This window comes from Anser anser (assembly GCF_964211835.1).
Source record: "Anser anser genome assembly, chromosome: 2".
Taxonomy (NCBI): domain Eukaryota; kingdom Metazoa; phylum Chordata; class Aves; order Anseriformes; family Anatidae; genus Anser; species Anser anser.
In genome coordinates this window covers 61,493,401-61,636,223 of record NC_139721.1, presented here as the reverse complement: position 1 = coordinate 61,636,223, position 142,823 = coordinate 61,493,401, and the positions used below count along the sequence as shown (strand labels likewise).

The window sequence follows — 142,823 nt, the reverse complement described above, 5'->3', positions numbered from 1 at the left end:
GAGGCAAATTTCACTGGCATGGCAATGAAAACTGCCACTGTGATGTACTTAAAGATGGAGTAGACATCTCATGAAAAGTACATATAGCAGTTTGTGCTACATTTGGAATTCTGCTTTCTGCATGGCAACACAACAGGTTTGCTGGAGACAGTAGTTTGGGACTGTCCACTGGAGAACAAAGGTTCCCATCCATCAGTGGTTATGTGTGAGTACCAGAAGACTTCAGTTCTCCACCCTTCCCTTATAGCACAAATGAATGAGTAAAAGAAACCTGCTTATTTTCTCATTTTGGGAGTGCTCCCCAGCATCGGCCGCTCCAATCGGAAACATTATCACCCTTTTCTGCGTTATGGTCTGAAACAGTCTGGCAATAGGAATTGTTGAACCATCCCGAATAAAATCTGGATCTTCTCCAAAAACTGAAATACATGCAAAGAATTAATTAATTCATAAGTGAAACAAAAGATGCTTTCTTCTGTTACCAAATATCTGCAATCTGCTCAATCATGAAGAGCTTCTGAGTAGAAATTGTAGCTAAATGATGTCACGGATCAGTTGCACTCTACAAACCTCTGGCTTTGTAACTGTACATGAAAGAACTAAACAAGTTGGTTTTTTTTTTTTTTTTTTTTTTGGCTACTCCTATTAAATACACCCCAGCTCAGCAAGATTGGAGGCTGAGTTGTTCTGTCAAAATCAATGACATACATAAGGGTACATGACCATAACACTGAATTGGGAAATCCCTTTTTTCTTAATGGATGAGCACAGTTTCCCTGCAGACTTGCAGACACATCAAAACTAAAAATGAAGAAACATACCTGTTTTTATTGCCCTTCTTGCTGCTTTATATAGTGGATCATTAACGTCAGCAACCCAGGGTTTCGCACCCAGTGGCATAGACACTTTGAGTTTGTTTGGACTGTTCCTCTTGGAAAACACATTCTTCAAGTGCTCCTCCACCTACAAGGCAAACACCTTTCAGTTAGATGCTTTCATCTTCTTGAAATTGCTCTTACGAACATCTAAATGCTAGAAACACTCAGTTTACTACTGGGGTTGTAAAGTTGTGAGGTGCTAAAGGGGGACTTTAGTTCACACAGTAGAAAGAACCTGGCTTTGGCTTCTTACCTGTTGTTTCACAACTGAAAGGTCCATGTAGGGGACTTGGCGAATTGAAAATTTCCCTATGACTTTTGCTGGAATGACTGTTTTAATTCCCGGTTCATGAAAAGCTCCTTCAATCCCATGAATAGAGAGTGAAGGATAACGCCACAGGTGCAGAAGTATCTCTTCCTTCAAAAAAAAAAAAAAAAAAAGACAAAAAATAGAAGAGGGGAAGAAGGTGACACTGGAACCATTCACAACTGATAGAGTCAAAGTGAACACACAAGCGTTTTCCATCCATGTTGTACTTGGAGACCTCTGTATTTTAAAGATATTTGATTTGTAATTCAAACTAATCCTGTCTTTTCATTTAAAAAAATACTATTCCTTTCAGTCAACATTAGCTTCTCTGTAGAAACGTTTAGATTGAGAACAGCTTTTCATGCACAACAAGAAATGTGAAGCACTATTAAAAATATCGTAGCAGTGATTTTTTTAGTGCCAAGTAAGATCAGAGCAACTGATTGACCATCTATGGATCTCAGGGTTTCTACAAGGAGAAGCCTGTGACCAGTTTAGGCAGACCCCATTCAGTTGATACAAGGTGAGAAATCCTTCTAATGAGCAGTTAAAGAGTAGGAGAAGTAAGAGGATAATATTCAAGCTGATGCTTTTTTTATGTTTCTGGAGAAGGTAAGAAGGAAAAAAAATGAAAATGAAAATTCTTATTCTAAAGAAGGAGAGACAGTAAGAGGACACTTTTTTTTTTTTTTAAAGTAGCTTTGTAAGCTGGTCTGTGCGCAGAACCCCAGAGCGCTACTCCTTTCTTTGTACTCCATTTTTATGGCATTGGAGCATTATGTACACATAAAATTTGCACCACTTCACCCAAATATAGGTAAAGCATCAAAACTCATTTACTGTTGCATTATACTTGCACATTACAGATTATTACAATCTAGCTTAGGCCAATTCAGAAGCTTCTTCATGGAAATAAAAGCATTCACATTAGAACTAATACCAGTATAATTATGTTAGTAATAAAAAATGAATCACTCCTCCCTTTCTCCAAGCTGCGAGCCTTTTGCAAAGAGATTTTTCTAAGCCAGCCCTCACCTGCTGATTTTTATTTAGGAAATAATTTTTAAATTCTGGCAAAGAAAAGCTTATAGCTTTGGGTGTTTTTTTGGCATGCTCAACAGACACCAAGATCAATAAACAAAAATTAACGAATGAAAACCACCCAAAACACACCAGCCTAAAGCTGCCTCCCATTTTTCAGAGCTGAATATAGTTTCTTTCCTACTCTGTAACCTGTATGCAGGGTTTTAAATGCTTACTTTCTTTGGTTGGTTAGTTGGGGTACGGAGGGAGAGGGTCTGCATTACGAGAGACGGGGGAGACAAATGCTTTGATTTGCTCATTTATTATTCATATCTTGGATAAACTTGCCCAGATGTTGTAGCTTACATTTTCAGCAGATTAATTTAATTTACCTTTTAATGCTCTATGCTCCTTTATTTTGCCATTGACTGAAATTATTTCAGTTTGGCTTTGCCCATAGATGCTATGAATGGGTGATTTAAATTTTTTCTGCTGTCCTTTTATACAGATCTTATTTTACCTTGGTACTGTAGAGGAATTTTTTCACTCCACTATTATTTTTATGTTCCTCTAGATCATATTCAATGGATTCATACAATTTCCTCTCCTCCTCTGTCAGGGCAGCGACACTGTCGTAGATTCCAGGGATCTGAATATGACCTGTGGGATCCACAAGGCTGTCTATGAAAGAAGACAAAGATATCATTAAAAGTAGGACCTATTTGTTCTGCTTGGCAATCACACCTTTTCCCTTCTACCTAACTCTTTTGAGTTAACCAAATGAGTAACCCTAACAACTAACTCCTAACAACTCTAGGCAGCCATCAGGTTGCCACACGGAATTGATTGCCACATTGAATTGATGTATTTTCATGTTTAGTACGAAAAGCAGTGAGCTACTGTTTGCCGTGTGTCAGCCCAGCTGCCGGGATACAAATCTGCATTAAAAAGTTAGGTTTTACTACCTGTGTATGTAAAGTAATCCTTAAACATCCTTGATGAGCATCTGAGTATTAGACTGAAAACAGCTCAACAAGCACATCTGGTCTTACCAGGGACATTCCCTTCCTCAGCTGCTGTCACCATAGCTGTGCTGAGGTTTGGAAACCTGGGAATCACGCTTCAGTTAGACTTGACTTACTCGGGTCAATTAAGTATGGCACTGATCTTCATTAGGTTGATTGCTAGTCATTCCCCAGCTACTCCTGAGCAATGATGCACGTTATTACCCAGCAGAGCTACCAGGTCCGTCAGCGGCTCGTGAATGATGCCTCCAAAAGTTCCAGAGTGAAGGTCCTTGTCACCACCCTCAACCTGTGCCAAAAACATGGCTTAGATGTAAATAGTCCCTACCTCATTCTTCCGCAGGTATTTGTTTTCCACAGGGACTGGTAGCTTTGCTTTTTTAAACGAGGCCACAAATAAATGGAAAGCTATTATGAGTTTCTATTCATGAAATAGGAAACATCATGTCAGGAACAATCTGCTCCTGGTAAAGAGAAGATAGGACTTTGTTTTAACCACTGGAGAGAGAAATTCAGCTATCTATACTATTTACTGGCATTTGAAAGCAAGGATCCCTCTCCATTTCCTCTTTTGCTTCAGTAAGATTAAATACATCATAAGTGAAACACTTGCATATTACTGTTTCTAACATTGCAGAATAAATGCAAAAATCTTCCTAACAAAGGCAAGAAAGAACCTTACTTGTTTTACATTAAGAAAATATATGTCCAACCTTAATTCCAGATTGCAACAAATAAGAATTTAGAAGCATCTCAAATCACACAGCTTTAGAACAGAGAAAGGCATTTGCTTTATTAAATGGGTTGTTTTTCCAGACACATTTGCATACTCAGGTTTATCTTAAACTATATTTGTGCAACAAACTTGTTTATTCTTCTCTAAACCTCATTAAAGGCAACTGTCTGGTAGTGGGCAGAGATCATTTCTGATGTTTTAATATCATAATTTGTCTTAATCTAGACTTAGATAAATAGAATCGAGGCTGCTGAGGTTGCTTTGGTTAAAAGCAAATTTCGTTCATTTTCAGACATAAAGGTTAATGTAGATTTTTCCTTTAGGTCCCTAGTTCTTTAATCTTCTCTCTGAATTTCTTTTATGCTTTAAGTTTCCAGATGACAAATTTCTCTTCATTTCGCAATAGCTCACATTGGCTGCTAAATATACTGCAGTGCACTGTTACTTGCTTCTGCCAATGGCTGGGAAAATTTTGCACAGCTTTTAAACACAGGGATCCAACTAAATTGAGTGCCTCTAGGCAGAGATGTTGCACTAAGCAGTATCTGCTGCAGAAGGGCAAGAACAGCAGAAGAAATAGTGTTGGAGTGGGGTGGGGAGAGGTGCAGGAGGATGGAGTTGATGTGAGGAAGGGGTGGTGAGGGAGAGGGACAGGAGAGTAATCGGGTAGGAAAGAGAGCAAGAGGAGAGAGTGGAGATTTCTCCTGAGTGGAGAAATGATGATTGAAGAGAAATTAATGAAAGCAAATTAAGGCTAACGACTGAAATGAGGAGGGAAATCTGCACAATCAAGGAAGAGTACGAAAGACCTGCATTTGTAAATATTCAGCTTCCTCTCAGCCTTTCTCTGCGTGTAGAGACAGATGTGATCACAGGAGCATCACTGCTCACTGGTCAGAGGCCTTGCCAGCTGACGTGAACCTGTGTCTCTTACCTCCACAAAGAAGCAGGCGTTGCCCCGTGTCCCATATGTGAGGGCAGGCTTCTTCTTGCTGAGCCAGAGGTTGTCCGAAATCACAATGTAATCAACATTTGAGAAAAAGCACTGTTTCTCTTCTTCGAGTAGCTTCTCTAGCCCCAAAGACCCTGCTTCTTCCATACCTTCAATAATAAACTTGAAGTTTACTGGTATAGCCTGAATGAACAGCAGAGAAGTCTGGGTAAGGAACAAGCACTTTCAAAATTAAAAAGGAATATTTAAAAAAAAAAAACAGACTGACTTGCAGTATGCAATATATTAGGAAAAGAGAGACATAGGATATACATCTTGTTTCAATAGAAGGGGTATTGATAGATACACACATACAGTTTCCCATCAAAGTTCGTTTTTCTCTACTTTTTTTTTTTTTTAAAGGAGAATGTAAAAGCAAACACCTTTTAACTTCTGTTTCCAGAAAACTTGCTAGTCTGTCATGGGATTTCTCTTTGGTACTATTAAATACTTTAATTGCTTTGGAAAATCTGTGTAAAGGCAATGGCATTTTCACAGAATATTCCCAGCCTCTTGGATTCCCGCTACTAGTGCCCATGTGGGAAGCACTGGCAAAGGTCCACTGCTGTTGTTTGTTGTAGGTAACACGTTACCTATCGCCAAGGGTAGTCACCTGCTGGTAAAAATGCTGCTGGTGATTCCCTGATAGTTGTCTTTCTGGCACTCATGAATCTGTAGGCCTGCTAGCTCATAAGGATGCATTTCCAAGAGTAACAAAGAGAACTTTTATTGTGGAATAGTGAGAGTTGGAAATGCTGACATGTCCCATAGGAGAAATAAATTTGAACTTAGCTTCCCATTCCAATTCATTTTCTCATTGCAGGCTTTAGAAAGCTTTCTGTTTTAATTCAATTCTCAGATTAAACCCAGGAACAAACGTTTAGAGTTAAATGAACTTGTGCTATGGATGGGTTCACTGATGGTTCTTCAAATGGCCCCAGAAAATTTAGAAAAACAGTTTGTGTGTATTGCCTGATGGCCCGTGCTGTTTTCTAAGGGAAGATCCCCAAATGACAAATATTTATTTTTGTTTACTTGTTAAAAATGACAAAATAGCTATTAGTGATTTGAAAAAATGGAAAGCTGCAGAAAGACAGACATCTGTCTGTGTTTGTATATTAGGGGCACCAAGGTAAATTCAGTACTACTGATGCAAGAAGACCATTAGTTTTCCAGAGGCTGCACAAAGTCTTTAAAAGCCAAAACTTGCAACTCAAACTGTGCCATGTCATAGCAGAGGCAGAAAACTGTTCTTCATCAGTCTAACAAAATGTACTGTGTAAAATCACCCTAAAGGGTGTTCGCTGACCGAGTAACAAACTTAGAGTATATGTTGGTTTAATTTTGCACTGGGGATAAAACTACCACAAAAGTATTAACCATTCAGATTTAATGATAACTACGTTGGCCATCGTAGGGTTTAGGCAAGAGTTTGATTCTTAGACCTATGGCAGTCTCTAAGCAAATATATTTGTACTTGGTTAACGCACCCACTCAAAGCATTTTCATTGATAGGTCTATTGTTGAAAGAACATCCCGTTAGGAATAAGCATTTTAGGTGCTTTCTTCATGCATACACAAACTGAAGGTAACTTACAGGTAGCCAAGGCCAAAGATCAAAAGAATTAAACAGTGCAGATGAGATTTCATCACCATTCCCTGATATATGTTATTTTACCATTTTAAAAACTACCAAGAAAATAGGGTATCAAAGCTGTATAACGTATGTAATATAAATTAAATGCTTCCCCTAGTTTGTTTTCCTTTGCAGGGCAATGACAGCAAAACCATTTCTACATTGCATAAAGGCTACTCAATATAAAAATACTTGACTATATATTTGTACTGGAGTGGAACCAGTGCCCTGGATATAGCATTAGAAATAAGCTGATATTTCAAAATACACATAGTCTGTTGGGGCAGAGAGGTATTATCTATGTCAAAAGAAAGTAAATGCATTCCTCCAGAGAGGTACTATAATAATAACTAAATAATTCCTCACTGATACCTACTAATTTCAAGGCTCTAAATGTTTCCACTGCGTTTATCCAAGCTAAGACCGGTCCTTTATTATCTGTTGCTCCACGGCCATAGAGATTTCCTTATTAAAAAAAAACAAAAAAAGATGAAAGATTTCAAGCAGTCTTTGAAACTCCTCTAGTCACTTCAAAGCACTCAGAAAATTCCTGTTGCCACAGAAGCTGTAAAAGAGGTGTGTCAAGAGAGGTGTCAACAGAATCAGAATTTCATTGACTTGTTACAATGAAGGCGGTGGTGGTTTCCCAGTGGACTATACTTTTTTGTTTTTTTATATACATCATACAGTGGTTTCTGCTACTTGCCAATTTCTGGGTTCCACTTTTGTTCTTAAGAGCTGTTTCATAGAATCATTAAGGTTGGAAGAGACCTTCAAGACCATCTGGTCCAACCATCAGCCTACTACCAATGTCACCCACTAAAACATGTCCCTGAGCGCCAGGTCCTACAGGTATAGGTACAGAACATTTTTTTTTTAGCACTCAACCATACAGCTATATACAGGAACAGACTGGTTTCATGTACAGCAATATATACCTATGGCAATTCCCACTGGAGACAGAAGAGTTACCCCAATAAAGGTGTTTGGAACCAGACCCAGCAGATGGGAAAGGGTGACTTAATGGTTATAGTGTGGGGAACCAGGATCTCTGGGCTCTTGGCCTTACTCATCCTTTAACCTGCCATCCAGCATTTGTCTTCAGTGAAAGGAGCTTTCCGTGCTCTGCTGATTGCACGGGAAAGATTGCTACATGAAGAAGGGCCTGACCTTCTTCCACCCAAATGCTCCTAAGCTCCAGTGTGGTGGGTGGAGGTGCTAAAGGATTATGAAGTAAGAACAAAAAGGGTGAGGAAGGACAATGGTTGATCCAACAACAACCTTAAAGCAGAAATGGACTCTCTAATGAACACTCTGTAAAGTGACATTAACCTCACATGGCTTATCCACACCAAATATTAAGCAGTCTCACCAGTCACAGCATGACATCAAGATGTAAAGCTGCAGGATTTAGCCCACAGATTTCCATGGGAGAAGTGCTCATGCTGTAGTTAAGTGTACAAGGAAATTCCTCCTACTGGAGATCCCCGAGTCACATATCCAAATAATGACACAAAAACTATGACCAGGTACACACCATCAATTTCAGTCAATGTGTAAGGGTCAGTTTTCCATCCATCTTCCTTTCTGGCAGGCTGCACGTCCACATGGCCGTAGAAACAGACAGTGGGGTTTTGTGGATCCTTGCCAAGCTCCCCGAGAATAACAGGCGGCAGTGGGAGGTGCTGGCCATCAGGAAGCTATAAAGTAATATTAAAAAAGCAACAAAGGAAAAAACCAAACCTTTGAAAACTTGCAAATGTTGTAAGAAGAACTGGAATTCTCAATTTTGAAAATGTTTCTGCCTACTCAGTTGGCTCTAATTTGATCAGGTCCTTAAATCTGATTTTGAATCCAAATCTAACCTACCCAGAGGAATTAAGATTTTCTCCACAAATGCTTAGGTTGTGCCAGGGCTTTATGGAGTTCTTCTAATGTTGCGCTGTCATAAATGCACTCTTTAATAAACTTTTACTTCCCAGCAGTAGAGAAGGCAATGTCAACTGTGTGCTATAGTGACAAAAGCATATGCTGTGGCATTAAAATAGTCAAAAGCCACACAGAAACTCATGCGGGGTTGATTTTGCAACAGACAGATGGCAGGAGGCCTGCAACTTCAAATAACAAAACAAAATAAAGTTTTCCTGGCAGGATGCAGGAACAGCCATTAAGGAATGTTTTTTAGGTTGAGGTTCCAAACTAATCCTATAATTTGTAGGTATGCAGAACAGATCTCCACGTTGGCCGAAAGAGGCTGGGTGTCTCACAGGAGCAAGAAATAGGAAGTAAATAATGTGTACACTCCCTTGTATTCACAATAATATCGGTCTGTATCGGTCTGTTGCAATACCAAAGTATAGCAGCTTCTTGCCCAGCAATCAAAGGAAAAAGTCCGTTTTGTGAAACAACATTTTGGCCCTAGACAGAGATGTATCTCTGGTGTCTGCTCCAACAGCAGGTCATCCATTCCTTGCTGTTAGAGACACAGGCTGTTGCTATATAACTTGTCAACCATAATTGCACTTGTGGTCTCCTAAGTCTGCTGGTAATCAGTGTGAGGAGGGGCTGAATTCAGCAGGTATCATGTGGCTGTGGGACTATTGATAAATTGTCATCTAGCTACCAAAAATACCAGTAAGTCATAAGAGATATATGCATATACATAGCATTGACGGTGGTAGGCAGAACATGATATATGTGCAGGTATGACATTTTAAATACAAGAAAAGGCACCTGATGTGATCCCAGGTTTACTGAATTGACAGTGGCTCCCAAAGCTGCAAGTTTGCCTGCTGCCAACGCCATCATTCGTATGACTTCTTTCCTCAGGGCTGGTTGCACGGAATCGCTTTCCACAGCCACCCATTCCTTGAGATCCTGTGCAGGAGAACAAGTACAGCTAAGTAAGACAATTGGTCTAAAACCCAGGAATCTGTGGTTGGCCTGTGGATATGTAAAGCTTCTTAGTGGAAGACAGTTTCCCTTCCATCCTGTCACAGCAACATCATGGAAGCTGTATTTTTCCACCTGATAAAGGTTTGCCAAGAGCCAGGATCCCCTTTCTTGTGCCTACAGCGTACACATAAGCTCATCAGAGCCCCCAGCACATCATCAGAGCCCAATGCTGTCACTTCTCTGCAGAGCTCCCTTGCAGACAGAAGCAGGAGCTGCAAGATCTGGCTTGCTTCTCCCATTCGGGTGCATTTTGGCTCGGTGGAGCCTTTCTGTGCCCACACCTGGAGGGTCCCCACAGCCAACTGGTCTATGGAAGTCCATGCAAATCCCACTTCCAACTAAAGTATCCCCAGTACTGACTGTCCCCTTGCAACCTTGCTTAGTGGCACACCTGATGCCAGATCCCAAACCCTGCTGTTACCTTAGTGGCAAATACTCATCTGGCATGGGGAGCACAGGCCTCCGGGACATTACAGCTGCCCTCCAGACATTTCCCTGCAATAAAGTTCTTACCTTAATGAAATGACTTTGATGCAGATCAATATACTGGAAGATCTCAGTCTCCAATGCTGAGGAGGATGGGGAGGACATTCCTGCCTTAAAGAGCAGCTCGAGGGTGAGGTGGACAGTACCTGAAAGTTAAAGATAAAATTCAACATTAGAGACATCCTGCAATTTGCACTTCTGTTCATTGCTGAAAACCATAGACAACTGCAAAACACTGAGCCTTATTTAAATCTCATTTAATTCCTTCAGGCCATGAGAAAGGATGCCTGAGACATTTTACCACATAAAGTCTGGAATCAATTCATAACTAATTTTCTGAAAGAAAAAAAAAAAAGTGGGGAAAAATGACCTAAGAGTAAATAGCTTTACAATTTCTGCTTTATAAGGAAATAAAGGGAAGTATTTTCTAAAGAAATTTTTGCTGCATCATTTCTCAATGCACAAACCTCACACTGCGCATTCTGCAAAGGCAGCTGCAGGGGAAGACTTGCAAACACCAACACGCACCATCTGCCCAGGGGACTCATCTTTCTTCCTCTTCATTTCCAGAAAGAGAGAGAAAAATGGATTCACTGACACACGTTGTGTGTTTCACATGAATAAGGGATAGCAATCCCAGTGCAGGAGAGTAGCTCCAGCAAATAGCTTCTGCAGTTGAATAAGAACAGCAGCAATACCGAAACACTTGATAAGTGCAGAAGTCATTTAGTGCTTACAAACCTCTCTGTGCCTTGTTTTTCACAAGATGAGTGAAGATTTAAAAGCCATAGTATTTTGGTGCTTTTCTTCCTTTCTGCAGTTTTCCTTTCTTGTTTCCCTGAAGTGCCTGCTGTAGTTCCTGAATCAGTGTTAGCCAAGTAATACGTAGAGGGTGGGGCTAAGTTCAGAATAGCTGCTGTATAGGGCTGTGCAATGGGATGGATCCCAGGGTCAAGACCCAACACGCTGACTTTAAAAATATTCTGTGCTGGGGATGAAACGTGCAGTTGCAGGTCCATACCTAACTCCTTAATTCTGATGCATCGTTAAGATGATAGTCTATAGCAATAATAATATTTTCAATTATGTTTCTCTGACAGAGAAGGAAGATGGAAAACCCGTGTTATGAACAAGAGGAGGGAGAGGAAGTAAGAAGAGTAGGGGAGTGGAAAGAAGAACTGGGTTTATTCCACCTGGGAAGCAAGCACTCCAGCTTGGTAAGGCACTCCAGCACCCAGTGACATGGTGTGCTTCCAGCAATGGACACGGACACTTTTATTGCAATGGTACTTGAAATGTGCAAGGATTAAAAAAAATTAAAAAAATAAAAAATCTAGGGTATGCAGGCTCTTTTAACCCAGTCAGGTAGTTCATCTCCTATACTCAGTTACTCCAAAGGGTCTGGAGGTTTGATCTTTAAAATCAAACTAGAGCCAGCAAATCTCTAAGCAAAAAACCACTTCTGTGGTTCTACTGTTGACCTAAAAGCCTGCAAGACCTGTTTTTAAACAGTAAGGTGTTTGTCCTCTTGTCAAAGCACATTTACCTGTAAAAACTGCAGATCAGTTTTGCTATAGAGACAAACGAGACAAAACAGCTTTGTGAACACTCTCTGAAACACTGCCTCCATCATAAACTCTGGGAACTTGGTGAAGGACAGGTCTAGAAGTTGAAGAGCGATTATGGAGATCCTGGCTGCATGAAGTTTAGGCTGCATTTTCCTACTTTTCCTTGCAAGCAAGGTTACATCTACCCTGCCTGTGACACAGCTCGCTCTGTGAAGTAAAGCTCTGAGAAGCCCCAGTGCACTGGATCTAATCACCAGAGTCCAGTTCCTGACGCCTGCTGACACTGGAAGGACTGGTGTTGCAAGAGACCAAAAGCCAGTTTCACAGTAGAGCAAAGCTGCAAAGCACAGATACGGAGATGATTTTTTTGATTGAGACAAGACAAATCCAAACCTAGGGGATTTTAAGGGTGGAGATATTAAGCACTGAAACATTACATGACACCAAGCTGAGTGGTGCAGTTGATACAACAGAAGGAAGGGATGCCATCCAGAGGGACCTGGACAAGCTGAGAAGTGGGCCCATGTGAACCTCATGAGGTTCAACAAGTCCAAGAGCAAGGTGTTGCACCTGGGCCGGGGCAGTCCCGGACATGAGCGCAGACTGGGAGAAGAACTCACTGAGAGCAGCCCTGCAGAGAAGGACTTGGGGGTTCTGGTGGATGAAAGGCTCGACGTGAGCCAGCAGTGCGTGCTTACAGCCCAGGAGGCCAACTGTGTCCTGGGCTGCATCAACAGAGGAGTGGCCAGCAGGGCGAGGGAGGGGATTGTCCCCCTCTGCTCTGCCCTTGTGAGGCCCCACTTGGGACTGCTGCGTCCAGGTCTGGGGCCCCCAGTACAAGAATGGTTTTAAACTAAAAGAGGAGAGATTTAGATTGGAGGTTAGGAAGAAGTTCTTCACTGTGATGGTGGTGAGGCACTGGCACAGGCTGCCCAGAGAAGCTGTGGGTGCCCCATCCCTGGAGGTGCTCAAGGCCAGGCTGGACGAGGCCCTGGGCAACCTGGTCTGGTGGGAGGTGTCCCTGCCCATGGCAGGGGGTTGGAACTGGGTGGGCTTTAAGGTCCCTTCCAACCCAAACCATTCTGTGATTCTGTGATTATTTAAGTGTTAAGATGTTTGGGGGGGGAGAGTGATAATCAAAGTACCACCTTGTTTTAACCAGAAGCAGGTCTGAGGAGAGCAAAGGTTGTCTTTATGCTGATCTTTATTGCAGACATCATAGCTTCCCCCTCAGAGCTCCTTAGGGAGCTGGTCCCCACATGGGGAGAAGAGGATGGGTCACAGCCTGTCTTCACAGCAGAGGTGCTCCAGCCCTCTGATCATCTTTGTGGCCCTCCTCTGGACTCACTCCAACAAGTCCATGTCCTCCTTATATTGGGGGCCCCAGAGCTGAACACGTTAATGGTTGTTAAAGTATCCAAGTTCATATAATGAGTAAGTTTTGGTTTCTCCATCATACGTGATTTTCCCTCTCTCTTCAAATATTCAATTTTTCTGAATTCCATGCATTTTCTTTCTAAAAATAATGAGTACATAGTTTGCAGCTTAGAGTGACTTGATGAAATGCAGTTCTTTTAATATTACATGAAGGTCAGAATCACAAAAAGTTGCTTTTACGTGGGGACAAGTGCTATGGTGATGGTATCCTCCTCTGCTTATGTTACATGCAAATGACCTGGAAAGATGCAGACAAGAGACATATGTCTTCAAGTCATGTTTCATTAGCTTTTAAGCGCTTAAGAAAAAGAAAGAAGGAAAATTAAACACTGTGTGAGGGAAAAAAAAAAAAAGAAAAAAAAGAAAACATTCAAGCAAGCAAAACATCCTAGGAATAAATGAAATAATTATTTGAGATTTTCCAGAGACGGACTTCAATAAAAGTTTATAGAACATCACAAAAAATGTTGCTTTCATAACAGAGACAAGCATGAACAGTGGCAAAGTTCAGAAAATGATTGCAAGGAGATACTTACACAGTCCTCTGAAGTAGCAGGGCACACCAAACGCTAAGAAGTCAAACAAGAAATCAGGTAACAGCTATGTTGTGCTGCAGTTCATGGAGGAAGGGGAGCAGCACGTCAATGCATTGCTCATGCACAAACAACGCTGATGGAAAGCATTTGGACAGTATAGGGAAAAGTTTGTGTAAGAAAGGGAGTCTGATAAAGGAGTAGAAAGATTTCAGGCAAGGCTAAAATAGCTCAGAGTTGCAAGGAGGGGAAAAACAATGTGAAAGGGTGATAAAGCCTGCAAAAGAAAAAACATCAAACAAAGACTTCAGTGTTCAATTTTGAGTGTATTTGATTTGTTCTCATTCTAAATTGCAGTTGCTGCCTTATGGAAAAAAAGTAATATGACTATTTTTAGAAATAATGTCTGACAGTCACACAGTTTCTCTTCCTTCATTCCTTTGCAATAAGAACATTTTGTGTCTCACTTCCTTCCATCTCACTAAGTACTGTTAAAAGAAAACTTAGTGTCCTTAGGGGATGATTTAATAAGAAATTTAGGTTGATTTTTTTAACCATGATGAATCTGTGATATATCAGCTAAGCTTACAAAGATTCAAGAAGCAGCTCCTGAATGTGTTTTACTGCCCTCCTCCCCCTTCCTGGCACGTATATGTCTCAGGTTGCAGTCCTCCCTGAGATGCTGAGATACAGCATTTGACTGGGGCGTGGGGAGGGATTGCCAATGAAAGCTGAACATTTTGCAACCAACTCATGGGAAAATAAAGTCAGAAATCACCTAGTTTGCCAAAAATATAAAGAACAATTGACATGAAAAGAAATAAAAATACGTATGGTGGTAGGAGCTAACTGATTGAACCGGTGGTAGTGGGTTCCCTCAGAAGAAACCTTCCCTCTACGGAAATGGCATTGGGGAAGACAACTGAGATACCCGGGTTTTTATTTAACTTCCTTTAACAACACTCACCGATAAGTGGCCTACCTTTGTCAGAATCAGGCAATCAAGGCTCCGTTTCCTCTCCAGCTAAGGGGGTGAGGCCCTGAGAGGTGGCAAATTGAGGCGGCAGCTCTCGAGCCAAGCCCTGACCACGAGCAGTCGCTGGAGCTGTAACGACCAGAGGAGCTGCACGGGTCCGGACACAAGCACAAAGCCTGACCACAGTTGGAGGTGGTTACAGAACCAGCATCATGCCCAGCAAGCTGTGTGACAGCAAGGACTGGGTTTGGTGGAGAGCGCAGGTAAAACCTGGCACTGCTGGCAGATGAGGGTGCAAGCCCCAGCAGCCAGCTCTGGAGGAGCGTTGCAATAGGAGCTGCCTCCAGGGCGTTTCAGAGAATGGCAATGACAGACACCGCATTCCTTGACCAAGTTGACCCCTCAGAGAGAAAAACAAGACCACAGCGCTGCTTTGCTGTATTGTGGATGATATTAAAGAAGAAAATCCTCACCTCTTTGTGCCCTTGTTTTGCAGCTGCTGCTATGGCTGGTGATGAGACTCTGAGCTGGAAAGGTCTCCTCTGCCACCTGCAGAACAGGGATATTTTATCTCCGTTCGCCGATGTGTTCTGCAGTTCTGAAGGGCTACTTTTGAGTTAAAGATTAACTCTTGGCTTAGACGCTTAAATCTGCTTCTCTATCATATAATAATCCAAGCAGGATATCCAAATCACTACCACACCAACTCAGCAGAACTTTTCCCATTCCCTTTCCTCTTCCTTTCCTCTCTGGCCATTCTCTGGAAGTGCCAGATCCTAGCAGTAACCTCAGCATCAGAAAACACTCAGGCGATGCTGATAAGTATTGCTGCTTTACAGAGGTGTTTTAGAGGAGATGGATTTTGTTTGTTGCTTTTATTTGGAAAATGGAAAGGAAAAGTGTAGATTTCTCTAAAGGGGAAAAGTTTCTCCCAGGCAGCAATATTTCACTCTTTGCCCACTGAAGAGAAATAACTCACTGTTTTTCTAATAAATTTTTCTGAGCTTGTCTGCTCATTGGTCTGCAGTCAGATAAACACTGGTTTAAGAAGATCCTTGCTCTTTTCACAGAAAAAAGGTTCATAGGAAAGAATAACAGGAGGTACAGATGAGTGCTGAACTACACATGCTAGCATGTAAGCTGAGCTACTAGTCTGGTTCTTAACGCCCCTAAAATACAGCAAGTACCAAAAGGAAAACCACAATACACATAAAGAATATTTACTATATTCTGACTTGCTGGGTGTTGTACCTACTTAGATGGGGATATTTTCATCTTTTCGATGCCATATCTTCCATACAAGAGGGCCTCTGAACTTATAGCAAATTTCTCGTTTTAGGTGCTGTCCTTATGCTTCTTCATCCATTTTGGAAGTGCTGCTGTCCCCATGGTCAGATTCAGTACTAACATTTTGTATTAACAACCATCAATCTTGCAAGCAAGGTCCTATCCCAGAGCATTACAAAGACCTTTTCATTTAAGTATTTTTTCATTTGTTTAAGTATATAAAGCTCATTTGCAAATGAATTCCAAAGTTGGGGGGAAATTAAATGTTTATTTGCATTTAAAATATTTCTATTTTTACATAAATCCTGCCTTCCTTTACTTTACAACTGTTTCTCACTGGAGTTACTCCTGACTTACAATACTAGGTGTAAGATTACAAATAGGTCAACTAAATTTGTAGTCATTTAACTGCCTATTTATCACTTCATACTACTGAAAAACAATATGATTGCTGGGAGGAAGAGTGATTATTACTTTGTAACTTATTATTTCTTTGCTAATTGCTCCTTATTTTATACCTTATAACTCAGAACAAGGTTTAGAGTCCACAGTGTAAGAGAGTTATTGTTTGATGGTCGTTATCCCATTTATGGAGTATCATAAACATTGACAACATCGTTGAGAAGCCTTTCTACATACGGGCGGTTTTATCTCCTTCATAAAAACACTGTGATGGTAGCTTATTAACTGCAAGAAAGGCTAACCTATGAGGACAGGTAAAGAACTCTACTCGAATAGTTTGACTAAATGTTGACACAGATACCTTCTCCTTGGAATACAGTAAGTGTTTAAGCAGGAAGAAATTAGTTACAGGAAATTAAGAGAAGAACTAAAACAGCAGGATAAAGAAAAGGAGCCCTGATGTTTTTGTTTCTCTTGCCCTTTGAAAAGGTAAGCTATGCAGGGCAGAGATGGTCTCCTGCTTTGAGTTTCTCTTACTACATTAGGACAGCAGCCTCACTCGTTAACCAAGTGTTGATGCAAATAAGAGTAACTTCATTTCAGTGGCTCTTCAGCAAAACTAGTGTGCCTTAATTGTTACCTTAATTAAAAGTATCTTAACTAATAACAGTAGTAAGTTTGAGCGAGCAAATACATACGAAATATGCTGTGGGGAGGAATACTTCATTGGCAGAGAAATTATATGATGGTTTTCAGCACTACCTGTCACTCTCTAAGCAATTACCTCTAGCTCCAGCCGGCTATTTTTCATTTCTTGAAGGTGTATTTCAGGAGAAGTGGGAAGATATTGTAATGTCATAATCAGTGGTACCTGGTTATTATTGCAGCCTACTGTCATTTCTCAATATACCGCCTCCATAAAACTGAAATTATCCTTGTCTCCTAGTAGTGTAAATGTGGAACGGAGAGGCCCCTCCACACAACTCCCCAAAATATCTCTCCCTTTCTAGGATTTCTGTGTCTGCTCCCTGTGTAGCAGCAGCAAGCCCTTCCACCTCCTCACTCCTACCCACTTCATGCTGCAGCTTGAGGAGAATTTCCCAGCCATCATCTTTGGAGATGATCCTGACCGATGCCAAAATCTGAGACCACAATTTAAGCAGTGCTTCCCACTGCAAAAAGCTGTCAGACAGGAGAATGGGATTGCACTGGTAGGGAGGTGAAGAATCCTGAGACACTGAATAAACAGTTGTTACCGGAGCATCGATAATCCCACCTGGGTATGGCTCTGGAAGGAGGTTAATTTAGGAAAAACCTTCATACCCAGGCAGCAGGTCACATAGCACTTCGTGAAGGTTACAGACTGTACTCCGTGTGAAGCAACGGTGCTTAGCACCTTCCAGGAACAGGGCCACCAAGGTTCAGGACACTCTGAAACACCATGTTCTCACCACACAGCAGCCAGTTCAGCAAGCACTTTGTACACAGATTTCTGAGTATGCGGAGTTTAAATGACAGCCTGGGGAAGAACAAAAAAGTCCCTGGTCAAGCATCTTTTCCACTTCAGTGCATTGAATGCCGGGATAGGAGACTCTATTTTTTCCAAGAGCAAAACTGTAAATTTCTTTAACAGTTATGCAAAAGTATTTTCAGATATTAATCACACTGAAGTGATGGCAAGAGGTTATTCCAGTCTTGATATCCTTCAGACAGCTTTGCTAAGCCAAACCACAGCAGCATTCCCCTGAGGGTGATTAACGCCCTCCATGCAGGTGAGGCTCTTGCCCAGTAGATAACTCAGTCACATACCCAGACAGGAGCTATGCAGTGGCTAGAGTCAGAGGCTGGCTTTACGAGTTTGTGGCATTAGTCTGATGCTAACCATGCAGAACGTGTGTTTAGGCAGCTCTTCGCACCGCCATCTTCCAGAAAGAAACTGTCTGTGGGGCCCGGGAGTCAGCAGAGGCAGGAGACGAGTAGCTGAGGTGGTGGTGTGCACCGTGCCCCTCTTCCCCCATGCCTTCAAGGCTGGAGTGCTGAGGCATTAACCCGCCGTGGCACTTTGCTAATGTCCGTGTCCTGGCTGGGTGTCCCAGAAGCAGCAGCCTTTGAAGAAAGCCTGTGAGTGTTTTTCCATTGCAGCCATCCCATCTTTGAAGGCAACTTGTGAGAGTGCCAAAGCAAGCAGAGAGATTCTTTTGTTAACAAATAAGATTCACTCTAAAATAGCTTAAAAATACAAGAACTGTTCATACGCGTATGAATGTACACATGTATATGCATATGTGCATGCAAACACAGCTTGCATCTCATGGCAGCAGATGTTACTGTTGGAAGGTCTGTGTGGCTGTAACCTCCCTGAGGAGAAGCATGAGATATTTCACAGCACCTCTCTTCTATCAAAGTGCCCCTGTTTATATTAAGGGTAAAATAAACGCTGCTAGAGCCCAGAGCAGACGTGCACGTTAAGTTGAGCCTCTGCACCAGTGATGTGTTATGCAAATCACGCCATCGACGGCCCATTTTTGTGAAAGATGTGATATCATCTCAACAAAAGCAAAGAGACAGATAATTACAAGACTGGTGCCTTTGGTTAGAAAACTAATTCATATCTAGACACCTTATTAAATGCCTGCACGTAGGCTCTGAGCCTTCTAACAAGTGAAGTGGATCCATGACAAGCGGATTAGGATCTTTGGATGAGGTGCTATAATCTTAATTACAACTTCTGTGGAAAATGGGCCCCTACTTGTTCCACTAGGATTTATAGTCTGGACTTAAAATATTTTCCCCACAGATAAGTATTTTTTGCTCTGTTACAGTCTCTCCAAGCTGAGGAGAGGCTTCTTATATGTTCAAATAGCCTTCCAATAAAAGTGCAGCATGTGCCTTGACATGGCTTTGCATTTTATGCACTAGAGGAATCTGAACATTTAGAGGTGATGGTTTCATAGCTCTTAGCTTCCAAGTGAATCACAGTTCTGAAAATCAGTTTTGGATATAAACCATTAATCCAGCCATTAATCCTGCACTCCGAGTGCCTAAGTCCTTATATAAGTTTTGGAATTTTGGTTGAAATGATTTAAATAATTCATGAATATGCATAAAGTTTGTATCCATTCACTGCACTTCAGAGGGAAGGAAATCACATGTTGGTTACACATTGCCTGAATGACAAGACTCTTGCAGTTAAGATGAGTAACACAACCCTGGCTTTGGTTTTCATCTTTCTGAAGAGGGTTTTCTGCTCAGGGCCCCGAATACAAGGTTATAGTTACCTACCTTTGAGAGAAGGTGCTGGCCTGCAGGTGGTCTCTTTCTGCCATGCTGAGCTGAATTTGAGGCATCAGACAGCCCTCAGCTCGCTCCCTTAGCTTGCAGAGCTGCCTGACTGCTTGGATCCCCACCTGGCGCATCCCCCCCTGCTGCAGGGCTCCAGCCTCTCCTGCAAGGCTCTCACCCAACTGATCAGCATCCAGGCCCCTTCTGGGCTCCAGCCCTTCCTGCCACCGCCATCAGCAGCTTGCTCTGAAATCTAAAATTTGGGGAACAGAAAGCAGTCATGTGGCCAAGCACAAGGATGTGCGAGAGACAGAAGGACAAATACTGAAACATCAAAGGAAAAAAGGAAAACTTTTCTGCCACAGAGACGATGCTATGCAGCCAAAAGGGCCAAACATATCCTGGGCTGCTGCTAGCTGGTCAAGGGAAGGGATTGGCCTGCTCTGTTCTGGTGCAGCCTCACCTTGAACACTGCACACATTTTCTGGCACTACAGTATAAAAAGGACATAAATCTATTATAGAGCATCCAAAGGAGGGCTATGAAGATGGTGAAGAGTCTAGAGGGCGAGACTTATGAGTGGCTGAGGTGCCTTGGTTTGTTCGGCCCAGAGCAGAGCAGGCTGAGGGGAGGCCTCATGGCGGCCTGCAGCTCCCTGACGAGGGGAGCGGAGGGGCAGGCGCTGAGCTCTGCTCTCTGGGGACAGCGACAGGACCCGAGGGAACGGCATGGGGCTGGGACAGGGGAGGGTCAGGCTGCGCATTATGCCTTTATCAGAACAAAACCTAACATTGTGGTTAGCAGTTTTTTGTAGGTCAAAATCCTGGATTCCAGAATAGCACAAAAACTTATTCCTCTTGTGCTCTTAACTTTTCCATGGCACCTCCCCCCTTTCATGCTATAGAGGTTAGGATTGCTTTTTTTTTTTTTTCCCTTCATGTTGATAGCTATTGGAAACTGGCTAGGCAAGTAGATTTCTGCAACATAACCTACCTGAGAAGCACAAACAAATTTTACATGTAATTTAGGGCAGGTAAATAGGGACTGAAGATAATGGCATGATGAGATGCACCCAGATTTCCCAGCACATTTAGAGAAGCCCAGATATATTTATAATGCCAGCCTTTAATCTCCCCATTGGCAAACAAGTCAGCTTTCATTTATCTGATCATTCACTGTTGGGGCAAAGGAAAACTGACTATTAAAAGTATTGTCAGAGGCAGAACAGGTCTCCATTGCCAAAGCAGTAATTACGTGAAGAACTCATCTGTAGGAATCTGTCACTGGAACATGATGGACATAAGAAGATGAAGTCCAAACTGCCCGTTTTGTATCTTATGTGGGTGATTTCAGCCGAACACAGAGGTGCCACGGCTATCTAAGGTATTTCAACAGTGTGCAGCATTCCCCACCACATGTAAACACACCTGTTATCTATCTAAACTTGCTCCTCCTTAACTAGGAAGAGAGAATATACTCTGTGGAGATATTAAAAAGATAACTCATTTAGCTGAGGCTTTATGGGGATTCTGCAAGAGAGAAGCAAGTTTTTTCTCATAAATAGTCAAATTTCAAAGAGCCACATCTATAGCAAAATAAATAAATTAATAAATGTGTCAGCCTGAAGTAGCGCGGCTGATTCCTTTTGAATTATCTCAGCATGGTGTCATTTTATCCGGAGATTTCATTCATCGCTGTGACTGGTAATTGGGCCCTAAACTGGATAACAGATTTAGTGGGATCAAGCTCTCAAATTCAGAGCACCATGAAAACTCAGTTTTTCATCTTTAAACTGAAAGACAAATGGATGTTATCCAGGTGACACATGCCACTTTAAATGCTGAAGTAAGGAGTTTACAGGATAGGGTTTTTTGGCATTTGGTGCATTTCTTGTTAATATTAAGATACAAGTCACTCCTTGGCCTTGCCAATCTTGAAACTCTGAATATTGATGAGTCTGAAAAATGAGTGACAAAGCCAGAAAATTTATGCATCATTTGCCAATATCTGTTTTACCTGAAGTAACCAATTCTCCCTATTTATAGACTACAAGAGGCTTTTGGCTTTTTTTTTTTTTTTTTTTTTTTTTTTTTTTTACCATTTAGCTATGTTTGCTAGTTTTGATTGGCAGAATAACGTAGAAGGTTTAAAGGACTCAGGATGACATGCAAATTATATCAATACAGATAAAAGCATATTTGGAACAGATTAGTTACTATCCCTACTTTTTTCATTATATTCTTATCCAAAGTGTGTGAAATTAAGATTTACTGTCTCACTCTGTTACAAAGCAAGAGAGTTTCCAAACAATTATATTACAGGTTGAAATCCCTGTGCTCTGTACTTTTGATTTAGATCCAAAAGTAAAGTAGGCTCTCAGATTCATAGAACACTCTCATCTTATCACTCCAAACTCTTACATTCAGTAATTGCAAAAGACTAATACAGTGTGCCAGAGTGTTAATTATTTTTAATGAAAGCAGAGTGCTTTTGAATTTAGATGATTAGAAACAGGTACATACATCTAAGTGTATGAACAGATTACTAGGTACCTCTGTATATATTAGCCTCACTTCTGTGAGGATGTCTGTGAATTTAAGTGAATGAAAAGACTGCCCCATTGGAGACTATGTGCTATTGAAAAAAGTAAGTTAGTATTCCAGATTCCTTGGTTTTAATTTTAGTGTTAAGTCTCATTATTTTCAGAACCTTTCCTCTACATCCTTAAAGAGTTGTGACCCATCAGTGGCAGAGATTGAGTCATTAAAACTTTCTTCCACATAAATCAAATTACAGGAAAGAGATAGCGGAGTATTTATTACTGAAGCTCTCTCAGCTTCCTCTAATGAGGTCAGAGAAGCTGAGCAAGTTTTACATTTGGAGCAGATAATGCTAATCATCTGTTACTGAGCACTGCTTCAAGGTGACTGCTGTGTCCCACTAAATCTGTCATATTTGCTCATAGATAGTTGTGGAACTACAACGCATTAAAAAAGTGAAATGTATCAGCTTAAATATTAATATTTTAGGTTGATGACTCAATTACTTGTCATATCATATAGGAACACTTCCACAAAGTGAGCAATGTAATACAGGATATTTTTCTATTAATTTAGAACTCAGTACATCCCCAGTGCTCCCTTTTCCATGGAAAAAAATAAACTCAGATGTGTTTGCTGATTTTTTGTGTATTTCTATTTTAAATCAATGCATGAATTTTCAGTTAAAAACATTTGATTTTCCCTGTTTCTCAAATCCCTCCTCAAAAATCCCTTTAACTTTAAAAAAATAAGGACTTCTGAGTGGATTTTTTAAGGGTAATTAAACTATCATCTATAGGTATCAGACAACTCCACATAAAGCTTCCAAATATTACATGCAGCTCTACAAACCTAAAGTTCATAAACAGACAAATTCCATTAAACACCATTTCCACATCAGTGCAAAGGAATGTCAGCAAACTAAAGCCCAGAGGCTAACAAGTTCTGGCTGCCCTTACTTCAGGGACACATTTATACATTTACTTATACGTTTCATACGAAGCCTTTGACTATATTTCTGACACCCACTCCCTACCTCTTTCTCTTTCCAGTCTGTTCACATTCAAGTCCTCATTATTGACATCTCGAGATTGAAATTGTTGTGGGACTATTGATCATTGGTAACCAACATGTGCCTGAGCTTCTGAGGCAGATAGCTTTCCACCTTCTTGATATATACTTTTGAATCCAGTCAAAATTAAGACTGCCTTAAAACAACCATGAGCACCACTGTGCCTCGTTGCACAAAAGTTTAGGATATGGTTGACAATGCATAACAGGACATTTCTGAAAAACAAAGACTCAAAGCTGTGTAGAAATGAATGTGTTTAAGGTGGTCTTTTTTTTTTTTTTTTTTTAAAAAGTAACTCTACTGTCACTTAATTAATCCTTAGCATGAAATTTAATTCCCTTATATACTTTAGCAGCTATCTTGAAATTCAGGAATTAGCTACAATTTTGCATATATGAAGACTTCAGATTTGCTAATTGCTTTTACTTACTGTCCAAGAGAACAATAAAAACAGTTCTCCGAAGACTCACCTTTATATCAAGACATTTAGCTTGTTTATTTATGTAGACATTAACAGTGGTCTTCAAAGGATCCTTCCTTAAATGCTACTCGTATGCATTGCCCACGAACCCAAACTTTACTATGGCTAGTCCTTCTGTACAGACAACTTGATTATGATTGACCGCTGTGGGGCACATGTATTCAAAAAGCTAACACAGAAGAGGTGGCTCTACACAAAGACTTTCTTAAGTATCTTCCTGAAAACTGAACATATTTCAGTCTCAAATAGTATTTGGGCACTTTGTGCTGCGGGTCAGCTTTGTTGCTACAGATTATAGCTATACACTTAAAGTTATCGTGGTGGAATTCGCTTCTATTTTTTGTGGAGACCTCTGAGGATGCAACAGGTCTCATGATTCACAGGAATTGCTAAGAAATGATGATAAAAGAAGCTGTTCAACTGAATTTGTTACCTCATTTTTCAGACTAAAAGGCAGAAACATAAGAGGTCCACGGCCTGTCTTCATGATTGAGAAGAACATAAGCCTGCCCAGACAGAACGAGGACACTGCATACAAACATGCCAGCATTAGCCGGCCCGTTTTGTTGGCATGCATTTTAAGCAGTCCTCAAGAAATCTCAGAATCTCTAAGGATATGCAAAATTAATAGAAAGATGAATATTTAAAAACACTAGAAAAACATGCCTTAGCATTCAGGGTTTGTCATAACCTAACGTCATGATCTGGAATGGTATAATCAAGCTAGCAGGGGATAGAATCAAAATTATCCGCTAATAAGCTTTTCTGTGCAGACTAAGCGGATTCTCAGAAGAGTGATTTAAATCCTCTGCATAACTTTATTAATTATGAGGAAGATGATTTATTCAGATTGACTCCTCGTAATGTAAAAGCATATTTAACACATTTAACACATGAATCTATTTTAACGAAATGAGTTCAGATGACAAAAAGTTGTTTTTAAGCTAATACTTTGACAGAATGAAGAAACTCAGATTCTTTATCTAGATCACCTGTTATCTCCACTTCACATTGCTTCAAGATCAAGACCACAAACATGATGTTTTTGAATATAGTCCATCATGTAACCTTATGGAAAAAAGTTTTAATTTAGTTTCCACATCAAAATTCACTGTGCTAAACCAAAGGCGGCACCTTGTGATTGATAAGCCTAAAATGGATTGCCACACAGTTGATAATCAGAACTGCATTTTTATTATGCAGTATGCTTCCCAGTACAGCAAAAAAAAATAAAGAAAATTGACTTTTTAAAAGACATTTGGACTTATTCATTTAGTGATAGTTTGTAATAGCTCTGCCTACTTTGGGTACGTACTCTCTATCAAGATGCACTGTCATGGACTTTGCTAAAACACAAAACCTAGTGAGTAGTGAAATACTTGCCAGAAGTCTGCACTTCCTATTTTTGCAGTAATTTCACCATGTGGACAGGTGACTGTAAAATGCATATTGTAGATCTCCTTCTATTCTTGGTGTATTCTTGGTGTAAGAGAAATGAAAGTACACACCAACTTGACTTGAGAATAGCAGCATGCCCCTGACCATGAGATTTCCTGATTTCTAATCAGAAAATCAGGCTGTTATCGAACATTAGGAAACAGGGCAGAAGAATGCACCTAGCTCTTCCAAGCCTATAGATATTCTCTTTGTTGTCAGCCACCTGTCTATGAAGTCACCCTTCCCTTCTGCAAGTAATCCTATCAGGTCCCCAGAACTGATTTTCAGGTAACTGTTTCTGCTGACTTAAGTGGGGAAAAAAGTAGCTAAATGATGATATACAAACCTTCCCGCTACCTTTATTAAAACTCCAGTTTTTGAGTAAAGCAGTGTTAGGCAATTCCATCAAGTTTGTCTGGAAGGAAAATCTGGAAGGAAAACTGAACGAGAGAAGATTACATTGGGGGAGGAGATGAGGCAATGAGGAGAAAGTACAAAGGTGATCCAAGAACTTCCACGTTAGTATTTGAAGGAGTTTAGCATGGTTTGGCTAAACAGAAAAGCTCACCAATTTAAGACCATGTGGCGTCACCATGACCTCATTGCATTTGGGTCAACAGGCAATAAGCTGAGCTCCTGCCTTATTGAACCGTAACAGCCAAGTAGTAGATGAGTAAAACCAGGGTGTAAAAACACATTGAAACAAGAGTAAGCAGTAAGCTAAGCAGGCACACATTAGTACCCCTTATTGGCCCAACCAACTTTCAGACACAGATTAGAGAAGTGCATAACCCCATTCATTTTGATAGTTTTGCTTGTGTTTTCTTGTAACTAGAAAGCTAGCACATTTCTTCTCTGCTCAGAAAAATTGGAGACTGTAGCTGCTCACCTTTGTAAAGTTGTTTCAGGCATAACTCTGCCCCAAACTATAGTGAGTAGAGGTAATGAGCATGAGGAAGGAACTGCAAAACCAACAAGGATGTTTTCCAGTACTTACCACATGAGATATTTAGCACAGCGAAAATACACAGCAGCTACTTCGGCTAACCAACATCTGCAGTCTTACTCTGCTCCTGGTGCTACCTCTCCCTAACCAGAAACTGGTTTGGCAGTCAAGCCACTTCCCTTGGGAGACTTTTAATGAAAATATATTAAGGGACATTTATACAAGCGTTCGTGTTAAATGTTAACTGGAGCTGATCAACCTTTCAGTACACAGGTAAAAAACAAAGGTGTAAAGTTCTGCGTAGAAAATACCAAGCAGTCATACACCCAGCAGATGGTGCTACAATGTTGTGTTTCACTGATGCTTTTTTTTCCCCCATGTTTAACCGTTTCACATTTTATGTAGTGTCAAACTTCTGTCTTCTGTGAATGCTGCTATTGAAACAACTTGGGCTACTGAGAACATAAGCAAACCCTTTGTGCAGTGCACAAGCATGCAAAGATGTAGCAAACCACGTTTCTGCAACAGAGTTTCCCATAAGTCTTCAAGGAGCTAGTTTTGAAGCAGGTGAAGCAGGCAGACAGCAGAAGCAAGCAGGTGCCGCCTGTCCTTTTTGCCCGCACTGTCCATTCAAGCCACATACAACTACTTCTGGGGTCTCTTTAGGCTGTGACAAGAGACAGCAAGCTTTACTGTTGAAATAACACAGATTCCCAATTTTAATATTATACATCTAAGCAAAAGTGAAGTCCCTGTAGTCTCATGAAGGACGCAACACTTTAGCAACTTACTCAACTGCTTAAATAGGCCCCTTCATTTTGCTCAGACCAAATCATTTTAATCTTTTTTCGCAGGAGTCTGACACTCCCCACATGATGAAATATTTCTGCTGCCTATCCAACAGGATCAGCTTCCAAGCCTCTTCCACAAACCCCTTAAGTTACTTTGCTCTGTTTTGGACATTCTTCACAACTCTGCCATACTGTGATTATTCAAGAAGTGTTGGATATGGTGCAGTATCTTCAGTGCAGAACTTGAAGAAATTAACTGGTTCTCAGAACTACAGCTACAAGTGACATTAAAACTACAAGCATGCTTGCTTTCTGAGCATAGTTCATGACATTAACAACTTTGCCCAAATAAGCTTCTCTACACATTGAGAAACTAATAGCTCAGCCCATGAGGTAAATTTTTTGATGCTTTTCAAATTCACAAGAAGATAAGCAATATGAACTCATCAGTTGCCATGCAATTATCTTCTCAGGTAAGTTACCCCCCTTTAAAGTATGAATTGTCAATTCAGTAACTGAGAAAGCTGCATTAAACATAGACTGTTTGGACTGGTTATCCCATGTAACATCTTGGTCTCCACATACAGGTGACCTTTGAACATGTAAGCATGCCAGCCTCATGCACAAGCTGCAGGTTATACCAGGCTCGTTCCACCATCACTGGCAGGTGAGAACCTAGCAGCCCACTACCCAGTGTTTCCAGAGATGCTTGGTGCTTGTAAGTACTGACATGGCCCTGTGACATGGGTCTCAGCCTGTACCCCAGCTGCAAGTGCAAAATTTAATGATACTAGGTCTCAGGCCATCAACTTCTATAAAAAACATAAGCAAGCAAGACAAGTTTTACAGTGAGAACTGAAGCCTCCTTCCTGCCCCAATAGCCGTCCACAATTAAGACTCCAGATTGAGCAACAATAAAAGCCAGACAGACAGGACATTCCTGCCCTCCGTCCCCTAGGGAGGAAGCAGCAGATGCTGCTGTTTAGCAGTACACAGGACTGCACAACTGCACCATGCTCTTAAGCAGTTCCCAGAGCAAAGCATCATCACTTAAAATAGCTGCCTAGCTTAGCCTGCTACCACTGGTCAGGCAGTTGAACAAGTGAGCCTAATCCAGTTCAGACCAGCACATGTAACAGTTGGTTTTGACATAACACCAGAAGTCTTGGAGATGAGTGTTTCCCATAGACACCCTGAAGCTGAATATCAGTCAGTAGTTGCAGTGAGTGATGCTCCTCTCTCCAATTCTGCCTACAAATCCCACCCACTCCCTTTCACTATCACTTGTTTTAGTGTAATGTCCTGGCTTACAGAGCCCAAACTGAACACTTTGAGCTTTTCTCTCAGTTGAGCAGGATTCTGCGACATCAGCTTCAAGTCGGCAAGCTGTTACAGAAGCAAGGCCTAAAAGTACTTCGGAATAAAAACTTTGTTTCCCAGGAAGTTTGTGTAGCCATGTTGTCCATCTACTTCTACAGAGATAGAAGAGCTCCTCCCAAGTTGCTTGAAATTGTTTACTTTTCTTCCCAAGTCATTACTTAAACCTTAGAAACAAAGAGCCAATTGCTAGAGCATGATTTATTGTCCTTTTTAGGGAGTACAAAGGCAGCTTTACAAAAAACAGCCAGTAGTCATTACCCCAGTGAATTTTGTTATAACCTAATTCACTGTAAATCAAAACCTGCAGGCAGGTATAAACTGTAAGAGCCAAACCGCTCTCCCAAATCACTCAGAAGCCTCACTAGAGCTTGAACACATTCCAGTACAGCCCCATAATCTATCACTTTGACTATTTCCAGGACCCATCCTGGAATAAGAACCTTACACTTTACTGACAGTTGTGCAATTGATGTGGCTGCTTAAGCAGCTGAGAGCAAACAGTTCCTCCTGCTTTTACAGGAAAAGTAGATGAGTACAGCAAACCACGACTTTGAAGTGATATAGAGGGGACTAAGATGCAGTTCAGGACTACTGGCCGGACCAAGAGTAGTCTGTGTCATTTGAAGCATTTAAAGGATTATTTTTGGTATACAATGTTCTTTGTTTCTCAAGTGGAACCACATGCTTCCCTCTTCCCCAAAGCACTGGAGTGTTGGTAGATTGGTAGAGAAGGGAAGCCGTAAGAATTGACAGTTGATGCTGTTTCCTAAGAAAATTCAGGCTTCTGATTCACAAACCAGAAGGCATCCAGCTTAGTCCTTCAGCTGGGAAACTTCATAGAGGTACGCACCAAGCATCTTCACCCCCTGGATGTAGTTGTACCTGCAGGGAAGATCACTTCCATTAGCATGTCTTAGCCTGCGCTGTTTCACCAGTAGCTGTTCACTTTGCAGTATCTGTCCTATGCAGCCAACAGATGCTACAGGAACCACTGCTGCAGGACAGAAATGCCACCCTTGGGGAAGGGGAAAGTAGTCCAGCTTTGACAGCAAAGTACAAAAGCATTCTAGTTTCAAATGTGCGTAATCAGAAGTGGTAATAAGGTCAAGATTCAGCTACAGACCAGTTACCACAACCACCCACTCAGTCATCCTCTGATGAGGAGTTGCACTTTGCCTTCCAGAGACTCAAAGAGCCCAATCCTCCTTGGTCTTCTCCAAAATACTTGAAGACCCACAGTACAACTCAGTGTTGCAGAGATAAATGTTCTTACCTATTTAGCTTCTCATTTTGAGAGTGTGCACCATCATCTGCAGCTCCAACAGGAAGCAGCATGACATTCTTGCCTGTTGCTTCTTGAAAAGTAAGGGTGACAGGAATGCTTCCTCCCTCCCTTGTCAGGTCTGGATCGACTCCAAAAACTAAAACAAGGGAGATACTCCAGTCAGTTTGGGGTTGCATTTGTTTTTCCAACAAATTCTTAGTGCTGCTTAAGCAATCAGGTACCAAACATTTCTGTATGGTGCTGGCCAAACAAACAGCTCTTATTTAGCCATACAAAGATCACACAATCGTGGAATTTTACCCCCAAAATTGTGTTGGAGTATTAGTGGGGTTTAGTTCAAGCAGTTAACACTACCTGAAAGGCATTTGTACTCCAACAGAAGTTAGATTTGCTCTAGTTCACCTATTATAACTGATTAAGAAAGACACTAGAACGCCTAAGCTTTGAGGACTTTGGCTAAACAAATGGTCTCGACTGCTGACAATGTCATCCTTACACAAAAGCAACACTATACCAAAAGGCTTGTTTCAGTATAGTAGGAATGAGCTTGAGAGTAACTTCCCTTCTATCCTGCACCTCAGAACTGAGTTTAAGCACTGCAACTGAAATGCTTAGTTACTTAGTGAGCCAAATCTACTACCTATGTGCAGACAACCATAAATGTTCTGCAAACATGACTTCTGCAGTATTCCTCGAGGCACTGGAACAAGAGCTCTTTATTCTCCCCAATACCAAGCGGAAAACCCACTGACCTGTCTTCATGGCCCTCCTACCAGCCATGTAGTGTGGATGGTCGAAGTCAGACACCCAGGGTTTCCCACCATGGCCTAAGTACACTTTGAATTTGTTGGGGCTCTGCAGCTCTGCAAACTTTTTGTTCAGGTAGTCTTCAACCTATAGGAAAAATTGAGAAGTCTTACTGTTATTCACATGAGCACCGGTGAAGACAGTGTATTAAAGGCATATTAGGAACTTGCAGGTCACTACTGCTGTACAGCAATAGCTTTTCTATAGCTATTTCATATTATTATTATGTAGCTCTGTGGTCAGAACCTCCCTTTAGGCAAGTAATAGCATTACTGTAAAACAGTCAGCCATTATGTCGAACTCTTACACTTTTGAATATGCTCTGGTGGCAATGCAAGTGCCCTGCAGTTAAATCAGCTTTCATTCCTGAGCTGTCTTCAAGTTAGGTGAGAGAAACTGGACATCAAGGCCACTATTTCAACTCCCTCAAATATCTGAGCTCAGGTGCAGAACATGGAAGACTGTAGCAAAGCAAACAGAACTGCTTCAGAAACCAGAAAACTTCTCCCAGACACACAGAAAGGAAGTCTAGAGACTGTTGCTTTGAGACCAAAGCATCTCAACATACATGCTTTGTGACTTCTTCAGGAGTCATGTTTGGCACAAGCCTGATTGAGAACTTGCCAATCACTTTCCTAGGAATCACAGTCTTTGCTCCAGAGGCTGAGAAGGCTCCTTCAATTCCATGGAGAGACAAGGAAGGGTATCTCCACCTGTGCATAAGGATATCTCTCTGCAGAAGAGAAGACAAAGATGCAAGGTTACATCAGATTTGACAGAGCTCCCCCAAAGTAAATTCCTTCAATCTATTAAAGACTTGCAAGTGGTAGTTCTTTCTCACACGGTCAAATGCACCTCAATCATGATCACTCAGTTAAACAGCCATTACTCCTGTTAAGGATGCATTTTGATGCAACAGCTGGCTTCAGCACCTTAAGAGATTTTTCAGTAGCCCTAGTTCGGCTTTCTCCCACTTCTATGGAACTTACAGGATAATCAGTCTGCTTCCAACAAGGACAGGAATACCATTTTAAGATGCTCAAGAACTACAGGATGCACACTAGAAGCTCTGGTCCGCACTGCCTCAGGTCAGGCAGGTACCTTCAACAGTCACATGCTGACAGATTACAATTTTTTTTTTTTTTAAGTCTCTCCATTGCAGACTGAGGCACAGTGGGCTCCTTTCAGCTATTCATATTATCATCTGCACTAAACTGACAGAACTCTGGGTTCATTGACATAAGTACTACTGCCTACCATCACTAGGCCCTTTCAGATACACATTTCCTCCTTGCTGCCTTGGACACAGTTGTGTTGAATTCACACTGCCAGTGTACTGGACATTTGTGCCCTCTACAGACAGCTACAGTATCTCAAAACTGAACTGCACTGCAAAGATTAGGGATACTTACAAAGTGTGGGCTTTAGCATTAAGTTTTTGTTCCAGGTACAACCTGCTTCTAATCTCCTTTCAAGCTGAACCATCACTGTCCAAAGTGTTCAAGCACATTGCTTCTCACCTGGAGATTACAGCCTTCTTGTATCTCCCCCTTAGCCCCAAGTCATCTATTGCATGCATATAGCTTAAAACTCTGTAAACCAACCCAGGATTTCAGTCTAGCTAAAACTGAACAGCTTTAGTGCAGTATCTTAAGTGACAAGCATCTTACCAGCTCCTCCTTACAAGTTATATTTCATCCATTACTTTATAGGACAAGGCTAAACAAGGAAGCCTCTGCGCTCTCAGTTGATGTAAACCTGAGCATGCAGAGACAAGACTAAGGATATAAAACTGTTACTTAGGGCTGCTTGAGTCGAGCCTGAAGTCCTCTCCTGACAGTACTGTGACAGAAGACAGACCTGCACATGTAAACTTGTCCTTTACAACACTTTTAGCGTTTTATGATAGATGCATTTACATCTGTGGCTTATCTCTGTAAACTTAGTGTGCAATACTTACACCTTTAGACTCAATGCAGTTAAAAGCATTTATTTGTACAACTCACAGGATGACAATTCGAGAAGTACAGACAAGCATTTAGCAAACTTGAGCCTGGACAAAGATTTGGGCAGCTACCTAGTTCATGCCTACAAGACAGTCTTTGCTTGCCAGGTCTAGGAAGATGCTCTGCACATCAACCTTAAGTTCACAGCCACCCTGTTTTCTCACCTTATGAGAAGTCCTATCTACAAACAACTAGATTTCTGATAACCCACTGCACTTCCCACATAGATGCAGGAAGTCAGATGGTTTGTGTACATGCGGTATCTGACCTCTGGAAAAGTTTCTCCTGTGTTAGCTGTTCTTATCAAGTCTTAAGAGAACAACACTAGATAAGGGAAGTTCTGCATAGATTTGAAGTGTTCCTTATGCACAGCACGGAGCAACTAAGGAGCAGCTTTAAAGCTGCCTCAACTGCTTGCCTAAAATACAGGATAACCCACACAAAGTTTCCAAGCATACAACACTTTGCAGAGGAACTGCAAGTATAAAGTATGCAGTCAGCTGTGCAGTATGAGAAGTTACCTTCAAGACAATCTCATGATTTTAAAGACATCACATGAATTCTCTGCCTACCAAATTACTTGGTAACTACACAAGAGGCTTGCTTGTCTTCTACCAACCCAGATGTCTGAACAGACACAGATAACCAGAGCAGATAGGAATACAGAATACCTTTGTATCATGCAGTAGTTTTGTTGCTCCTACATCTTTTGCATATTCTTTCAGGTCAAAATCAATCTTCTCATATAATGCCAGCTCCTCATCAGTAACAGATGCCACTGCTTCATTAATGCCTGGGATGAGGATTTTTCCTTTCTTGTCTATAAGAGAACCTGTAAAAAAAAAGCACTTAGGATCAGCATTCAACCAGAAAAGATGTCATTACAGGGAGCACTTTCTATGGGTGGTAGGAGTCAGTTTTCTGAAAATCTACAGACTACAGGCCTCCACCTCCCAGAGCCTGTTCCTCTAAGCATGGAAGGCACTCATGGAGTTTGCAGCTATCCAGAAATCTGCACTTCCTTGCACCTGGATTCTACTGCTACATGTTTAGCTGGTTGTTTGAAGGCAGGATTGCCCAAGGAGTTCAATATGGCATCTGTAGAAGAGTTTGCAGGAGAGATGATTTAATTAACATTCAAGTTTCCAACAAGATTTTAGGAGAAGCTAGGTAGGATCTTCCTCATATTTCTCTATTTAAGGGATCTGCCTGTTTTAGGAATACCTGGCAAACGGCTTCACAGGTTATGGCTTTGCTGGTGTACAGAGTCCTTAGGAACTCCTCATTGCTAACTCAAGATTTAATGGGCCTTACTCCCACTTCAGATGCATTCAGTGAAACCTGCTTTCTTACCCATTAGAGCAATGAGATCTGTCATGGCCTCATGTACTGAACCACCATAAACTCCAGAGTGAAGGTCCTTGTCACTGCATTCAACCTGGTTAGAAATGAAATTCAGGTGAATCTTACCATGGAGACACTAACAATTGCACAGAAGAGATCTCTATCTCATTTTTTTGCTGCATTTTAGGATGCATCTATTTTTGAATCCAGATCACTCAGTTGTATGTTAAAGCGTGTGCTTTTTATCGCTCTGAAGTGCAAGCCCTTGGTATACTGACTGTTCCAACCCTGGAGACTTGTGGTGACTTTCTTCACTCACGGAAATATCTGGATCAAGATATCCATGCAATGAGATAATCACCCAGTGAAGCTGCTGGATAGCTGAAAGATCTCCCTTCTACCCAACTATCATACAGGATAGTAAAAGGAAGATATTTAGATAATTACAGTAGAACCTGTTCTACTCAGTCAATTCTACCTTTTCTGAAGAAAAGCTGTTGGCTTGGATAACCCGGAGCTACCACTCATCTTCTCTAATAGAAAACTCAGCTCAGTAATACTGTTTTGGCAGTGTATTCCAGAACTTACCTCTATGAAGTAGTAGCAGATACCCCTCAAGCCATAGGTGATACAAGGCTTTTTCTTGCCTAGCCAGTAGTTGTCAGAAATGCAAACGTAATCAACATCTTTGAAGAAAGTGTCTCGCTGAGCAAAAATCAATTCATCAAGGCCTTCTGATCCCGATTCCTCCATACCCTCTAGGCAGAACTTAACATTTACTGGAAAATCCTTCGAAAATGAAAAAACACAGATTAAATATGTGAAAACATCTGATTCCTTCAGTCATCAGTAATTCTGATCTGTGATGTACAGAGCAGAACAGAGGACAATGGTAACTCAGTTCTGTGATGGTGGAATCTGGTAATTATATACAAAGTAAGTTTAAGTGCAGACTGTGCTTAAATTAAGGACGCTTATGCCACTCTTTATTTGATGGTATTCAAGCTCTTCAAGAGTTTTAAACAAGCTCTAGAACAACTGGTTCCCAATCCTCTTAACTGGGGAAAGCCTTCAGAGATCAGTTGCCAAAGGTAAGTCACAAGGCTAGAAAATCTAATATTAACCACAGGAACTGCATGCCACAGTAAGCATCAGAGCTACCTCGTCTGACCAGTCTGCCATATTCTATGCCTATGCAACACTTGAGAATTGCTAGTTCTTTACCCAAGAGCAACTGGTCTTACAAGATGCTCAGGATATCTGCTTTATTTCTGATTGCACTTTTTCTTTAACAGAAACAAAGATCCCAGGTTAGCGTTACGAAGTTAAAAGCTCTCCTCAGAATTCAGTGGCAGTGAGACGTTAAGCTCTGCTGAAGGCCAAGCTAGTTATGTATGACAACCTCACATGAAAGAGCACCTTTGATTATTACTCCTGCTCCATATGTATTTTCCTTCCTACATATTTCATTAAAGCAAAAACATTTTAAGTGCAAGCCAAGCATCCACAAGACCAGCTTTCCAGAAAGACAACTCAATCCTACCGGGAAGTCAGGGAATTTACATGACTGTTGCATCATTCCTCCAGTCAGCTGAATAAGCAGCCTTGCCTCAAGGCTTTGTGGCTCGGATAACATTTATTGCTAGACTCAGCTGTATGTAAAAAAGCAGAATATATATTGGGCACATACCTGGTTCGTTTGTTGATAAGCCTCCAAGGCATTCAGCCAGGCAAGCACTGGACCTTTGTCATCTGTTGATCCTCTTCCATACAGCTTCCCTGCAGAAACCAGAGATGAATTAACCAGTAAGGAGAAAAAATAAGATGAATTTTGTCATTTCTCACTTGCAGAAGAAATCATCCTTTCACATACATTTTTTAGCCCTGCTTATACTAACTTTCACATCAGATTCTTCTGAAGTAGCAGTTTCCCTTCCCATTTTACACACCGGTGCAGTGGGATAGGTACAGGACTGCAGCAGTTCTCCCACAAAGCTACCCATCTCTTCCCTGAGCAGCCCTCTGCATAGAACAAAGGCCTAGAAGAGATGCAACTGCCTCGGGCTAAGTTATTCCCATACCCTTTACAATAATTAAATTTTCTACAAACACTTTAGTAAGGGTATAGAAACAAGACACCTCTTTTTAAGAAGTCTATTCCATATTGCTTCAATTCAGTAATTCTTTATTTTGAGAATAAGGCTTTAGAAGCTAGTGACTAATCACTTCTCTGGCACCCAGGAAGGACTTCAGCCAAAGACAAGTTTTGCAGGCTGTGGGGAAGTCCCAGGAAATATAGCACACAGGATCACAGCGAAGGCAGATATTGTTGCAATAATTCATTAGAACTGTGACTATGAGCCCGATGTGGGAGATGTAACCGCAGTGCCAGAGCAGGCCATGGAGCCTGCAGGGTAAGCGGCAATTGGCAGATCCACCTCCTGCACTGCCAGGCTGCACGGAGATAAGCCACAGCCTGAGGCAAGTCTGGCTCGTGCTATCAGAGGAGATAATCTGACTTAGTGACTTGGACTCTGCTACCCATGACCAAGTGCCCTGCTAGAAACACTGGTTACCACAGATGCCTCTTCTTGGCAATGATTAACGCTTACACAACCAGAGTGGTTAATGTCCCTCTATTTGTATGACCTTTGGCTTTCAACACTGAACAAATGAAACAAAGAAGGGGCTGTTGGTAGCACCAGATTTAAACCAGCTTTTAAGAAGAAGTTTTAGTCTGCTCTCGGCTACATGCTATTTCAACAGGAGCTACTGCTTGATTTCTTCATCCCCACTACAGGAGACAAACACTCCTCCAGGCACTAGCTGTGACTTCTGCATACTCCTTGTAGCACAGTACACAAGCACAAGGCAACCCATGGAGGCTGCTGTACTGCTCCTGCCTCCAGACATAAGGAAGCAGCATTGAGCTCCTGACCCCTGTAGTGGTACAAAATCCCAGCCTGACATGACCTCACAGGCTGCAAGTTCTGAAATGTACAAAAACCCAGCTCTAGGCGGCTTTCTGGCAACATGGAGGTCAGTAAGATTTGTTGTAGCTACAAGAGAGCATGCAAGCACCACCTAGAATGTCAGGAAAAAAACACAAGCCCTAAGAGCAGCTGAGATTTTACATCTCTATTGTTTACCGTTTTCTACTGCATCTTTCCTCACTGATATTAAATAAATGTTAATTTCTGATCTTATTCTCCTCTGACATTTCTATCCAGGGTATGACTTCAGAACAGTTAAACACTACACATGTTTAAGAAGTGCTCAATTTCAGAGAAGTCCACAGCTCTCACCATCTCTTTCTACCAGTGTGAAGGGCTCACTATCCCAGCCATCCTCTAGTGCCGCCGGCTGAACGTCCAGGTGGCCGTAAACACACACGGTCTTCTTGTGTGGATCTGAGCCAAGCGTTCCCAGAACAATTGGAGGCAGAGGGATCTCCGATCCATCAGGCAGCTAGAAGTAGAAGGCAGGTGTTTTTAAACACAAACGTGGAATGTCAGTGGCACATTTTTATCAAATGGATACTTGAATGTTATGTCTATAAGCTCATAACCTCTGCAGACAGATAAACAAAACCAAGCTACTTAAACTGACTGCCAGAAGCAGGATGTGCCAGTGAAGGTGTTACAGAACCACGTCAGAAAAGTTTCTTGACCATTCCCCTAACAGTTAGGGTTTCCAAGCCTCTCAGCACTTCTTTTAACCACTCCTACACCAGATTTTAGCAGAGCAAGCTGTCTGCATGCCAAACTGCCGTATCTAACACTTACCTAAGCATAAGTGCTGAAATGCTTTTAATAGTGCATTCTGCACTGCTTTTCACTGCACTTTCATCCTGTCTACATTACAACCTCAAAGACTTCCTGACAGTGGTATCACCGAGGACAACAAGTGCCTAAACTCAAAGTCTGTGTAACAGCTGTATTTCTCTGCCTACTGTTAAGCAACTGGCAGGGTAGCGCTGATGAACTTCGTTCAAAAGTTCAAAAGCTGAATTTAGCTTAGTTCTTTGGAGTACCCCATAAGCAATTATCCCCTGATAGTCTCAGTCAGCACATATTCCATTTTGGTGAACGCATGCCTAGACATTGTTCAGCAGATTAAAATCAGAATCAGCTTTGACTTCTGGGCTCCAAGTTCAGATTTTTATCAGCGGGTTACATGATCTTTGGCCAGCTGCAGTTTTAAGTCATTAAAGCAATATTGCCAGAATTTACAGTTACAATAATCAGTACTCAGTACAAACTGCTGCACAGCAGTAAACCACGCTGGATCAGGCAAGTCAGCCAGTTGCTTTACCTTGCTCTTCACTGATATGGCAGCAACAGTTCTTTCCCAGCAGAAAGTTACACTGATGACAGGAACAAGATTGACTCAGTGAACTGAAACACCCGTGACAGGATTTTAGGCTGTGGTTAATAGAGCTAGAATTGTCCTACAGATTCTCAAGAGCCTTCTCCTCTCAAGAGGGGGCATGAAATGAACCGCTGTCCTGCTAGAAAGAAGTGTATTCCAGTTGCCAAATGCAAGAACTGCTCAGAGGATCCTGACATACTTAGATTTCCCCCAGCAATCATTAGCACCAATTACAATAACCATCTTCTAAAGCTTGCAAATGTTCCCTATGTCTTTTGAATATTACTGACCAAATGCTAGCCTAACAGCTTTGGTGTGGGTCTTATTCTGTGAAATATAGTGACCGGGCACTTCAGAGGAGAGCCCAGGAGAGCGGATGGTTTCTTCGGATGAAGCTCTCGCTCAATCACATTTCTCAGGTGAAGAGAAGCAATCTAGACAGCCAAAAATAAGGAAGGGATTCACGTATGAAGTATCCATCTCTACCTGGTAAGGGAGGAGTGCTATCTTTTGCTAAATGTAATAGCCTTCTGAAAGAGCTGCCTAGAAGTCTTTTAGACCCAAAACTTCTGTCAGCATCTTCACAGCCGATGGGCCTAGGGGCCAACACCAGCCTGGTGTTAAGAATGTCTAACATTTCTTTGCAGGTGCTCTGTTTCTGCTCAGTCAGAAAGGTATTAAATGCATTTAACATGTAATACAACACAATGATGTAATTGATGTGGATCCCAAAACTTTTACTAGTAACAGCAAAGGTCTTAAAAGGAGGCTCAGACTGGGTGGCAGGAAAGACTATCCCACACCAAGAGGCTACTGCCTTTCTAGGCCACTACTCACAGGACCCTTGGGTGGTGATCCCGACCAGAATATCATCATACCTCTAGGAATTAGTGACCCACACAAGAATTAGCCTGAGTACACCCAAGCTTGTGCTGTGATATGCAGCTTGGCCTTCAGGCCTGCATCATGCTATGCACATCCCTTGGCTGCGGGATAAATTTAGCCAGCTGATTGTAGCTCACAAGGCAGTTCCTATTTGGCACTGGCAATTACACCACCTGCATGTCCTTGTCTTTATCTAGAAACATAGCAAGAAGTTCTTATGTGAACATCCCTTTTGTTTGCCACTGAAATCAATGAACAGAGTTGTTTTCTTTTTAAACTATTATAGAATGTTCAAAACAAACCAAATGGGGCAACATTTCCATGGAGAGAATCTGCACAGCTAAATGGATGCCTGTTAGATGCTGCATGGTTTGGGTTCCCAACATCTGAAGGGACATACAATACCATCCTCTTTCTCTCTTTCAGCTCTAAAATAATATTTTAAATAATCTTTTACAGAGTCTGAGTGCCTTTGCTTCTGGGATCATAAGAAACGAGCACACCTCCTGGTGCAAACCTACCTTGTCTTCTGAACAGACTTTCTGCTAAGCTGCCGTGGGGATGCTCACATACCTTTTGTTTGCCAATATCCATAAGTTGGGTTGTGCCTCCCAGTCGCTCAATATCCTTTGCAGCAACCTCCATCATGCGTTTGATTTCACCCCTCTTCTCTGGCCATGCTGACACACTCTGGATTGCCACCCACTCCGCCAGCCGCTGTGGAAAGATGGAGAAGGTACAGGTTTTACTACACATCATTTATGGCACAGGATGCACTATAAACACCAAAATTCAACTAAAATTTTAGTGAAACAAACTTGAGGCAAACCAGCTCTGTCCTCTCCTCAGAGGAGTACCCTAACACTCAAATGCTCTCTCAAGTCTCCCTTTCCTACAGTTGCCCTCCTGCCCCACCAGTGTAGTGCAGTCTGCAGATACAGAAGGTAGACTTAAGAGTATGGCAGCATATTTTGGTTCTCTAGTTGCAGCTCTTTAAGCATCCCAAACCAGCTAATGTCCACCAGGCTTCTCAGGCCTCCTTAGCTCTTTCCCATGTGACATCAGTGAGAGGAGAGGAATTGCCTGGCAGTTGAACACTTGGCATATTTCTTGTCTGGTAGGTGATAGTGCTGTACAGCTGATTCCTTCACAGGTTTGGGTGAAGGGAATTACAAACAAGGTACAATTAAACCATAGGTTAAATGCCAAAGTGTAGAAGTTAACCGTCCCTTCTGTCCCTCAACATGAACAGTTTAATTTGAGAGAACTTTATTCCAGCCTTCTTTATATTTCCTCTCCCTTCTCAAAAGGGAAGGGATCTAGCCTGGCATTCAGGAGCTATTGGTGTCAGAAGTTTCCTACCTCAAAGTCACTTACTGATTGCACTGTACATTAATAGAGCATTTCCTGTTAAATCTACTGTGGAGATGGAAGTCTTTGAACAGAACTAAACCTTAAACAGTTTTCTGTCTTGACCCAAACCAGCCATACCCTTTGTCTGATCCCCCTCCCCGCTGCTACTTTACTTTATTATAAATATTACACAGGTGTAACTCAACAAGCTTGAAGCTGATCACCTGTCAAGTTTTAATATCCCACGACTGTCTGTATCACAGGACAACACTGAAAGAAAGCTTACCTTAACATAGAGGTCTTGGTGATCATCAATGTATTTGAAGAGGGTGTCGAGAGCCGACATCTTCTAAGCAGAATGCTGTTGCTGCAAATTCTGCGACAGAAAAATAATTTAGCCTTCAGAAGTTTAAGAAGCAGTCAGCGATGACTTCAGAAGACTTTCACCTTTTAACTGCTAACACCACACACCAAGCCATGTGAATATAAAGCTTGAGGCCACTCCCTCCTTGGAAATCTGAGTGAAGTGACCAAAAAGCAAATCCAGCCCCAACAGCACTGCTTCTGCCCCTCCCCAAGCTAACTCTGGAAGTGCAACTGAGCAAGCTGGTCTGTAGAGATATTTCATGACTTCACTGCAGTAGCACAGGCAAAGTGTTACTCAACTGGAACACTCTGAAGTTGCATGTTATGGTATGAGTTGAACTAGTGGTGTGCCATAGCTTGAATAGTAGCAGCTAGGTCCAAGTACAACATTTTTATTTGACCTCCTGTGCAGAGCACTAGAAGCAGGCGGTTTATGAACTGTTCTACTCACCCTTGAAGTCCTAAGCTGCCACTCAGCCTTCCCAGGGAGGTCAGGGTGAAGCCACGGGAACAGAAACCACCCCCAGCAAGCTACCAGCAAGTGGTCAGTGCCTAGCTCAGCACTACCACTTCCTTGTTCTGTTTTTTAAGTTTCTGCTGAAGTTCACGTGAGAAAATCTAAGACTTATTCTATCTTCCTTACCAGTCCAAAAGGTTTGGTGCTGCAAGAGACATACTGTCCACTGAACCAACAAAGCCAACAAGCTTAAGCTTAGTTCTCAAGTTAGAACTAAAGCTACAGCACCTCCTCCAAGTCAGGAAAAAATGAGTTTTACAAGCAAACCCCTGAACAAGTGTGCTCAGCAGCACCAGCTGCTGCAGGTCAGGAGTTTGTTCAGTCAGCTTACTGCCACAGCCTTTAAGCCTTTCCACTTCCACACAGAAGTCACAAGGCAAGTATTTCACTGTTTGTTTTAGGATTTCTGGAACAGCTGACTACTCATACATGGCTGAAATGAATACTACCAGGTTGTCCCACACAGCATACTACAATGTAAGCACATTCTACTGTCCCAAATCTGTGAGACTTATAGAATACATTTGCTGTCAAACAGGACTGTATTTACACAGATCAGTGATGTCCTTTTACTCACTGGAGATAGCTTCTGTTTTGCCTTGCCATATGCAATTCACAGCATAAACACTGAGTTTCAGGCACCAATTAAACTCAAATCTCTTCATGGAACACTAAACTGAGAAAAACTAAACTACTGGATCACTCAATCAGTCTCTAATAGCCATGAATGGGTTCAGGCCTAAGAAAAACTGTGCCTTTAACAGGATTATATAGGCACTACCAGGTTAAAGTGACACTTCTGAAGCCCAGTCTCCCTAAAGAAGCCATCATCCTCATGTACAGCTGAAGCTCAGGCAAGATTCAGAGAAAGCAGCACACAGGCACCATCGCTGTACCCGACCCTCTAACTCTGCTGACCAGTTTCTATAGCAGCATCAGGACTCTAGCTTCACAGCAGACATCAAACACAAGCTGTTATACAGGCTGTTCTTCCGTCCAACACAAACAAGAACTATGCTACTTATTGACTTGGGGACTACTTTAAGCATCACATTGAATGTAATTAAACGTTCCTAAAAATTCAAAGGGACATTGAATCATCCAAGTCTGCTGAGCTGTAGCAGAGGCCTGTCCCAGAAAGCTTCAAACCTGGGAAGGCAGACACAGCTTGCTGCACAACACCAGGCTGGGACATAAGCTCCCCCGCCACCCTTTTAAAAATTAGGGTTAGCATCTTCTGCAAGTTCCTTGGACTAGAGAGCACGTTTCTTGCCCGCATGCACGACGCTCTGCACCTCCACTTCCCCCGAAGCACCACAACCTTTCCCTCACGAAGCAAGACACCGCGGCGGTGCCGCAGGCCCTCGCTGCACAGGGACAGCTTCTCCCCCCTTACCCGCAGGCAGGGCCAGCGCCGCAGCCGAGCACCTCTGGCCGGCCTGCAGCGAGGCCTGCGGCCCTCACCGCTCCCTCTGCCCTCCGCAGCCCCCCGGCAGCTGCGGCACGGGCCCTGCTCCTCGGGACGGGCGCGCCGCGAGGCTCCGGCGCAAGACGTGGGGACGCGGCCGGCCAGGCCCCGGGCCGCACCCCCCGCCCCGCCCCCCCCGGCCGCCACTCACCGCCTCTCCGCGCCCCGGCTCCTTGTGGGAGCCGCGGCGGCTGCGGCGCCTTAAATACCCCCGGGAGGCCCCGCTCCCCGCGCGGGCGGGCGGTGGCCAATGGGCGGGCGAGGAGCGGGAGGCTCGAGGGTGTCGCGCGGGTAGGGGCGGGGCCTGCCGCGGGAGGGGGCGGGGCTTGTCGCTGGAGGGGGCGGGGCTTGCCGCGGGAGGGGGCGGGGCCTCGGCATCGTATAAAGGGCGGGCTGGGGTGTGAACACAGAGATAACCAGCGATAGGGCTGGAGGGGAGGGCCTCAGGCTGTGTCAGGGGAGGTTCAGGCTGGAAATGAGGAGACATTTCTTCTCAGAAAGAGCAGTCAGGCATTGGGACGGGTTGCCCGGGGAAGTGGTGGAGTCACCGTCCCTGGGGGTGCTCAAGGAAAGGTTGGACGTGGTGCTTGGGGACATGGGTTAGTGGGTGACATTGGTGGTAGGGGGGCAGTTGGAGGTCTTTACCAACCTTAATGATTCTATGATTCTGTAGTTTAAAAAAAAAAAGGTGAAATTTGAGAATAATATGTGAAGAAATTCAAGGGGTCTTGGCCAGAGCCTGCCTGGACAATTGAATTATTCCAACCAATGTCAGGAGTGTCCTTAGGAGCTTCTTAAATTTGTGATTGAGATGGATTAGATAGATTTAGATATGGTTCAGGTGGATTAGATAAGGAAAGCTTAATGCAGACATACAAAATGCAGAGGTGAAATAAGAGCACCTACTGATGAGTTTTCTGAACTCCTAGCAAAGGGGAAAAGGCATAAGGTCATTCAAGCAGCAGGGAGAGAAAAGCTTGGGTAAGATAAGGCTTGCTATTAGTCTGCACCTAGCCTGAATGAAGCAAGGCACTGAAAGTTGGGAGCTGCTGAAGCTGCTTCTGTTCATGAGTAATTGAATAGCTCTGAAACGTATAGCTGCTAACCACGTACGGACATAATCATTTGGAAACTAATGTTATTTTATAGACATTCTTAAAAGTGCTGTAGAAAGGGTAGTTGGCCTAAGGCTGCAGTAAAATACTTGTTACCTGAGTTACTGAAGGAGGCTTACCACTCTGTCATACCTGCTGGGTAGTATGAATCTCAGTGCCAAAAATACCAGGAAAGAGCTGATAAAATTTGCTGAGAGCGTAAAGCTGGGACTTAGAGTCGATACAGAGAAGGGAAATGGAGCAACTTGATGACCCTGAGGACTGCAGAAATAAAAATAGGATGAAATCCAGTAACTTGGAGCTCATGAGTTAGAAGTGACTGGGGAGAGGGAGGCAGGTATCGGCTCCTTGCACAAGGCTGTGGTGAGTGCTGGCATATGTGCCAGGCACAGCCCCGGTCACCCATGCAGGTGACTGGAACCAGAACATCAGGCCTCCACTGGGGCCACCGGTCTGATCAGGGAAGTGGGGAGTCTCTGAATATATCGTCTCAGACAGCCTGCAGAAAAGGCTGAGGAACGGTACATGGTTGCAAGCACTCTTTGCATTGGGTAGGCACATAAGAAAATAGTTCACAGCCCCTGGCTGTAAGGGCCCCGAGCATCCCCTCCTGACCCATGGGAGCTGCCGACTTGCCCCATCACAACCCTGCCTGCGCCTGGCCACAGGGCGTGTTGGTATGGGGGCCTGTGGGCACATGTCCTGCCCTGTCCCCGGCTACCCTGCTCCTGGTGGGGCAGTGGGATGGGGCCTGGCTGCCAGGCTTGCTCTGAGGGACCCCATGGGAAGACCCCACTGCTTCTGGTGCCTTGGCCAACAGGGAGCCCTCAGCACCTCCACACCCCACTCTGGCCTGTGTTGGTGGAAGAGCAGATGGCCAAAACTACTGCACATGGACAAACGTGGCTTAGGAATGGGAGTAAAGTTTCTATCCATTTGTGTATTAGGGAAAACCTTGCACAGGAACGATGGGAAAGAAGAAGAAACACAATAAAAGGAACTGCTTCTAAAATGTGGTTTGTTGCGTTTTTGAAGGGGATTAAGTGATATAACATGGGATGATTCTTGGTGGCCTCTTTCCATTCTGGTGTTCTTATATGGAATTTATCTTTTGGTACTTTTCCTCCACATCCAAAACAAACCCCACAATCCAGGAATACAAATAAAGAAAACAAGTCACAATAAAACTTCACAGAAACATACAGTGAAAATACTATGTATTGTAGAGTTTTTCGTATGCCTATATTGACCTAAAACGCATGAGGGATTATGTGAAGATCAAACACAGAAATGAAGTAGTGCCTTAGCCAAGTTAAAACAGCAAAAACATTTTTGAAAGATAACAGGACCAGTGATGACCTTGAGGGCCTTGTAAATTGTCTGTAAGGAAATGCAGATTTGTTTTACAAGACTAGTAATTTGGATACAAAATATATCTATATACATATATAAAAATTATTTGGGAATTCAGGAGAAAGGAAAGGTGGGAAAGGAGACATTTGTGAGGAAAAGTTTAGAAAATGAGTGACAAAGCGTGATACTTTATAAAGAAAATGCAAGGATGCTCAGCCTTCTCTGTTCTGGCAGAAGCCATCTAAACATCTAAGCTGCTCTATTTCTTCTTCCTCATATGCTCTGTATGAAACAGTGTTGTTCTAAACAAACCGTTCACTGATACTTGTGCTATTGCTTTTGAATCACAGAGGCACAGTACATATGAGACAGCTGAAGCGGCAGTAGCTGCACGGGTGAGGGGCCAAAACCGAAGCCCTGGCCTGAGGACAGAACAGACGTGTGAGTTGGCTCTGGGGGATGGCTGCGGACTGGGCGCTGCTGGCTGTGGGAGGCCGACAGAGATACCGTCACCTTAACAGCTGTGAGGGTCCTTGCTGAAAAGTTCCATGGGAGACCACAAAATGGACCAGAGAGCTTCTGTAAATGCTACACGAAGCATATGAGTTCTCACTCTCATTTCTTTTTGAATGAATTTCAAGCTAAAGTTATATATTAGCAGACGTATGGCATCTAAGAATCTCACATTTCTCAATTTCTTTGTCTTTTCTCCTAAGTAAGATAAATGAAAAACAGTTACTTTAATGTGCTTTTGAGGGGAGAAGAGGAAAAAGCATAGAAGGCTGTAAATTACCTGTCTTCAGTCTCTATTTATCTTGCTATTTCTCTCTCTGTCTTCCTCTTTTCATCTTTATCTTGATATGGTTCTGCTTAGGTGGGTTGCAAGCCCAGCTTTGTAAACATCAGACACTCACATTACATTAGGTGGATTGTTAGATTGAAAGGAAAGATTATATTTCTGTATATTATACAGATTAAGAGAACAATGCAGTTTTGCTGGATTTACTTGCTTTCTCACACACAATAGTTTTTGGACGACTGACAATAAATCCAAAACACTAGGCAGGTTGCAACTGATATTTAAGGAACTCCCCACTGATGGCTTTAATCCCTTCTAAACTTCAGTGTGTCCTATTTATATCACACCCACGTACATGCCTCTGTATGGACATTTTGACTCCATTAACATCACTTGCCTTGAATACAGTAATCTGAATAATGACTTGAAAGCTTCAAGATAACACTTTTTGCATGGTTTTCTATCCTTTCATGTTTTTAAACACATAAGAAGTCAGAGTGTGTTAAATCTGCAGATTGTAGGCATGGGTGTGTGCTAGTCAAGGTGTCATGCCTTGAACCAGGTGGTTCATCGAGATTTTGTCTCTCTGTTTCTCCAGGTGCTTCACAAGGTAGGTGGGTGTTTCATACAACCACACTTCATCACAGACCTCATGAAATCAGCTTAAGGGCCCAGAGCACATTTATGAAGTAGAGGAGAAGTTAATCCTCTTCTTTTAGGACCATGATCCCTGGGAATACCTCATTGTCACTGTCTTTAAAAATGTACTTCTCTTCCACTCTTCTGGAGTATGAAAGATATCACCAGGCTGTTACTGAAAGTGCATAGCTAGCTTGATGGATCTATAAAACTGATGTACGTCAACACCTTATACCAACCCTTGCTGGGTTTTGTATCCTCTCTGCAGATGTGCACATTAACACACAGACTTTGTGGGATGAACTCCGCAGCCTTCTGAGACACATAAGTTTTTCTTCATAAATCGTTTCTGCCCTCCCCCATGATATAAGAGAAATAAGACGAACTGGAACAAATTGGGTGTGGCCAAACAGGACTGACTGTTGGCAGAGGGCCACCAAGATGGTTAGGTGTCCGAATGGAAGGGGCTGAGCACTGGGACGGGTTGTCCAGGAGGCTGGGGAGCTTCCAGCCTTGGAGTTACTTGTCGGGGAGCAGCGAGCGCTGGCCGCAGCAAGGATGACCCAATGCAGGCCGTGCCCTCACTGTGGGGCACAGTCCCATAGCATCTGAATGCTGTGGATCCGGGGGCTGGTGATGGCCTCAGACATGGCAAGCAGTGAGCCGAGCCAGGCCCAGGGTCCAGTATGTCACATCAGGACCAAAAGGGAGTGGGACCAGAGACAGGGATGGAGTCAAAGGTGCAACAAGGGTACACAGCCCATCCAGGGGACAGGGCTGAAAACAAGCAACAGTATATGTATGTGGCTGTCAAGTCCTCGAGGTTCTGCCAGCTCTGCCCACCTTCACGGGGCTCCCCTCACCCTGCCCACAGCCCACAGTTTCTGGGGAGCCCCAGGTGTTGCATTAAAGGGTAAAGAAGTTTGGCAGGACCTAATCCCCCTTGAGTTCCAGCTTGTCCTCGGATATCAGAGGGGCTGGGGGTAGCTGGGCTTAGATTTTGAGTGATGCCCAATTCATCACTAAAGGTCAGTCACATTCAATATATTGAAGTACCACAGTCACAGATGCACTCATAGTTCAATACACCTTCAGTCTAGTGGATTAATGACTGGTGTAGCTTACTGAAGCAACAGGAGTACAGGTTCTTTTGGATAGCCAGTGATAAATACACTGTCTGCAAAGCAAGCACAAATACCAAAAATATGGCTAACACAACCAACTACATATAAGTGAACTTATGAAACAAATCTTTAGAGCCTGTTAGGCTTCCTGTGGAAGCACTCAGTATAACCAAGGGTTCGAATCTCACCCAATAGGTGTCCCTATGTGGGGGTAAGAGAGGTTCAGCCTGTCAATGGATCCAAGAGGTCAGCCAAGTCCTCCTGAATTGTCTGTGGCGGTATCTTCCCTAACATTTTTCTTCTCTTGAGATACTTTTATACTATTTTCTTACTTTTAGGTGGAGCTTGAGCTCTTTGTTATAAAATCTTCTTGGTTTTGCTTTAAACGTATAGGCTTAGAGAAATTCAGAACATATGCTCAGTGAGGGGTGGTGGCACTTTGGAGGTGGGTAGGCTTTGGGATGGAGGTGTGTTTTGGCATTATTATGAAATTAAAATGAGCAAAATTCACCCAGAGAACAAGATTTTTTTTATCAGTTCAGCTCAAGGCCAGGGTCTATCATTTCCATAGTACCATCATGTTCCCCATCCCTACGGTGATACCACAGAGCTCGGCTGTGGTGTCTTCACTCCACTCCACCCTCAGTGCTATTTCTCATAGAGGCAGCACACCAACACTGGTGTTGCCAATATCTAAGGTTGCAGGGTTTGTTGCCAAGGGGGCTATCATGGAACAGATTCCTTGCATATCTGCCACATCTCACACTGGAAGTTTCCTCAATGCTGAACCTTTTCTTAAGATGTGGACATACCTTTAGTGTCCATGAGTCACCTCCAGCAGTTATTCCACACAACACCCAAAGGGATACTCTGGCCCACATGGTGCCCTGACACCGGGGTCACCAAGAGACAACCTATCTACCACATAGGTCTAAGGTGCGTCCAGGAGGCAGTGCCAGAGTTTGGGGCAGGCTTCTGGACTGTGTGATTGCCAAAATCCCTTGCAACCTAAATTAATTTGGTGTCCAGGAACCTACAATCTGACAAGGCTTAAGTCAAAGACTCATAGAAGGCAGAGCCTTGTTGCGTGGTGGAGGCCTGTATCTATAAGCTGGGTTGTCTTGCTCTGCTAGCTATTTGTCAGTAAAAAGATAACCATAATTTCTGGGGGACTTAACTTCTCTCTCTGCCTTCTGATGACAACATCTATTTTCATCCAGCTATGAAATCATCTCTGGGACTAGAGCAGGCTACTGCTTGTGTTGAACCCAACAGAAGGAGATAAATGGGCCAAATCCAATGATGGAATTACACACATTTCTGTCAGGTTTGCCTTTGTTGACTAAATGTGAACAGAGCTGTTTACATCTGGAAATTGCCTTGCTGCTGACATTCCAGCAATGTAAGCCTCACCTATTACCTCTGTTTTTTCAAAAGCAAGTGGTAGGAAGAATGTGGCCTCAGAGGCCAAACTCATTTAGAGAAATAGCACTAAACTAAAACACATTAAAATATCATTTACTGTCACTATTTTCCAGTCAGCAATCCAGCACTCCAGCTCCAGAAATAACCTTGCTGTGGTCTCCGAAGGGGCAGGGCTGTTTATGTGATGAATGTAATTGTAGAGTGATGAATATTTAGGTATGTTCATAGCCTCTCTAATCTATATATGCACGTGTGCCATGTGGTAATTAATGAGTTGGATCCTCATAAATTTCCTCCAACAAAAAAAATGTTCTTTTTATGTGGCTCCACAAGTAATAACAAATACTAAAGGACCCTTCCACCTCTCTCTGCACCTTCCCTTCCTTTGCCCCGCCATTTATTGCACACTTCTTTTTTTCATCTCCAGCGTCCTCTCACTAGACTGAGCTTGTCTGGTGGAGGGTTGATACTGCCAGGGCACATATCTCCCTGTGACTCCATGCAGTCCAACCCCAAACAAAACTGTCCACACTAACCCCCTGTGAAGTACACAGCGTGCAGTGGTTCTGTAGCTGCTGGATGAACCTGCATGAGCACAGCACTATGTTGGGGTAGCTCTGTGCTGCTGTGCTAGGTTGACTTCCTGGCTTGGTTGGCACAAGCCTGAGGAGCTCCACTCAGTGCCATGCAATGGTGTGTTGTAAGTTGCCTGGGATTCTCAAGGGTCTTCTCCTTCCTCACTGATCCCTGTAAACTTTTTCCTGTCCCCAGGTTCCTTTCTCAGTGGTTGTTGCATCAGACGTTTCTTAAACTCTTGTAGCCCCTGCATGAAAGAGGTTGTAACTTTCCTATTAAAAACCACAATCAAAAGCTTGTTGCTACTTCAGATCCTTTAGTGTCCTCGCAAAGTACCAAAATTTGGTTACTCTAAGCCTTTGGTAGTTGCCATCTGCTCAACTAAGCCTATTAAGGACAACACAGATCTTGAGTCTCTCATCTTAGGCACTGTTTTTACCAGCAAACCATGAAAGCACAAAGCAGAACACAAGAGTCCTGCTATCCACTGATGGATAACTCCTCACTCCTCCTTTTCCTGCCTTTATGCAAGGTGCCTTTTTTCCTCCCTACAAGTGCTATTTTGCTGAGTCTATACACAATACTGCAATCTGTATTTTCTGTATCCTCTTGTCAGGTTGCAGCAGTGATGTGTTGGAAAAGTAGGTAGCTGTTAGGAACCCAAAATAAACCCATAGACTGGCTAACCTGCCTACAGGCAGGAGAGGCTGTCTCAAATTAGGAGAGTGGCAGAGAGCCAGACAGAAAGAAACTCTCCTAAATTTAATGAGCAGATTGGCCAAAAATGAATGTGCTTTTGGCAGCATGCTCCACATTGCACTGCCCTAATGTCTTTCTATTTTGGGGATCTTAGGCTCGGAGAGGGCAGGTACTGTTCCCTCTCCTGATTTTGAAGCACAGATGAAAGAATGGCAGGAGAGGCTGTTAGTAGATTGCTCTTCCCCAACACCTTGGAGGACTCACAAACTGCAGAGCCAACATATCTTGGAAAGTCATTGAGTGGGCATGCCAAATGATTCCTTGTTTTGCTGAAGTGTTAGGCCAGCTGTGCCAGTTCTCTAAAAGGAGTAAAATACGCACAAATGTCCCTTCTTTCAATGTCTGTTTCTCTGCCTAAGAGTCACTAAAGCACTCAGTGCTTCTGTCTGTGTGTCTTGATCCTCAGCATTAATATAAGAAGCCAATGGCTCAAATGGGAATGGTGGGATGTGTGTCATGTAACAAACAAGTGTAATACGCAGGCAAGCAAAGGGTCAACAGCCTGGCTCGATGTGGTCTGACTGCAAATGAGAACCACAGCCCTTGGAGACTGCCTCAGTCCAGAACTTTTCTTTGGAATGACCATAGAGCCCAAATGCCAAAACCTTTACCCTTTTGCAACTTAATCTCAACTACTTTATTTTATCCTAACTTTTCATCCCAACAGCATGCCCAGTTTATCCACACTGAAAGTGCATAGGATATGCTGTGTGCATGTGTAGATGTCACTTTCAATTTCTGGTTGAGTGTGTTTTGGAGTGTTGGGAGACTTTGTTTCTGCTTTTTATAACTTGTTGATTTGCCAAAGTGAAATAGAAATATTAAAGAACTTGGCCAGTGCTGCATGTTCTCCTAAAGGAAATGAAGCTTAAGTGCTTCCCCAGATGGAATTTTCCTCTAGTGTTGCAGCTCTGCAGGAGTGTTCTGCAGTCTGCTGTGGTTTCCTTGTGGTTCCTTTCTCTGCGCTTGCCCCTCACTACAAGGACATCGAGGTGCTGGAGCGTGTCCAAAGAAGGGCAACAAAGCTGGCGAAAGGTCAAGTGAACAAGTCTTATGAGGAGCAGCTGAGGGAGCTGGGGTTTTTCAGCCTGGAGAAAAGGAGGCTAAGGGGAGACCTTACTGTGCTCCACAATTACCTTAAAGGAGGCTATAGTGAAGTGGGGATTGGTCTCTTCTCCCAAGCACCAAGTGATAGGACAAGAGGAAACAGCCTTAAGTTGTGCCATGGGAGGTTTAGGGTGGAAGTTAGGAAAATATTCTTCACTGGAAGTGTTGTGAAGTATTGGAAAAGGCTGCCCGGGGAAGTAGGCTGTCCTGGAGTTCTTAAAAAAAAAAAAAAAGTGTAGATGTAGAGCTTAGTGACATAGTTTAATGCTGGACTTGGCTGTGCTAGGCTAAACATTGGGCTAGATGATCTTAGAGGTCTTTTCCAACCCAAATGATTCTATGATTCCTTTCCCCATCCTTTGGTGGATCTCCCTGCTTCCTGAACTGAGGATCACATCCAGAATAACGCAATCCCTGTTTTGAGAGTCTTGCTAGGAGGTTTTTTTTGGTAAGAATATGTGTGTTTCTCTGCACAGAAAGGGCTAAAAGCACAATTTAGGTATGTACAGGAATCAGGAGGACATGAAAGCAAGGAATATCAAATATTTTCTAGTAAAGTGTAAACCTTAGTGTAAATTGAAAATAAGTCCCCTGATACTTGGTCAGAGTTAGGCCTCTCTTTGCCAGAAGAAGCCTCTTGCTAAGGGTTGTGGAAGAAGGTATTCCTTCTACAACGCATAAAGTCCTCTGAGGAAAGACGTGATTGACAGATGCTGTTGATGGTAGATAACTAAACGCTAAGAAGGATAGAAAGGGTCAAACATTGAAGAAAAAGGAGAACTGTAAAAATAAAGTAAAAGGGGGGAGAAAAATGGGATCATACAGAAGAAAAATGATGGAAAATGGCAGATGGGAAAAGGATGACAACATGGCACTTAAAAAAAAATACCAGTTGCCAGTTGCCAGTTAAATTATTAGAAGTTCTGGATCAAAAGCTTCATTACACAAAGGCATTTTTCAAGCTTATACAAAGTTTTGCTTTTAAGAAAAAGGACATTTTGATTATCAATTAAAGAAGTGCAGATAAAAACAACCTGTGTACCTCTCTTAAAGTTGAAAAATAATCATAATGCCAAAGCCAACTGAAAACTATGGGATAACTCCTGCTAACTGCAGTGGCCATTGGCTCCAGCCCATAACAAATAGTATTTGTTCAAAAGATGCATTGTTGCCCTATAAAGTATTTCTCAGTCAATTTAGTTTCTCACCAAAAGACAGCTCACAAAAAGCAATGCGGCCTGGTAGGAAGAGATGACTCAGTACCAGATTTTAAAATAGCATAGGAAGATAACATTACATCTCTTGAAAGACCCGTCTACAGAGTGAGCCATACACACCAGCTCAGTTTTGCTGAGAAACAAATTCTCCTCTCTGTCTGTTCTCAGGAAATGAATTGCAAGTTGTGTATGAAGATGGTTTCTGTGGAAGAAGCTGTGGCAATCCACTTCTGAGCCTCCTCAGCCATAAGAACTCTGCAGCGCTGTGGCAGTCCTTGTTTATTATTTTGGCTATTGATAGCTATGCAGCCATTAACCCCTCATAAATAGACCTACCCACCAGAATTTCTACTCAGGTTCTTGGAATATGTCTCTATGTAACAGGAGGGACCTCATAAGGCAGTGGTATTGCTGTGGCACAGACAGCTAGACAGGATTGCTCACACTTACTTCTTCCCCAGGAGTAACATGGGGGAGTTCCTTGCACTAATGAACGTTTAACTTTGGTATAGTTGTGAGCTATTTGTTGTAAGCAGTACAGCACCCAGCTTGTCTACTCTTCCCTAAACAAATGTCATCCAACATTGGATGCATGTAAACTTACAATATATTACCTAAAGAAAAGCTAATTACTTGCAAGGACGGGTAGAAAATTGAATTTCACTAATGGATCGTTTTGCAGCTTGCGCCATGCCCAGCCATTCGTCATTCACAAAGAAACTGCAAAGAACAGTTTCAAGAAAACAACTGAGAGTAATTAAGTTTTACAGAACTGACACCGCAAGTTATCCATGATACTGCTGAATCCTCTTTTTTTTTTTTCTTCTGTTTATTATTTGGATTTGTAACAGAGAAATCAAGAAATGGACATACCCACTTGTAAATGAACTATGATTTATCATATGTGATGGCTACAGCTAATTTAATTTTAAAACATAGAGTACTATAGTAGTACACAGCCCTTGAGCCAAAAGAACAAAGCAAAACAATCAGAAAAATGCTATAAATTTAGATTTCCTTCTCTGGATGGAGAGAAGTGACACGGGTTGACTCTGGAAGTTCTATTTACAGTTAACAAAACCTTACGTGTGCAATATCAAAAGTATCCACTTGGTGGTCACTTGTGCCTTCAATAAAGATGCTTTTTGCCATGTCCAAGAGTCAGTCGTGTGCTTTCCATTGCTCTAAGTAGCAGGGAGCTACTCTCCAGCAACTCTGGACACACCTGGGCTGCATTTTCAATGCCACAGCAAAAGGAGATGCAAGTAGGGGGGGCTTGGTGACCCTAGATCAGTATTGTCAGTGAAACAACTTTAAAATCAGCCTGGTGCAAATTCCTAAAATAAACTTGTTTCAGAGGCTCTGCAGACATAGAACTGGACTGATTTTAATCTATATGACAACATGGTAACTTCCTTGTCAATATCCATGCCTTAGAAACATCTTCTGGAATACATAAGATACAGGGGAATGTATAATGTAGTCATTGGACTAGAATAGGTGAAAATGAACTGTCTTACTCTTTTGAGCTACCATATATCTAAACTATTGCAGCCCTGTGAGTCTATTGTGTGAAATAAACTGCCTGTATGAATGACTTCAGATCAGTAGCATAAATAACAGCGCAATGCAAGAGGCCACAGGGAATCAGTTTATTAGAAATTTTCTTTTTTCTTTCTATATAACCTTAGCGCAACTTCAAAGTATTTCTCGGATTGCTTCAGAATCTCATAACGAAAGGCCAGAAAGAGCCTTCAGTAGCAGAGATTCAGTTCTGGTATAATGAGATCACTGGGCCTGAACTTGGTGCAAAGCTTAGAAACTGCATTTAGAAAGAGGTGACAAGGATTGCAGCATTTTCCTTTCTTTTCTCCCTTTTGCACAACCTGGACAGACACACAACATGATACATACTGGCAGATTCCATTGGAAAGCATACTTTTATGATAGAAAAATTCTTCTCAAGTCACTGACTTGACTTCTCAGGTCAATGCCTTGACTCCAGTTTCTGGTGAGGACGATTCCACTTACAATTCCACTTTTATAAGTGAATGATGGAGCTGCATCTTACTGTTAATTAAGCTATTTTTCCTCATCCTGACTGGTAGAGTGAATGGACAAGAAATGTAGTAGAGAAGCAGTAGGCAATACCGTGTTGAAAATAATTTTTGATATATGAACAAAAAAATCCAGAATATTTATGCATCTTTGTTGTTCCATCTAGTCTGAAGAATTACAAGTAAACAACAATCTGCCACAGTCGCTGCCAAGGTATCTCCCTGGCTTCTTCAGATGCTACTGTTCCCAAATGAGAGGAGAAATTTGGCATGAGGTTAATAAAGAGATTAACTGGAAATGGACATATGAGAAGAGCAAGACAATTAAAATTTGCAGTGTGAAATCTAGTAAGTGGTAAGAAGGAAGAAGAAAATAAATGCGTTTGGCTTTCATGGGCATCTATGCCTAAGAAATATCTGCAGGAACTAAAAAGAAAACAGGACAAAACATATTAGAAATTCCTTTTAATGTATATACCTGGGAAACCTTTCTCTGACTGAACACCTTCTCCTATTTAAATTGGTGAATCGGTCTAGGCATTTCCCTTGCCCACAAAGCTGTACTCTGTATTTTATATTATGCCACTTCTCTGCTTCTGGTTTGCAATGTGACCCGATAAACTCACTGCACACTGACGCGGTAAAACTTCTGTGAGTAGCTTGCACCATATTCTTTTTGATTAATGGCATAAATGAGAAAATACATTTAGATTCCTCTGGTGAACTCAGGACTCTGCAGGGGGATTTCACTGCCCAAAGGACATGTTCAAATGTATGTCAAACCCTGTGATGTTTTTGCAGCTACTCAGCTCTGCCACAGGAAATCAGAAAGAAATATTTATATGTTAAAATTTAATTTAAGGTATATTTGAACAGCACTTGAAAGTTTCCTGAGCTTCCATTTGTGCCCTACAAAAGACTGGCAGAAATGTACCCTATTTCCATCGACAACTTGTGCTAATGACAGAAGGTGATGAAATCGATCAAACAGAACTATAATTCCTAATGAAACAGTTTTACATTTCATTAATTTGAGTGCCAAGGTAGTTCTTAATGATCGATTCACTTTTTCCTTTTAAACCCTCATAGTGAATTAGGTAGCTAGGCAAATAAGGACTAACAGCCTGATATAACTTGAGCCCGTGCAACACAGTTTCTGCATGAAGTCGATGAGAAAAATGTGGGCTCAGCAAGATCCCATGCTGAGAGGTCCTCATGGTCCTGGCTTGACCGAGATGCCACAGGTGGAACCAAGCCAGGATTATTTTTGCTGCCCTCTACGAGGCTAATTCAACTTCTACTAATTAATTTCCATGAAGATTAATTCTCAGTTAAAATGAGAAGAGGGATATAGCTTCTTTCAGGGATACAGGAACACAATGTCAAATTGCCACATTTTAATACGTAAAGGAAACTAAGTTCCTCTAATGCAAAGGTGTTTTTTTTCATAGTGAAAATTGCTACATGACAGAGAGACACTTAGATTTATATTTTACAGTGGATGGGCTGGAACTGACCCTGTTAGTCAGAAGAAACCCCAAACTACCTTTTAATTTTGCAGCTGGCAACAAATTGCTATGAAAGGCTCCTGGTTCTTAAACACCCAGGCTTTTAACTTTTAATGAATCCAAGTTTTCTGGATTGGTTCTTGTTCTTATCTAAAGACATGTATATATGGGTGTGTATATGTATACACGCAGGTATGGGTAGGTATGTGCGTGTGTACACACTCACACATTTACTACTGTTTTTCAACTTTTCACTCCTACGAAAGCCAGTGGGATATTCGAAACTTCAGAGACTGAAAAATGAGGTACAAACCCTTTCCATTGTCTGAAGGCTATTTCAAAACCTCTTAGAAAGACAGGGTGTTCTCTGCAAATGCCTCCGGTGGGATTTACCATGAAATTAAAGCGGTAAACAGTCTAGTGTGAGTGCTGCGTACCTTGCATTTACTGCATCAGGTTTCTTTCACCTAACACTTTTTAGCTGTTCTTCTTCCGTATTCCATTTCTTCTTAGAAATGCCATAATTTCATTGGTATCGGTAATATCACACTGCACCCTTGGCGTGCAGACGTGATACAGCTGAGCCAGCCGTTGTGCCCCACTCCATCCCTCAGGGCCTGCCCCACGGCACTGCTCCCTGCAACAGCCTCACCAGCGTGCCCGGCTGCATCCTGAGGCACCCCGACTTCCTAACCCATCTGAAAATAATCGCTGCGGATATCACGTTTACAGTTTTCTGCTCTGTTAATGAGTTCAGTAAATACACTGGGCAGCAAAATACATATCTTGCTAGGGGAAGGGACTGGACTATGCAGCCACAAACAGGGGGAAAACAGGGAGGGAATGGTAGAGGAGAGGAGGGAACGTGCTTGGCTCTGCCAGCAGCAATTAGAGCAGCTCAGCTATGCCGCCTAACCAGAGCTGAAGTCTCCACATTTTGTTCCCAGCTCCAAGTCAGAAGTAGTTAAGATTTGATTTCAGAACAGCACAAACAATGTACGTACAGAACTTTACAGATGTGAAAAGGTAATACATAATGAAAAGATAATACATAATGGAAAGATAATACATAATGTCCTTTGGGGAATACCAACACAGAGAGAAATTGAGAGGCACATTTAAAAAAAATCAAATGTAAAAAATACATAGTTTTGCTAGTGCCTAAGCTATTAAACAGGCAGCCCAGAACCAAGGTGGGGGGAGATACTCTGGTGCTGAGTGACCCTGTTCTGTGTGAATCACGCTGTAGCCCCAGTGCTGCGAAAGGCACCTTCCTCTAGGTAAAAGAACCGGGGAAGAAACAAGAAAATACAAGAAGGGCGGCCATGGGCAGCCTCTGCAGGTAAAGTGAGATGGAGAGAGAGCAAACCACTAACGACAGACGTGGCCAGTGGCAATGATTCTGCCTCTGCAACACTTTGGAGATGCAAGTGTTGTTGTTCTCCCCGTATTCTCCTCCCCACTGCCAGACGTAGAAAGCTAGAGTAATTCAGCAATGTGTTTATCTTTCCATTTTCTTTTCTGCCATAGTCTCCCGTATACTTGAGAGCTCTATTTCTAGCACTGCTCTGCTGTGGAGGGAAGAACTGAAGTGAGCACGCAGAAGGTGTGGATAGCAGCAAGCCTGCTGCCCCATTGCTGTTCTGAGAGGTAGAATTCAATACCATCAATTGGCATTTATTTCTTTTTAATTACTTGTACAGGGAGATGTTTTTCATGAAGCTGGACACGAGGGTACAGAACACATATCCCTGGAGTCCAGCTCTCCAACAGTGAGCTTATCACCTTAATCTGTTAACAAAATGAGCCCCAGAGCATCTTACAGGAGGCGCACATTAAAACAAGCCCACTGAATTCTTTTCTGGCTCCCCATCGACAGGCCAGGCTCTGCTATTCTCACTCATTTGTGTAATTTACCCTCCGAGCGGTTTCACTAATCGCGATTCATCTTCCTGAAACAGGACTGCAAGTAGCCTGGGGTAACTATCTGCACGAGGGGAAAAAAAAACGAATCCGGTCCTTTTTTCACCGTATCTGACAGCAAACCTGGATCTGTGCATTGAGTGCTGTGCGTTACGCTGAGCAGAGTGCTGTGATGGTGTGATGGGCTCTCAAGGAGGGAGCGAAGGGAGGAAGAAGAAGAGAGCCCAGTGATCTGAAGAGAGGCAGGGAGTGCCTGCACCTGGGCTGAGGAAAAGACGCCAGGACCTCGTGCGCTGCGCAGGCACAAACGGGAGAAAAGCGGAGAAGTTCCTGCAGAATAAACAACTTTTTTCCTGGTTTTTTTTTTTTTTTTTTTTCCTCGTCATTTAACGGGAGCCTGGCACGGGAGAGAGCAGCCAAAAGAGGGCGGAACTCCGCTCCCCTCAGACCCACCGAGGCCGGCACCCCGAGGCGGGGGGGATGCGCTGCGGGGCCGGGGCGGGCGGCCGGACACCGCGATGAGGGGCGCCGGGGGCTGCTGGAAGCGGCTGCGGCTCAGGGGCCGGCGGAGGAGCTCGGCCGCCGTCCTCCTGGCTTGGGCCGCCTGCTGGCTGGGGCTCAGCGCCTCGCTCCTCGCCCTCCTCCGCCGGGGAGCCTTCCCCGGGCGCTGCACGGACGAGAGCGGCCGCAGCATCCTGGCCAGGCTGGTAGGTGGAGGGGCAGGGTGGAGGGCGAGGGAGGGAGGGAGGGAGGAAAGGAGGATGCTCCCCGGCGCCGGGATCCCCGTCCTGGGGCAAAATGAGCAAAAAGCAGGTTTTAGGGTTTGCGCTGGGAGCGCTCGGGAGAAGAGGAGCAGCGTGGGTTAAGGCGCGCAGCGGGGTCTTGCTTCTTAATTCGGGCTTTTCGTGGTGCTGCTGGTGAGGGGGGAAGGGAGGAATGCTGCTGGCAGTGAGACAACGGGCAGCGAGCAAGAGCTGCCCCCCAAAATTTCCCTCGGTTCTGTCTGATAGAGGAGGAGCGATCGCAGGGATGGGGAGTGGTGCTGCGCTGGGTGCCAGGCTGCAGCCGGGGGGAAGGATCCTGCCCGTCCCTCTGCGAGGGCACGGGATGGTGGGGAGCCCCCGAGCTCCATCCACTACCATCAGAAACCAGAGCAAATGGATGGATGGAGACCTGGTGCTGGGTGCCTGGAGGAGACCTGGTGCTGGGTGCCAGGAGGAGACCTGGTGCTTTCCCTCGTGTTTGAAGAGGATTAGGCACAGCTGCAGAAGCCCAGGCAGAGCCAGATGTCAGGCACCAGCTTGGGAAGTTGTCTCCATTGGTGTGTGGGAAGCGTGGTCTGGAGGTTGTCTTCAGAAGGTCCTTCCAGAGGAACGGTAGCTGAGAGCGCCGCGTCCATCTGCTTGCTTCGGTGAGTCTCGGACGGTAGCACCAAGGTTTGTAACCGACAGGCTTCCCGAATGGCGTTAGAAAGGCACTGTCCTAGTGAAACAAGGAGCAAACAAGCTCGTATTCGTCAGCCCAGAAGTAGGTCTTTGTACACCTTTGCAGCACTGCGTGAGTTTTGCAGCTCTTCAAAAAGTGCAGTTGGTCGCGAAACAACCGGGTGGCTTTAGCCTCAAATCTTTCACAAAGCAAAGTCAACTTCCAAGGGAAACTATATTGCCGGTCCTCTGTAATGCATTCAGCAGGAGAGAAGATGAGGAATTATTTTAAACAAGTGGGTGACAATTGCATGGGTATATTCTCCTTCAGGTGGTATTTCTGAGAGTTTATTTCCCTCTCGTAAGTAAAATGTAGCTCTGTGTAGCTGTGTACTGCTCTGGGAAGGGCAGAGCAGCACGGTGTGTCTGACGGAGGCAGCTTTCAGCTCTCCCAAGGACCACTTGCTGTTCCCTAACACCACTCTCACCTTCTTTTATAACGAACAAACTAAATTGCGTAGTGATCAGTTTTGATTTTTCTCCCGAGAGTTCCATTAATTTTGCTGCCTCCCCAAACCTTGATTAGCATAGCATTTACATAGAAGAAGTACATGATTACAAGACAGGACTCGTTCTCAGGCCTGATTTACACACAAAGTGGCAGTGGTACAGCAAATTATTTAAATTGATATAAATTCTAGATAGAGTTTACATTAATTTAAACTTTTACATGAATTTAAACCCATCTTTTTTAACTTTTCTTGGTAAGTGAACTAAGGATATGAAAAATTACACGGCCAATTTAAACAGAAACAGATGAGTGAGTCCAAGCCTCAGTAATGCTGTGTTTTTGTGTCTGTCTCATCAACAGATCTCAAAGCGCAGCCATTAAATAGAGGTGTCAGTGTGACAGACCGTTTCTAGAAGACTTCTTTGGACTTTAATTCTCCTGTTTATCAGCAGTCATCGTGGTGCTATAAAATCTTGTATGGTGAAGTCTGCAGTTAGTGCCAAGTTTCCTGGGTTGGTAAATTATAAAGACAGCATCTTTTTGTTGCAGGGTAATCTGACTCACCTGGCTAAAAGTTTTCAGTCCACAAAAATGGGCTTTAATAAAGTAAAATACAAGCTAGTAGACCGGAGAGCAAAGCAGTAAAGGCTATGCCAACAGGATGGAAGACTGTCCTGTGAAACTGCGTGACTTTGGAAAGGATGTGGGGGTTAAATAATTGCTTCAGCATGAGCTACCAGTGCAGACTGTGCCTAAAAGGCTGATACGAGCTGTGACTGTACCCCAAAAGGAGAATTAGGGAAGGGCTGCTGCCTATCTGTGCAGCACTGGACCATGGCACTCGGTTCTGATGTTTATGCTTCTTAAGATCGGTGGGGGGAAATTAGAGAGAGAAATGGGGAGAGAATAAGAACACAAAAATGATGCAGGAGTTGAAAAAACAACTATTATAGTGAGAGGGCTGAGGAGCTAAGCTTACTCAGCCTATCATGCATATGGCAAAACATAAAACATAAGGTGGGCTGAAGTACTGAGGACATAAAGTTGGGGTCAGTCTTTGCTGGCCTTTGAGGTTGTAATGAACAGGAAAACGAGGACATTTTTAAAACCACTGAGTGAATTGCAACTCACTGTATTCTGTGAGTAGAGAAACCCTCGAAAGTTGTTCAAACTGCTCTGCTGCTTTTTTTTATTAGTTGAGGAAATCTTTCTGAGATTCTTGCTTGCATTGGTGACCAAGAGAGAATGTTATTTCTTTAGGGCCAATCTGTATTTCATCACTGTGAGCGTAGGAACTCCTTGGGCAATTTATGTTTGCAGAACACTGCCCAGGTTCAGTGTAAGAAGAATCACATTCAGAGACTGTTTGTCAGATACTGGTTGAAATGGAACAGGAGACAAGTCCCAAACGGCAGCCAGTTCAAAAATGACTCAGCTCCTATGCCTGCGACATGTGAGACTATTTTTTCCATGACTTTTCCTCATTAATGCCATTAATAATGACATGATGGCAGCACAAGAAAACAGGCTGCATGTTCACATGCTTGACTGCAGGTCTTCTGGGCATGGCTTCTTCTAGACGTACACGCCTATGGGCCCTCCAAGAGTGAATGTGGTCGATAAAGGACCACAGTAAGACTGTCCACAGGGGCAAGGGTTCACCCATGTGGACGCAATTACAGGACTGCGCCCTAGTTCTCTTAATGTAGCGGAACAAGGATTAAGTTGTGGTTTTCTCAGTAGGAGAGCAAGGATTTTAAGTGTAATTATATTTAAGCTCCAAAACAAAACGAAAAAAAAAATCTTTCTGCTTGTTATCTTTTCTAAAATTGCCTGGCGTTCCAGGCAGCAAGAGCTGCTAAACTGCTTCCGCTGAGAAAATTACATTTCCTACTTAAAAAGGTAAAATACATTTGTATTGCATTCATAGGAGCAGATTTTCAAAAGCAAGGTCATTGATCTGTGTGCTCTGAAGTCCATGGGCAGCCCAGTGAATCTGCTTGACCGTGCTGATGCAGATGTGGATGCAGATGTGTGCATCACACACGTGCACCCCCTGGACTCAGGGTCGGGACATTCATGCCAGAGTTTGCCTTCGTGGCTCCCCTTGCTGGCACTGAATATTTTCTTTCGGGCTGTGAGAACATTGCTTTATGCCTGTCTGACCAGCCCTTGGTGAGCCGTTTCAGCCAATTTAGCTGAAAATTTAGCTAAGTTAACCCTTTCCTGCACCATTCCTGGATTTTAGATTTAATCCCATGCCCGCTCCCTGGTGTGTTTTCAAACTCTGGTCTTGGAATATTGCCTGGCATCAGAATGCATTCCCCTGGTGCACACCTCAAAGGCTCTTCTAAGGAAATGCATCCCTTGAATTTTATGCTCGTGTTTCCTCTTTATGTAGCAGCAAGGCACAAACGAGGCAGGGTTAGGCAGACGTTGCAAGTACTCCACATGCAGTGGGAGCTGCCAGCTCGCTTAAACGAAAGCTCAAATGCCAGAAAGCAAGGAAGGAGGCTGACACTGTCAAGCCTCCTCCCAGCTGTTTGGCTTCCTACACCACCACGGTCTGTTCCCCTTCCACCAGAGAGCGGTGATCACCCCTCTGCCGATTCCCCCAAAGCAGTCCCTGCAGCTGCACTTCTGAATGCCCTCAGGAATATAGCAACTGCCTACACTCTTGGACGCGATGGTATGGAAACAATTACGGGTTGAGGGAAGGCCTGGTGAGGGAATCCTTGCAGTTTTCTTATGAATTTACAGTGGCCACTTAACTATCAAGCAGAAAAGTAATAGTGTCATAAAGCATGTACAAATTTAAAATTTCTGAAAGTTCTTGGTCCAAGAGGTACCAAGTACAACCTCTTTGCTTCCAGGCACTGCAGAGGGAGGTTCTTGCAGCTTCCTTCAGGGCATCTCGAGCACAAGGCTGACACATGCAGGACTGCTGAGGGTCCCAGAGATCCAGCTACCCATCCACAGCTGTAGTTTAAGTGGGGATGTCTAAGTTACACTGTGCTGAACCTTCCAGAGAAGTCCTGAATTATATAAGAATTTATCTCTGTGCTTTAAATTGTTGAAGCCCAGAATCATATAGCATGTATAGCACGTATAAGCGCATGATATGAGACAGATGTGCTCATATAGCACAACTAAGTGTGTTGAAATTTTGTCCCACTGAATTCCTGTGTGGCGAAAACTTAAGAGTAACTGGTCATCCGGTCCATTTCCTTGTCTGGAACAAGGCCTGCCCTTCCCCATCCCAAGAACTCCTGTTTTGAAGCAAGACTCCCCCCTAGCAGGAGGTCTCCAGGGACTTCTGAAAAGCTGCACAATCACCCATCAGGTACGGCAGGGGTGTGTTTGTGCTATGAGAGCTGCTGCAGCTCTCTTGAGCTTAGAACTGAGTCTCTACGTTTCTCCTGAGTGGTCCATGGGCATGTGGTCCTGCTATGGTTATTCTTCTCTTTCGCTCCAGTGTCTTGACTACAGCAGCGGAGCCCTGACCGGCGACCTCTGTGAGGACCTGTGCGTGGCACAGAAGCTGGTGTACAAACACTGCCTGTACTACGACAGAGGGAAGAAGGTGATCCAGGCTGACTGGAGAGGCCAGCCCATCATCCTGAAATCCAAAAAGGAAATCTTCTCCAGCTACCAGCATCTCAGCATGCTAGAGGAGGTGGAAACGCAGGATATCACCGAAACGGAGCTCCTGCTGATGGCAGCCTTGGAGGTCAAAAATGTTCTGGGTCTGGAACTGTCCAACAACACCATGGGGCCCCTGTGGACAAGGAAGAAGGGACCCCATTGGAAAGCACAGGTGGCCAGCATGTGGTCCTTGCTCCAGCAGGAGGAATATATCTTCTTCAGTTTGCTGCAGGACTTCAGCAAACATGTGCTGCGAATTATTGGCTCTTGTGGACACTTCTATGCCGTGGAGTATCTCACAGCTGGACACGCCTGGCACAAAACTCTTTTTCCCTTGGAAGACATGGTTGGTCCCTCCCTCACTGGCCACAGAAGCAGAGTGAGAGCCATCATTGACATCGCACTCAGCTTTCTGGACATGGTGCAGCATTTCGATAATGATTTCTCTCACCGACTTCACCTGTGTGACATCAAACCAGAAAACTTTGCTATCAGGCACGATCTCACGGTAAGCTGGGGCTTTGGGGCTGCGTTGCAGCATTTTCAGGTCAAGTTCTAGGCTGGAAGGGGCTGTGTAAAAATGACAGTTCTCTCCTCATACAGTTTTTGGCCAAGCTTTTGCAAAACAAACGCATTTTAAAAGTGACAGGGGAGCCTTATTACTACTTTTTGTCATCATAATATGTGCAGCCACATCTCAGAGCACTAGATCCTGCTGCTTGTTTTGGGGGCTGTTTATTCGGTTCTGATTTGTTTCACCTGCTCAAAGGTACTGACACTGACGGGGTCGTATCCTTTGGACGTGGTGAGGGATGCCTCCCGAAGGCAAGGGGATCTCAAAATCTGTAAATGAAGCTGTAACCTGAGTCCTGGCAATTATTCCTGGCAGCGATGCTGAAAGGAAAGCTGTTAGAGCCTGAACACTAAGGCTGGATTCTCTGGCCTGACACAAGGGGAACTCCCCGCATACAAGCGTACACATCGTTTTGCTTTAGTGTTCAGATTATCCAATCTGGAAATGATTCGAGGATGGTGAAAAGAAACTCCCCGGTACTGTTGCTGTTTGACTTTCCCTTGTACAGCTGTAACTCAGAAGCGGATAACTGTAAATGTTTTCTAAGGGGTGATATAGCTCACCACCATATTGCTGAATATGCATTCAGTCTGCGGACAGAAATTCCACGGGTTTCAGTGGGAATTGTGTGTATGGACTGGAGCCACCGCGTAGTAAGCTTTTGAACCAGACTCGCAGTTTCCAGTGACGTCGGTGGAGTTTCTGCACTCCGAGTGCATAAAAAGTGTTGTCAGGAGCTCGAATGCTATTATCAGCACTCACGGACACTCCAATCTTCAGAGCACTAGATAAACATTGCCTAAGCTTATAGCCATTAAGAGCAATTAGAGTGCTTCCCCTTCGCCTTCCCTTCACTTACGTTGTTTATTCAGGTGCAATACAGCAGCAGAACAGGGAATGGTTGGGGAGGTGTAGCAAGAAACTAAGAAAAGCATAACAGTATTTAGGCAAAGTGGGATCTGACAGAGGTTCTTCAAGGCAGGCTTGCCCATCCTTTTCAGCTCTGCAGGCTGTAACTGCACATGGCTGAGCACACGCTAGAACATCTGCTTTGCTGCCTACTTAGAGGAAAATGATTGCACTTAGGAGAAGAGAAAGGATATTTGATGTGTCCTCCATTACCAGTCCCTTTGGTGAGGCTTGGTTTTCCAGGAATCTCTCATGACTTCTGGGGTCCAAAGAGACAGCAGTCACCTCCTGGTATACAAAAGCCATCTAATTTAGTATTTTCTAGGAAAAACAATTACAAAAAGAAAAACAATAAAATAAAAGAGCTGCTGCTCACGCACGGGTCTCCCAGTTGTACATTAGGTACAGGTCATTATGTGATGGTATCTCCAGCTGTCACCCCCGTGGACTGAGAGGCAGGAGATGCCTACAGCCAGAAAGCTGAGGGGGGAACAGAGATAGCTTCTGATGGCTGACTGTGGGAGGAGGCTGAGAAGCAGGAACTCTAGGCTTCTTTGTCAGTCGTCTCCAGAATGGGGACACAGCAAAGGCAGCTTCTCTTCTGTTCCACATCCGTTTTAAGCAATTTTTTGCATGCTTGTTTTTCATACTCTCTACAGGATAAGAATAAAACCCCATAATAGTAGTGCTATCACTCATCCCAGTAATGATACTGCTAACACCCGAAGAAATGTGCCAGGAGCGCAACAGTTTGAGAATTGTTTTCAGCTGATGGGGACGGCTCTCCAGCCCTTGCTCCAGCCTTCACATGCTGTTCCTGCAGTGTATGGGTGTAGAGATCGCTGCCTTGGTGGCTCATCCAGAATAATTTTAAGATGCCACGGAGCTATGTGAGGGGCAGAATTGGAAGAAGGTCTGGGTGAATAGGCAGTGTTCAGGGAGAGTTGCTTATTTTACCAGCACCTCAGAGCTAGAAAGATTGCTGCACCTTCGACATAGCTCTAAATCAGGTCAGGAGCTAAGCTGGTTCCTTCCTGCATTTCCTTAGGACTCAATACCTTCATCACAATTTCCAGTCATTACAAAATCAAGATGTAGCTGTTTACATGTTGTGTCACCCAAATCTATCTGTAGAGCATCTGGTTGGATGCCCAAGCATTTTTGTAACAGATGAACTTCAGTGAAACAACTGAACCCTTTGGCAGCTGCATATTTGAGAACTAGGGCTCTTTTTTTTTTTTTTTTTTCCTCCTTGTTGTCAAAAAGGAAAGATTGTCAAAGGTGCTCAGTGCTGGCAGAGACCTACGGGAAGCTGGTGCAGTGACCATAGGACGGGGAAAATGCTTCACCGGTTTACTGTCTCTTTGCCTTGCTACAAGAATCTCCAAAGAAGTTCATATCAAATCTAAAGAATGTTTAAGGAAGTAAAGAAAAAAAAAAGAACAAAAACTGCCTTTCCAAATGTGTGAAATTCCCTAGGCCATTTCATGATTATCAAGCTCTCCAAGAAGCTTAAAAATACATGAGTTTTTAAGCTATGCCTCATCTCTTTAAGATTTCCCCTGGGGGGCAAGGGAGAAAGAAAAAAAAAAAAAAAGAAAAAAGAAGAATAAAATGAAGATTAGATGTTCCTCTTTTGCCTGTGGAAGGTTTGCTTGGCCTTCTACCAGACCAGACGTCTTTAGCTGCTGGGGTTGATCCAGCTGATGCTCCAGCCACACAGTTCAGCTTCCCGTGTAACTTTGGAAGGTTGAATCTCAAAAATAAGACTGTCTTTTGGACCCAGTTAACTGTGCTTTGCCCAGGTCCCTGTAAAAAGTATTTTAGCCCCTATGAGAGTCTCTGAGTCAAGGTTCTGAGTGTTAAGTGTTAAACATGGCTCTGAAGGCGTGCTGGTGGCTGCGTTCATTGCACTGAAGGGAGACTGTGTTCACCCAGAGCTTGTCTCTGGGCAGCTGCCACCCCATTACCAGCTTCCCTTCTTCCCCTGATTACTTCTGTGATTTTTTGCAGTGAAGCATTCATGGGTGAAGTGACACTGACAGAAACTGAGCCTGCAGCCATTCAGTCTCAGAGTGGTTTCAAATCCAGCACAGGCAGCAGGTATCCAGACCTCTTTGTGCTGCACAGTCAGTGCTTTGCAAGCCTCGTATCAGGGTGAGAAAACTGATTGATCCCTTCAGTCCTTATATTTTCCACTGAGAGCAGACTAGGCTCTGTTATGGACCTTTTACTTCTGGACAGGCAGAGCAAGGTCCTCACACAATAAATGACAATAACTGCAGCAAGCACTCCCAACTTTCAGCAGCCTCAGGGATCCGCTTCTACAGCTGCACAGGTACAGCTGGATGCAATGGCAGGTTTGGAGGAGCCGTACCAGGGGCAGGTACTCCTGTGCATCGCAGCGCTCCTCTCCACAGCAGCGAAGTTTAGTCTGAAAGGTGAATTGCGAAACGAGACCATCTGGCCTGCGGGTAATTTGCAGCATCATATAATTAAAAGGTTGAGTTGCCATCTGCATAAACTGCAACAACAAGTTAATCAATCTTCAAGGTGGATAGTCCTGGTTTAAGGCAAATCAATCCAGTTGACCTCAGGGATGCATACTGTCCGCATATAATTTTCCCTTTCCTGCTGTGGTAAGCACTGGCTGCTTTTGTTTAAGAATTGGTATTCATTAGACCACTGCTGCTCGGTTACGCTAAAGAAAGCCTTTTCATTGAGATTCTGGTTCACCACAGGCACATGATCTCAGAACAACATTTCCAACAGAAAGGAGCAAAGGAATGCTTGCTCAGCCCTGTCCACAGTCTATGCTGTGCTGGTTTTGATGGGTTGTCTTGATCCACAGGTGGTGGCCATCGATGTGGATATGGCCTTTTTTGAGCCCAAAATGAGGGACATCCTCGAACAGAACTGCACAGGAGATGACGACTGTAATTTTTTTGATTGCTTTTCAAAATGCAATCTGAAAATCAGAAAATGTGGAGCACAGAGAGCCAATAACAACTTGCAAGTGAGTAGACACAGCTGCTTTATGCATCCATTTCTTTTACAATCACATTGACTATAAAACGTCTGGTATGTACGATGACACCGTGCAGTGCAGATGGACACGTTTTTAAATGTGGCCACATGAGTGCCAGTCCCATTCAGAAATCCCATCTTGGGGCAGACAGACCTTTATATTCACTAGCATTTATTTGCTGTGTTTTCATGTAGCAGCTACAGAAGTTGTTTGCCCAGTGCCTCACGTGTGAGGAGAGGCAGGAGCAGGGCGTTAGCATTACTGCCTCCACTAACAGTGAAGTCAAGGCTGTCTACCTGTAAGCAGGAGGCTGTGGCTGCTGTTCTCCACTCTCCAGACATAGTATGGAGATGGAACAGAGAAAGGGGTCCGTGGGTTTCCTGGCCTTGGATTGAGGTGTCCTACAACTCACCCAAATGGTGCTGCTGGGATGTGCTCGCTCAGCACAGAGGCTGGGGGGCACAGCTCGGCTGCACTTTGCTTCCCAGCCTTCCCATCCTCACCACTTGTTATGCAGAAGAGCAAGAGCAGCCTGAGCAGAAGGGAGATTCCTCAGCTAGAGAACAGCCTCTGTACAAACTCCTTTTCTTTATCTTCCTCTTTGAATGGCTGAAGGCATTTTGGATTCAGCTGCTACAAGAGTAGAGACATTTTGCTTCAGTCCCGGGGAAGCGGCAGCGCATTAGTTAGTTACAGCTCCTGCAAGACAGCAATCTGCTCTTTTTCCTCAGGTCATCTGTGACAAAATATTCCGCCGATGGTTTTCTCCCAGCCTCAGAGGGCCGCTGGTTTCCTTCCCCCTGCAGCCGCAGCTGCAGAAAACTGTGCAGGAGTGTGCAGAGCTGGGGCGTGTGGATGCTGCGGCGCACCAGAGACCCCTGAATTCTCTCTCCGAATTGTACCACCTGCTTCGGGTCAGTCAGCGAGAACTGCTGAGGGCAGAGTAGACACAAAAGGCACAACTGCGAAGGCCACAGCACAGCCGGTGCTAAGGGACACCGCGTGCGAGGCAGCCTGTGTTTTCTGTCCCCCGCCTTCACCCCTCCTGCCCACTGCGTTACATTCACGGTGTGCAGATTGGTTTTCTGCTGTGCAAATGAAATTCATGGCTGCAGGTGCAGCACGTCTTGTTAATATCCTTTGAAGTGTGAAATTGTTTTACATTACCTGATTCCACTCTTGCTTATTTTCCCGAGCTAGTGCTAGTGCATCTGTCTGAATGCTGGGCATCCACTCACGTGTGGGTGGTGCTCTGAAAACGCAAACAGTAAGTGCAGCACATCTAATATCAATAATTAACACAGTGGGTGGTTGGGTGTGGAGAAACATGTGCATGATGTTTATTTTTATTTCACTGTAGAATAAAGATTTTAAAAGCGAGGACAGAGTCTTCTGTATTAAAAAAAAAAAAAAAGTTCAAGTGGGGAAATGCATTGTTACGTGTGAAGGGCTGCTTTTGTACAAAGCACTCCTTTCTGATGTCCCCAAATGCATTTTCTCTTGTGTGCTGTATTACTTGTGCCATAGCTATTTTTCTGGGGAGAAATTATATGAGAATGGGAGAAATTACGTACTCAGGGCTTTTCTAGAGCAAAATAATTACTCCCATGTTTAGTTCCCATGTGGATACTCATATTCTGCAGTGGAGAAGTATGAATAGTCCCACTGAATTTTACCACGTGAACAAACCCTCAGGCACTTGAACATCAGAGCACTTGATAAGAGGCACTAGTTTGCCAGAGAGCAGAATTACCCAGGAATGCCAACAATCTGTCCTTTGCACTGAACAGAACAATACTGAGACCCTGTGATTTCTTATGCAGTATTTTTTTTAATGAACAAAAGGAAAATTTCAGAAGAATTTCTGATCTTGCAATTGGTTACAAAAATAAAGGTTCCTAGATTTGTTAAAAATCATTAACTTTTCCTTTAAAATTTCATAGCAGCGTCTGGAGAACCTAACACACAGGTGCAGAAGACAGTGTATATTTAGTCTCAGTATTGGGTAATACACCCTTGAGCTCTTTTTGGCATGAAGACCTTAAAAACCCCACAAACAAAAACAAACCAACAGCCTGTGACAGCCCTCAGCTCAGAAGGACTCTTCAATGTTAAAACTGACCTTACTGTTTTGTGGATGTGAGACGTGTAGCAATGCCTAACCTCTTTTATCTTTATATCCCTCAGCATTATGATGGTCCTGAAGCCTGGGAGCACTAATTCTACATAAACTTTCTATTTCTGGGCAGCAGTAGTTCTTCACAGTGATGTTCCTGAAGTGACTGCCTGTGACCAGAAAAATGTGAGCTGTTTAGGAGGACTTGATACTTAACCAAAACTAGCTCAAATTTTCAAACTGGCATTAGTAAAAACAAACAACAAAACCATTTCTTGCAATAAAATACTGTAATTTTAAAAACCACTCAAGTACTGAAAAAGCTTATAGAGAGTAGAAGATCATCTGCCTTGCTTGGGGCTGTACTGAAAGGAAACAGCTGCCCGGCCAGAACTAGAACCAGAGCTCCTGACGCATCAGGTTGTGTTCAGCCCACACTTCTCCTCTAACCTGGGAGACAAACAATGTTTCACTATTTTAAGATCACCCTTTGCAAAAGCAGGAAAACAAAACGGAATAAGAAGAAACCTGAGTTCCACAGAAAGTCCTGTTACAAAGCTGTGAAACTGATAGAGGAGAAAATGTTTAAGGATAGAATTAGGTTGTGGGAAAGGGCTGGGGACAGATGAAGTATCTCAGAATCACAGAATTATAGAGTCACAGAATATCCTGAGTTGGAAGGAACCAACAAGCGTCACTGAGTCCAACTCCTGGGTCTGCACAGGACCACCCAAGGTAGAGAGAAGATGAGCAAAAAGAGACAAGGAAGAAACAGGAAAAAATAAGTCTCACTTCGTGAAGACTTCGTTTATGTTTCAGTTTGTTTAAGTTTGAATAAACTGGCTTTTAGTCTGGGGAAGAAAAGACTGGGTGAGGCTGCACCTCAAGTGCTGTGTTCAGCTTTGGGCCCCTCAGTACAAGAAGGACATCGAGGCCCTAGAACATGTCCAGAGAAAGGCTACGAAGCTGGTGAAGGGCCTGGGACACAAGTCCTGTGAGGAGCAGCTGAGGGAACTGGGGTTGTTGTGTCTGGAGAAGAGGAGGCTCAGGGTAGACCTTATTGCTCTCTACAGCTACCTGAAAGGAAGGTGTGGGGAGTTGTGGGTCAGCCTCTTCTCACAGATAACTAGCAATAAGACTAGAGGGAATGGCCTCAGGCTGCACCAGGGGAGGTTCAGGTTGGAAATGAGGAGACATTTCATCTCAGAAAGAGCAGTCAGGCACTGGGACGGGTTGCCCAGGGAAGTGGTGGAGTCACCGTCCCTGGGGGTGTTCAAGGAAAGGTTGGAGCTGGTGCTTGGGGACATGGGTTAGTGGGTGACATTGGTGGTAGGTGGATGGTTGGACCAGATGGCCTTGGAGGTCTTTTCCAACCTTAATGATTCTATGATTCTATGATTACTTCCCCATTTCCCTGATCCTGTTAATCATTTCCTCCTTCCCAAGCCTACCGTAAGGGAAAAGGATGCATAATGCAGACACTTGATGCTTTGTAGCAGTGTTGCACTCCACCATGGCAGGGTTCCCCTTCCCAATTTCACACTTACATTTCAGTCATGTCAAATTTCTACTGGCTGTGATGTTTCAGTTTTAAAATGGGAGGGGGGAAAGAGGATGTAGTGAAATGAAACATGGTGGCAGCAAAATGCAGGTGGAATGTCACTCCATTCAGAAGATCCTTCTTCTTGGTGGGATTTAGGAAGGGAAACTGCCTATGAGAGCTTTCTCCAAACCCTCTGTGGTTTAGCTGCAGCCACCTCCACCTGAGAGGGACTTCCGACCCCCATGCCACGCACTTTCCCAGATCATTAAGTTTCATTTCTTCTTTTCATGATACAGAGAGCAATTCTAATGAACACTGCCTCAGAAACCTCTCAGTAATAACACAATAGGATTATTTGTATGTGGCTGGGTTGTGAGGGTGCGTATCACTTACGCAGCCAGTTCTTTGGTGAAGGGGGAGACGAGGCGAAGCTTAAGAGATTGTGTGAACCCAGGGCTTGACCCTCCACTGTCCCGTGCACCTTGCAAAGTCACTGAAACCTGGGGAATGGGAGAGAAAACCGCTGCCACTGAAGTCAATGAAAAATTCCAACTAGTTTAGCAAAGGTACCAGTGACCAAAACAGGAATAAAAGAGCATAGTTCCTTTTTCTCCTTATGACAGAAAGAAAACGAAGACACTGGTTTAGTCCCATTTACCTGAAAGAGGCAGATGCAAACTACAACCATTTGAGAATGCACTATTTTACACCCATATTTTAAGGCAAAAATGAAGAATCATTAGCCCAGTGCTCCCTTCTGACAAAGCCCATTTCAAGCTGCCTTGGCAGCAGTGGCTACCAAAGCCAGCCCTGGCATAAAGAGATAACCAGCTGGCATGCACTTGGAGGTTTGGCCAGGCCAGATGGGCGCTGAATGGAAGTCCTGCCTGCTGCTGGGCCTTGGCTGCTGGCACAGTCTGTGGCAATGCAATAGCCAGCGCGGACAGCTGGGAAACGCTTCGCTGAAACATTTCTGGGGTACCGGCAGAAAATGAAACTTTGTCAAAAATGATATCACACCCTACAGGAGTTTAATAAATAACAATGATGTTTTAAAATCAATTTTGAAGGTATCCAATATATTCAGTTTTCACAGTTTAAGTGGAAAAGTCTAAATTATTTTCTTAATTTTCGTTAATTCACGCTGAAAAGAGTTGCAGAGCAGAAAGATGAAGGTAGAGATTAATTACAACTTAAACAAAAATAAGTTCTGACTGCTCTATGCAATGAAGCTTTTTAGTACCTTCCATGTCTTCTAATGTTTACTTCTTATCTGAGTTCAGATGAGAAATTTTATGAAAGCTCAAAATTCTTTGTGGAGGTTTTTTCACCCATCCCCAGTGGTCAGGTCTGGAAAAGAGGAGGTCCACAAATAGCTTTTTAAGTCACCTTTGCTTCCCACTTCATTTCTGCATACGGTTTATGACGTTAATTTGGGCTGCAATGGTTTCTGCTTGGTTTCTCTCACTGTCTCCAAAGCAGCTACGTCTCCATACAAAAAATAGGTCCTCTTACATAGGCTCACTAATAGCATTTGGCTGTACTGGAAATGGCCACTCAGCCCAAGTCTGTTCCCTTTAAATTGATCTCCGCCCCACCTCTTTGCCTGGTCAGTCTGTTCCTGAATCCTTTCCTCACTATAAAAGTGGCACTACCTCTTAATTCATTTGTACCACTTGCTGCGTTACTGCCTTACTCAGCAATTTCCTCACGTATTTATGGCTCTCTGTGAAACAGGAATGACATTAAGTCATTGTTTATTCCTTCTTTGCATCTCCGTTAACAGCCGGTGTTTCAGCTCTGCAATAACCTAAATACACTATCTGCTCCCACAGTTTACAAGAGGTGAGCACGGCTGGAAGTCCACTTCCTAGCCCACTTGCCCCAAAGGGTTTCCATGGTCTCCCTTGTGCTTTTGGGGTCGACATAAGGGTGACTACCCCAGGACAGCAGGTCATCACTATAGCCAGTTTTTCGTATAAAGGCTGCCGACTCCCTAGTGTGAGTTCACTGAACCCCCTCCACTGATAGCGTTCAGATACATTGCGTGAGGCAGCAGTAGATACAAAAACAGTTATTTGGGACAGGGGGAGAAGAGAGGGAAGCGTTTATTTTCTTTTGATTAGAAATACTGAAAAAAACAATTGCTACAGGTGAGAAATGGGATCAGGAGGTTGAAGGACTTAGGGACTCCTCACGGATTTTTCTTTTTCCTTGGTTGAAAGTGTGGACCCCAAATGCCCTTTTCATTTCTTTTGTAATTATTATATTTTTAAAGGAATTAAAGCCATATACCATGCCACCTGTCTCTCAGCAGTTCATACTGAGGTATGCAATGGGTAGGAGAGTGATAAATTGCAGCTTTTAATGAGTATCAGGCTGGGACATCAGAGCCTTGTGCTTCTAATAACATCTGGACACCCAACTCTAAAAAAAAAACAGAACCGGTATCAGTGGAAGCATGCAATCAGCTCAGCAACCTAGGCAGATGCTGTCAGAAGCCGAGAGCAGTCAAATGATGAAATCCATCTGCTGGGGCTGATCCGCAGTGTATTCAAGCAATAAGCAGTCACACGCCAGGAGCCGCTGGCACTGTCACCTTTCCAGATCCTCAGTGAGACCAGGAGAAAGGCTTGCACTTTGATTAGGCTTTCAGTGGCAGAAAAAGGCTGAAACATGTAGGGAATGGAAGAACGAGTTGTTTGGAAAATGAAAATCCAGGACAACTAAGCTCAGAACCAAAGCTAATAAGAGACCCTGTCCTGAAAAATCAGAGAACATCAAGAAATTGGTTGTGAAAAAAAAATAAAATAAAATATCCCAAACACTCCGACTGTATTTCTTTAAAATATAAAGAACAACAGCACAGGGGGTGCAGTACTGGTATCTCCAAAGTAATTCATTGTATGTGTCTAAAGGTCTATACAGCAGACATAACACAATGATGTCTGCAGTCAGAATAAAATAATTTAGTGAAAGCTTTTAGAAGTATGATTTACATACATGCAGAAAACTGCCCCAATTACCAACAGCCTATACCAGCCAAAACAAAACAAAACAAAACAAAAACAAAAACAAACCAAACCAAACCAAAACAAAAACAAAAACAAAAAAAAGAGAAAAAAGGGCTTTTCTCAATAAAAGTGTTGTATGTTTATAAGTTACAGTACGGCTAAATGCTGAAATCCCTAGAAAGGCTATGATCCACAGTCTTGTGGGGTTCTTTAAAGTTTTGATAAACTAATATCCTGCAGGCTTGGGCTCCTAAACAGCAGAGTGATTGCTGAGCTCCTTGAAAGCTCTGGGATTATTTTGGCCTTCTGAAATATACTTTGAGCCTCTTGTTCTTTAAACTGCAGGGGCTTTTTCCTACACTACAAATGTGCATAAGTAGTGACGGCAGCCAGAAGGATCTGCATGTGATCCAGTGCATAATCACTTCCACAAGCATCTGCTGCTAGTGCTTTCAAGGTACACATAATCCAAGCCGGAGACTATTGCAAATACCTCTCATTTTCCCTTGCCGGTTCCTTAACAGTTTGCTTGTAGCTAGTTAGAAACAGAATCGCCCCCACCCCACTTAAATTGGCCATAATCTCTCCAAGATTCAAGCTGCAGCAGGAAAAGACCAAACTGCATTGAGTTCAGGATGGGTTCATTCTCTTAAAGGTACGAGATGTAAAGTTGTGGGAAAGAACAATAGTCAATTTCTGTTTCTAAAGAAGAGGCAGTCTGGCTGAATGTAAGTAGCTGAAAAATGCACGCTTAGATGTTTCAACCAATATACCATGCACGTTCATAAATTAACATTCATCTGTATTTGCATAATTAAAAGACTATACATCTTTTCCATTCAAAAGAAAATAAAGGAGCAGGTGTTTCCTACTCCAAATTTCACATTTTCCAATTATTTATTTTCCATTTCTATGTAGGAAATTTGAGGCTGTATCCATATTCTTAGGAAACAGATTTTTTCCATTACGCTAAGAAAGTTAATAGCTGGAAAAATAGTTTCCTTCTTTTTTTTTTTTTTTAATCTAGTTCAAGTACCATTCTGACCTTGCAGATGATAGTTATCAGTGGCTAAATAATAATTACATGAAACAAGGACCTGATTAATAGACTGGATATATAGCAAGTAAGTAAAGATCTGTGTAATTACTCCAGTGTTCAAAATTTAGCTTTTAATGTGATCATGCCAGTAGTATCTGATTCTAGATTGCATACATACAAATAAATGCTTTGCCAACCCTAGGTACAGAGTTCAGATATGCTTTCAAATGGATTAAGGGTACAACTGGCCCTTGGAAAACTGTGTATCCAGACTGGAACACAGAGGAACAAAAAATAACCCTGACAAATTTACATCTACGATGCTTCCTCCGGTCAACATATTTTATTTATTTATTTATTTATTTTGGTGTAGTAAAGGCAGCACATATGCACATCAACACTCATGCATCTATTTGATGAACTGCAGTGTCATGTAACATGTTCAGTGAACATTGCACAAACACCCAGTATTTTTATTTTTCCTACTATTTTCTATGTAAATCAGGAAAATGTCAGAATAATCAGTAATATGAACGAACATCACACACTACTCAGAAATAATGAAAAAATAACGGAGCGCTTAATCAAATTCTGCATTTTTGCCCACTGATTTCATTACGATTTTTTTTTCATGATAAAAGAGTTAAATTTTTGGATCAAACTCATGTCTCCAGCTCTTAGAAGACATCAGATGAACGGTATTATGTTAGCCAAAGCAATATTGCTGAAGAGGCATTAGTTAATGCAATTCTACTGCATTATATACAGTATTTCCATTGTCATTTCAGTAGATACCTCTCTAAAACAAGAAGTAAGGCCAAGACTCGGCCAGCAAAGTGACAAGCACCACAGAAATGCCTGCAATGGGACTCTATATTAAATAGCAGGGAGAGACCTTCAGTCCCACCTCATTCTTTTTGAGTTTGTTTTCCCTTGTGTATGTACCTAGATGAACTCACATGTGGTATTAGGCATGTTTCAAGGGGATCACCCTTTACACCAGCATAATTCACTGTCATGTCAGTGTTTGATCTTGATTCATGTCAGCAGGACAGCAGAAGCCCCTTGCATTTTAAGTGGGCAGAGATAGGAGCAATATGAGCTACATATCCATTTAATATATGCAAGAATATGGAGGTTTCACTGCAGCCCAAGTGTTCCAGAGCTTTATTTCTTTCCCGAGCTGGAAAGGGTGACTGACACAAGGACCCCAGCAAAGCCCATCCCCGTCACTGCCACACACTGGCTCAGCAATGGCATCAGGCACATCGGCAATGGTGCTACAGCTCCGTTCACACCTCAGCCACCTCTTCTCAGCTCTAGGAAGGGGCAAGGAGCTCCAGAACACAGGCTCTTCTTTTCTTCTCTACCTGGAACGACGAGCAGGTAGACCAGGTCAACCCAACCTGTTGGTTCAAGGCGGTAACTCAGCCCCTTTCCTCCTCTTCAATCACTCTCACAGCTGCGTAGCATTGTCCAAACTGAGTACCCAGTCATTTTGTCACCCACTTGTGAACAGAAGGTGGTCCTTGGCATGGTGGTCTGCAAAGTGAGAGGGCAGCAGTGTCCTGGTACCTGGGACACGGGGCAGAGCTGTTTCTCTCAGGCTGACTCCACTCAAAGCTTTCTTGGGATAATTTCCTAAACAGAGTCACCTAAGAGCACTCATAAATCTTGAAAAAGCCTCACATGTAAAAGAAATAAAATGGAGAAGACAAAATCAAAGCATTTAAAGTGAGTCTTTGAGCAGAAACTGAGATTCAGGGCTGGAGGGTCCCAATAGTGCTGACAGTGAGCATTAACTCTCATAGTTCTTGAGGGCAAGTTCGCTAGGAAATAAAAGCCTCTTCTCTGCTGGGTCTTAACAGGCTGCTAAAGGGTGATCCTCTAGCTCAGTTCCCAGTCCTGTGATGTCTCCACCTGGAAAGCTTCTTTCATAACTTTCACAAATCGGCACCCTTGTAAGCCAGCGAAGGACTGGAGTCTCAGAGAAACACTGCATTCGTGCCAAGAAGGGCAGTGAAATAAAACAAAGCAAATGCAGAGCCACGGAAGTGCCTTGTGGATTGATTTCGCCCTGTTCCAACAGCTCCAGGATTTTGAAAGCCTCGCACAAACATTGCTGAGAAAACCCTGCTATCATAATGTAACCCACTGCAAAAAGATCGTAGGGGTGAATTTAACACCATCTGCTTTCCAACATGGGAGACATAAGGTTCGTCTGAATACTCTCTATGACATAAGGCAGCTTTTCTGGAAAGTGTGAAGGAAGTGAAAGAATCTGCTGGGCTCCCTCCTTTCACATTTCAGGCGGCAAAGCACGGTAGGGCTATGTCTAATTTGTAGTCCAGGAGTTCACAAAACTGTCAGCCAGGTCAGATGCCGTCTCTGGAAGCGTGAAGAATTACAGTGGAGGCACACACACCTGCTAGGGCATCTGGATAAAAGCCTGGTAGCTGGAGTGTGCAACTACGCAGCCATAAATATTTAAACGAGCTACTCTGAGGATACGTCCTCAGGCTGCAGTTCTGCCGGAGCGCAGAGCAGAGCTGGAGCAGTGATGAACCGATAGGTGTGGGTTTTTAAAGGTTGTTTGTATGCATCTCTGTGGACAGTTCTGGGACTATGAAGTGCTATTACATGAAGATAATGGTGTCTTTTTATTAGAAGAAAGCTGTACCAAACAAATAGAGCCTCTCTCTTGCCTAAGGACAGGGAAGATTTTTATGAGAAGAGGCTGAGTACCAGGCTTCTTTAGCCTTAAGAGGCTTCTGTCTACAACTGAGGGGAGCACGTAAAGAGATGGAGCCAAACTCTTCTCAGAAGCACGTGGTGGCAGGACAAGAGGTAACTGCACAATGAGGAAAATGGGAAATTCCAGCTCAATATTAAGAACAAGTGTTCTACTGTGAAGAAGGTCCTAAAGATGTTGTGAACTCTGTCTTTGGAGGTATTCAAACTTGCCAGGACAAGACCCAAAGAAATCTGGTCTAACAGCCTGCTTTGAGCCAGAGGTAGGACTAGGTGACCTCCACGTCTCAGTACCTGCACGCATCCTTTTCTAAAATGTCAGCCACACACGTTAAAAATCGGAGAAACATAATGGTCTTTCGTAACTGCTATTACTCAAAATACCCAGATGTTTCTTGCAACTGTGGATATTTTTTATGCAAGGGGGGCAAAAGCACATATTTGGTCTCTGCCTAGCAAGTTCTCCGTCTGAACTTCTAAGACAATATGGCCACATTTTAAACATGTTTTTGCTTCTTTTGGGCTAAATGGATAAGAGCCCCAGTGCTAGGTGCTGTGCAGGACCGGCACAATGTCTGCAATGCACAATGCCTGAATTTGCAGTTGCGTTTGGACCCTTCTACACTGCTCTATAAAAGACCTTCACGGACAAAAGTGGATATTGATATCATCTATATCCGCTGCAAGACCTCAGTGTGGAAAAAAATCAGAATCAAGCCCAACAGTTTGGTGTCCTTTGGTGTGACTTAGATACATCCTCCCTAACAGAACCTCGGTGCTGAGAAAAGCCCACTGCTCCTTGTCTATCTTAGATGAAATTGGAAGATATAGGATGAAAAGAGACCAGTCAAACGCTGGAGGTACAAAGATTTTAAAAGGTAGCTGTCAGGTAGCTAGCAGAGAATTATGAAATAAATTCTGTAGAAATAACATAATAAATGTTTTTTAGTTGTGCAGATGAATAAGACGTAGCAGGATTCTAAATTATGTGTCACTCTTGTTAGAAGCTTCAATATTTTCTCCCCAGAGAAGCAGTATATGTGGCAGATATAAAAGTGTTGGCTTTTTTTGTTTGTTCGTTTGCTTGTTTTTCAAAGTGTTACACCAAGTTTCTGCTTTCAGCCACATGTCAGAGCTGGGAAGAGATGGGCATGTATCCATCTTGCCTTCAGGCCAAGCCATTTAACCAGAACTGGGAATACGGGCAAACTTTCTCAACCTCCTTCTCCCCAGTGTAATTGTGTAAAACCACACTCTGCAGCTCTCTCTGTGAAAATGACCAGTGAAAATATCATGCTGCATGTGTCCATTTATCAAGTGGAAAATTATTTTTAATGTACTCTTGAGGAAAGGTAACAGGTAGGTACCAAGTGTTCTCACGGTCGTTATGCAGGGGCATAAGTCAATCTATAAATCAATAGCTGGCCCAATGCCATTCGTTTCTGAATGGAAACCTACTATTTTTGCAGAGTTACGCTCATAGGAGCTGAACATCAACGCTAAGCAGTGTGTAGCTATTAGGAAGAAAACAGGCATGACAACACGAATCACGGAGCCCCTGATGAACGTCTCCGCACATGGCTGCTTCTTCTAATCAGCAGCCGAATTTAATGAGACACCTGCAGATTACAGACACTCTTGCTCCAACATAAATTGCCCTGAGAGCACAAAGTCCTCTTTTACAAATATTCTTCAGTAAGCCGTAAGTCACAAAGAGTTCATTGTCACTAATCACTTACTCCTCATTAATTTATAATTGTATGAAACCATATTCCCCCATACGTGACCTACAACAGATCTGAAGATTAAGTCAGAGGCTGTTAAGACCTCCTAATTAGCGCAGTTTTCAACCCTTCAGTTTTCACTAACAAACCAGGGCTGGATACCCAGAAGCTGACTCCTTGCAATGCTGCAGATAGAGTAATTCTTTGTCAGCCTGGCCCGTACCGGGTGGGTGAGGGCAGGGAGTGAGTGCATCCTGCAGGTCTGCAGGCGGCTCAGGCTGGCAGGGATTCCTCCTCGGCTCAGTGCCGCGGTGCTCCTGGCCTGCCTTCTACTCCCACATCAGCCAGGGGCAGCTCCTACCTTCAGAAAACTGAGAGGCAGCCCCTCTGAATCCCAGAAATCATAAACGTTGTGCACGCCTTGTCCTATGGTTGCCTTACTACAAGTGCAGAAAGGAGGCAATAGAAGCTTTACTTTCCATTTTATGTTCTTTGCCGCATAGCAGAAGAAGCAAAAAGAAATCCGCTAAAGATAGAGAAAAGAAAATTAAAGAAAATTAAAAATTAAAGAAAATTAAAAGAAAACTAAAGAAAATGACAAAAACCGGCTCATCTGAATTAGTGAGCTCAAAGAGAAAGAAAAAGCATGTTGCAGAGAATTAGGATATTTTCATCTATCGAGCAAGCAGTTGGAAATCACTGGCACAAATTGCTGCACCTGTGGTGCGCCCTGGGCTTTGTTATCTTTGACCAGAACATGGCAATGCCGCAGCCAAAATCCTATCAGACTTCTCTGCGTGCTCTGTTCAGTTGGTGTCTCAGGGTTCCAAGGAAATTGGCTGAGCTGTTTTGTTACCATTGACAAGAGCATTTTGACTTTTGAACATCTGTGATGAATATTTTAAGGATCTTTGGTTTAATTTTTTGGTAACCTGTAAATGTCTGATAGTTACCATAAGACTTTCCTTAGAAGAGTCCTCAGAAATTGTTGTCATGTTGTAAAGTGTGAACGGTACTAGCACAAGCCTGCTGCTTGTAGGGGGGAAAAGAAGAGCAGTAGATTTGTGGCAATAGTTAGTAGAAGAGCGTTAAATTGCAGCATTAAAAAAAAAAAAGTAATGGAGACTTCATCCTGCTCCTCTTTTGTTGTTAAATATAATCTGCTTGTCAGTGTCTGCCTCTCCGACATTTCATATCCTCTTCCCTCCATGGACAATAGCTGCATTTCACACTGTGCCAGCTGCTGTAAACAGACCCATCGCCAGTGAAGTTAATGGGGTTGTGGTTTATTATGGTGTCTGAGAATCTGGCAGAGAACATTTTAAGCTGTGGCTTCTCCTGATTTATGAAATGGGACATGTCAGGGAGCCCCCCCTGCATCAGACAAACTAGCTGTCCAACAGCCCTTGCTATCAGGAAAGCTACAAATGCTCTCACAAAAGCAGTCCTGGTGGAGCCGCAAGTATTTTTTTCTTACCAAAAAAAAAAAAGGCAACAAATTTTTATTCCTCTAGCATTATTCAAGAGATTCTGATCATCAGAATAAAAAACTGTCAGAATAAGTTTGTTTGGAAAACCATTTTTTAAATAAATTCAACGGAACTTTCTCAGCTAACTGTAGTGTAAGGGAATCATTTTAATGGGATATTCATTAGAAGGAACTTCTTTTCTAAACAGTACAAACCATTGGGAGGGGAGAATTAGCATTCAGATCCCCACTGGCTGCAGTCTGTCATTGCTCTGATGACAGACCAACATCTCGCTGAGGGCTGCAAGTGGACTTACACAGTCAAGTTGTGTTTGCACATATGCATCGTTATCTGCTCTCTTGTACTTATTACCTGTTGCCTCAGGGCAGACAAGAATGGAGACAATACTTTATCTTTCCTTCCTGTAGAGAAGGAAATTTATTTTGAATAATGAGAAACAAGCAGGTGACATCCAACACCAAACTTCTTGAGGGTCTGCCTTTCTTAACAAACAGTACCAAAGTAGCCTACAAAAATACTGGCTTTAATCAAGCCTCAGTGATGCAAACCTCAGTACTATGGCTAGGGGGTGTCTCTACGTGCTCATTTCTGGCTAAGCAATGGGCAGTCTCTGTACCTCCTGCACCCCAGGGCCAGCCCAGGGGGTTCCCACTGCCATCGCAACTGAGTCGTGGCTGTGCAAGGAGTTAGTTGTATTATGGGCTGGGATATCCTGATACAAAAGTTGACAGGCTGATGCTCCAGCTAGGTACGTATGTGCTTCTCCAGGCACCGAAGGAAATTCTAAGCCTCATCTGAACTGACTTGTTGAAGGACACAAAATGCTTGGAGGAAAGTTAAGAATGAAACCCCGATCAGTGGGGTTGTAGACCATCACTTTTAGCCCAAAGGCTCCAATTCTTGTCCATGCCTTGCATTCCCACCCTGGGTGACATCCTGCCTGCCCAGCCTGAAGTTCCAGCTGGTGTTGAGTTTGGTGGCTGTAAAGCATCAACCATCTCCATGGTTGATGCACTGGGATAAAATCAGGCGATGAGATGTCATGGTCTGCAGCACTGGGAGAAAATGGGATGTATGTGAAGGAAACGGTGCCCGACACCTCTCTCCTTCAGAGCCTTTGGGGGGAGAAGAGGAGCTGCAGCCGTGCCTCTGCTACAGCTGCAGGAACTCGAATTAGATTAAAAAGGTTAGCTCAGACATTGAAATCAGCCTCCCTGTGACCAAAGTCAAGTTTGGTGCAAGTTCACTTACTTCCCTTTTCAGGCTATAAAGGTGAGGTGGCATTTGGCAGTGTTTCAGGAGAAAGTAGGTGGTGAAATGTGTTGACACATGCCTACAGTGAGTACGGGTGAGGAATTAGGTGAATAAACATCAATTACGCGCCCAGGGAGCAGAGACCCTTTTTACCATTGGTGGAAATCACAGCAGGGAAGGCTCAAATTGATTCCATCAGGAAACACAGAATACCTGAGGGGCACAAGAAAAAAAATGAAATTTAGCAGGAAATCTGTTCATGCTGAAGCCACAGACTGAGCTGGGGAGCCGAATCACTCACTGGCATGGAGCAGAGCCAGGGAAAACAGCCAGCAATCTACCAGACGTTATGGAAGGTTAGAATTGCTCTGAAGAAGTGCACTGCTTCTTAGGACTGGCTTAAAGGGCTCTTTAAGTGTTATTTCTTTTGTAACGTTTCCATAGCTGGCTGCTTGGGGATTTTCTAGTGACTTTGTAAAGACTGAGACATACCAATCAAACAAAGCAAAACCTTTCGGGGGGAAAAAAAAAGGCAAAATAAAAACAAAAACAGCACCTGTATTTGCTTTGAGAAATATCCACAGAAACAGAAAAAGAGAACTGAACTAGTGTACATTTCTGGCCAAATTACCTATAAGGCTTAATGTCTAGGATCTGCTGTTTTGTGTCTGCTCAGCAAAAAGGATTGTTCTGCAGATGCCAACATTTTCATACCTAGGAGTAGTACTAGAGAGTACATTAGAGTACATACCTAATGTGTGACCTGCCTCAATGTGTGTGTCCCCTCAGTTCCCAGACCCTTTTGCAAAACCGGTGTTGCAGAAGCCCCAGCTCAAGCAATGACTTTCGGAGAACAGATTCAGTATTTGGGCAGCAAGAGGGGACTTTGAGGTGCAGAATCCCCAATAATATTCAAGCTTGCTCTGCTGCTGTGAAAGATGCTCACTGTGCTGCATAAAACAAACTCCCAACTCTAGTGCCGCTCTTTATACTATTTAGAAATATGGGTATGCCCTCCATTAACAGAGATGTGAATGCTTTTGAAGTAATTTTTAATAAAATCTTCATGGATTTCAGTATTGAAAAAAAAAGCATAACTAATTCGTTTAAACATTTTATTTGAATTGGCATTAACAATGATTCTGGCATTTGTTGTATCATTTGGCTTCTTCTTTATATAAAAGCTTCCTGTTTCATTTTGCATATAATTTTATTTCAATTACTGTAATGTCGGTTGCAACTAAACACTCACATTAAAAAATCAGTTAGCCTTGAATAAGTCCTTATAAAAAACCCTCAGCATCCTGCGCTGTTCATTCTTGATAATTGATGCATTAATGCACACCTGATTTAAAATGCATGGCACAGACACAAATTACAGCAAACCAAACTGCAGTCAACATTTCCACGGCTCCGTGCTGTGTGGTGTGGTGCTCACCAGCTGTAACCCAGGGGCTGGTATGCTATGTGGAAGTCCTCATTTAATTTATTCCGAATGAATAGGCTTCCCTGGGAGCCGGGCAGGAAGCTTGGTGTGTTCACTGGCAGCAAATGTCACTGCAAGGCTGTATGAACTCAAAAAGACCCAGACTCTGAGGTCCAGTGTGTGAGTGACCTGATTCCCAAATAGCCCCTCGCAACAATTACATCCTCCCCTCCAAAACCTCATCAGGCCATTACGCGTGGAAAATGAAAAATATGCTTTGTTCTGTATTTGACATGAAAATGATTAACCTTCTTCATATTCCTTTAAGTTAAAGCATGGATGTGGAACCAGAGAGACTAAGATTTTAATCTTTTTACTGAAGTAAAATAATTAAAAGACTTTCACAAACTCGTTTATTTCCACATTAAATATTCTGTTTCAGGCATGCTTGAAAAGTGTTTCAGAAGTTGGCAATTTAAAGCAGGAGGCTGCATACTGATAACGGGGGAAATATCTCACTGTGACTTTAGATCACAGAACACGCGAAGCAAAGGAACGGGAAGCAAAGGCACCAATTTGTCTTTCTAGTTTTGAAGCAACTACCCCTGGTTAGAGTGCTAGTCTGAAATCAAAGCACGTGCTTGCTTGTTCTACAAGAGAAACGTTATAAAAAGGGATTGAAAGAGTTGTAGCTTCTTGAATATCTCACCAACAATAATCTGGTGTGAGAGAAAAGCTACCGAGGCCTTCCCCTAATTGCCATTCATTACATAGCGCCGAGAGCTGTGACACTGGGTATTTTAAAAACCGTGTGACTACGAGTGCCGTGCTTGCTGTCGGCATTTTTGTGGTTGCCTTGTGACAGAGCGGAGCTGCCAGCCTTTGCAGAGCTCGCCTGGGCAGCACCTGCCTGCTGGCCTCACTGCGCTCACAGTGAGGCCTGGCAATGCTTTCTGCTCTTAGACCTGACCTACTGACAGCTCAGTTTTAGCGAGTGCTAAAAGGTTTTAGCACAAGTCAATGCTTAGATGGAAAACGTGTTTGGGGAGAACCGGCGGTGACTTATGGGTTAGTCAATGTCACCAAGGGACGCTCTGGGCTGCAGGGTAGGGCCTGCCCGGCGGTGGGCAGCCCTCCTCAGTGGGGCTCCTCTCGGCTTCCCTCTGCTGTGAGAAATTTTCACCTACGGATGTCTCCTGGGACACGTGGGCCCATGATTTTCTTGGCAGCTTTTCAAAACTGGGCTCTTCCAAGATTATTTCCACCCTCGCTCAATATTTGGACGTTTGGCAGACTTGGACAAAAAGATCTGCAAGAGAATTTAGGGTTCAGACAGTCACATTCACGTTATCAGTACTTTAATTTGCCCTGCACTCAGACATAAACCCAGAAGGAGCCATTAAATACTGCAATCTTTTGCAGATCACAGGCCACTGACATTGATACAGTTGCCCTTTGTTGAGGCCCCAGAAATGTTTGTTTGATTACTCATTTCATCCATGTGAGATTTGATTGTTGATTTGAAGACATCCAGACATGGCAAGTCCTCTGCTTCTCTTCATAGCGTGTTCCAATGGCTAATCACTCTCATTTGTTTCTCAATTAAATCTGTCTGATACTGGCTTCCAGCCATCTATTCTTAATATCTATTCTTCATGAAGTAAGACAGCTTTGAGGAAGTCAGGGTCAGGCATTGGCAAACGATGTCCACTCAAGCAAATGCTCTGCAAGAATGTATGTCAGCATTTTTAATGATAAGCTCTTTATGTAGTTGTTTAAATGACCCCAAACTTAAAAGAAAAAAAAAACAGTAAATTTAAGTTGCGGCATTTCAAAAGGCACTGAGTGCTATATGAACATATGGTTTTATTTTAATATTTCTCTAGGCAGGCATTATCACAAATTGGCAAAATACAAAAAAAAATATGTATTTGTCCCTCTGCTTTGTATAATGAACATCTGCATTCTTTTCTCTTTATGAAGTTAGAGAAATTCGCTGTCTGAGGGGTAGGTCAGAACAGCAAGGGAAACTCAAAAGACATTATCAGCTGACCATCTGACTGACTAAAGAGAACGAAATGAAACTCAAAACTTCACCTGTCTCTAACAAAATTCACAGGGAAAATACCTCAAAGACCTAGCTGCGGTATTCAATAGCTCTGTTTTCTTCTCTGTGTCTGTTTCTTCTTGCCAACTCTACCTTAAAATCAAGATGGACAGAAAAATTGAGACCTCAGATTCTACTTTAGTACTAAAAAGTACTAAAAGTACTAAAGTACTAAGTTCCTAAAGTACTACTTTAGGAAGTTACTGTTAACTTTCTGATATAAGTGTCAGAGTAGACCCCTATAAAACATGCCAATGAAGATGTATTTTAGTAACTGAGACATTGATCTGACTTCTTTTTGCTGCTCTCCACCATGCAAGAGCCCCGCTGCATGTAACCGGTCGTCCCGAATGGGTCGATTCCACAATTGCCATTAGTATGGTTATCTGACTGTGCCCTTTCACACAACTGAATGAAATCAGAGACAATCCACATACATTAGTGCTGTACCTTTTCTGCAGGGTGTTCTGGCATCCCATTAAGTGCTATTTCTAGAGACTGCCTGCAGCAGATTTAAATTCTGCTTGGGTTGAATAAAGGGAAGATAATGTTACTTCAATCTCTTCAAGTCATCTGGGTTTTGTTTTGATCATATTTCAGGAATATTCACATGCTTCCCGTACAGGCTATATGAATATTTTTGTAACATAAATTTCTCCTTTCTAAGGTCATTTATTTTGGTTTCAATGCAGCCATGCTGATAAATGGGAGATGAAGGGGCATGAGAACTTATTTCCCCATTTAATCACAAACTCCAAGCCATAAAATGTACTCCCCAAGTACTAAGAATAGTTTTGGGCCAAATCTTACATATGGAAATTCCCATGACTTTTAATTAGCAGAGTCAAGAACTGTAGGGTTGGTCTCCCAGGCCACCTCTGTACCCCTTTATTAGGTTATTCCTGAGGCCAGAGCATTCCTGTATCCATATCACAGCTCTTCAGGGCACTCTGGCCGACCCCGAGCATGGGGTCTGCCCCCAGACCCTTGCAGCTCTCTCTCAGCTTGTTTGTATTACACACAGCCAGGGCTTTAACTATTTGGCCCCCCATTAATTGCTCTGCTTGGTTTACATTACTACTTACCACTGCCACTTAGCACAAAAAGAGAAGGGGGAGAAAACGAGTCCTGAGTGGTCTGGACTAGCCACCAGCCCTGCATATATGTTACTCCCTGGCAAAGCCCCAAATCCAATGGTCTTGTCTAGGTTAGGATGTGCTTTTCTTCCCTCATTCCCACACATTGCTCAGACCTGCTGGTACCCACGTTTCCTCCATCTCCCCCTCATGGGGTGCTACAGGATCACTTTCCCAAATGTCCATGTACACAGCTGGAGGAATCCACTTCTCAGCAGTGACCACTGAAATTTGGGCATAAAAGGATGCAGGAGCCAGAAGAAAGATGGTTGTGCAGCCAGAGGAACTGCATCACCCATCCGAAATCAGCAGCACTTTCACCTTTCACCCTGGAAAAGCCACTGCTCTAGAGGACAAGTCCCAGGGTCCCTCTTTCAAAGACCCTTCAAAGCAAATCCTGCAAGGACAGAGAATTGGTGAACACCTGGATCCTCCATGGGTCATTGCTTGGGCTGACGCATGTGTGGAAGCCAAGGCGGGGTGTGAAAACGCTGACTAGCGACAGAGATTTCTGGCAGTGGAACTAAGAAAACGTGTCAGACCGGGGTGGGAGCGAGGGAGGGAGCGAGCCCGGTGGGAGAGGCTGGTGCAGGCTGGTGTCCCTGGGCATGTCAGGCTGCTCGGGAAGGCGTTTCTGGCACGTACTTACGGGCAGAGCTAGCTGGTGCCTGGCCCAGGAGGGGCACAGCAGGGAGGAGTTATAAGGAGAAAGTGAAGGAAATCTAACATTTATGACTGTGAGTGAAATACCTTGATCTCACAAGATCAAAATGGGGAAAAGAAAGGTTACCTCAATTCTTGTCAGATTCTCTTTCAGAGGACACCTGGCTCTGCCACGGCGAATGCATTCAGTCACATCTCTCCTATTAAGCAGCAGAACGAACGACCTAAGCTGTACAAAAATCACTGCTGGCCCAAACTTGACACACCAGGAATGAAAGCCAGCCTCATTAACTACTTTATGTAGCACGTTCCCAAAAGTGCATTATTCACACTGGAGTCCTAAACACGTTGTAGTTTCTGAGGCAGAGGTGGGGAGGCCTTCCCTGGACGGCAGGCACAGAGCTATGTGTTTGGCCTGAGCGTGCACAAACTTGTGGGAGAGGAGGGGCGGATATAACACAGAACTCAATATGATTGATTAACTGGCTTTAATAGAAGCGCCGTCACAATCATAAAGGGAGACATGATTTCATGTACAAAGAACTCAGTGGAAACCAGGTGACCCAGATGCAGTTATAAATCTTGATGCTTACCCTCTCTCTGCTCTTATCAGAAGCCGAGGCCTCCAACCTTGCGTCCCTCCTGCCTGCCTGAGCGCAAGCAAAGCAGAGCTGCGAGCAGCACACCCGCGATGCCATGTTGCCTTCAGCTTTTTACAGACCTTCTGAGCTTATGTGACTGCTATTGCCAAAACTGGCAATAAAACATATTGTATCTAGAAGGAATAGAGAGTTACTGCATAAATATCTTACCCTATGTTCACAAAAATGAAGCAAAAAAATAGTTGGTGCTAAATCTTTTTGGGTAATGAATCATATTAAAAGACTGCTGCATTATTATTCTGCAGCCCTCTCGCTGATCATGCAGCAAGAGGCATTTACAGCCGACGTGAAGGAGCTAAACTTGCGTCAAATATCCCTCGGGTACTGTGTGAAACTGCACAATAAGTGAGCATTGCAGTAACTTAAACAGATCCCGGCTCTTCAGAGATGTGAAAATAAAAATGTTGTGCTGATAAAACGTAGCCCTGACAGGTCTATAGGCTCTTCACAAAGTCTGATAGCTTTCTTCTAAGAGTAGCCGTCTTAAAAATTAGTGATGCATTTTTCCAGCGTTATCCCATTACTGATGCACAGCTAAGTAAGCTTGGATGAGGTGCTAGCTGGGCACGCTGACGGGCACGTCCCCGATGTGCTGCAGGGTGGGCTCAGTTCTGCAAAAAGCTTTCCTTCTGCATTTTCATTTTTCTGCTCAATCTACAGAGACCTTTTGTGAGATCTTCCAGCTCGTGTTCTCCCATTCGGTTGCCAACACGACTGCTTTAAATCTTGATCTTGGGTCAAAAATTGCATATGATGCTACAAAAATAGATCTTTTTCGATGAAGTTTGAAAAAAAAAACAAATACATTAAGCTACAAGGCAGAAAGCACCTTTTAAACTTTCCAATTTAGACAGCAAGTGTAATATTTGAAAAAAACTGATCAGATGACAACTTTTCTTTATAAAGACGCAAATGTATACACCAGTCAGTGTTGAAACTCCCAGCGTAATTGTCATGATAAAATAAACACCCACTGCGTTAATGTCACCGACTCACAATGCAGAAAGTAAGTAGCTTTTAATTTAGATTCATTTAAAATTAATTAATCTCTGTAGTCACACGTCAAAGATGTAAGCCAACTTCCTAAAGGACTGTCCCTGTGATTTAAGACAACTTCTTGCCCACTCCCACACCCCTCCAGCCCAGAAAGAGCCTGGGAAAGGAGGTGAGAACCGCGCTCTGACCTGGGGGTCGGCAGATTTGGCTCTGCCGGAGGAGTGCAGGACGTGAGGGACTGCAGTCCTGCGGCCCTCGCCCAGCTGCGGCCTCACATTTCACCAGAGCCAGGCGTTTCAGTAGCCAGTGGACGTAGGCGCACCCAGTATTCCCAGTAAGGCCGAAATCCTGAAACCGAGGGCTTTTTTTCTCCTTTACATCTGAATGGTGCTTTACACTGCTTGGGTTTACGCTACTAACATCAGTCGATCCCTCTCTAAATGAGAATTAATGAAGATGTATGTTTATACCAAGCTGGGCTGGCCTGGTGCCCAGGGCTCGGGAGCCATGCGCTTTCCATTACTGGAATGCACTCGCTTCCACCGATGTCCAGAATCCTGATTCTATTGTTATTCTTTCCAAATTAGATAAGCTGCAGAGGCAGAATGGCCAATTAGTACTAGAAGCCTGGAAAATAATAACCCAAGTTCGGTCCAGAGGACCAAGTGCCCGCTTTCTCTGGGTGGCATTTTAGCGAGGACGTTCCTAAAGGAGCTGTGAGACTTGATATAAGCTGAAATGCCTTTGTCAGCCTTCAGAGAGTCTGATCTCCCGGGAAATAAAACTTAATGCAACAGAGTCTTACTTGAGTCTTTCTTTCAATATAAAGAGCACTACATAAGGTATCTGGTTAACAAGTGTTTGAATTTACACAAATTTTAGTTCTTTACAATACCAGTCATATCTGCGACAAGATGCACCAAAAGCTCTGGGAGAATATCTGTTTTACAGAGGGTCTGTTCTTTTTTCTTTTCTTTTCTTTTCTTTTCTTTTCTTTTCTTTTCTTTTCTTTTCTTTTCTTTTCTTTTCTTTTCTTTTCTTTTCTTTTCTTTTCTTTTCTTTTCTTTTCTTTTCTTTTCTTTTCTTTTCTTTTCTTTTCTTTTCTTTTCTTTTCTTTTCTTTTCTTTTCTTTTCTTTTCTTTTCTTTTCTTTTCTTTTCTTTTCTTTTCTTTTCTTTTCTTTTCTTTTCTTTTCTTTTCTTTTCTTTTCTTTTCTTTTCTTTTCTTTTCTTTTCTTTTCTTTTCTTTTCTTTTCTTTTCTTTTCTTTTCTTTTCTTTTCTTTTCTTTTCTCTTTTCTTTTCTTTTCTTTTCTTTTCTTTTCTTTTCTTTTCTTTTCTTTTCTTTTCTTTTCTTTTCTTTTCTTTTCTTTTCTTTTCTTTTCTTTTCTTTTCTTTTCTTTTCCTTTCTTTTCTTTTCCTTTCTTTTCTTTTCTTTTCCTTTCTTTTCTTTTTTTCTTTTCTTTTCTTTTCTTTTCTTTTCTTTTCTTTTCTTTTCTTTTCTTTTCTTTTCTTTTCTTTTCTTTTCTTTTCTTTTCTTTTCTTTTCTTTTCTTTTCTTTTCTTTTCTTTTCTTTTCTTTTCTTTTCTTTTCTTTTCTTTTCTTTTCTTTTCTTTTCTTTTCTTTTCTTTTCTTTTCTTTTCTTTCTTTTCCTTTTCTTTTCTTTTCACATATATATTATTTTCAATTTTATGAATGGCGGAGAAAAATAAATTCATTTTCTGATTTTTTTTTTCTCTTGAAGATAAGAAGCACACAGTATCACTTTCAGCAAAATCATACACTGATATGCAGCTAAAGCCAGCTAAGCGCTGGCAGCCAGTTCCCATCTGATGGAAATGGAGCTTTGTGTCGTGGATCCTGATGGCAAAACGAAGATTATCCCTCCTGCATCAGCCCAAGGGACCCAACAACAGGGAAGGACCAAGTGCTGCTGGCCAGTGTGAACTCTGCACTAAGGAATGTTTTTTTCTTACCAGCATGTTTTTGAACATCACTAGTGAAGTATAGCTGTATGTATGTGTGTGTATTCACACACGTGCTCTGACACACACACATCCACACACACAGTATATAATTTGTGTGTACACACATGTTGGGCTGCGCTCACACTGCAACAAAACTCCTAGAAGGGATTATCTGACAAGGAGATCCACCCGGCAAGATCAGACATATCAGCTGCTAACACGTTTGATTTCTCTCACAGGTGCAAGCTTAGATCTTTTTTACGTAGAGTCTAAAAAGAAATTTCTTGTCGCTGTTTTGAATAACAATACAATCGTTGCAAGAAGCTATGTGTGTTCCTGACAGAATTGCAAGCTCTTTGGGAACAATTTTCACATATTTTCTAGCAAAGTAAGACTGCTTTGTCCCAGAATCTAATGCTACCCTGGGGGGATTAAGCTGTTCAGAGTTTGCATCCAGTTCTGCACAGATCCCAGGGAAAACATATTTGCTCATCCTGGCTGCAAATTTTTAGGTGAGAGGTTGAGCCACTGCTCTGCGTTGCCTGTGGGCTATCAAAACTATAGTTCTGCACGAAGGCAGAACAATGTATCTTGATCACAGCTGCAACACATCATTTTCCGCAACGAGTAGGAGTGACGCCACGAAATTCTTCATGGTTCTCTACGAAGCTAGGACAAGCGTGTTGATGCAGGTCAGCACGCAGCCCAAAGCCCTTAAAGTGCTCTGCGCAGTAAAGTACTTTGTGGTACAGTGCCGTGGCACTTGCAGAGGCTTTAACCTGACTGTCACTGAAACAACTATTAACCACAAGCTGGTACAAAACCTGCACCAAAGGAACCGAAGAGCAGCTGTTACAACCACTTGTAAAATAACTCGTAACCTTCTAAGTCTAGGTTTGACATGGAGCTTGAGCACATGCCAATTTAAAGAATGCAAGAAGTCCCTTCGGCTTACATCTGCGAAGACTATGGAGGAAAAGAATGACTCCAACATATGAAAATATCCAAGATAAACAAGATCACTCTGTGGAAGTTTATGTCTACTAAATAATGTAAATTCATTACAAATACCTCAACTGTAGTTTTCTGAATCCTCTAGTATTGTGGCCAGAGATTTCTCAAACATAAATCTGAATTGACTCAGACATAGAACCAGATCATTTGAAAACTGGTAAGAGAGCTATAAAAAACTATAAAACCCAATAACCATCAAAGGGCAGGTGATATCTTCTGCCATTTAACCTCTTACAAGTTTTTCACACCTCAGGATTTCTTTATCCTTTTACATTTCTATTTGCTGTGATGTACATTTGGATATTGTGGGGCAGGTGGGTCTGTCTGTTCCTTTAACCTTGAGAAATCCAACCTGCAGACATCTCATGTGGAGGCTCCAGCTGATCCTAGGTAGCGAGGGTTTCTGTGCTTTGACAGCCAGGCGTGCCTGCCAGAAGCAAGGACATCTGCCCAGTTAGTGAGAATGGATTATACGAGGAAACTGAGACAGGTTCTTGCCACCCCTCCATGTAAACAGTGAAAGGTAAGGCAGCAGCAAAGGTCCCTTCAGCATCGATAAATCCTCAGAAGGCAGCCACAGCACTGTTCCTCCCTCACCATCAGCAGCATTTCCACCAGCACTCCCACACCCCGTGTGTTTCCACTCCATATCAACACCTTACCACGCTTTTATGAGGAGTGGGAGGCAGGTGGGTCAAAGAAACAGGTTCCCTCCCACACCATAGACTAGAAAGGATTTGGCAATTCAGCACATATGAATTATTCAGTAGTTTATTTTAAGTAGAACAAATTGCATCTACAATAATTGTGTTTTCTCTATTTAGAGTATTATAATAGATAACACAAAATGATGCAAACATTTTAAAATACAAGAATAATGAAGAATGGCTTCCACTAATAACAAGACACGAGGCAAATGTTGGCAACAGGCAGCATTTAAAAAGCAACAACAGGAAACAGATCAGATGAAGCACTAATTTACATGGCATAGCAGAAATGCAATTGCTCTACCAGCTTTTCCATATTGTCAGAAAGAAAAAGAACAATTACATATAGTCAAACCTATGTAGGAATAACTAATCCACAGCATTTGACAAGTAGCTTTGTGTACCAATTTCCAGAAAAAAAATATTATTTAATGTCTTGCTGAATATATATTGCTCTTTTTGTATTATTTGTATTATTTTGTATTTTTTTTTGTATTCTATACAAGAAATTTATATATTGAAGTGACCACTTTCTTTTAAACACTGGCACCATTAAATTACAGCTAAGCTAAGAGTTAACATTTGAAAATAATAATCATTAAAAAATCTTGTTGTTGTAGTAGGGAAAAATCCTAATTTGAAACATGAGGTAAATAAAAACACAACTATGACAATATAAAGTTTTCATAAAGCACATAAAATTTCACTGTACCAATGCCTTTAGAAAAAAGGTTTTGCAGATGTATATCCAAAGCAAACGTTATACTGCAGTTGTATAATATCTGAGTTTACGAGCTAGTGTTGTGACATTTGCTTCTTAATTTCCATGTAACACAATAATATTCACTTAAAAACAACAATTACAGAACAACAATCATATATATATATTTATAACTACATCTTCAAGTAGGTCTTTGAAGATACATTTATTTTGATAAAATTACTCAAGCGACAGCTACACATATTCTGCATGAATTGCTAAAGAATGGTGTTATGAATTAGGCTTAAAAAATCTTTAATACAGTAGTTTTATCTTTGAGAATGGAAATTCATTAAAAATTATAACAAGAGCTAAAGAAGCTGGAATCAAATCCAGCTTTAAGATCATTCCCCTAAGAAAAACTGCAGTTTAGCTTCTAACCATTTGTCAACGAGAAGTTATTTTGGAATGTTTTACTGTGGAAACAAAGAGATGTAGATATTGTAGTAAAGAATTAGATATAATTGTTTCATAAAAAGATAGACTTGAAACTTCAAAATAACTTGGAACAGTGATTAAGTATGTAAGCAAGTACTAGGACAGACATAATGTGATTCAAGGACTCTAAGCAATTAGCTGAATTTACAAATCCATTTGAGGACTATTAACCTGAACTGTCTGGAGATGAAGCTGATATATGGATTCACTTGACTGCATGTATTTAACTCTCCATTTTTCATCCAGAAACAGGTACCAATGACACAAAATAAACAGAGCAAAGTTCACGAAGCTCAGAGATCCTCAAGTCTGTTAATGCACTCCTGGAAGCCTGAATGGAGGAAAACACAGAAAAAACTTAAATCACAAAAGAAATCAAAAGGCAACTCAGAGCTGTATGGCTAATACACAAACAAATGTTGTATTTCTGAATCTGTATGTTAATTTTCTTTACAAAGTTTGTATCTAAAGCATTCAAGTTCGCTGTTTTCACAGTTTTACACAGCAAAAGTAAAAAATCTGTTCTTGATAAAGCTATGGTAAATACAAACTATACTCAGCTTTATCTTTCCTCTTATGTTTGGGTCTTTACGTTTAAATCCTTCAAAATACTGTTCCTGCCATGCTGGAAGGAGCAATTTCCATTGCAGAAGTGTATTCACACCTTCTTAACTAGCTGAGATCAGGTAACCCAGTCATGTTCTTAGCTCTACAGAAAAGTAAGTGACAGAATCTGAAGAAATCGTTCTTCAGCATTTTAAAATGGTTGACCATGAAGTAAATTGGATTAACCCTAACCAGGAACAAACCTGCAGCAATGAAAAATGGAGAGGATAATAGCAACAACGTTATGGTAGCATCTACTTTTTGGAGCATGGCTCAAGTATCCAGGTACCAACAACTTATTAATGCACGTAGCCCATTTCTGATACTAGATCTGATTTGGCAATAAATATTCTTTCATCATAAAAGAAGAAGTTGCTTGTTCATTGAAAGATTGAAATCTTTCAGAATCTTTTTTATAAAATGAAAACACAAATATTTTCACCACATATAATTTCCATGTAAATGTTTTCAAATTTAAGTTGAAAGTGTTTCTTCATAAAACCAGATCATGTAACATTTATACAAAAAAGTATTATTTTAACTTGATATTTCACATCAAGAAAGCACTTGAAAGATGGCTTTGTTGAAATTTCTGTACCATATCCTTCTAATCACAAGAGAAATTCCTAAATATTGGCTTGGGACAATCCACATTTTAGAAGGAACAGTCTAACAGAGCTCTAGCCCTTATAGAAAAAACTACTGAGTATTGTACATAACTCCAGTTGTGCGGATCCCCTGCCTTCCTCTTGTGTTCGTATAGTATCCTTACAGCAAAAGCAGCAATTACTTTCATGTAAAATAATATTATTGTTACTATAGCTGATGAATTTTTAGCTTCTCATTTGCTAAATGGAATTTGTCAACTAAAACCAAAGGTCTGTATCATTTGACAACACAAGGGTAGAGCTACAGGAAGAGTTCTGTAGACGATTGTCTTGGGAACTTCAGCTCTGCTATTTTGAATATGTCCTTCCCCAGAGACTGGGGGAACAACCGATATACAATGGATATATATGTTCCTCTGAGGAAATTTATCTATGCAAAGAATGGAAGGACATAAAGTATAGTTCTGAGACAAAAATGCATGCTAAACTACTAGGCACGTTATCACTTCTGCTGAAGCCAAAAGCCAGTTAAAAGACATGCATTTTATATTTTGCTTCTTTATAGTTGTATTTTTCTATTTGTTTTGTATAATGTATATTTTCATGCTGTTGTGTCTGTGTGATCATTGTGTTTACACCAGTATTTTTTTCTGAGGAAATACACTTCTAATTATTTCTGAAACAGTTAACTGCAAAAGCTACTGCTTCCAGCATATTTTACTCCTGGTAATGTGCAATAGGCAAAGAGATCAGTAAAAGTAGCGGTTTTCATATGCTATATATATCCTTAATATTCAAAGGAATATTCAATGCAAAAGCTTGTTCTATCCTGCAAGACAGTTATCAACAACCATCTAGGCTGTGGGTTCAAATATCTGGCCACAAAACTAATTTTCATTCATTTTGCACAATGGGCCATTTCGTCCTTGGATTAGATCTTGGCACCACAAAAGCATCCAGCCACACTATTGCATATAACGATATTAAATAATATACAAAGCTTCACTTTAATGGTTTATGGTTTTAACTTTAGCTCGGGTTCAAATGAAAATCAGCAGAAAAAAAAAGGAAAAAAGATTAATTTTAGTCTAAAAGAAAATGAGCCAATCAAAATACAAGTTGAAGCCAAGTTCTCAGTACCACTAAGTACAAGATGCCTTCGTATTTAACATGGCTTGTTTCACAAAAAAAGCGAAGCTTTATCTGCTAGTGTCCAAAGAAACCAAGAATCCTGGTTTCTGTTACCTTCTTATTTTGCTCTAGAAGTTATTTGTTTAGTAAAGTGATTCCTCTGGAGACATTTGATATCATTATCAGAATCCATATGAATACAAGGAGCTACTATAGACATGCAGTTACTTTAACAAAGAGAAAACTCTTTTAACTTTGCAATGAGCATACCGAGAGTTTTCTTTCAGTACTCCATTACATCCTAAATAGAAGGCTTACTTCTTTTGACTTTCTTTAGTTTTGAGGGACCTTCTTCTTTCTGTTAACAAAACAAACAAACAACAACAACAACAAAACAACAGGAAATCAAAGTAGTAATACTAAGCTAGCAGCTCAACTAAAAAGTAGCTTCTGAGTGAAAGCTTCGGCTGAATGCAGTGTTCAGCAGTGTCCCCACTACACTATTACTATCCCCTTTAACACATTTTCCTCTGGACAGAGGAGGGATCAGACTAATGAGCACGGAAGAGTCCATCCCTGCCCAGTCAAGTTCTTTTCCTGCTCCTGAGGCTCCAGCTGAGGCTTCCCTAGAGCTGTGCATCCACCTCACATGGTGCCAGCAGCAGCAGTGCTGCACTGGCGGTGTGGCAGGCAGCCAGCGAGGACTTGTCACCTCCTGCCACTTCCCTATAGCAGCTGGCAGGGCTCAGGTTGGTACCTGCGCTACTCGCAGCCTGCTTGGAGAGGGAGGAACAGCGCTGGGCCCTTGTGACTCATGACTAGGACAGGACAGTGCCCCTTCCCCATCTCTGCAGGGCTGCTACAAGCTCTGTGCTTGTCCAGCCTGCCCAGGCTGAGCTAGCCCTGTGCTTACACCCCCTGGTGGGGCTGAGGTTGGTCACCCACAGTCGCAGGCAAAGGCCTCCAGAACTTCATTCGTATTATGGTCTAAGTCCCTCTTTAGTAGTCAGACACGTGGGGTTGTGATTCTTATATCCACAGCTATTTTTACGTGATGGTTGATTTTTAGTTGGCTTTTCTGTGTGCGTGTGTGTATGAGAGAGAGAGAATGACTCCTGGCTGCTGTAGCATCCGCAGTGACTGAGCTGTGGCTCTGTGAAAGGGCTTTTCCCAGCTGCAGTTGGCCTGGGCCAGCTCAGAGCAGCTGGGCGGTGTCCCCCAAACCACCTCTTCTTGTCCCTGCTGCAGCCTGAGCTCTAGGGTGCTTCCCTGTTCCTGCTGTGGGCCCTTGGGGCTGCTCCACCGGCCATTTGAACTGCACTCACAGCATGGACTGTGCTTTTTTAATCACCATTAAAATCCCCCAGAATTGTCCCATTTGGCTTGGAAAATGTAACAAAACAAAAAGATGGCAAATCAAATCTAATGTTAACAAATGCAAATTAAGTGGAATAATCTGATGATGGGCACATACTCTTAAGTATGTGCCCAGTTTAGGAATAGGTTTGACAAGTTTATATATTGTACCATGTGATTAGGCACCAGCAATTCATATTGAGCATGGGTAACGAGACCTCAAACGGTCATGGGATTGCTTGAGATAAAACATAAAAGGCAAGGGAATCTGGGTGGAAAGGGAGTAAAATGTAACTTTTCCTCCTTCTGCCTTATTTTGTAAAGTAATTGCACAGTATGTTCAGTTGGCTATTAGCACAAATAATATCTACATATCTGTATAAGAAAATACAACTCTACTGAGCTTTGGAGATGTAGGACCCTTTCTTTACTAATCTGCCTCATTTCTAGGTAGTAAAAACATTAAGAATGTGGTTGTAAGGAGGAAGAGATGACTGATGATACAACTGAGTTTTAAAGACGTGATATTGAGAAACAGAAATGAAGCCTAGAGATAGGTAAAAGCAATACTTAAGAATCACAGAAAAAATATTTTGAGGAGGAATTTAAAAGTACGCACTACATCACACAACATTAGAGCAGAATCCAGGGGAAAAGGCATAAAAAACATCCAGTTGGTATTAAGAACCTATTCAATTGCTGCTGTTGGCTCTTGTTAGTAATACGATAACAACTGAAATATATTTAAAAATTAAGATTTTGTTTTTTAATTAAAAAAATTAAAATCCCACACTGAATTACAAATAGCCTTTAAGAGCTCATTTCTACCGAATAATGCTGAATTCAAGTTCTGAAGATGAGATATTTACATAGCCAATGAGAATGCCCATAATTCAATTAGAGAGAATCAAACTGTTTTCTGTAGAATCAGAAAATCTGCTTCAGAAGCATATTTACTTTACATACCATCATTGAATGCTTTCATTTTAGTATTACCTTTTGCAGGAGACAAACATTTTAGATGCATGTTTGAAGTAATATTAACATAACTGATGGTTAAGGTTAATTTCACCCAGAGTGGGCTCAAAAATATTTCTTGATTTTCCTACTTTAAGTGGAACATGATAAAACAATAAAACTTACATTTTCCTTTTTATCTTTTAATTCAAGTCCTCGTAGCCTGGGCTAAGGGGTGTACGTGTGGTGTTTTTTTTTTTTACCTGTCTCCTTCTGGCACAACCTTTCTTTACTGATGCTTCCATGTTGCTCTCCTTCATTGAGCAAGTCAGTTTTGAAGCCAGTGTTTCATCACATCTCAGATTCTCTTTTCCTGTAAACATCTTAAAATAGAGACATTTGTACCTTTATGAGTAAAAAAAACACAGTATCTTGTCTATCAGATCTTATCAACACAACACATCCCGATCTGTAATTTCTATCACCACTAACACCAACATGATTTATACAGATAACCTCATTGCTCCTCAACCCAGGCATCATCTTGATAACCTTATTTATCCCATGTAGCAACTGCTGCATGTTTTCACACTCTAAAAGCTAATCTGTGACTGTCAGATGGTAATAATCTTATGCTGTCTAATTCCTGATCATTTGGCATTTAGGAACTAACACAACTGAAGGGCTGCACTCATGGAATGGCAAAAGATGTGCTAGTAACACAAAGTTGAGATGAATTACATAAATAAATAAAATTACACTTTATAGGTGAAGACAGTGATAAGCACAACACATTTGCACCCACGTGCTGAATCTGTGGGACATCATCCTCATAAAAATTGCACTGAAATCAGCTCAGCTACTAATTTTATTAAAATGCAGTCAGAATCATAGAAAAATTAGGCTATAAAGGATGCCTGGAGGTCATCTAGTTGTAACTTTTACTCAAAACAGAGATAGTTTCAAAGTTAGATCACATTGCTTTGGCTCTCACCCAGTCACATTCTGAGAATCTGAATGGGTAACAATTCTACTATTTCTCCATGCAAATTGTTCCTGTGCTTAACCACTTTCACTCTGAAGATTTTTTTCCTTATGCCCAAAGAATCACAGAATGTTAGGGATTGGAAGGGACCTTTAATAATCATCTACTATGCCCAGTAGGAAATCTTCCTGTTGCAACTTCTCATTTTAGTTAAACTTTGATTAAACTTGTATTTGCAAAATCTTCCATGTTTGTCTATATGCACTGCAATCAGGTTTTGTATGAAGACAGAATGAACACAAAAAAATTTACCATACTACCCTTACACAAATCTTGACAAGCTGATAGTTTAATCTTGATAAGCTTAATTTCTTTCTTTTAAAGAAATTAAAACTAATTATCCCACTTTAAAAGTCCCAAATAAAAAAGTGTGTATCTCAGAGGACAAAGTAAATCATCCCTTTCAGGAAAAAATAAAACAAAACAAAACAAAAAAAAAACAGCAGTGGCTGAAAACATTAATATATATGGTACAAATTTTAGAAAACTATATTGAGAATGTTGGTAGAGCATCATGAAAGTCACACTCTTTGTTGCTTATTGTTGTTTTTAGAATATACGGAATTTGTGAGAACCAGTGAGTGTGAGCGTTATTTACTGTACCTGTTCAGAGTTAGGTCTGGAAGGAAGACAGGTTGTTTTAGCAATACAGTCCTTAGAATTGCAAGATGCTTTACTTTCATCATTTTTGGCGATGCTCACTTTATCATTTAAGATGGATTCGTGAATATTTAACCCTGGTCCTTCATTTGTTTGTTGCTGTGATAAATTGCAATTTGTCATTCCATCATCTAATTTACAAATCTGCAAATGTATTTTCTTTGACTGGTGTTGTTTCTCTAGAACTTGTGTGGTATTTTGGCTTGCTAACATTTTTCCCCTTCTTGAACTAGAAGTAATAGATGCATATGTATTCAGGCTCGCACTGATGTTAGATTTCGAAAGCACTGGCCCAACGTTCTTCAGACAGGAAGGAGAGTTTGCCTTATTGTGACTCGCTTCACTTGAAGTGTGACCTGCAGCTGAGTTATCAGAATAAACAGAAGTAGTCATTTGTCCACCAGACTCTCTTTTCCACTGAAATACAGATACACCTTGTTTTACGTATGCTTTCTCAGACGTTATCTGAATAAAGCTGCTGTGGGTAGGAATTTTGCCTGGCATATTTTGAACAGGTTTGTAAACTTGAGTTATGCTGGACCTGCAAACAGTCAACACAGAAGAGGAAGCACCCATATTTTTTACTGGTGAATGTCTTTCAGCATTTTTTCTTTTCTTCCCATCAATTTGATTTGTAGTCTTTCCATTCATTTGCATTAACTTTCCTTTGAAAATTGGTATAATTTTGTTGACTTTTTTGGGGGGGAATTCAAAGGCTGAACTTACAGGCATTCCTAAGGATTTCAGAACTGGTGAATTTGATACTCCTGATATTTGCCTCTGATTCATTGATTGCTCTTTTACTTCAACGCTAACCTTTTCCATACTTCTGCTGCTCGAAAAAATATGTGGTTTTGGCTCTTTGATCAAACGCTCCATCCAGTGGCTATTTTCTGTACTGCGTGGTGAAGAAACGCTATGCAAAGTCTGTTTCTTTGGAGGAGCCTGGGTTAGAGATACTACACAAACCATCTCATCAGCCAATTTCATATGCTTAGATTTTACTTCCTGCAATACAACAAGAGTTGTTAAATCGAATGAACTGGATTTAAAAATCTGATAGTGACACCTAATGCATCACTTTATGATATATACCTGATACACACGACAATATATTACTGTATACATTCCCATTTTGAGTTAGAGCAATCTGTATTTTAAACAGTATTTTGTTGTCATTATAAGTGAAGATTTGTTTTCTCCTCCCCCAGCTGTTTGTTTATAAACTATGCTGGAGTATCGTATTTCTCAGAAGGAAAGACTTAAATTACAGCCATTATCTTGGTTTAGTGCTTTCCAGCTGGGTAATGCCCTTTTTAAGGGGGGCTCTGCAAAGAGAGTTTTTCTGACAGTGCTCCTTGTCTTTTAAGCCTTCTAAGGACATTCCAAGCAAAAGAGAGTCTGGATATCTATAAAAACTGCAGAAGACAAGGAGGAGCCATTTTAGCTTTGATCACAGAAGAGCCATAAACAGGAACTGTGTTTTCAAAGAGGATTATACCATTTCAGAATCTCTGCAATTTCTGTCAGTATTCTTTGTTCAGAATTAATTACTTTACTTCTCCATTTACACACTACTACCAAAGAAATTTGAGTCTCAGCCTTTGTTAAAACCTCAAATTACAGGCATTGTGATTGCTTGCCTCCTTTCCTTTACTCAACAGAATAAATCTTACAGTTTTAGTGCTTTTAAATGCCTAAATCCATGCAATTTTATCCCTTTCTCAGTTTGCTTTTTAAAAATAAATCACAAACCATTTTTTAAGTATCATTTTTATGGAAGAGGTGCGAGAAAGCTCTGGAAACCCAACTGCAAAATAAGGACAACGGAATAGCACAAACTGACAGCAACTAATTAATACTATAGTGCTAACTCCAACTTTTAAAAAAATGCGTTTATCATGTGAACAACAATATAACAGTGTCAAACAGAAATATATACGAGATTACGCATTTACTAAGAAGAAGAGAATTTGTAATTGTGAAAAGTATACCTCCATGCTATTACTGGGTTCTGACTATGATAAAGACTACTTCATACCATGAACAAACTACCTGTCATTAGTATGTTTATTAAAAAAAAACCTTACACGCACTGGAGCCCTGGAGAGTTCCTGTGTAGCATAAAGTGCTTTGCTTGTCATCTTTACTGGAAATCCACATAGATGTGAAAACTTACACTTCAGATCAGAAATAAAAGAGTTCAACACACTTTCTGAATCCATTCTAGCAAAATACTGCACTGGTTGACTTCGAATGCAACTTAGAGGGTAGCTGAATAGTGTTCAGGGATACATAACACAGTTCTTTACATTTCTACAATTACGAATCTTCTTCCTTGGGAACTATAGATGTGTCTAAAGATTTTTCAAAAAGGTGACCAAAATCATTTACTTTCTTAAGGGACTGAAACTTATAAAGTCACAGGACTTCACTATCACAGAATCACAGAATCACAGAATATGTTTATACCATACTGATCTACTGCAATAAAGATTACTCAGTATAGGTAATCTTCAGTCAAGTATTTCCTACCAGGAAAATTATCTTTAAAATGAATCTTTGCTGCACATATTTTTACAGGAACCATGCACAGTATTAATTTAACTGTTCCTTTTATGCCACCATTTATAGTGGTATCATCTTACTATTACTCAACACTACGACAGACAGACCTGAATAAATACTTTTTTCCAATTTGTCTAATGAAACAATTCCACTGACATCTATGAAATTATGGAAGAAGAAAATGTGATGTATTCAAAAATGAGAAGTTAGGTCTTAGATAGTAGTAGAGGACATATAACAAAAATATTTGCAAAGGATACGTAAAGAACCTTTCCCCTATCGGCTTGAAGTAAACACTCAAGTATATTTTTCTCTCTTCAAGATCCTCTGGAAGAATATATCCATACTAAAAAACAAACAAACACTAAAGAACACTCAGAAATGGGTATTACAAATATAAATTCAATATACACAAAGAAGGGAGGGAAAATACATTAACAGTGTATGTTGTTTTTACCAGATTCTTCCAATGCATCTGAAATTCCTTATATGAATGGAAAGGAGATTCTGGAGGAATTACATGGCTGATGTTTATGATCTGACCCATTTTCATGCTGTGCACAGGTAAAGAAGAGATGTTTACATAGGATGTCTTAAAACTCAGCTGAAAATACACTGGACTTCTTAAAAAAATAAATCTTATTTTTGGCATTGAAAGTATGTGTTATTATTAGGTTAGGAGAGCTAACATCTTTAGCTCACACTGTTTATGACAAAACAATAGTGATGTTTGCTGAAGTATGGAAAAGAGCTTGGAACCTACCAGTCTGATTTGTCTCATCTGTAATGCTCACCACCAGTGAGTACAGAACAAAAGAAAATATATCATTACATCTGATATAGTTGTGATGAAAATCACAGGTGAAAACAGAGAGAGTTCGTGGCAAAGATGATTTTTTTTTTCTTTAAATTGACTCTTTCTGCTATAATTATACTTGAGGACAAGTAACATTCTTACGTGTCACATTAGCAAAGAACTTACTAAAACTGAAATGATACTTAGGTGCGTAATTTATGATTCACTAACTTTTCTTTCACGTTTTCTGTAACATTGAAACCTAAAAGTAAAAGAAAACTTCCTGAACGTAAAATGGTCTATAAAACAGCTGTGTTCTTATCACTAGCACTAAATTTGCAATTTGCATGTCATATATTCCAGGAAATGTTTACTTCTGCTGGAATTTAAACAGATGCCTACCTTGGCAAAACGTAGCACCAGTTAGTTAATATGGAGTGTCTGTGAATAACTGTATTTTCATTGCTGTCAAACAGCTTTATGATGTTTGCTGAAATATCAAAATCTTCCAGCTTAAAACAGAAAAAAAAAAGTATTTGCAAATATCGCCATAGCAGTACAAAAGTTAAAATTTCAAAAAGAATTGTATATCACAATACAGTGAAGCTTATACATTATTATTCTACTATCAGGACTCACAGCCTGCTTATTTCATAAGATATCTCATTATCAAATTGCACACTATCTTATGCTAGAGCCTACACTGCCAAAAGTTATGTAAGTACAAGGTTTAAAGGCCTTAACTTAAATGAGTGAGATTTAAAATTTAAGTGCTTTAATAAATAACAGTACAGAACAAATTTCCCAAACTAGAACTGTCTCACTTTTATGCATTTTTTTTAAATTCAACCCAGAAACTCATGTTTGACAGTCTAGTAACTGCGTAGGCCACCCTTCCTAATCAAGTGCAAGGATCCCAGCAACAGAATTAATGAGACATGTAGCTTCACCCTGTGAGAAGTGACAAAACACCATACTTTTTCACAAAGGAAAAAAATCAGAGCCAATTGAACAGAGATTTCTCTTTCTATGGTCTATCAAGGCTTGCATTTATTCCTTGACAAGAATATCTAGCCATTTCTGTTTTAGAAAAGTATGTAAATGGTCAAACTGATAATGAAGTCACACCGTGATCACTTCTATTATTACTTTGTGTCATTTTGGAATTGGATTCATAAAGACAGCTTTAATACTTATGCTGTCCAACTAGCTCACAAAATAAATCTTATTTTTCTGTTCTAAAAAAGAAGAGTTAGGATTTCAGATACTAATTTTGGAAAGAAACCAACAAGCCTGACAAATATGCCTCTGTATGCATAAACTTATCAACAAAGGTGACATGGCTGTCAGAAAGGACGGCCATTTTTCAACCTCAACTATGATTTATTAATTTATTAATTATGTTCACTAGCTGCATGGTACAGGCTGCTCCTGTATTTTGGTAGCTGCAGAGAAAATGAAGGAAATTCCAGAAAAAAGTATACCCAGAGACCTTACACACAGTGCTGACAACTTACCTGCAGCTTCACTTTTAAGAAGTTACTCAAAACTGGTTGTGTATTACAGTGAGACTGTGAATGCCTTCTAGAAAACACTGCTAGAAGGAACTCTAGAAGCATAAATACAGCTCACTTCTATAATCTGCCAGGATTTTTCAAGAGGTATTTTAAGTAGTACAGAATCTGTTTTACAAAGACGTTTGGTGTGCTTCCTAGAATGCATCAATAAAGGTAAAATACAGATGTTATGCACTTAGAACAGGTGTATATGGTCAATAGAATCATAGAATATCCCAAGTTGGAAGGGGCCCACAAGGATCATCGAGTCCAACTCCTGGGTCCCCAAAGGACCACCCAAAAATCAGACTGTGATTACCGTCTTAACACAATCAGAAATAAGTACTTTTCTCCCCATCACACTAATAGAATGCCACCTTACAGAAAAAAAAATAAAGTTTAGTATGACAAATACAGTCACAGAAAATGCAACTGTTTTATACCTCAGGGGGTGGTAACCGAATTGAGCAAGCCTCCACACTGATGCAAAGCTGTGTCTCTGATACATTGAGGTCTAGAACTAAAATAAAAAAAAAGTCCAAAGACTTGTTTTGAACTATAATACATCTGTTAGAAAGCTAAACCAAATGTTTATTTAAAATAACTGCTAGTCAAAATGCTGAGTTTGAAAATCAAAACTCAAGACTTCCTAAGCATGAAAATAAAAATTAATTGTATTTTAACTGTGTAAAAAATAAAAATAATCAGTTACAATCCCTACACCTCCACATGAAGGTGAGGTGTATGGATCTCATGGCTGTCCATGCAACTGGATGCTTGAAACCTATACACTTGATAAAAAAAATACTCATTTTCAAAGCAAATGTAGTTAATATAAAAATAACTATCAGGTGTATTCAGTGATCAAACCCAATATTACACATCCAAAAATGGTCAGTATCTATGAGAAAGGCAAGCACTTATTGATGCTCCTCCAGAATATTCACCCAGTGTTAAGTAAGCTGTAACATGGGGACTGAATGCATTAAATTCCTGAATATATAGTCCTGTTGCAAATGTAGACTTCAATATCCCAAAATGTAATCTTTAATTTTTATACTGGAAGTACAAATATAAATTTAATTTTGTATTTTCTGCAATAGCTAAGCAGCGTGCTTTGTGACTTTAATTTTGCAAACAAGAAACATTGTACAGTCAGTTTAGTTCATTTTCCTATCTATTATCATCGGGATTCCACATCACTTGCAAGACCTGTAATTTTAGGCAAGTGCATTTAATTGTACTAACCATAATGTTTTAATGTTAAGTTTCAATCCGTGGCCATAGATTAATAGTAGGAAGATTACTTTTTTTTTTTTTGGGGGGGGGGGTAATTTTTCAAGGGTGCAGTTGAGCTGACAACTATTACATACAAAGAATCATCTGCCATCAAGTCTAACTTGACTGAGATTATTTCAGAATGAAAACCAAAAGGCATTGTGTTGATAATATGAAGATCACGACAGTATTTCAATCATGAGTTCATATAATTACACCTTGCTCACACAGGCTTACCACTAACAGAAAACTGTACTTACCCACTGCATTTTGCCTTCCTGTATGAGACAAAAAATCTTTACCTTAATAAATAAAATAGATAAACATTATTTTCTGAATTATATATATGCTTAATGTCCTCATGCAAAAAATGGAGAAATCACATAATTTCATTTGAGTCAAGAGTGATGAAAAGTTTGTCCCTTTAAAGAGAGAGAAACCCTCCACGTCAATTAAGTTTTCACTGACTCATTTGCATCTTAAATAAAATAAAGATATATGAAAGTATATTAATGGACAAAAATTTATACATAATTTTTTCTCCCCCAAAATGGATTTATATATAGAATTATTTTTAGTTGACTAAGAGTTAATACATTTCTCAAGCTCAAAAGCAAACCTGTATAGTATTACTGCATATTTTACCATCTATCATGAGTTTTGCCCAGATTTAGCATAGATATGATTAGACAAGCTGTATGCACCAGGCGCACATTGCTGTTAGTCAGTGTTTCCCTGAAGCCAGTTTTATATCAGCAACCATCTAGCCTTCTACTTCTAGCTGTTATTCGTGAATAAGTTGATTTCATTCAAAAAACTATAGGTTTTGAAGACACTGAAAACGAAGACACTGCTAATATTGTGACTGGAAATAAGTCAACATGCACTTTTCTCAGTGTATATTTTGAATGATCTACACAATTGCTTGGCTTAGTAAGAGTACATCACAGTATCTGAAAGGCATATTTTTCCATACTTCCGTAATTCACAATTACCCTAGATAGGAGTTAGTGTAGAGATATTAGGCAAAGGAACTTCTAAATAAAAAGACAGAACTTGGTAAAAGGAGATGGTCTGACAGAAAAACACTTCTGTATTGGAAAAGCATGAAAACCAAGTACAGAAGTGCCACCGATGAAAGCATGAATTTGAAAAACAGGCCGAGTTTTTAGAAGACATTTACTGTCCAACAATATTTGGTTTGGAAATGATCAGTCTGGTATGTTGCATTCAGTTGAAATAAATATTTTGTCTACTACAAATAACAGGATAAGGAAGTGCAAAAGTGAATGATACGTCCTTTCAGACTGTTAACTTGGATTAAGAAACAATAAAAATGCAATCAAATAAAAAATAGAATAATGAAATAATTATGGAAATTATTAATATGGAAATTAAATTAGGAAAATAAATGCGATAATAAAGAACTGAAAATTAAATGCTCGATCCCCGGCCCAGGTGAATCAAATACCTTGCACCAAGAGATGACCAGCCTTGTTCCACATGGGTGCAAGTCTGGCTGTAAGCGTGTAGGAGAGGCAGCTTTGGAGAATAGTTGGACTAACTCTTTGTGGTTCTTCCAGCTAACATCAGTGAGAAAGGAAAAATAAAACGTTTATCATTCAAGACATTTTTGTAAAGGCTTCAGTGGAAGTTTTACCAAAGATACTGCTACTGTATCTTGGAGCCAAATCCCAGTGTTACACATCTTTACTTTTCATCTACACAGCTACAAAGGACAGTTAGCACAATATTCAATGTAGGCATTTAGATTTCATGGGTCATCAGAGTAAGGTGTGTTACAATTAATTTGATGTTTCATAGGGCTGATAAAAGATCTGGGGTAAAGACTAGCTGAAGTGTACAAAATACTCTACTAGGTATGCATCTCTTTCTAGATAATAGCCACAACTTCCCAAATGTACATATATTAACTCAACTGTCAAACTCGAGACCAGAGACATTCACTTGCAATCACAGGAATAACATGTGAATGTAGCTTTGTTCATCTAGCAGTACTACTTGTCTATTTGACTCTGTCCTGTATAGCCCGCTGTTGATATTTAGCAAAATTAAAAAAAAAAAAGGGGGGGGGAGGGAAGGGTGTTAAAAAGATCTAAATAGTACACCTTCAAGAGGTTTCTAGTGAGATTCTGCAAGGATCTGCTTGCAGCTTATGGCTATTAAATATAGGCATTACTACACATATGGTGATGCTGCAAAATCTAACCATGACAGGTCAGTTACACAAATGAATATAAAACAGTTCTGTGAGGCAACCATATTTGAACAGTACGTCTTAAAAAAGCAGAGATGCATTCACACTTCTGGGAGCCACGAGAAAACATCCAAATGGTTGTGCAAATAAATCACCAGAGCTACTGGCTTTGATTGCAATCAGTTGGTTTTTTTTTTTTTTTTTTGGCTTAGCAGTTTTAGTACACCCATCCATACATTCATCAACCCCTCAAACATTGCATACAGGATAGTAAAGCATATGAATAATGGTCTAAAACCAAAAGTTGTTAAGCTCTTTGGTTCCATTTCTTCTCTCTCTTTTTTTTTTTGTTTGTTTTGTTTTGTTTTGTTTCTCTGAAACAATCCTATATGGGTTGGACAGAAACAAAATGTGAATGGGGAGATAGTTCAGCACTCTGAACACCCTCACCCATGGGACCTATAGGACACAGAAAAATGGGATTACACCCGCCAGGGAGCTCTTTGGTCTCTCTTTGGCAGGTCTGTCTTTGCCTCGAGGTCAAATATTAATGCTCCTGAACAGGATCAGGACTCCAATGCAGCAGAGGAAACTAATGAGATATAGCAGGAAGATTTTTATTAAACTTTTGACTCTGATGAAATATACTTCCTATACCCAGATTCAGAGGAGACATTTTGTCTGTGGGACAGTTTTTTTTTTCACCCTGAAACTTGCAGAGCAAATTGCAAGCCCTATGAAAAGTACTCATCTCTGGTACAACAATCAGAAATGTGTAACAATCTGAAGAAATGTGACATCTTTCAGCACTTACGGTAGCTCCTTGTCTCTCTATATAGGCTTGACATATTCCTGATTTGTAAAATGGTATCTAAAAAAATAAATAGAATCCAAGTGTCTGAAATTAAGGGGTGTTTTATCAAATCATAAAGTAAATTTTGGTCCATCAGTGTCTCTACTTTAGAAAAACACAGTGAGGAATACTTAAAGAAAATACCAAATCCTGTTATTTTAAAGGAGAATGATAGGTAAAACAAGTTCAAGGCATTTGTCATAATGTAATCTCTTTTCCAGGTAAAGATATATTACCAAGCAAGCAAAAGACTGCCCAGATCAAAGTGGCAGAAGCTGCCCGTGCTGATCTCATTGTGAACTGAGTGGCATCTTACTGAATCCGTTCTGTTCCACAAAAGGTTCACCACCTGAAAAGGTCATTTTGTCAGAAGAAAAAATGACCTAAGCTGTCATCTACATCACTAAGGCATACGAGTAAAAGTTTGCTTCAAATTATGTAATTTTACTTATCCTTTGTCCTCAAAAAAAGCACGCTTTTTTAAAAGAAGCATACATTACATGTAACCATATGCTTATTTGCAGAGTGATTACTGACCGCCATTACAACGGAAATTTGGTTCAGTGTTCCAATAACCGGTGCAGAAAGGATGTCTTGATACAGGAATAATAACTGTCTACAAAGAAGGCAGAAAAAAATCAACAATAAACTTCCATACTTGATTCTCTCAGCCTACATTTCTTTTCCTTAGTCTTTCAAACAAAATACATTCTATTTTTGATCAGTTTTTGGTGGTTCAGTATAGTATGTTAGACTAGTCCAAGTCACTTGCTCTTAACCCACTCACAACGGGTCTAAGACGTAATCTACAGGCCTTAGGCAAACTAGCAGATCGGCCCAAAAGCATTCAATTTGGCAGAATTTCTCATTTCTTCCCCTTACTATTACAGGGAATGACATAATGCTTTGTGAGCACTGAGTAGAGTACATACTCTTTTTGAGTATTCTGTTCACTCACTCTCAACCTACATAAAGCGTTTACAATAGCTCAAAAGATGCTACTGATTTGGCTCAATAGCAAAAATTTGGATGCTGTAAAGCAATCCAAATTTGCATGTTAACAGAAAACAATTTTAACTGTTTATCAGTTCCAAGCAGGTGGTCTTGTTAGTTTGAGATGATGACATTTAAAAACATAATAGAAAGGGTTGTTTCTTTTCCCAATAGCCAGCAAGTCCCCCACCAACGACTTAAATTACTCTGAACAATTTTATAGTGTTTACTACTAATTATATTACAGTTAACTCTAGTAGTACTAATAAAATCTTTGAATAGCAACCACTAGCAGCTTCTGAAAATAATAATCCTCAGCGTTCTTCACCTGCACATTTTTATCTGTGTGCTCCTTGTCTCACTTTCTGGTAACTGGGAACTCAGTGTTACTGTAGTGGCACAGAGTTTTTGTAGCTCCGGCAGACTGACAAAGAATAGAGACTGATGCCTTGTGTCATTCATGTTATATTGTTGATTTCCCCAGAACAGCACCTGGGTCTTGAAATAAAAAATGTAATTCATTCTCATAAGGCAGATATTTATTTAAAGAACTTTATATGATATCAGGTAAACCAATAATCTGTTAATTATCTTCTGATTAAGATTAGGTAGGCAGTATAAGATAATTTGGTTGACTGAAACAGACTTTTTTTGTTATAAACAATGTATTATATTTTAATATATATATATATATATTAAAAAATATTCAGAGTAAAGATAATGATGAAAGCATCCTTTCCATCTTCTTCTGAGTCAATGTTTGAGCTGGGATCTATCAGGGATCCAAGAGCTGAGGAACCGTGTGAAACTCACCCCTTCCTGCCCAAAAAGAAATTTTAATTATTAGGAACTCAACAGAGATATCCTCCTCAAGCCACACAAAGACAGTGGCCAGTCTGGTAGAGAGAATGAAAACAATGGGAACAGGGATCCACACTGGAAATCTTTTCTTTCTTCCCACACCAGGCCCCCTTCTTGGGGTTACAGGAAATTTGTGTACTTTCTGCTTAAAACCACCTTTCTTCTCAAGTGTCAGGTGAACACCATGTTCTTGTCTATGTAGAACGCATTACCTCCTTACATCATACTGAAATCTGTACTAATCCAGAATCACATTACATGGTTAACAATGATCACACACAACCTGTTCTCCTACTCTTGCCCTCAAAGGAGGAATGTATGCAGAACAGCATTTGTCTTGGTCAGAATTTTAGTTACACTATAACATTTATCAAAAGATCGAGACAACATACCTGGTATTTGGAGTGGAATGTGATTAGACAGATGGTGGATCTAACAAAGCTGTCTCTCACATCTTAAGCTTTACATTGTAATAGAAATTATTGACTATATTATTTGTGCAAGAGTATGAGGCGGTTTTGGGCTCAGCTACAATCATTATCCTGAAATGAATGTGACTGGATATTTTATGAGAAGTTAGAATACAGAGTGCATGTATGTTGATTGCCTTGCCACTGAAAAGACATGCCACAACTCTGTAATTTTGGGGATTTTCTTAAAAGCACCGGAAAGGAGAACCAGAAGAACCAGAAGTTCAGACTGAGAATGTGATCCTTTCAGTCCTTCTTGCTATTTCTCCTTCAAGCAGACTAAGGGACCAGACAGTGTAAACTGTTATCATTCCATAATGATTCACACCACCTTAACTGAGCAATGACTATTTCAGGATTATACACTGAGCAGAGACAGGAGTTTCCTCCTTGCCATAGATTTGTTCTTTCAAACACCTTTGGTGGGCCACACCTTGTGAGTGGGATGCAGCAGCACTAACAAATTTCATGTCAGTAGGAGTAACATGAAGTCATGGCTGTTACCTGGTTGTTGCATGCCTGCTGCGCAACCCTAAGTACTGTGGAGCAGGCAAGGCTCAGTGTAAAGGAACTAGAATATTTATGCCAAAAAAATAACAACTAACATTTCATTATTCAAAGAAAATATACCCCTTTACTATAGCAGCATTCTCAATCAAAGTGTTGCAAAGAAAAACAGGCAGGTTGAAAATCCGGTTGTTACCCAAAGCCAGCACAAGCAATGCACACCAAAAGCAGATTAATAGATCTCCCACCAACTTCCAAACCTGAAAACCCTTTTTGAAATGGACTTACCAGAGCAGTGAAGATAGGAATAACTATAAAGCAATTTTGTTGCCCAAATTTTATGAAGTCACCAGGTATTCACCTGAAAAGCAATTTTGTAAATCATGACTAAAAAATGATGAACTGGAAGCTTTTTGAGGAACTGTGTCAAAGGTAATTTTGCTGTTCTGATTTTGCTTTGCATTGCTTACAGTGTAACACATTAAAGAGCTTTATCTCAGTCATACTCTAGAAAAATCAAAAGATTAGATTTGTGACTGTAATTTTAAAGATTTTTTTCCCCTTAAAGGAAAATGCTTTTCAAGTTTCTTCCTTCAATCATGAAAACTAGACTTTTTTAATGGGGATGAGAGGCTGGAGAGATCTTTTCTCATGGAAAGGGATCTGTGGGTTCTGGTCAATAGCGAGTTGAATATGAGCCAGAAGTGTGCCCTGGCAGACAAAACAGCCAGCCATACCCTGGGGTGCATCAGGCATGGCATTGCTAGCTGGTCAGGGGAAGGGATTGCCCTGCTCTGCTCTGTGCTGGTGTGGCCTCACCATGAGTGCTGTGTGCAGTTTGGGAGCCACAGTATGAGAAGGACATAAAACTAATGTAGTGTCCAAAGGAAGGCTATAAAGATGACGAGGGGTCTGGAGCACAAGGCATGTGAGGAGCAGCTGAGGTCCCTTGGTTTGTTCAGCCCAGAGCAGAGCAGGCTGAGGGGAGGCCTCATGGCGGCCTGCAGCTCCCTCACGAGGGGAGCGGAGGGGCAGGCGCTGAGCTCTGCTCTCTGGGGACAGCGACAGGACCCGAGGGAACGGCATGGGGCTGGGACAGGGGAGGGTCAGGCTGGGTGTTAGGGAAAGGTTCTGCACCCAGAGGGTGGTCGGGCACTGGGACAGGCTCCCCAGGGCAGGGTCACGGCACTGAGCCTGCCGGAGTTCAAGGAGCATTTGGACGATGCTCTCAGACATTGGGTCTGATTTTTCGGTGGTCCTGTGTGGGGCCAGGAGTTGGACTCAGTCATCCTTGTGGGTTCCCTCCAACTCGGGATATTCTATGGTTCCGTAAAATGCCAGTCAAGATTACGACTTCATTGGATAATTCTAAAAGCCGTAGCTAAAGGCAAAAAGGACCCTTTCAAACGAACGTGAAAAAAAAAATCTTCTCAGATTGCAAACATAGAAAAGAAAGGCTGGGTCCTCAACTTTCATTAATGCTTAAAAGAATTCTAAATGGCCATCTGGGGATTTTTGTGGCAAAGATGCTGTAAAAACACATGCTGCAGTGCTCCAGTGATTTGCTTGCTGTTAGAGGACAACTCCCCTGTGGGAATGACTCACTGTATTCAGCATAAGTTAAGCCTTCCCACTGATCATAAAAGCTAATGGGACAGAGAGCTGATAAATGGTTTGTCCCTTCAGGGGAGAGGTAAAAGAGAGAGAGTAGTACCACTTAATACAGATGTATTAAATAGAAATCATATCAAATAAACCCAACTGCCTTCTTTTCAAGTAGCAGGTCTTAGGTGCGTAGGAGAAATTACATCTCTAGATGCTAGTAATCATAGCACACGATGTTGAAACCAACACTGAGCTCGTGCTAAAATGAACTTCAGTCAGATAATGGTTATCACTGTTTTTTATTCAAAACAGAAGGACAAATCACCGAATTTGTAAGCAGTATTTATTATTTTCATTATCGACGTGGATGATGGAATAAAGAGCCTTCTTATTAAAACTGAAAATGACACAAAGCTGTGGAGAACTGCAGTTACTCTTCCCATTTAGTTCACTGTAATAAACTGGAGACAGGACCTGAAAATCAGTTGGTATTCAGCAAGGAAGTATGACGTTGTCCTGCACACAAATAACCAACAGCACCAGCGCAAGCGCAAATCCACTAGCTAAGCCTCAGCTTTCAGGAAATGGATCTTGAGGTCACATTCTGTAAACTTTATGTCACTTAAGTAACACTGGAAACAAGCTCCTTAAAAACAAACAAACAAACAAACAAACAAAAACCAGTCTGTATTCATACTGGAAAGTGTAAATTGGGGTATTGCTGACCTGAAGTTGCTGAATGACATTCCTCAGTGGTGGTAACACCGTGGGGAGCTGCCCTGGGCCGAAAAGAAAGCAAAGTCACCAAAAACATTTGTGACCACAGCAAAGGGGCTGAGGTTTTGGCTTAAATAACACTGAAGGAAAACAGGGAGAGGCATGCTAAAGAAAGTTGTCATGAGGTGAAGGAGCTGCTCTCTGTGCTCTTGGCACCACAGAACGGGGGCCAGCAGGCATCGAGCAGTGCCATGAGGAAGCACCTGCAGTTGGAGGCTGGGCCAGGCTCCAGAGGCGACCCTACTGCTTGTAGTGGGTTTATGTGGCAAGGTATTGGTAGTGAGAAGCTGCAGGGGTGCCTTCTGTGAGAAGAATCCAGAAACTGCCCCGTGTTAGATAAGGGCCAGTTTCAGCCAGCTCCAAAAGGGACCTGCTGCTGACCAGAGCTGAGCCAGTAAGGGATGTTGTTTGGGCCTCTGTGAGAGCAGGTTTAAGAAAAGGGAAAAAACTGCTGCACAACAGAAGCTGGGAGAGAAGAGTGAGAAAATGTGAGAGAAACAACCCTGCAGACACCAAAACCAGTAACGACGGAAGGGAAGAGGTGCTCCAGAAGTTCCCCTGCAGCCTGTGGAGAGGCCCCTGGTGGAGCAGGCTGTCCCCCTGCAGCCCATGGGTCCCACACGGAGCAGATCTCCACGCTGCAGCCCGTGGAGGAGCCCCCGGTGGAGCAGGTGGATGTGGCCTGGAGGAGGCTGCGGCCCATGGAGAGCCCCCGCAGGAGCAGGCCCCGGGCCGGAGCTGCAGCCCGTGGAGAGGAGCCCACGCAGGAGCAGGGGGTCTGGGGGGAGCTGCCGCCCACCCGTGGGGGACCCGTGCTGGAGCAGTTTGCTCCTGGGGGATGGATGGACCCTGTGGTAAGGACCCATATCTGGAGCAGTCCTTGAAGAGCTACTGCCTGTGGGAAGTCCATGCCAGATCAGTTCGGGAAGGACGGCATCCCGTGGGAGGGACCCCACGTGGAGCAGGGGCAGAGAGGGACCCTGAAGGAGCGGTGGAGACGAAGTGCTGTAGCCTGACTACAGCCCCCATTCCCTGTTCCCCTGCACTGCTCAGGTGGAGGAGGTGGAAGAGTGATGGGTGGAAGATGTTTTTAGAATTTTTTTGTTTCACACTTCTCTACCTTGTTAGTAATTGGCAGTAAATTTATATGATCTCCCTTTCCTGAGTCTGTTTTGCCTGTCATGGTAACTACTGAGTGATCTCCCCGTTTTTATCTCAGCCCTTGAGCCCTTCCCATCGCATTTTCTCCCCCTTTCCCTTTGAGGAGGGAGAGTGTCAGAGCGGCTGTGGCGGAGCCCAGCTGCCCACCTGAGCAGTACCACCACACCACACCACACCGTACCACACCGCTCTCTCTCAGCGCCACGGCGCGGCGCCGCCGTGCGGGGAGGAGCGCCCAGAGGGCAGGAAGATGGCGCCGCCGGCCGCCTGAAGCAGGGCGCGTGACGGGGCGGGGCGGGACGGGCGGCGCCAACCGCCACCGCCTGCTGTTGCGATGCACGTGACCGAGCCACGTGGTGTGGAGGGGAGGGCGCCGACCGCTCCTGGGGCCGGGGTAGGAGGACCCTGTGAACACCGCCACCGCCACCTCGCTAAGCCCCGCCCCTCCCCGCGGCGTCCTCCAACCCCCGCGCGGCATCCCGCCGCCTCGCTTGATAGGCGTGCCTCTCCGCCAATGAGCGGGCCGGGCGGGCGGGGCGGTGGGAGGCCCGGCGGCCGGGCTCTAGGCGTGCTGCGGGCAGCCCCGGGGGCCGTGTGCGCGGCGCCGAGCCTGGGCAGCAGCGGCCGGCCATGGGTGGCTCGGGGGAGGCTGGCGGCGAGGCGTGGCGGGGCCGCTACTACCGGCTGGAGGAGGTGCAGCGGCACAACACCAGCCAGAGCACCTGGATCATCCTGCACCACCGCATCTACGACGTCACCAAGTTCCTCGACGAGGTGGGCGAACGTTAAACGGCGACCGTTAAACGGCCTCTGGGGGCGACCGTTGGGGTGACCGGGAGCCGTCCGGTAGCGCGGCTGCCGCCTCCCCTTTCCTCCTCCTTGGCTTTCCTCGCTGCCTTCCCCTGAGTTCCCCCCGAGGTTTCGTGCTCTTGTTCCTGCCCCCGTACGCAGGTCCCGGGCAGAGCCCAGCCGCGCGAGTTCCAGCTTTCTGAGGTAAACTTGGGCCCCTCTGGTTTTGTCTGTCCTCGCTAACAGTTGGCGTTCCCGCTCGCCTGATGGTGGCCGGTTCGTGTAATCATTGGTGGTCAGGGTTAATGAAGAAGCGCTGTAGTTACTGGACCGAAACAACCGAAATGTTCTTCTGTGTACGCTTACAAACGTAACTAGTGATTAAACTGATTTCACAATTAAGCGTGGCTAGGATTTATCCGTGATGTTTTGACGCTTTTCTCTCAGTCCCTTCTTCCCACTCTGCAAAGATCTGGCACCCGATTTAAAAGAGTTCTTGCAGTCTTACATTATTAACTTGTAGTGACACGGCACTATGTGAGCCTCTGCTGTGGAGTGGTCCTGTCTTGGTTTTCATGATTCTAGACACTTGAGCTTTAAAGTGGGGTATTCTGCAAATAGGAGTTTGCCGACGCTTAGGCTGTGTGCCGGCGCAGTTGGGTTGTGAGCCAGATCTACCAATTCTTTCTGAATTGGTTTTCATCTAGCCATAGCCCTGGTCTGGTTCATTACCTAGGTATGGAAATGTTTAGTTACACAGGCAAGGCTGATTTAACTCTAGAAGCCTTGGGGAAGAACAGTTTTTCGTGGAGCCTCTGAAACTGAGCGCTGTTCTTGAAGACTGGATTGGTTTTGGTTGGTACACAGTTCTGTGAGGTCTTCCAGATTTAAAAGAGAAACAAAATAGAAAAAGTTTGACAAAAATTCCAAGAACTAGTGAGCTTATGATTTAAGTAGCTGCACAGTCAAGCTGACAGTCCCTTTCGTCGTTCGGAACACGTGATGAAATTGATAAGTATTAGTTTCAAGTTTTGCAAGATAGACTTGATTTCAGCCCTCAGGAGAACTTGGCAAATTCACTATCAAACCAAAAGAATTCAGTTTGTAAGCAGTTAAGTAGTTTTTTTCTTGGACAGCTGTAGGATGTCTGATGTGCCGTGGTATACTGGCTCAGGCTTTAGCCTCACACTACACAGTTTTTGCTGTGATACGGCTGGCTTTGGAGCTGAACTTCCTGGATGATATGCTAAGATAATAAAGGAGTGAGATAAGATTGCTTTGTTGAAAATGGCTATCTAAGTGCGGCTGCACTCCCAAGGAAAATTCTTGAATATCCTAGTGTTCATTGTATTGATTTTTTTTTTTTTTGAGGGTGGAACCCTTGGATTAAAACATTTCGTAGGGTACTTTGGTTTTTGCCTTTTTTGAATGCTTTTGATAAGTGGTTAACTTATAAAGTGATGTACTAATTCATTCTGGTCTGTCAGGCACTTTGAGGGATTTACACATGACAGATAAGGAGAAATTGAAGCGAGCCACTTGCTAGTGCGTTCTGGACTATGATAAACACTTCTCAGGGAAGCAGGGATTACATGAGCAGTTTCTATAGCATTACTAGTCAAATTCAGCTTTACCTATTGGTTTTCTTGCAGGAAGTAGAAAAGCTTAAAATATTTCAAGAATTAATTATAGGCTATTAAAATAAGCCTAATAGTCTTCCAGAGAGCACTGTTAAAGCATCGATTCAATCCTCTTCCCTACTAGGAAATATCTAAGAGTGTCAGTTTACTGGAGAGTGAAGAACTGTGAACAGAAGCTGAGTTTACCAGTTCCATTTCTTAATTCAACAAAAAAATCTCTCCAACTATTGCATTAACCTTTGGAATTATTTTCTTTTTGCTTATGAAGTTGGAAACTTTACAGTAGCTCACTGTTACAGATACACTGGGTGTTTTCTTGCTTAATAATTGAATGTATGCTGTTGCTTTTCACTTCATTACAGTACTTAAAGGCTGTATTTTCTCTGTACAGCTGCTGTCTCTGCATAAAGCTTGCAGATGTTTAGGGGAACTCTTTTTTTTTTTTTTTTGGGTGTGGGGGGGAGCTATCAGCCTTTGTCAACACTTGATTGAAATTAGTAAGTGGACTGGGAGCAGTGCATGCGCATTGGGAGTGGTAAGGCTGTGTGGAGACATCACACAGGGTGACCACATTGGCTTGGTTTTCTAAGGCCAAGGCTTAAAAAGATACTTTGAAATAGGGATGAAGTGCTGGAGAAGAAAAGGATTATGTACTTTGGCACTTTATCTTAGAGATTACTGGAGATGAAGACTCCAGCAACTGTTTTTTATCTCCAAATGTAGGATCTCTCAACCTATAACACAAGTATGTATCTCTGAGTGTTCTTTGATTATCCACGTTTATCCCTTAAGGCAGGAAATCCAGAGACCTTAGCTTTTAGGGTGCGCTATCTGAATGCTCTTGACATGAAAGAGTATTCTTGGGACTGGGAACTCGTGTATCATATTTTTCATTCAAAAGCTGTTGGACCTGTATTACAGAAAACTTGAGAAACCTCTTCATAGTTTCAGGTCATACATCCTTTAAGGAAAAACAGCTGTTCGAAGTGAATGCATACTGACAGCAGGATCTTATGGCTGTATCTGTCTGTATTGGAGATAATTCCATACATGTGTAATAAGAAATGTCAAGTAATGGAGTAAGTATGGTGGTATTGCCTGATAGTGTTTTTCTGTAGTTTAAGAAAGGAATTCCACTGTTCAGGACTGACTGACTGACATTGATCTCAGGAGCTAAATGAGTAGTTGGGCCTATTTAAAACAGGAATGAAATGATCAGTGCCCTGATCTTGGCTTCCTGTTGTGGTGAGAGTCTTCCCAATTGCTTTGCTGGGATCTTAAGTGAATTCCTAAAGAGAGGCAGAGAAACCAACATGAACAGGAACACCTCAGCCTCAGAGAAATGCTGTGTTCTGGAAACAAACTAGATACATATTTAATATTCATCTAATATAGTCCTTTTGGTGGTCTCAAAACTTGGATATACAGTTTATATAGTGAAAATGTGCATGGCCAATGTATTTTTTTTCATAATCTGAAAGCTTGTGCTTATATAGCACTGTTTCTAAACAGAATGGACAGCTCTCAAAAAACGTCTTCTGGAATGCTGGTCGAATAAAGTGCGGAAAAACTAATACTGTCTTACTGCATCACAGTGAAAAATGGTCTCTCCACCATGTGGAGATGGATTACGTTCATGTGATGCTGGGGAGGAGTGGTATAAGTTAATGAACAGTTTACATCAAAGGGTGCCAGTAGCGGCACGTTCTTAAGTCTGACAAAATACTGTGTGAGTTTTTACTGCAGAACCTTGCAGTCTAAGGATAAAAACTGGTGCTATCACTTCCTAAAGCTGTGGTGAAACTTGAAGGAGGACTTGAAAGTGCTCTGAAAAATAGCAGTTCTAAGTGTTCTTTGCAAAACGCACACTGCGAGCTGTAATTGTTTTTTAAGTGGGAAAACGGGCACTCAGCTATTGGGCACTTCATCTAAAACCCTAATGATGGTTTTCAAAACTGCAGACTCATAAAGAGAAGTACTCTCCTCTGCTCCTTAAATTTTATAAGTGCAAAATTTCTGTCCTGTAACTTGAATAGCTTACAGAAATATTTTGGAGGACTACATGGAAGTGTCCTTAAAGCAAGCATTAGTCTTTTTTATACAATAAAGCTAAAATTGATAGAGCACCTCTAGTTCTGTCTCTGCACCTTTCTGCTTCTAGTAGAGTGCAAAACTTGAATTCCTAAGGCTGCCACTGGTGGAGGCTTTCAGTTATCTCGCCTGGGACTTGAATTGGACCCAAAAGACTTGATTCCCCCAGTTTGGGGGGGAAGGGGTGATAAGAGTTGTGAATCCAGGTAGTTATACTTTAATAGTCTTGAACTATGACACTGAGAAAGTTGCATGACTGTAGCAAGAGGGAGATCTGATAGGTGTTCAGGATGAAGTAATTAGACTCTTGACCCAGATGATAACAGCGAATTTAACTGCTTAGTTGCTTCATCTAAATCTTCTTAACGTGCTGCTGTTAGGAATTAGCCCATGCTAGGTACTTTTGCTAGCTTTGTACAGACTTCTGTTCCACATGTAACTTAAATATGCTGTATTGGGATTGTCCTAGGAATGAACTAGGCTAGCAAAAGCTTTTTCATTTCCCTTGAACCACAATTCTGCCTGCAAAAATACTTATTTATATCACAGGATTTCAGTTTAGGAGTCATAATTGGTGCAGTCTGGGCTTCCAGTTCCAGAGCCTAGCAAGAGGCTTTTTATGAAAATGGAAATTCTGGTAGCAAGCTTTGTCATACAAAGTGTAAACAAAGGCCTTGTGTAGACAACCTTTGAGAGACTCATTGAACTACAGAAAATGCCAAGCTTTTGATACAAAACTAATTTCTTGGCATTTGTAAGGCTTTTCAGTTACTCCCTTTCATTGGGGAAGGCCAGGTCTTTTCACTAATTGCATGTTTTGCATGCTGGTTGTTTGCACAGAGGTTGTAAGTTTGCATTTTTAAAGCAGATGCTATCAAAAAGTGTGAAGTTTCAAAATACTTTTAAGTATGTCTAGTAGGTTTTTAGGATTACCTTCTGCTAGTTGGCTTAAGTTGGAAACACTGTGCATTTATCTTTGCTGTAGTCTTGCTGATGCAAGGGAAAAAGTAACATCTGTCCAGTTATGGTGGCAGAGGTCAGGGCGGGTTTCACCCCTTCAGCTGACACGTGTGATGAGTTGGTCATTGCCATACTTCCTCTGTGGTGACGCTCTCTGCAAAACTGTGGCATTGGAGGGATCAGCTGCTGGTCAGACTGAAAACAAAACCTTCAGAGAAAAGTTGGAGTGCCTCAGTGAGGCTGCTCCTGTAGCTACTTGGTTGCTTTGTAGCAGCACATGGGAAGGATTTGGGAATGTAGTGGATGGCCATGCTGTGGTCAGCAGCCTGCAGGTAGTCTGTTAAAGTACCCAGTGAAATGGCTTTAACGTAGATGCAGTTGTACTGCTAGGGACCCTCTTGTCTGACAGCTTGCTGCAGTAATCGATGTTGTATCGACTTGTTGGAGCAGGGCTCAGGTTCACCACAACGTACAAATGTGAACGTGCACGCTGATAGTGCTTTATGGGTAGTCGGACGTTTGTTCCTTTTGCTGGTTGTTGTTGTCTTGTTAGATAAGCATGTTTTTTTCCGAGGAGTTCTGCCTTCTGCTCAAGATTTCACATATATTTCATAATACTTTTAATGTGGCATTTCACAGTTTATATAGCATGACTCATTCCTCTGAGAAAGGTTTATTTTGGGGTGCACAGTACTTTAGCATGGTATTAAAACCATGGAGTGAATTTTATGAAGACTTAGTTACGATAGTATCTGGGAGAGCCTGTTAGATCCAAGTTCAGCTTCTTAAGCGTACTCTGGATTTCAAGGCACTGAACTTGAATGATCTCTCAACTTCTCTCTAGTCCTTTCCCTAATACTTATCAGAACGGATTCAAGGGCAGGATTTGATGAGCGTGCCATGTTTGTAGGCCTGTTTGCGTAATCTTTACTCTACATGCACTCTTTTTTTTTTTTTTGCCCAGCTTCTATGCCTAATCTCTGTATCAATTGCTTAATCTTGGTTTTGCTTAGTCATGGTAGGCATCTCTTGTGCTTCTAGCTGTGATGTTTTGGCCTTTTTTTTTTTTAAGCAACTTTCTCAGTCTTTAATAATAAACTTGTGCCTTTGCAAACATTAACTCAAGTTTTGGAGTTCCGGCACAGCTGGAAACTGGTAATTATACTGTCTTCCTAATCTATATGAACAAACCTTACTTCTTTTTTTTTCCCCCTTAGAAGAAAAGGATTGGTAGGAGGTTAATATGGTAGATCTGAATTAAATGCGAACTTGAATTCCTTAGCCTGGTAGAAATGTTTATGCCATTTCTTTTATCTCCTTTGTAAATGTGGCTTTTCTGTTCAGTTGATTCTAAGCCTAACTCTAACAGAAGTTTTGCCTACTTTCATCACTTTAGATTCTGCAGTGAGGAGTGTTAAAAATGAAATAAGGCTTTGGAGACTTAATTTTCCATGTCCCTTGTGAGGCGTTAGAATTTATTATATGGTTGCCTTAATCCAAGGCAGTACTTATATAGTCTCAAATTGCTCATCTAACAACTCCTGTTTGTATAGAACAGTTTCATAGCTTTCCACCTACAAGTTGAGTGGTGAATTTTTTGGTACCTTAGTTACCTAACAACAGAGTAACTGCAGTGAGTTTTGTCAACCTCAAGTAACCAGAAGATACACTGTAACTTGCTATATATATATGGAGTTATTTAATGGACAGAAATGTGGAACTGCTTGCAATCCCAAAAGTGTATCCTGGGGAAGAATAAAAGTCAACGGATAGCAGGTATTTGGTTAAGGGAATGGTGGTGGGTTGAGGCATCAAGAGGTATGGGGGAGTGACTTCTCTCCATCTCAGTGGTTTTACCAGCAGTGTGGTTTGGGGATTCTGTGGTCTGCTAAAACAAAAATGCTATTCTGGTGTCTTGCATGAGCTTTCAGTGGTGCTTAAGCAGCTCCAAAGTAGCTGGCTTACTAGATAATCATGCAATAATTTCTTCTGGAAAGGATTCCTGGAGGCTATCTGGTCCTGCCCCAAGCTTGAGCTATGATTAACTAGGTCAGGTTCCTCAGGGCCTTGGCTAGGCAGGCTGAAAGGATGGGGATTGGCCAGGGAACATGCACAACTTGCTTGATTACCTTTGTTGTGAATATCTTTTTTTGTTATACCTACCTGGAACGTTCCTTTCTGCAACTTACACCTTTTGGCTTTTATCCTTCTGCTGTATAAAGCACTGTTTAGATAAAAATGTTTCCTGTTGAAATATGAGCACTGTGTAACTTTAGATAACAGTTTGGCTGCTAAAACACTGATACCAGTAATATTTTAAATCCATCCTTAGCTGCTGCTGGGGTAGCGCCTATTACTGATCTGTCACTGGAGTAGAGACCTAGCTTCTTTGGTTTTGGCTTCTGAGATTGCACAAAGCTCTCTAGTTATTTAGAGGGGCTTACATTTGCTTTAACAGGTCTAGGGACTCTTTTTTGCAAGGACTCTTTTTTAAAAATATGGAAATGAACTTCCATTTTCAGAATGTGGAATGGTTTTTAATATCAAATTTGCATTGATTTAAAATTGCAGCACCCAGGTGGTGAAGAGGTCCTCAGGGAACAAGCTGGGGGAGATGCTACTGAGAACTTTGAAGACGTTGGCCACTCCACAGATGCAAGGACGCTGTCAGAATCATTTATTGTTGGGGAGCTACATCCGGTGAGTATGCAAGTGTACCAGTACGTAATGTCTACTATAGTGTCTTTGTGTCTAGTTATTTATCTGACAATTGTCATCAAGATAAAGAGAGCTGCTGTTTGGGTTGGATGCCAGCTCTGCAGATGTTTATGGATAGACTTACTCTGAAGACGGTTGCACCAGTGCAAAGTGATCTGACTAGTATAATGTGAGGATGGTCATGTCTAAAACTTTGCTTCTTAAAAATATTTTACAGCTTAGTTCTTGAGTAAACTGAATGTGGAAATGTGCTGTTCCTGTTGTACCCTGTGAGCTTTATAATAAGACTATAATTCCTGACGGTGGAATGTTGGAATGTCTAGACCTCTTCTTAAGTCAACATGTGAAGTGATTACTCAGCAACTTCCCTGCTTTCATCATTGTACACATATGTGCCAGGCTTCCATTTTGATCTGCAAGCACAATCTGGATCTTTGCGCGTATATTTGGAAGATTGCTGCTGCAGAATTGTAGAATGAATAATGTTAGAAGGGACCATCTTGAGGTCACCCACTCCAACCCCCTGCTCCAGCAGGGACACCCAGAGCAGGCTGCTCAGGGTCACATTCCGGTGGCTCTTGGAGATCTCCAAGGAGGAGATTCTGCAGCCTCTCTGGGCAGCCTGTGCCAGTGCTCCGTCACCCTCCACAGTAAAAAAGTGCTTCCTGGTGTTCAGATAGGAAAATGCAAACATAATCTAGTTTGATGCTTTGTGTATCATCCCTGTCTTTGGCTGCCCTCATTTTGTGCTGTATTGATGTTACCTAGTTGTCAGGTTTATGATTTGTTCCCACTGTCACTGACAGTTCCATCTGTCACTTCCTTTTTTTCTGTAATCTCCATATCTCCTGTACTTTTACCAAGCACCTGTTTGCTGCCTCAGTCTTTGGAGGGTATATTTCTAGGTACAGAGCTGCTGTAGTTGCCATGGCTGCCTCTTCTAAGCTCTCCTACGTGGTGGTAGTTGAAATCTACTTGTTGGAAGACCCAGGCAGCTAGTGTGCAGAGACTCTACCTGCCCATTCCTGCCTCTTCTCTTGTCCTCAGCTGTCTGTCTTTTCTGTTTTGTCTGTCATTTCAGGTGAATATCACTGTCTTGAGAATTACATTTTAAGAGTAAGAGTCCTGATCCTCTTCCTGTCTTAGGTCCTTTCCCAATGAATATTGCTAGTGTAGCCTTTCCTAGTACGAAGTAGTTCGGGTCTGGTGCATACTTGTAATGCCCCAGACTTGTCATCTCTTTCAGGCAGCAACTGATAACAGTAAAATTGTTCATAACCTGCCACCAGTCCAGTTCATCCTTGTTTGATAAATGCCCGTTTTCACTGAATATGAAACACGTAGTTTGATAGTTGTGATAAATAAAACACTGTCAAGAAGGTACACTGTTTCTTTTGAAATGAATGTGACTGTCTCAAGTAAAGCTTCATGGGTTTCTGAGACATCCATAGAATTTGGCCTAACATCCAATACAAACGTCCCAAAGCTAGTTAGATAATTTTGCTTGATAAATATGAGCAGACTAGGTAGAAGTAAGCTAGTATTACTGTAATCCATGTGTAAGCTAAGGAAACATGTACTGTTGAGAGACAAAAGAAATGCAAAAACGTGCACAAAAAAAAATGTTTAAGACTCAAGTTTCACTTCATTGTATCTTGGGAAGTATTATTCAAGGAGGTGATCTTGTTTATGGTAGCTGAACAACATCTACTGATACCTCTTTTGTAAGTCTGTTTCTTAGGGAAGAATAGGTGTACACTAACAGAATAGAACTGTGAACTGAATTGGATGATTCTTTGTGACTTTTTTCATGTTTTGGGTGTTTATCTAAATGTGTTTTTTTTTCTCTCCTTATTCTCACGCAGGATGATAGAGCGAAGCTTCAGAAACCAACAGTAAGTGTTGTTTCTTGAAATGTCACATTATTTCTTTTGGGCATTGTGGATGGTGTATCTCTGAGTAAACGGTATACTCAGATGCAAAAATAAGTGTAGTGTTTCAGATAATAAATCTCTTAAGCTCATTGATCTGGCATCATAACTAATTGAACTAGTGTACTAATAAAATTAACAAATCGAGTGGTGACTGGAATTCAGAGCTTCTTCCCACCAAGAAAAAGATCTGTCATTCAGACTTCTTTTGAAATTCAGAATAATTTACACTTAAGCTGTACGAGCAGCAACCGTAAGTGCAACTGAGAAACAGATTGCCTAGTGCAAGTTGTAGTAATACTATCTCTTGACTACAGTAAACTCACAGAAACTTAGTAAATTGAAGTACTTAGGATTGTAGTTTGGCCCAAGTACAGTCAGTTGGAGTTAAGAGAGATCTAAATGACATCTTACTACGCTCCTGTTTGGCTTGTTCCCTTGTTTTAGTGCTGGTGGTCATGGTTATTTACAGTAATGAGTGTTTTCCAGCTTCTTTCTGGAAAGACAGAACACTTTGCTCTAACAGGACGTGTGGGCATAGCTGATAAGACAGTTTCACTTAGAACTGCCCTCTGGATGTGTGACAAACCTATGCGCTGGCCCTCTAGGAGCCTTCAGCAGGCCTTGTGCTTACAAACGTCATTTTCATCTTTGCACAGTTTAAAGCACCATGAGCACACAATTTCCTGTGTCATGATGTTTGAAAAACGTATTTTTGGTGACTTTATTAATATTTTAATAATATTTTGGTATTTTGGTTTGCATTCTTCCTGCTGCCTTAGTGTTGGGGGGAACCATTCCCTGGCCCTGAATGTGGCAAATCTGTTGTAGAAGGTGCTAGCCTTAATGGTGTGGGCAAGAGCTGCTCCACATGGTTTGGCTTTGGGGTTAGTTCTTCGTGGAGATGTTCACAAAAAACAATATGGATGTAATTACTGAGCTGTATTACTTTAAAATATAATTTGTTGTGCATCAGCCTATGATAATTTGGGCTTTTGAAAAAGTAGCCTGTTTAAACCTACACAGGATCCCTGTGAGGGATCTTTTTCACTCTTTGCCTTGGTATCAGAATATTTATAGCTCAGTCAGTTCATTTTTCAGTGATGGATCTTGTACTATTAAAGTACATTTTTGTTAATGCTTGGATCTTTTAAATGCAATTAGGCCACGTGCAGTTAGTAATACTCAAATGATTAAGTCCTCTTATAAACTGCATAAATACCCACCTAGGATTTGGTCTTGTAGTGGTTCTTTTTCTATGGAAGCTGAACAAGAAATACAAGTCAGTATCAAAAGCTGTAATAATTTGACAGCAGTTCTTAAGCAATCTGAAACACCACGCTAACAAGCTGAGTTTAATAAGCCTTGTGTGCATGTAAATCAGCACCTTGCTTCTGTGTAAGAAATTCTCTTGTATTCATTTGGAGTCTCTTTGATTAGATTTTAGACAAGCAATGGATCTTTGTCTTTTAGGCAACTATAACTTTTCAGACTGTAACCTGAGGTTGACGTTAACTTCATGGAAAACTTGCAGTGAACTTTCTTGTTTTGTGAAATTGCTTTCGATGCAGTGTTGACTGCAGAAACTGCTGCTATCTGGCTTATACAACAGTTCTGTTACAGCAAATCCAATAAAATGTTTTCCAAAGGCAATGCACAAAGTTGTTTTCAAAATTAGTTTCCCTTAATTTTTGAGAAATTGAAGGGCAATTAAGTATGGCGAAGGATGTCTGACTGATGTAAATATTTTTTTGTTTTGCTTTCCAGGAACCTCTTATTACCACTGTGCAGTCTAATTCCAGGTACAGTATGATATCTGGTATCAAACCTGAAGCTCCTCATGATGATGTTTCTGACACTCAGAAAGCTGAATAGCATTTATCTACAGAAACATAAATGTGCACGCTAAATCCTTTGACATCTCTGTTCTGTGTAAAGTCCAGTTTGGCATCTATGTACCATTTTACAAGCATGTTAATATCTAAATTTTTTCCCACACTGATGCGTACCAGTCTCTATCAAATTGTTTATGCTGTACAGGCCTTCATTTCTGGAGGCTAGCAAGGAAATAGAAGACACTTGCTTCCATTGCTGACTACTTCTGACATGGATTCGCTCACTTTTAAAATTTGCTACAATTAAAGGAAAAATCTGTCAGAATGGGGTGATGTGGAGAGTATGTTTGAAATTGCCTGAATAACTTTGTAAAGTTATGTCCTGCTGCCTGTTGCTGAAACCTCAGAGCACCATTCCATACTCTTTTGAGTGGGGAGTTTGGGTACTTGAAAGTGTCATATATTATGTCTTATATGGCTTTTGAATGAATGATATTCTGGGCAGCATGCCATGACTTTAAGCATGTCTAGAGTCTTAACTCTTCTAGTAAACAAACTTGTAAGCTCTAGTACAAAGTCTGAACAGGACAAGGTTTTTTGCTTGGCTAGAGCATTACTGGGCCAGTCCAGGTGTTCTGCTCTTGCCCTAACCTTGAAGTATATGTTGGGAGGGAAGGACTTTCTTTAACCAGCGACTTTTTTAACTTGGTGGTTGTCACTTCTTAAACTGCTGTTTCAAAAACTTCTTTCTAGTTCATGGTCCAACTGGGTGATCCCGGCAATAGCAGCAATTATCGTGGCCCTGATGTATCGTTCCTACATGTCAGAGTAGGCGCCTTACCAAGAACTAATGCAAGAAGAGACTGATCGGGGAGAGAATATAAGTAATCCTAGCCCAAGATGTTTCCTGACGAAAGCCTGGTGTCTGAAGAAAAATTCAACTTTTTCAGAAAGCTGAACAGTTCTTCTCTGCTGTGCACTTTTCTTAATGTTGCCTTCTTATTTGCTGTACTGAAGTGATAAAAAGGCAGCATTTCTTTTTGTATAACAATTTATTCTCTAATGAATTATTTGATAACTGTATTAGTTTCTTTGTTAAAGTAGCTTTATATGTAACACCCTGATTCTGGTTATTTCTTTTTAACCTGTGATGGGGTCTGTAGGACTTTCTTTGCATATCAATTTTACAGCTTTAAATTACTACCAAAACTTTGTACATGTATTTGTCCATGTACGCCGCTTAATTCAAAAATCATGTTGTCTTCTAAGAAGTAAATTTGAAATGCTAATTAAAATAAGCATACTGGGGAAAAAGCTGAGTAGAGTAGTGAGTATGTAAGGGCCTGTAAGTGGTTGGGCCGTATGTAATGAGATGATAGGCTATAATTAGGTGATTCTTTCCTTCCCTCTTGACATCTGCTCTTACAGTTGTTGTAGGTACTCCTACCCGCAAACTGTTCTGTTTGGTTGCCATTGGAAAATTCAGGCCAAATATGAAACCCAGTGTTTGGCCCAATAATGTTTGTCTCAGTTCTGCGAAAAGTAACTCTTCTGAGCAAAATACAAAGGCAGAAAATAAGTGCTGCGTGTAATTCCACTACAGGTAATGTAACTGCTACTAAGTAATACTGTTCCTGCCAACCACTCAGGTGACTCTAGAATTTGTTCTGGAACTTTTAGACTTTTATGTAATCTCCAACTTTGTCGTGGTACATTGTGAAGGGAAAAAACTGATACGTGGAATCTGTTTCTGACTGTTCTGGTGTGTGTTCCTTGGTGCTTTACTACAGAGATGACCATTTTCTATGCTAAATACAAGATAACTGAAAGTCTGCATTTTGTGGTGAATGTTTTGAGGCATATGTAAATGATCATGAATAAAAGTTTAATTGCTTACTCTTGCCTGGCTCAAATACTTTTAATTTCAGCCTTTTATTAAAGGCCTCAGAAGGGATCCTCTTGCATATTGGGACACTTTTCAGATGAACCTGTTTCACAGTGAAAGCTGGATGCTTCCCTTATGCAGGGAAGTTATATTTGAGAGGTGGGACGGCGTACTGTGGAGCACTCAGCACCGAGTAGCCACCGTTAGCAGTGGTTTGGCCCTGTAAGCTTTGCCTGCCTGACAGTGGCCAGGACTTGTAACGTCAGCACTGACCCTTGGCAGCACTGGGGAAGGTGCATTCAGTGTAAGCCCTGCATCAAGCCAAACCAAACTGAAAAATGGTACGCTGTAAACAACAGCTTTTTAATATATACATATTTTAGTAGGGAGAAGGGGGGAAGGGAAGTTTTGTGACTTCAGACAATAAGCAGATTCCTACATATGCACCAGGCAATGTGTTAGTCTTTTAAGTATTCTTTGTTGTGGGATTCCTGAAGTGGTAATTCCTTTACTGTTAAAGCAGCCAAGGATCTAATAAAACTCGGGTTCTTGCAGTAAACATCTCGCACAGCTTCAGTGGTGAAGGCATGTAGTATCTTACAACTTTGTTCTCTTCTGTCGGTCTTGATACAGAGATACAGGGATGTATGCTTAGAGTACACCCCATCACCTTCTTTGCTTTAGAAATTGAACTTGCAGTATAAATGACAGTAGTTGGGATTCTGTCCAGCGCTAATTTCTTACTCTGTCCTGTTCTTGCCCTAACTTTTCTTCCGGATGTGGTGTGGCTGAGCTAAAAGTTCAGGCTTTATCCACTTGTTACAGATGACTTTTTAAAAGGATGTATTAACTCCAAGTTGATATTTAGACTTGTAAACCAAGTTTGAAATACTGAAGTTTCTGTTAGTTTTTAAAATAACATTTAAGTTCACATGTCTGGGCAAGACAAAAACCAAAAAGATAAAAAAAAAAAAAGCTTAACCTTTCAAATAATTTTGCAAGAATTTCAGAATGGGATAATTATGTTCACATCAACAGATAGGGTAATGCAATCAAAGTGCATCCATAAAGCAAAAAGCAACATACTTGTCGTGAGAGATGTGTTTTTTTTTTTTTTTCCTCTCTGTGTTATGCATGCTTTGGGAACTTTAATATGGTATAGCTCTGTTCGTGTCCCAATATTCTGGGTGCTTACTGGGGGCTGGATCACATCATGCAATCCCCTGGAGTATCTTTTCAAGCTCAGTTCCATCTCAAAGCAGTCTAGCTGGCACGCTCAGAGAATGTCCACAATGTGAACCAAAAATGCCATGAGTGGAGACAATAGGGGATACTTAGAAACTGATGCATGTTAAAAAGCTACTGTAGATGCATGCAGCTTGTTCCCTATAGTTGGTCTGTTTGTATTCCCTTCCATGGGTGCTGGTGTAAGCTGTTCCTGAGAGGTGAGCATTACTGTCGCAGGTTTTTAAATGTGAAATGATAAAAAAAAAAAAGTATTAAATTTCTTTTTTTATTATGGTAAGGCTAGACCTGCATTCCATAAGGGGTCATAGAGGAATTTTTATGAGACTTCAGCTTTTAATTGCTAATAAGAGAGGAAGAAGAAAGATGGGTGTGGTGAGGAAAGAATTACTGTGCTATTAAAAAAAAAAAAAACACACAAAAAAACCAGTCAAGTGAATTAAGGAGAGTCAATGTTTTCATGGTGTGACAGCAAAAAGAAAAGAATGAGCAGAGACTGATTTATTCTCAGAACAAAGCCCTTAGTCCCAAAATCCCATCCAAGTTAGTTGCTCTAATGATCTGGCAATTTCCTTTCATACTAATTTTTGTTTGGAGAAGCTGGTTTTGGTGGTCGATGCTTTAAACCAGATGTCTTCCTATGTTGCTTATTTCTACAACAGCACTATTTATACTGCCTTTGTATCCTGAAGTAATTTCTTTGGGCCCTGCGGTTTTGACCTTAATTTGACTATCCTCTCTTGTTCAAAAGAGTGCAGAGTGGCAAGTGGGCTCCCTTCAGTGGAGACAACATCGTCTTCCTCTTGGTTTGTGCAGAGTAAAGCCAGTACACTCGTTCATTTGTTTCCTCTGCTAAGATGGGGAAAAGAAAATGCTGTCTCTTTTGCTCACTGGCTTTGGCACAGCGGTCTAATGCCTTTCTCTTGCATCCAGCACTGTGCTGCAGTCAGGGGTTTCCAGAATGCCAGAGAGGGACCGGCCAGGGAGTAAAACTAGAAAATGGAGCCTGATCACAAGTCTGTAACTCAGTACATCTCTCTGCAGAGGCAAAAAAAGAAAAAAGGAAGTCACTGTTGGTTTTGTTTCCTGAATGTTTGACTCCTAAGGGTAAATGGGTGCTTATGAATTTCATGGTTGTGTTGACAAAACTTTTTCAATGTTTTTTGCAAGGCTGGCGGTGAAAATTATCATCTGAAACTCAGTCAGAATGAATGAGCTGAACACAGAAAAGGATTTCAGAAATAGTACAGAAGAAACAAGGAGGGGGAGGAAGCTATACTGTCTCCTTAGCTCTAATGACTGACCAGATCTGGTGTGAAGTTAGTAACTGATAGATCGCAAATTTGAGTTCTACTTTCCTGATTTAGCTTTCCTTTTATGTTACATTACATTCATTCTCATGGTGAATTCATTATGTATTGAAATAGCTCACCTAGTGAACGACTTGGCTTATAAGTAGGAGGTCAAACAAGCGCATGAATTGATGAGAAATACTGGCACATTGCATCTTGGTAGAGGATTAATGCTGGATTTTCTCTTCTTTCTGAAAAGTAGTTAGACTTGTTCTTGATCTTCTTACATGCCAGAGTGTGCATAAAACAATTCTTGAAATTTTCTTTGCCAACTTTCTAAAACTGGGGACACACAATGCAGCTACTGGTCGCTCTTGGTGGCTGCTAACAGAGCTCAGAATAGATTAGACTGCACTGGAGAGTCTCACGTATAAGGAATAGATTTTGACTTCTGTCCTGTGTAGTATAACTTATAGAATCAGAGAACCATTAAGGTTGGAAGAGACCTCCAAGATCATCTGGTCCAACCATCACCCTACTACCAATATCACCCACTAAACCATGTCCCTACGTGCCAGGTCCAACCTTTCCTTGAACACCCCCAGGGACGGTGACTCCACCACTTCCCTGGGCAACCCGTCCCAGTGCCTGACTGCTCTTTCTGAGAAGAAATGTCTCCTCATTTCCAACCTAAACATCCCATGGCGCAACTTGAGGCCATTCCCTCTAGGCCTATCACTGGTTACCCATGAGAAGAGGCCGACCCCCAGCTCCCCACAGCTTCCTGTCAGGTAGCTGTAGAGAGCAATAAGGTATCCCACATAATGCCAAGAGCAGTTGATTCTGTTCACTGAGAGAAAAGTAGCGCTGTCAGGCAAGAGGAGTTAGGCACAAGAAAACCGTAGGAAAGGGTTTTGGTATTCCTGGGTGGAATACCGCAAAAATCCTGTGGATTCCCAGTGTCTATGAACAGTATCCAGTAGCATAGTTATTGCGGAAATCTCTCCTTTTTCTGTAGACTCTGGTCCTTGAATAAAGCTGAACAACCGATCCCATTACAGGGTAAGAGTGCTCCACAGGAGCTCTGGAATTCCACCCGCTTAGGTCCTGGATAAATGTGGCCTCGTATTGTTTGAAATTACGAGGTTACTATCCATCAGCTGTGGGTAAATAATTGACTTTAAATAGAATATATTTGGGAAACTGCTTTGAGGACTAGGAGGAGGTAGTTAGAATGGAAAATGGTAAGCCAAGAAAGCGGATTATTTTCCTTAATGACATTTTGAAAATAGGGAAGGATCATTCTCCTGTCATATTCAGCTGTCAGATTTCTGAAGCCAGTTGATGCTTTTAGCATCACTCATCATATATTAACAAGGCTTGCAGGAATGTCCTTAAGGGCATGATAGGTATGATTTCTATGTAGGTGCTGAGGGTGGACATGAAAAAAGAGCTTAGCTTACAACATAGAAACCCACAGGTTGGTGGGCTGGTAACTGGAAGCAAGCAAAACTGGCCTTTCATTTGTAAACTGAATGGATTCCCAACCTGTGTTTATTTGGCTCTATTTTCAGAGTAGGGCTGCAGTGAGTAACAGTCTCTGCACGGGTCTAAGGAGTACAAGCGCTTCATGAATAATAAAAGGAATATGGTATTTGAGCAGTCACAGCTTATGGGTTTAGAATGGGAAAAATCTTGTTTTATCTTTAGGTGATTCTGTAGAATTACTTTTTGACCCTAATGAAGTAACAAAAATACTTGAGTAATACAGCTTATTATGTACAGTTATTATGTTGTCTTGGTGAGATCTGCTGTCAGACCTGAGGATATGGATGAACAAATTACTAGAAAACGAGCTAGGGTGTGTAGATTTAAAGCTAACTAGCTTCTTGGCAGCACCTGGGGGTGGGCTGCTCTTAGTCTTAGCTGAATATGCAAGATAATTTACTCCACCTTCACTGAGGGATGTATGATCTTATGCTTGAGAAGCTCAACATCTAGTAGATGCACAAGTCTGACCAATAAGGCTTGGCTGCCTCGAGGTCCGATGGGAGGCTGGTGTCTCAGACCACGGATAACAAGCACATCAACAGGATCAGACTCTTCACAACTAACTATACTTTTTCATACACTAAGTTGGTGTTGGCAAATAAGTGTCAGTAGGTGAGACAACAGTCACTGGAGAAAATGGAAACAGACTTTGAAGCAAGGACGACCTACCAGGATTTTCTTTCTGAGCTCTAACTGCTAAGCTGCAGAGGATCTTACTCTCTTCTCTCTGCCGTGAATCCAGCATTGTTTTTTCTCTCACTGGAACAGACAAACTACCTGAATATTTACCCTGGTTCTTGGACAAAGTGTTACAGCTTGAGCAAACTCTGACCTAGTTTAGTGTGAGCGTGGATGTTCCTGCACCGTTCCCGTAGGTGTGACTTGCTGGGTTGCACGAGGCACAGGAATGCAGCTCCAGGCTTGTTGCAGGCTTCCAAGTGGGGACGTTTCAGTTCGTTCTTCGAATCAGCACGAGCTCATTATGAACCCCTTAAAAATAGATGACCTTCTTACTTCCAACTGCTAATCTGAATTTAAAACACACACTCATAGGGTTAGCATTAATATCAAATCACCAAACTGCATTACTTTTGTCCTCTAAAAATACACATATTTTAAACTCATCATTGCAAGGACTATGCTTTGGCATAAAACACTGAATACAAAAACCCTGTGATCCTGCTTGGAGCTGAACAGCTCTAATAACACTGCTAGAAAGGGTGTCAGTAACGGGGCCAGCAGGCAAGCTGATGAGTCTAAATTCCCTTTTAAATAGAAATTTCTACATGTCAGTGTTAGACTTTTTTTGTTTTGTAAACTACCAGAGCAATAAAAATCTAAAGTGTGGAATTGATTAAGACTACAGACTTTGTCTTGAAATTGAGAACAAAATGAGTGACCAAGAAGTGTGAGTGTTGTGACGAACTGCGGGTTCGTGCTCTGCTTCGGAGTGTTATTTTAAAGTAAACACAGGGAGTATGCATGTCACTTGGCACAGCATTTCTCCTGGCATACTGTATTCCTGTCATTCTGTCCCTGGGGTAAAACTTCCTTAATAATCTAATTTTGAATCCACTCATACAATGCTGTTAAAAGAAGGTTAAATTTGCTTTCATGTTAGATTTATTAATACAATAGAAAAGGACTTCAAAATTTTTAAAATGTCATATAAATGTTATGAGTTCCAGTATTCTCTGATCACGTCCTGGCCTGGTTACTTTGGGAGACCAGTGTCCAGGAATGTCATGAAGAAAACAGGATTGTCAAAGAAATTTGGTTGCTACATAATAAAACTCTGTTTGTTTGTTTGTTTTTAATTTAAAAATTTAAATAATCTTTAAACTGAGACAACGGTGTCTATTTTAGATGGGTCAACACAGTCGATGCAATAAATTACTGCCATGCCACAACGTTCTGGAATAAGGATAGCCTTATTCCAGAAACATGTCTGCTTAGGCAAGCATATTATTTAGCGATTTGTTTCATAGATCAGCCGTATGTAGATTCCAAATCTATTCAGTAGCCACTCAGCACATGACAGAATTTCTCTCCTATAACAATATAGGGATTATCTTAATCAGTGTGTTGCAATATAAGCAATGTAAACAGAAAACGTTATCAAAAGTTTTACTGGCTTTCAAGTGGCAAAGACATTAACCAAAGATATTCTGTATACCCTGGCTATCATCTTCCTCCTGATTTCTCCATTTCATGAAGTAGTTTGAGTCTTACTATTACAACCAACATGTCCAAACTAAGGTGCGGGCATTTCATATCTCTGCCCTGATAATAAAAACTTCACAGGGTACATTCAGGGACTTGACAAGTTCAGATATCTACTCTGAAAGGCAACTGAAAAGTTCGCTTACATGTTATATGGTATTTTTCAGACTAGTACTCCAAATACTGATGTTGACGTCCAGACGTTCCTCCAGTTTCTAAAAATATTGTACAATACCATGTCACCAAGCAGCTTAGAGATTGTGTCATAGTAAAATAGAATTAGTGTAAGGGACTCATCAGAAGTCATTAAACTATTGGCAATAGAAAAGAATAATGGAAGTAAGTGCGAGATTAGCACGCCTCTTGCAACACAGCGCAGAGGCAGCTGCACCCCAGAGGCACAATCATGAAGGAGATGCAGTATTTATTAGAAATGCTTGAGCAAAGTAAACAGATTTACTGAACTAAGGTAGAAAGGTCTTAAGGTTGCTTAATGCAAAAAAACGAATTGGACTATTGACCTGTGCTGTTGAAAGGACCAACATAATCCTCCTAATTGTTTATCTAGCTGCACATATATAGATGTATGTTAATAATTGAAACAGGGAAAGCTCTCATAAAAAAACAATTCTCGAGCTTGTCTGCTCACCCATGAGAAAGTGGCAGTGAAAAAGATTTCTTTTTGAAAATTTCTGTTCAGATTTTTACCTAAGAATGAATACCTCTCTTCTGCCTTTTCTCTCAAGTTCTTAATATCTTCTTCGGTGGGGCAAAACCTGTGTCTGGATTTTGTAGCCACGCAAAAGCATAGCATTCAGCCCAGCCAAGGTCTCAGCCCACAGAGCTGCTCTGTTGTCAGACAACACAACCAGCAAGGAACAAAAGGTTTTCTAAGAGGTTGAGGTGATCTATTTATTTTTTTTCTTCATCAAGATAAAATTACAGAAATATGTGCTGTGTGGGGTTACCTGGCTTTTGTCAGCTCTGCTGCTATGTTTTCTTCCTTCAAAGCTCACCCACCCATGGGTGATGCAGACAGAGCATGCCACAGCTAGGGGTGGCTGGGGATCAGCATAGGTACTGCACGCAGCCCTGCTCCCTCAGATTTACTACACCTTTAGTTCAACTTTAGGCAGAGGCCGATGAAAACTCAATACCTCTAAAAAATTTTGGGGCCAAGTATTTCTTGACTGTAAGTTTAAACTAACACACTCTGGCCTTACTGAAATGGCTTGGCTCTGAGTCCTAGAGGGGCTTGGTCTGTTCCTAGTGGAGTTTTTACACGATTCCCCAGTTGCTAGTGGTTTTTTGTTGTTGTTTTTTTAAAGCATTCAAGGTTCAGAGGAGGAAGAAGTACTGCACACCCACTTAAGAAAAGGAGATTTTGTGTTTATGTGCATTGAGTGAATGCTTGCCAGTGGCGTGTTAGCTCAAGGCAATTGCTGACTCACTCTGTGGCCAAGTGTTTAATTAACTACAGCTGAAGATTTTTAAACAAATGTCCAGCTGTAGAGGAGATGGGTTATGAAGGTGAAGTTTCAGGGCTGTTTATTGTGTTTCTATCGTTTCTGTAAATATGTGTTTATTTGCAAGACTGCTTTCATAGGCACCCCTGAAAACTGCTAATCTCTCAGAGCACGTGCTTCTGTATAGGTTATGAGAGTTTCTTTTGATGGTATGTTGGGATCAGCTGTGTCACGCAAGGGCATGTTCATGAAAAAAACTCCAGTGACCTTAGACATGTGTCTTTATGAAGTTGACTAAGGGGACAGTGTTTGCTGTGATCCTCTGAAGCTGAATAACAAAAAAAAAAAAAATGTTTTCTACAGTAATGAGGAATATAGTTACGCCAGGATGTGGGCTTAACTGGAGAGACATAATGAAGCTGATATCTTGAACGAGTGCAATGGTGTCTTTATTTTTCCTGAAAAAATTACCATTTACTAAAACATCCAAACCTGAAAGAAGTTAGGGAGGAAAAAAACTTTGGATATAGTGGTTGTTTTTTTTTTTCAGGGTAACTATAGGTCAAAATCTTTCTTGGTCTTAGTAAGCTATTTGTAAATATGAAGTGTATAAACAGGAAAGTATTGTTTTAAGTAAACAAGGTTTTCTAAACATTTGGTTTTGATCCCTTTTAAAAGCTGTGTGGAGGGTGTGTGTCTGTGATAAAAATCTTTTTTTCCCTTACCTATTCAGTATAGTTTTTCAGAGTCTGTGTGGAATGATTTTTCGTATAAGTGGGTATAAGGCTTTGTTCTTGATTTTTTTTCTTCCTCTGTCACTGCAAAACTTGAATGAACCTTTCAACCTCTACCATTGCCCTACAATAGTACCACCAATCAATCTGTACGTGGTTATCCGAGCAGTTTACTTTATCGTTCCTCCTCTTGCCTGAGCCATCCAATAACCTCTTGTTTACTTGAACTTCGGCTGTCCTTCTGGACTGCGTGGAGGCAGTGGTCCTGGGACAAGAGTCCAAGGCAAAAGAGTTAAATTGACCCTGTTGCATGACAGCTCCACTTGGAGGCTCACTGCTTAATTAACTATTTCTGTTGCCTGAGAGCCATTGTCATGGTCCAGTGTCCAACTGCAAGGGAAAGCATTCAAACCACTGCATGCCTTAAGGCCTAGGCCAAGTCGAGAGACACCAGAGAGCAGGAGCCCCAGGGAAAAGTGAGGCTGCCCTGGGGACAATGAATTGATTTGAGCTTCCCTCATGCAGCCTCTCTCCCATTTCATCCTTTGCTTAAGTGTGTCCACGCTTGTGCAAGCCCTGTCACACTCAAAATCCCGTTACAGGGGGAGGGCGGGGAAAGCTGGGATTTTTTGTTAGCATAAATTAAGTTTTGGCAGAAGGAGGAGTTATGCAGATTTTTTTTTTTAAACAAAAAAAAAAGGAAGGATGAAAAAAATAGGAATATAGCTATATATGGGAAAAGCCTCAATAAGAACAATACAGTTAAAATTGTTATGCATGCAGTGTCTAGGAACTATCCCTTTGCTCTGGTGTCCTGCTCACCCTTCCACTGCTCCACTGGGTCAATGGCTCCAGTCTGGGAAGAGTGGGGATGGCAAGGTGTCAGCATCCCAAGTTCCTTGCTGGGAGGAGTACAGTTGCTTCTGTTTTCTTTCTCTTTCTGTAGGATCCTCTGAGGGTGATTTTCATGTTTCTTAACGCTACTTGCGCTTTCCTCACAGGTCTGCAATTCTGTTACAACTGAATTTATTATATACGGTGCATTTTATCTATGTTAGATGCTTCTTCTTTATTCTTTTTGTTACTGATAACAGGTCTTGTTGAGCTACCAGGGCTGCGTTTTGCTAGCTGACTGCTGCTATGTTGGCTGTGGTCCTGCAGCCCTCAGCACTAGCCCATGCCCTTTCTCCTGTCCTGTGCTCCCCTGTACTGTGCCTTGCGGGCTCTCCCCAGGCCCCTGCTCTCTCACCAGGCCTATGTTTCTCTGCATTGCATCATTACGCTAAGGTCATAAATATTTCATCCTACACAGACAGAGAAGCTGCGTGCTACTGCTCTCTCTATAAAAGCTATGGTTATGTCATGTGAAGGTAAACAAAGCAAGTTAGGCGTAGCTACCCGCTCCTTAGAAAAAATTGCTGTTACAGCAGCAAATAAAAGTAATAAAAGGAAAGCTCCAGGCAGGTCTAGGCAAAGTCAGGCAAAGCAAGCCTGAAAAACCACAGAGCTGAGGCTCTGCAAAGTCAACATGGAGCCTGTGCCCAGTAACCTGCAACAGCCATATCATCTTCACGGGGACGTAGCCCACGGAGTGCCCCAGACCGTGCATTTTTTGAACACGGGTACTCACGCCATCGTGAAAAGTTACCCCAAACCTAATCCTATCCTGGGCATACTGTGTAGACTGAAATGATGATATGCAGTGATGTTGCACAAGGACAGAAGCACTTGGTTCAGCCTGGCAAGCCCTTGCCAGCTCAGTCACCTTCTTGCTTTGGGTTTGGCAGGTCTGAAACCTTACCTTGAGCCATGGCCCCACATGTACATGCCCTAAAATTCATTCTGGGCCTCTTCCTTTCTCTAGGGATGAGCCTGTGACCCACCGTGACCATGCCCCGTGGGGGTGCTGGTGGGGACACCTGTGAGGAAGCAAGCTCAGGCTTCTCCAGAGACCAGTGCAGGTCAGCCTGTGGGTTGACCAACATTGTCTTCTCAGCCCCTGTGGGTTTTGGCCCTGTGCCATCACTCACAGCCCCATCCTTGGCAGTAGTGCAGGGACCGCCCGTGGTGCTGGGGACCCTGCCTGAAGCCAGGCCTTTGCCTCAGCCTGAGGCCCATGGGGCAAGCCCCGAGTCCTCAGGCTGTCCTGGGCCTGGAGCCACCAGCTCATGGTGGCCTCAAAGGGAGATGAAATTGGTGGGAAAATGCTGGGCTTGGTCGGAGGTATCAAAGGGAATTTTGGCTGGGCCATAACAGAGGAGGACCTTTTCTCTCAATTTTGACTTACATGGGTCGTGTGCTGGGATCCCCTTGCCACATCAACTTTTGGCTGTAGTGGCCAAGATTTTTCAGATTCTAATTTTTAATCCTGTTGGGTAAATGCATTTATTTCACAATTAAGATGTAAAGCTCTTAGTTGTTGTTCCAGTAACTGGTACTCCTAACTTTATCCCTATTCTCATTCCTTGATCAGCCTGATTTTTAAGTGGGGGATATTTCGGAGCTGTTTAGAGTAAATAGGACTTGTCTGGGGATTTGTATTGCAATTTGAAAATTTTTAAAAAGAGGAGGATTATGTGGGTAAAAACAGTTTTTATGTTAGAGCTGTGGGTTGAGGTTTGAGAAAATTTTAAATTTATTGCTGTATGTTTTAGACTCCAGGTTTTCTGAAATGTGGTTTGATGGAGTGCTTCCAATTCACATTGATTGCTTTCACAAAAATGACTATCCTGGGCTACCATGAGTTCAGGCTAACTCTGAGTCTCTTCTGGAAATATTATCCCTTTCTCCAGGGGAGCAGGTTGTTGTAAAGGACAGCTACACCAGTCTATAGGTGTGCATGAGCATGATCTGAGAGCAAATTTTTTTAAAGTCTTCACCTTCAGGAAGTCCTTTGTCCAGGGCTTAGGTTAGCATTTGTGCATTTTGGGCTGCATTGGTGGGATTGGAATAAGGGCTGGGACAGACAGCGAGCTGATTTAGAAATCAGCGTAGGACAATTTTGTGTGTGTAAAAGGTGCGTGCCTGAGTTCATTGAACAGGAATTAAGCCTCAGTTAGAAGAATCCCCAAGGGATTAAGTGTAGGACTTCTTGCCATGTTCTGTCCTACAGCTGATGGTGTAAGATTATGGGTGCAATGGTGGCTTTAGCTTTTGGGTGCTGGCATCTTTCCGATGCCCAAACAGGGAAATGGCATGCAAACAACTTGGGAACAGGATGGCGGCAGGAAGGCACAGGCTGTACGAGGGCTTGGGCTAGGCTTGGAGTAAGGGCTGCCCTTGTTCAGGTAATGAGGAATAGGGCCTTGTTAAAGGATGGATCTTTAGGATCATGCTTGTCAACCTACTGACATGTTGATGTGTTGGATACTCTGCCAGGAGAACGAG

The 142,823-nt window shown here is 42.0% G+C and overlaps 5 protein-coding genes and 1 long non-coding RNA gene across 12 annotated transcripts in view; 2 read left to right on the top strand and 4 right to left on the bottom strand.

The window, feature by feature from the left end:
- CNDP1 (carnosine dipeptidase 1) overlaps positions 1-15,094 on the bottom strand; it is a 16,218-nt gene extending 1,124 nt beyond the window's left edge. Inside the window, exons 1-11 of one of the 5 annotated variants that reach the window (XM_083821934.1) lie at positions 15,028-15,094; positions 10,068-10,186; positions 9,333-9,476; positions 8,137-8,299; positions 6,976-7,064; positions 4,907-5,107; positions 3,441-3,525; positions 2,732-2,892; positions 1,132-1,296; positions 822-963; positions 272-419 (exon numbers count right to left, since the gene is read on the bottom strand). In XM_083821934.1, coding sequence (XP_083678060.1) covers positions 272-419; positions 822-963; positions 1,132-1,296; positions 2,732-2,892; positions 3,441-3,525; positions 4,907-5,107; positions 6,976-7,064; positions 8,137-8,299; positions 9,333-9,476; positions 10,068-10,145 — 1,376 coding nt within the window. In that variant the 5' untranslated portion in view covers positions 10,146-10,186; positions 15,028-15,094. The other 4 variants (XM_083821935.1, XM_083821932.1, XM_083821931.1 and 1 more) reach the window with 4 other exon arrangements.
- A 13,261-nt stretch (positions 15,095-28,355) lies between these two features.
- On the bottom strand, positions 28,356-42,880 carry CNDP2 (carnosine dipeptidase 2). Of its 3 annotated transcripts, none has more exons than XM_083821936.1 (12): positions 42,726-42,880; positions 40,510-40,599; positions 39,444-39,587; positions 36,920-37,082; positions 35,305-35,393; positions 34,203-34,403; positions 33,624-33,708; positions 32,942-33,102; positions 30,833-30,997; positions 30,210-30,351; positions 29,446-29,593; positions 28,356-29,054 (listed from the first exon to the last, which is right to left on the bottom strand). In XM_083821936.1, exons 2-12 carry the CDS (start codon positions 40,567-40,569, stop codon positions 28,985-28,987), a joined length of 1,428 nt encoding a protein of 475 aa, XP_083678062.1. In that variant the 5' UTR covers positions 40,570-40,599; positions 42,726-42,880; the 3' UTR covers positions 28,356-28,984. The 3 variants fall into 3 exon arrangements, with proteins under 3 accessions (XP_083678062.1, XP_083678063.1, XP_083678064.1); XM_083821937.1 differs by lacking the exon at positions 42,726-42,880 and adding an exon at positions 42,503-42,644; XM_083821938.1 differs by lacking the exon at positions 42,726-42,880 and adding an exon at positions 41,041-41,294.
- Positions 42,881-58,388: 15,508 nt separating this feature from the next.
- Positions 58,389-69,647, top strand: DIPK1C (divergent protein kinase domain 1C). Its single transcript, XM_083824357.1, has 4 exons — positions 58,389-58,883; positions 63,587-64,264; positions 68,091-68,255; positions 68,999-69,647. The coding sequence occupies exons 1-4, from the start codon at positions 58,695-58,697 to the stop codon at positions 69,212-69,214; spliced, it is 1,248 nt and encodes a 415-aa protein (XP_083680483.1). The 5' UTR covers positions 58,389-58,694; the 3' UTR covers positions 69,215-69,647.
- Positions 69,648-93,341: 23,694 nt separating this feature from the next.
- LOC310895015 (uncharacterized protein C18orf63) lies at positions 93,342-113,466 on the bottom strand. The gene is made up of 14 exons (XM_083825776.1): positions 112,024-113,466; positions 111,240-111,318; positions 110,664-110,720; positions 109,103-109,214; positions 107,892-107,933; positions 106,797-106,873; positions 105,200-105,309; positions 104,459-104,555; positions 104,262-104,347; positions 103,524-103,707; positions 101,377-102,441; positions 99,992-100,111; positions 97,686-97,773; positions 93,342-95,401 (listed from the first exon to the last, which is right to left on the bottom strand). The coding sequence occupies exons 1-13, from the start codon at positions 112,221-112,223 to the stop codon at positions 97,717-97,719; spliced, it is 2,286 nt and encodes a 761-aa protein (XP_083681902.1). The 5' UTR covers positions 112,224-113,466; the 3' UTR covers positions 93,342-95,401; positions 97,686-97,716.
- A 4,128-nt stretch (positions 113,467-117,594) lies between these two features.
- On the top strand, positions 117,595-130,936 carry CYB5A (cytochrome b5 type A). The gene is made up of 5 exons (XM_083825775.1): positions 117,595-117,850; positions 125,128-125,256; positions 127,140-127,169; positions 128,973-129,007; positions 129,794-130,936. The coding sequence occupies exons 1-5, from the start codon at positions 117,707-117,709 to the stop codon at positions 129,870-129,872; spliced, it is 417 nt and encodes a 138-aa protein (XP_083681901.1). The 5' UTR covers positions 117,595-117,706; the 3' UTR covers positions 129,873-130,936.
- Positions 129,964-141,427, bottom strand: LOC310895016. Its single transcript, XR_014580354.1, has 3 exons — positions 137,945-141,427; positions 137,383-137,451; positions 129,964-136,041 (listed from the first exon to the last, which is right to left on the bottom strand). It is a non-coding gene; the product is annotated as an uncharacterized lncRNA (long non-coding RNA).
- Between the last annotated feature and the right edge of the window lie 1,396 nt (positions 141,428-142,823).

Bases quoted from the DNA above. Each gene is read 5' to 3' on its own strand.
- DIPK1C (XM_083824357.1), top strand. From the start codon at position 58,695: ATGAGGGGCGCCGGGGGCTGCTGGAAGCGGCTGCGGCTCAGGGGCCGG. The intron at 64,265-68,090 runs GTAAGCTGGGGC...CTTGATCCACAG, and splicing joins CTATCAGGCACGATCTCACG to GTGGTGGCCATCGATGTGGA. The intron at 68,256-68,998 runs GTGAGTAGACAC...CTTTTTCCTCAG, and splicing joins GAGCCAATAACAACTTGCAA to GTCATCTGTGACAAAATATT.
- LOC310895015 (XM_083825776.1), bottom strand. From the start codon at position 112,223: ATGAGAATGAATTACATTTTTTATTTCAAGACCCAGGTGCTGTTCTGG. The intron at 111,319-112,023 runs GTGAAGAACGCT...CCTTCTTTGTAG, and splicing joins ACACAGATAAAAATGTGCAG to ACAGTTATTATTCCTGTATC. The intron at 109,215-110,663 runs GTAAGTGCTGAA...CACTGATGTTAG, and splicing joins TAGAGAGACAAGGAGCTACC to CTGGAAGAACCACAAAGAGT.
- CNDP2 (XM_083821936.1), bottom strand. From the start codon at position 40,569: ATGTCGGCTCTCGACACCCTCTTCAAATACATTGATGATCACCAAGAC. The intron at 34,404-35,304 runs GTATGTGCCCAA...TCATTTTCGAAG, and splicing joins CTTATCAACAAACGAACCAG to GATTTTCCAGTAAATGTTAA. The intron at 29,594-30,209 runs GTCAGTGGGTTT...CCCTTGTTTTAG, and splicing joins TAGGAGGGCCATGAAGACAG to TTTTTGGAGTCGATCCAGAC.
- CYB5A (XM_083825775.1), top strand. From the start codon at position 117,707: ATGGGTGGCTCGGGGGAGGCTGGCGGCGAGGCGTGGCGGGGCCGCTAC. The intron at 125,257-127,139 runs GTGAGTATGCAA...ATTCTCACGCAG, and splicing joins TTGTTGGGGAGCTACATCCG to GATGATAGAGCGAAGCTTCA. The intron at 129,008-129,793 runs GTACAGTATGAT...ACTTCTTTCTAG, and splicing joins ACTGTGCAGTCTAATTCCAG to TTCATGGTCCAACTGGGTGA.